Here is a 139220-nt window from a genome sequence, read left to right as displayed (position 1 = left end):
TAAAAGTTCTCACAAGAAAAAAAAAGTGTGTCACTGTATGGTGATGGATGTTAAGTAGATTTGTGGTGATCATTTCACAATATATGCAAATATCAAGTCATTATGCTGTGCACCTGAAACTAGTATCAGTTGTATGTCAATTACATCTCAATTAAAAGAAAGAGGGGATTGACTATGGGGATTAGGTTGGCTTCAGACTCGTTTAAAGGACTGAGACACAGACTCTATTTCAGGAATAACCCCCCGAATCTCACTGCAGAACTAGCCTGGCAGGGGGGCTCCTGCCACCGCTGTTGATTTAAGGACTTCGTGGCTGGTTAGTCAGGAAAACCGCCATGCAGGAAGCGGCCGGCCCGCCGGCTCTGCGCCAAGAAGGCAAGGACCGTCCTGGCATAAGGCTTCCACCACAGCTGCCGCAAAGGAACGGAAACACCTCCAACAGTGCATCCAGAAAAGCCACATGGCCACCTCCTCCCAGGGCTCTACCTTCCATTTCTGGCTGGTTGGCATCTCCCTGGCAGAAGTCAAGCGATCTTTGGAAATCCTAGCTGCAAGAGAGTCTGGAAATGTCCTCTCTAGCATTCCAGCCTCCATAGCAGAAGCTGTGATTGAAGGAGCTTTGGAGGGATGCTGAGCAGGGTCGGTCTTCAGTATTGGCCACAGTCCACTCCTTAGTTCCTCAACATCCACATCCACCCTACTTTCCATTTTTAATCTTCTACAAAACAGCCACAACATGTTGCCACCCAACCTAATGCGAATGTGTCTCAGTCAAATGAGAACATCTTTATCCTTTCCTCAGAAAAACAAATCCTAAGGCTGTCAGTAACCACATCCAGCTCCCACCCCAGGGAGCCTGGGTCATGTTCTCCTTTTCTCTAGCCACAATCCCATCTTGATATCCTATAATCCATGCGCTTAGTGGTAAAGTTTGCCACCAACAAACCACACTATCCAAAACGGCAGAGGAAGGAGGGACAATTGGCACCATCAATAAATGTATATGTGACTCAGTAAGGAAAGAACACATAAATAAGTGCCATAATTCTCATCTCTGTCACAGGTCATGAGGCATTTACAACATCCTTCCTCTGCTGTCTATTCCATGTTCCCTTTGCCTTCAGCAAGCACCTCATGTGGTCAGAGATTTTGACCTAGTGGGATGATCCGAGCTTCATTCAGAGGGAAACTGAGCTCACAGTTGTCCTGCTCATTCTGGGTCACTGTCCTCTTCCATTAACTTTTACCACCAACCATGGAATTAGAAAGCACCCCAGAGGATTTCGTGGGATCCAGAGACACACATCTCCCTACTCCCACTGTGCAGCAGCAACTATATTTCCCCCTTAAAAACCAGAATCAATTACTCCAGCCAACACAGAACCATTCCCCACCCCAAACCTGTTCATCCAGGGCATGTGGACTCTGAAATGGTCAGCTGTTGGTCTCAGTTTCCAAATAAGTGGGACCTCTGTGGTTTGCCCTGGTGGAAACATTCTTCCTAGAATACTAAGACCTCTAAACTAGCAGAGTGCAAAGTCTTGGGGAGCAAAAATTTTAGAAGTTATCCAGCCCAAGATTCCCCAATCCATGAATTCTGGAAGAGGGAGAAACATCATTTTGCACTGGTTGCCCATTCAGAACAAATGCCAACAATAGGCGAGCACTTCAGAGTCATACAAGGTTGTCTTGTTGGCTGATACTAATCAAGTCACCAACCCATAAAGCAAAGTGATTCTGGTGATAAGAGCATGTGGCAGGACTGGTGAATCTCATACTCACCTATAAGTTCTTTACTGCTTTTGCTGAAAAATGAGGCCTCTGGTCAGAAGCAATGCTGTTTGGACTACCATGATTGTGAATAAAGACATTCAATTCAGTAAATCCACTAATGATGTTGCAGGCAGAAGGATGGCAGGCAGAGCATGCAAACCCATAGCCAGAATAAATGCCTGTTCCAGGGAGGGCTGATCAATCCAGCCTCCACAATGAAAGGAATCCAATGTAACCAACATGCCACCAGATGGCAGGCTGGTCCTCTCCAGATCAGGTACCATAGAGAAGGCTCAAAGGCACTGCTGGCGGTTGGCCCTCAGCTGTGATGAAGAGACTTAAGCAGAGACCGCTAACAGTCACCCAAGATCCACTGTCCTCTTCTTCCTTAGTAAAATAACCCTGATTTTGTTCAGGCCATCACGTACCCATTCCAAAAGAAAGCATTTCCCAGCTTCCCTTGCTACTAGGTGAGACTATATAACTAAGCTCTGGCTAATGAATTGTAAGTAGAGGTGCGCCCTTATTACTCTTCTACCATTCTTCCTGCTGCTTGGCGTGAGTATGTGAAGGCTAAAGCTCCAGTAGCCATCTTGGGCCATAAGAGGAACTTGAAGATGGAAACTACAAGCTAAGCTGGGTCCCTGATGGCTATGGGATCCTAGACTAAGAGAGATAAAATTGTATGTTATTGAAACCACTATCATATGGTGTTTTCTCTAATATAAGTCAAACCTAATTTTAACTGATATATGAATAAGATGTCAGAGGAAAATCTAAAACATAGCAATAATTACAGTAAGTGTAAATGGACTGAAGTATCTGATCAAAAGACAGAGACTTTCAGAAGAGTTTTTTAAATCACCAGTTATATGTCATTTATAACTGAATCATTTACAATGAAGAACCAAAAGATTAAGAATAAGGCAGGGGATGGAGCACCTGGGTGGCTCAGTTGGTTGGGCATCTGACCCGATTTCCGCTCAAGTCACTGTGAGGGTTGTGATATCAAGCCTGGCTTTGGGCTCTGCACTGAGCATGGAGCCTGCTTAAGATTCTCTCTCTCTCTCCCTCTCCCTCTGTCCCTCCCTGCACTCTAGAAAGAAAGGATGAAAGAAGGAAAGAAAAAGAAAGAAAGAAAGAAAGAAAGAAAGAAAGAAAGAAAGAAAGAAAGAAAGAAAGAAAGAAAGAAAGAAGGAAGGAAGGAAGGAAGGAAGGAAGGAAGGAAGGAAGGAAGGAAGGGAAAGAAAGAAAGAGAAAGAAAAGAAAGAAAGAAAGAAAGAAAGAAAGAAAGAAAGAAAGAAAGAAAGAAAGAAAGAAAGAAAGAAGAAAGAAGGAAGGAAGGAAGGAAGAAAAAGAAAGAAAGAAAGAAAGAAAAAGAAAGAAGAAAAAGAAAGAAAGAAAAAAGAAAAGAAAAGAAAGAAAGAAAGAGAGAGAGAGAAAGGAAGGGCAGGGGTTCTTGTCTTAGGGCCCACGGACTCCCAGTGAGTCAGTGGATAAAATTCAAGGAGTCTGTGAACTTGGAAGGAAAAAATAGGCCTTTATTTTCACTAAACTCTAACTAAAACTTGGCATCCCTGTTATTTACAAATATAGACAACAAATCACAGAAATATTAGCACATCTGTGACTTTGTCACCAATGTAAATCATAAATATTTTCATATCACTTTATTATAGTATACTAAAAATCTTTTACTCCTATCACTACTTCAAAATCACAGTAGTTGTTAGGCCTACTGTTCGATCTTGTTTTTCACTACATCAATAAAAAGCTACATATAATATGACAAATATTTTAACTATTCTGATAACTGTTTCAATATAATTGGTTTGCTTTCTAATTCTATGCATTTATTTTTTTAAGATTTATTTATTTTTTTATTTAAGAGAGAGAGGGCAAACAAGGGGAAGGGCAGAGGGAGAGGGAGACAAGCAGACTTCCTGTTGAGCAGGGATCCCCAAGAGGGGCTCAATCCCTGGACCCTGAGATCATGACCTGAGCCGAAATCAAGAGTCAGATGCTTAACTGACTGAGCCACCCAGATACCCCAATTCCATGCATTTAAAAACATTATCTGTGGGGGGCCTGGGTGGCTCAGTTGGCTAAGCATCCAACTCTTGTTCTCAGCTCAGGCCTTGATCTCAGGGTGGTGAGTTCAAGCCCCACATTAAAAAAATAATAATAATAATAAATAAAAACATTATTTTGAAAGGGGTTCCATAGGTCTCACTAGGCTGCCAAAGGGATCTATGGCACAACAAAAGTTAAGAACTCCTAAAATAAAGGGACTCCCAGGTTATTGACATTAATTTCAGGAAAAAGATATATTTTTTAATTGTGAGAAACAAAAAGAGACATTCTATATAAAAAATAATTGATAAATCAAAATGATATCATGATCACAAACATACATGCACCTAACAATATAGCTTCAAAAAATATAAAACAACTAGTTTCTTCAGCAAATGGTGTTGGGCAAACTGAACAGCTACATGCAAAAGCCATACACAAAATTTCTTTCACCATACACAAAAATAAACTCAAAATGTGATAAAGAGGGGCCACCTGGCTGGCTCAGTCAGTGGAGTGTACAACTCTCAGTCTCAAGGTTGTGAGTTTGAGCCTCACGTTGGGTGTAGAGAGTACTTAAAAAAATAAAATCTTTAAAATAAAAGTGCATCAAAGACCTAAATGTGAGACCTGAAAACATAAAAATCCTAGAAGAGAGCACAGGCAGTAATTTCTTTGACATCAGCCATAGTAACATTTTTCCAGATACGTCTCCTGAGGCAAGGGAAATAAGACCAAAAACAAACTATGGGGACTATACCAAAATAAAAAGCTTCTGCACAGCAAAAGAAACAATCAACAAAACTAAAAGGCAACCTACTGAATGGGAGAAGATATTTGCAAATAACATATCTGATAAAGGTTTAGTATCCAAAATATATAACAAACTGATACAACTCAACACCAAAAGCACAAGTAACCCAATTAAAAAATGGGCAGAAGACGCAAACAGTTTTTCCAAAAGAGACATACAAATGGCCAACAAACACATAAAAAGATGCTCAACATCACTCATCATCAGGGAAATGCAAATCAAAACTACAATGAGATATCACCTGCCACCTATCAGAATGGTTAAAGCAAAAACACAAGAAACAATGAGTGTTGGTGAGAATGTGGAGAAAAAGGAACTCTTGTGTACTGTTGCTGGGAATGCAAACTGGTGCAGCCATTGTGGATGACAGTATTCAGGTTCCTCAGAAAGTTAAAAATATAACTACCTGGGTCACCTGGGTGGCTCAGCTGGTTAAACATCTGCCTTCAGGTCAGGTCATGATCTCAGAGTCCTGGGATTGAGCCCCTCATCAGGATCCCTGCTCAGCAGGGAGTCTGCTTCTCTTCTCCCTCTCCCTCTGCCCCTCTCTCCACTCATGCTCGATTGCTCTCTCTCTCTCTCTCTCTCTCTTGTCTCTCTCAAATAAATAATTTTTAAAAATCCTTTTATGGATCCATATGAGAGTATCTCTGTCTACCTAGAGCTGGAAGCACTGCATCTCAAGGTAAACACACATCTGATTTCACTAAGTCCTGCTACGTCACACTCCGGAAGGCTGTTCCAATTTGCAACCCCAGCAGCCGCACATGAGGGTTCCAGTCTCCCCTCATCTTTACTAATGCTTATCACCATCCTGCTTTTTTTTCTTTCTGCCATTTTAATGGGTGTAAAGTGACATCTCCTTGTCTTAATTTCTTTTCTCTGACGGTAAAGAGGTTGAGCAAACACTTCCTTGACCATTTGCACATCCCCTTCTGCAAATTGCCTATTCAATATCCTTTGTCCATCTCTCTAGAGAAGTCTCCAGTCTTTTTCTTGTTGATTTGCCATGAGCTCCTTACATAGTCGCTATACTATTTGTTTGCTATTGTTCTAGCCTTTGAAGACGTTTTCCCCCCAAGTTTTCAACCTTCTGCCAGCTTTGTCTATCAAGTCTTTAACTGAACAAAACTCTTTAATTTGCATGTGGCTAACTTTGAAGATTGAATAGTTGTACAGAAGTTCTTTCCATCCCCATTTCTTCTGTAAAATACCTGTTCACGTCTTTTGCCTACTATCCTATGGGCATACATATGGGTGTGTGCACCCAACTCCGACATTGGGGATGGGGTGTTCCCCGTACATCCAACAAGCAATTCCCAAACTCCAGTTGGAGTTGGAACTCCTACAATTCAACTCAATTCTGGCACTATCCACCTGGAAATAGCATCAGATTCCACAGGTTAAGGGTTCAGTCCTACAAGAGGGCACCCCCCACCACTTCAGCTGCCAGTCGCGAGCCCAGATTGTCACCTGGGCTTCTGACCAACCAACTACAGAAGGTTTCCAACGATCTTTCCTTAGGTTCGATTAATTTGCTAGGGCGGCTCACAGGACTCAGAGAAACAGTTGACTCACTAGATCACCGGTTTATTATGAAAGGCTATAACTCAGGAACAGCCAGATGGAAGAGACACACAGGGCAAGTTGTGAGGAAAGAGATGTGGAGCTTCCATGCCCCCTCCAGGGGAGTCACTCTCCCTGCACCTCCATGTGTCCACCACCGCAGAAGCTCTCCAAACTCCTTCCTTTTGGGTGTTTATGGACACTTCATTATAGAGATGGATTAAATAATTGGTCATTAGTGACTGATTCAGCCTCTAGCCCTTCCCTACCTCCATGGAAGTCAGGGGGTAGGATTGAAAGTTCCAACCCTCTAATCACGAGATTAGTTCCCCGGCAAGCAGCCCTCATCCTTAGGTAGGGTCCACAGGTCACCTCATTAACATAACCAAAGACACCTCTTATCACTTAGGAAATTCCAAGAGTTTTTGGAGCTCTGTGCAAAGAACAGAGTGGAAGACCAACTACATATTTCCTTTTTTTTTTAAAGATTTTATTTGTTTATTTGAGATAGAGCGAGAGTGAGAGAGAGAGAGAGCACAAGCAGAGGCAGCAGCAGGCTTCCCGCCGAGCAAGGAGCCCCCCGTGGGGCTTGATCCCAGGACCCTGGGATCATGACCTGAGCCGAAGGCAGACGCTTAACCCACTGAGCCACCCAGGTGCCCTGATTTTAGGAATTCTTGATGTATTCTGGATCCTAATCCCTCTAGGAGGTGTTAGCTCCCCAATATTTCTGGCCTGCCCGAAGCACTCCATGCCCAGGGTATGCTTAGGTAGGGAGCCAGAAGTACGTCCCAGAACTGCCCACCAAAGCCGGAGGAGACACCTGAGACACCTGAGGGGGTGAAGGGGGTGGGGGGGCATAGGTGAGGCACTGACAATACTCGCTCTGCTCACTGGAGTAGTTCCCTAGGGCCGCCATAACGAAGTACCACAAACTGGGCTGCTAAACAACAGAAATGTATTCTTTCACAGTTCTAAAGGCTAAGACTACCAAATCAAGGGGTCAGTAGGTTGGGTTCCTTTGCAGGGCTGCGAGGGAGAGTCTGTGCCATGACCCTCCCCTGCCTTCTGGTGACGTGACAGCCAGCCGTCTTCGGCTGTCCTTGGCTGGTCAATGCACCATCCAACTCCACCTCCATCTATACAGGGTATTCTCTCCTGTGTCTCTGTGTCTTCACTCGACTGTCTTCTTAGAAGGAAGCTGGACCTATCAGTTTAGGGGCCGACCCTACTCCACTCTGACCTTATCTCAACTAACTGCATCTCCAGTGACTCCATTTCCAAGCACAGTCACATTCTGAGGTACTGGAGCTTAGGACTTCTACGAATCCACGGGGGGCGGGTGAGGGGGAATCAATTCAACCCATCACATCTGCTTTGTCCACTGTGGACACCCATCATTTAATACTCTTGTCATTTGGGAAGCTTTCTCCAACCCACCTGCTCACCACTCCCTCCAGACAATTAGTATTGTCATGGGCCCCAGGAGCTACTATTGGATTAGGGTGTTTTGCACCCATCCACTGACGTGTCTGTCTCCTTCACTAGAGCGGGAGGTCCTTCAGGACTGTGTCCAGGTCTCAGTCACCTCTGATTCCCTGGCGCCACGCACTGGTCACACAGTACTCCTCATAATAGGAATGAACACTTGCTGAGCACTTACCCTGTGCCACGAAGAGCTTTACATATATTACCTTGCTTGATTTTTTACAATCCCAGGAAGTAGTACGTTAGTCTAGATGCCACGAGGTTGCCAGAAACAAGACTCAAACAAGTTTAAGCAAGAAGTGAGAGCGCCTGGGTGGCTCAGTCAGTTAAGCGTCAGCCTTCGGCTCAGGTCATGATCCCAGGGATCTGGGATCGAGTCCTGCATCGGGCTCCTTGCTCGGTGGGGAGCCTGCTTCTCCCTCACCCTCTGCTGCTTCCCCTGCTTGTGCTCTCTCTCTGACAAATAAAATCTTTTTTTTTTTTAAGGTGAATTTTTGTTGGTTCAATTAAAAGAAAGTGTAGAAGTGTGTCTTCATGGCCGACTTCAGATGCTCAGAAAAAAATCATCGCCCCCCACCCCCCATCTCTCAGCTCTGCTTTTTCCACCTGGCTTCACTTTACAAGTAGGCTTTCTCTACCCAGAGGGCAAGCTAGCTGTCAGCAATAATCAGATCCTCCGAGCTTAGCAACCACGATGGGAGAAATCAACGCTCCCACTGACTCAGCTGGTAAGCAAGGTCTCTGGCTGGCCATCCTGTGTCAACTGCCTCTACCTACCAGGGAGTGGAAGCACCGTGAGTGGGAACCCACCAGGAGGTCTCCCCTAAAGGAACCACAATGAAAGAAATGGGAAACCTTCCTGTGCAGAATATGACTCCGGTCACCATGACCCACCACGGTGGATACTAGGGCTGCCCTTGAATAAATGAGGAAAGAGGGACACCGAGTGATGAGCTAACCCCCCTAGGTGCCCAGCTAGTAATAAGAGGCAGAAGGAGGCTTCAAACTGACTGGTCTGATGCCAAGGCCTGAGCTCCTAGTTGGTCCATTATGCCAGTTCTCTGCGAGTTTTGGGACAGATGATAGCCCGTGATTCATTCAAATGGAGGCAAACAGACTTGGGTTTGAGGTCCCCTTCTTACCTCCGTGAGCTCAAGTGTCCTTGAAGCAGGAGAGCGAGGTTCTTGTCTCATGGGGTCGAAGAATGAATCTCACAGACAAAGGAGAGTGAGCAGAACCATAGAATTTTATTTCATTATTTTTTTTAATTTTATTTATTTATTTGACAGAGAGAGAGAGAGAGAGCAAGAGAGCACAATAGGGGGAATGGCAGAGGGAGAGGGAACTGGGAACCCAACGCGGCACTTGATCCCAGGACCCTGGGATCATGACCTGAGCTGAAGGCAGATGCTGAACCAACTGAGCCACCCAGGTGCTCCGCCATAGCATTTTCTGAAGCAAGGGTACAGAAAAAGTTCTCAGGAGAGGGGTCCTGACCCTGTTGCCAACCTGGGCCTCCACCAACGGTCTTTTCTTTAGAACTGACCGGGGAGCTTGTGGTCTTAACAGTCCTGTGATCTCTTGGTTCCCATCAGGACTGGTGATAACATCTTTAATGGCTCACTTCTTCTTTGGGGTCTGGTCATTCTTTGTGGTCAATGTGACTGCCAGAAAAAGCCCCCACCTCTGATGCATGCCTAGGGCAGGTGGTCTGGTTTGTTCCCCTCATCTCTGGTTTCTTTGGCCTCAGCACTTCTGGGATTTTTGGTGAGCCCGATCATTTAGCCCCCTTACCCATCCCTCCCTACCTAACCCCGCCTGTCCCTTACGCATTCCTCCCCCTGGAATAGTAACACTAACTGCCGTCAGGGAATGGGACAATGACCACTCTGGCTGCTTCCTGCTGAAACAGGCTGGCAGGCTATGCAGCAGTTAGAGTCTATCCAAGGGTCAGTCCAGGGGCCCACAATATGGCTCCAGGGAGGTCATGATGAACAGCAAATGGTACATGCATCATGCAAAAGGAGAAGCATAATATAAGTATTAGGTCCAAAATTATGATCACATCCCTTAGGTAAGATCCCCAATTACCAATTCCATCAAATAGACCAATGGATATCTTGATCTTATTTAATTGATCATGAATGTCCCCTATCAATCGGGACACCGTGTGGGAGTTATCGGTAATGTTAAAATAACACATGCGAAGAAACTTCTCACTTCCCCAAATGGTGTAGCAATAGCAGATAGTCAAGAGTGGCCCAGTTTTCGACTCTCTGACTTCACTTAATTCTTGGTTGAGAACATCTAATGCTTGTGCGGTGCCATTTAGAGTCCAGCTGAGCAAGCATACCATTTTGCCTATTTCATGTTGCAGTCCTAATGTAAGTCCTGAGAGTCCCATAGGGAGCTTTGAGGCTCCCTTTACCAGGAAGGCTGTTGTATGTTTGGTTAGAGCCTTTGTTTACAATTGTACATCAATGGAGGTGACTTCTAGGTTATTGATGACTGTGAGGGATGAAACCATCAAGAAGCCCTTTTTGTTTGAGGTCCAGCCTTAACAATATCCTAATTACAAGGAATCATTGGCAAGTGGGAGGAGACTTGTCTCAAGAGATAAGGGCATCCCCAAGTGCATCATCCAATCCAATCATAAAGAAAGTGGGGTTGTCCATGATCTCTATAAGTTCATAGTTAACCCTATGTAGTGGGGTGTGCTCTTGCTTTTAAGGAGCCATTTTGTCATCCCAGCCACACAGAATTGGTCAAGGTGCTAGTTGAGTTATACAATTGTTGGGGAATCAACCCCATTTTTCAGCTGTTCAAATGGTTATATGCCCATGGGGTCCTGTTATTATCCCCACAGAATAACAAGCAAGAAGATTGTCTATACATGAGCTATTGTGGAAAATTCTCTGAAGTTTACCTAAAGTTGTCTAGATTAGGCAAAAAACAAACATGTAAAGACGATCAGAACTAGAATTTAACATCCGTGAAAGTGTGTTATTGAAACATAATTTTTCTCTCTAAAATCACCCTTATTTCCAGAGATAGCCAAATCAAGACTAATTTGTTTGCAGAACAAGTCCAATTTTTACAAACTTGGCCTGATTATTTACATAAATTCAGTGAGAATAGCAATTGGCCATTTGGATCTTTTAAAATCTGCTTTGCTGGAACTTTTGTAAGGAATCTGGATTGAACCTTTAGTAGCCTCTCCAGGCCAGAAGCCAAGCCAAGTACCTGCCATCAGACACGCCCACAAACCTGTAGATTTCGGCAGATTCCTCTTCACGAGGTCCCCAATATATCCTGAGGTTCCTGCACCTGCCAGGAAGTGACATTCTTTACTCACCTGGTAAAGCCGCTGGGAACTCTGTAAGCAAGGTATCAGGCCAACAGTTCCAAGGGGTTTTATTGTCTCCATGTTTCATAAAGTCAACCTCACTTCCTGAAAGCTGTTTGGTCATATCTGAGACTATGCATGTCTCTCTCAAATATGATATTCCAGTCAAGGCCTTCGTAAAATAACCAAAGTTTCCAATGGTTTCCTGTTACGAGAACAGATTCTTATTGAACTTATGCAAATGACTATGACTGCCATGGGAGAAAGAAGACTTACTGAGACCTTTGGAATTTCAGAGGGTTCAGGTAGAGAGAAAAGTTAAATGTTACAATTTGTTTACAAATGAATACTTTATCATGTTTCTATAAGTCATAGATTTTATTTATTTGAGAGAGAGAGAATGAGAGAGAGAGAAAGCACATGGCGGGGGAGGGTCAGAGGGAGAAGCAGACTCCCTGCCGAGCAGGGAGCCCGATGCAGGACTCGATCCAGGGACTCCAGGATTAAAATCCATTTACTTCAATCTTAGTCCATCCTGACACCTAAAATTCCCTTCCAAAGATTTCCCTTCACAAACTGTCTACAACTTAAACAAACAAACAAACAAACAAACAAACTTTCTACAACTTTCCTTTGCATTCGGATTTTGTCCCAAGCCACTTCTTTCCAAGCAACCAGTCTTGGGGTTCCTGGGGGGCTCAGATGGTTAAGCGTCTGCCTTCGGCTCAGGTCATTGTCCCAGGGTCCTGGGGTCGAGTCCCCCATCAGGCTCCCTCCTAGGCAGGGAGCCTGATTCTCCTTCTGCCTCTGCCTCTCTCTCTCTCTCTCTCTCTCTCTCTCTCTCTCTCTGACTCTCATGAATAAATAAATAAAACATTTAAAAATAAACAAACAACCAGTCTTATTTAGGACCAAATTACCTTCATTGGGCGCCTGGGAAGCTCAGATGGTTAAGCATCTGCCTTCGGCTCAGGTCATGACCCCAGGGTCCTGGGATCGAGTCCTGCATCGGGCTCCCTGCTCCTTGGGAGCCTGCTTCTCCCTCTGCTTCTCTCTCTCTCTCTCCCTCTCTCTCTCCCTCTGCCTCTCATGAATAAATAAATAAAATCTTTAAAAAAAATTACCTTCATTTACCTTCAACAAAAATGCCTTTCCATTCCTTGTATCTTTTCTTATGCATACAGAGTTGCTTCCTTTATTTCCATCAACCTTAATTCCATTTAGCAGAATTTTAACTCTTAGAAACCTTAGTCGAACTACTTAGTGAAGATGAAGTAGTTACCAATTGCAAACTGTCACACCAGAATTCTTTGGATGGCTAACTGACGAATCTATTAAGCACAGAGCATGGCTTTTTCCAACAGACTTAAATATCCTTAGTTTCTTTGCAATAAGAAGTCAAAAGTGCAAACCTGTATTCAGCAATCAATGCTTTAGCACTCCATTCTCTTTGGAAAAGACCTAGCTGTCCAATGAATTCGGTCCCACTTATCATCTAAGCAAAACTTTAAAGTTTCAGCTTACCAAAGACTTTGAAGGCTATAATAATTACCTGTGAAAACTTTGAGACAGACAAGATTAACCATCATTTTAAGTCATCACATCGCAACAGAGATAACATGAGCTTATTTGACCTTCAGTAGATCTTACTAGAATAAAAGTTTCAATTAGTTTAAATGCCGAATTATGTTCCACCTGGGTCCACTTAAAAGTCAATCAATTTGTTCCCCATTGTTAATTTTTACCTGGGGCACTGGTGGGGAAAATCTGAAGTGGGCAGTGTATGAGGCCGCACCCAAGGTGGTGCAGGAACAGGTCGGGGGTGGGGGAGGGGGAGACAGAAGAGACCAAGTGCAGCCAGAAGGCAGAGAAAAAAGGTTCCTGATTCTAAAGCTCATCCACTTGGACAGATGAGCAAATGCCGTTTTTTCCACCAACAAGTGGAATTAGGCAGTCTATGTCGGGCTGGAGAAGACAGGGAATTTCCCCGAAACAAAGGGAGTTTCAGCAGCTGCTTGGGAATATTCCTTAAAGTCCTCGTCCCAAGGGAGACCAACCACAGTTGGCTCCAAGTATAGCCATTAACCAGAGCATGAATGAGGGAGAAGCTCCCCATCTATTAGGAGGATCAGAGAGAGAGAGAATCAGCATCCCCTTCGTCTGGGATGGCCTGTTTCTTCCAGCAACCCGGGTTCTATTAGGAGGAGGCCTATTTAGATAATTATCACCCAATAGATCAGGAGGGATCCTTTAAGCAATGACAACAGGGGAGGTGGTCTTAGCATGCCCTATTTTCCTTCAGAGGCCTATACCTCTCTTAGAGGTTCAACATCATCCTCTGTAAGAGGGAGCCTTAAAGGCTGTACAGGGACCAACGATACAGTGGTCATCATCTGAGCCAAAATCTCTCTTCCCAGTGAGGGTGTCAGACTTTTGGGCATGATTAGAAATGAAAGAGTGAATATTATCTCTTCTCTTCCCAGACACAGCAGAGGGCTTCCGAAAAGTATTTAGTCGGGGCTTCTCCCAAGACACCCCTTACTGTAACCTCATGAGTGGTGAGGCCACCGGGATTGGAGAGGAGGGCAGAGTAGTGGCCCCTGTATCTCCTTCAATCTCCAATGTGACCCGAGGCTCTTGCGTGGTGATGATCTTCTGTGTGACAGGGGCAGAGAGTTGGAGCCCCGGGCCCCCATCTATCTTGTTGGATCCCTTGAGAAAAGGACGGGACCCCAGACCTTCGTCCATGAGGGCAATCACTCTTCTAGTGGTCTCCTTTGCATATAGGACAGGGCTGTGGCAGCTTTGGGGGGCATTCTCGTTTTGAAGTGCCCGATTTGCCTGCATTTATAACAGGCGCCCGGAGTTCCTCGAGTTGACTAGAGGTCTTGTCCTGTAGGGCCACCACTAGAAAAATCGCTTTCTTTGGGTCTCTCCTTTCCTTCACCCAGGCCCCTGTGGATCTCTATTGAAGAAGATGGAATTAGTCATCTTCAGGAGCGTATCTAGGGAGTTGTCTGGACCTGTGGCCATCTTTGGCAATTTTCTCTGAATATCAGGAGCCGACTGAGTTACAAACTTATCTTTTAATATTATTTCTCCCTCTGGAGTATCCGGGACTAAAGAGGTATGTCGTATTAAAGCCTCTGTCAGTCTCTCAAAGAAGGTAGAAGGGGGCTTGAAGGGCCCCTGAACTACATGGGCCAGCTTGGAATAGTTTAAAGACTTAGCCCTAGTTCTTAATCCTTCCGAAACACATGCCTGAGAGTTTTTTGTCTCCAGATTCCCCAGGAACTATCATAGTCCCATCTGGGGTCTTCTAGAGGAACCTCCTGTTTACCAGTTGGGCAAGTCTCTTCACCTACTTGTGTTACAGGATTTTTTTCTCCGCCAGTGCTCACCAGTGCTCCGGGGTTCTTGGTCACGTCGCTTTGAAGAACGAAGAAGTAGACCAGACAGAATGGTGGGCAGCAAAGTAAGATTTATTGAGCGATAGCAAAGTGGTTAAGTGATCACTCAAAGCTCCCGAAGAGGGAGGAGAACCGAGAAGGTTGCCACCAGAATTTCTAAGTCTGGGGGTTTTTATGGCCTTGTTGGCGGGCTGTTTTAATCTGATCAACCCTCCCTGCGCCTGTCATCCAATCAGGTTTTTGTCACATGGGAAAGGGTGGAGGGCTCCTTCCAGGGTGGAGTAAAATCCTTTTAAGGGGGGGGGTGCCTGGGTGGCTCAGTTGGTTGGGCGACTGCCTTCGGCTCAGGCCATGATCCTGGAGTCCTGGGATCGAGCCCCACATCGGGCTCCCTGCTAGGCGGGGAGTCTGCCTCTCCCTCTGACCCTCTTCCTTCTCATGCTCTCTATCTCTCATTCTCTCTCTCTCTCTCTCTCTCTCAAATAAATAAATAAATAAAATCTTTAAAAAAAAATCCTTTTAAGGGTGGTTTCCTCCTAGGGGCGGGGCCCTTGTCCTTGCCTGCCTGCCTGCCTGTCTTCCAACTGTCCTTCACTCTATTCCCTCCCCATAGGCCATCCTGTGTTCATCCCCAAAGGTTCCAGCAGCCTATAGGGCACCTGCTTTTCTGTAAGAATCAACATTACGGCTTCCCAGTCTAATTCAAACATCTGAGTTAAATTTTGAAAGACTTAAATGTATTGGTCAGGGTTATCAGTGAATTTGCCCAAATCCCTCTTAATCTGTTTAAAATCTTAGAGAGCGAAAGGTCCATGTACCTTAAATGGGCTGCGTTCACTAGGCATCTCAGTTCGTGGACATAACGAGCGCACCTTTTTGTCATCGGGAAGACTTGGTCTAGTGCCCCCAGATAAGAAGGGCAAGAAGGCCAGAGGGCAGTACCACCACCGGGGAAGGAACCTCAGGGAGTGAGTTATGAGGTATTTGCTTTTCTTAATAATTTACGGAGGCCAGGAGAGTGGGGCCCTGACCCCCCTGGTTTCCTCCGGATTTCTCAGAAAGTCTGGCCTAATCATGAGGGGCTTAGCGAGGTCAACAGCTTAAACTTTGATATTCTTTTAGAAGGCTAAGAACACAAGCAAAACAGCTTGGGTCTCTCCAGTGGGAGGTGTGCGTTGCTTAAGGATGAGGCCTCCCCGGGGCGTGACCCCAGGGCCATTTCCATCCTTTTACGTGCCTCAGAGACCCCAGGGTCACCAGTGGTGACCAAAGGGCAGGTTCAGAGTGCTGGATTGCCAATCCTTATGTGTGCTCCCCGTATGAACCTTGGACAGAGTAGGGGAAATCCTTTTCAACGACCTCATTCTTCGGAGCTCTCTTGATTGAACCCTCATTGTTTGGTCATATAAATTCGCTTGTAACCCTAGCCCCATGTGCCTCGTCAGTTAGGCTAACTATAAGCCAAATTAAATTATGTTTCCTTGCCTTACCCCTTGGGCGCTTTTTCCATTCATATACCTGATGTCCCATTTGCAAGTATGGCCCTGTTGAGGGGTGCAGGCCCTGAGATTTAACATCATTATAATTCCATCTTCTTTGCTGTTGGAGCAAGAAAGCCTCAACTATATGACCCCTTAAAGCCCCAGCCACTAATGCAACCAATCGAGGAGTTGGCTGGGGGTCTGCAATTCCCTCCTTAATGCCCAAAGGATTCCAAGGGGAGGAAAGGCCCAGGAAACATGGGACTGCCTCCAACTTGTCATATAAGGAGATAGCTCTAATCCTGCTTGCCGATAATTTGGGTTTTAATTCCTGACTGTGATTAAACCTAAATATACCTAATAGAAAAACCTATGTCTTACCAGGCAGCAAAAGATGAGGAAAAGCTGGTTCCTCCTAAACTAAATTCTCATGAAAGACACTTTTAAAAGAAGTCTTATATCTACATAGGCAACACCCTTCCCCCAGATAACAAAGTCGGTGGGACTACTTTCGGAACTGCTGAACCCATAACATTCCCAGTTGCTTAGAGAAGAAACTGCGGAGGATAAAAAGCGATTGAAATCCTGAAATGAATCCCTGATGAGAAGGGGGTACTGATCATCGGGGGTCAGAAAGGTCCTACTATGGGCAAAGTGGAAGGTGGAAGAAAGCCATTTAAGAAAAGTGGGTGGCAGAAGTGGGTAGGGTTAGGCCAACATTCCCTTCTTTTAAGGACTTTGTCCAGAAGCCTGTCACCTGAGACTTAAGACCGATGGCGACACTATTCACTTTTAACTGGCCGACAGGTGCCTGGTTTTGTTGTTTATTAAAAGAAGAGGTTATCCAAAGGAAAGACACCTCCCAGGAAAGAAAAGAGTCTGCTTTTACTCACCCTTTGGTGGGAGTGTTCCCGGGTTTCAGCACCAAAACGAAGCAAGAAAGCGAGGTTTTTGTCTCATGGAGTCGAAGAATGAATCTTGCGGACGAAGGGGAGTGAGAAGAACCATAGAATTTTATGAAGCAAGGGTACAGAAAAAGTTCTCAGGAGGGAGAGGGGTCCTGACCCCATCGCCAGCCTGGGCCTCCACCAACGGTCTTTTCTTTAGAACTGACCAGGGAGGGAGCTTGTGGTCTTAACTGTCCTGTGATCTCTTGGTGCCCGTCAGGACTGGTGATAACATCTTTAATGGCTCACTTCTTCTTTGGGGTCTGGTCATTCTTTGTGGTCACAATGTGACTGCCAGAAAAAGCCCCCACCTCTGATGCACGCCCAGGGCAGGGTGGTCTGGTTTGTTCCCCTCATCTCTGGTTTCTTTGGCCTCAGCATTTCTGGGATTTTTGGTGAGCCCGATCATTTAGCCCCCTTACCCATCCCTCCCTACCTAACCTCCCCGTCCCTTACTCATCCTCATCAGTAAAACATGGGCAGTAATCTTGCCTGCATCTACCTCGTGGTGAGGATAACATGAAATAATTCAAATCATGTGTTTAGCACGGGGCTCGGCGCATGGGAAGAGCTTAATAAGAGTTAGGTGTGATTATGAGTAAACTACTCATTGAATGAGGAAGTGAGACAATGATACCTGAGCTTTAACACGGGGGACTCTGGGTGGTCCTCCTTCACAGAGGAAAGGCCTGGGGGTGGGGGGAAGGGCTTTGGGCCCTGACAACCTCCACCACCACTCAAAACACCTTTCTTAGATATTCCTATTCTTTGAGCTGGGCGATTAACCTTTCTTAATTTTATGTAGAGTGGAGATTAAAGCATGTTTAGGTAATGTTGTTAATATTATTGCTCTAAACTTAGCTCTGTACATGTTTCCACGCCCACTCCAAGCCCCTTCCGTCAGAAATTCTAGAACTACAGCATTCAGCTGGCTGTGCAAGGGGCACTGTCCCCACTTGTGGCCAAGCTCAGGTAAAGAGGTTTGAAGGGGCCAAGGTCATCCAAGTTCTCCTGATGCTATGGAGCCAAGGAGTCCAGCCCCAGTCCCAGGTAGGGCTGGGCTTAGCTGATGTGAGTCGACAGGGCAGAGGACAGAAACAGCACTGCCGTCTCCGACGGGCCTGCTAGGCCAGCCCCACCGATATCCCTTTTCCCTTTGCAATTATACTTGGCTCCCAAAAGCTTTGGAATTATTTCCATGTGGAATGGCTGCACGTGGTCCCCAGACATCCTCTGTTTTCTTTCCTGGAACCTCAGGAGAGGGGTCTTCGGAGTCGTTGGGTAGTGCAGGGATAGAGAAGCCAAGGGAATATTAGGGCTGGTTCTCTCTGCCAATCCTGCTTCAGATCCAGGAAACTGCTTTCGATGCCAAGTGTGTAGAACCAGAAGACAATTGCACCAGCAGGCAGGAAGGAACCAGCTGCTTCTCTGAGGGCTGGATGTGTAGAAAGGGGGTGGGGAGAATCTGAAGGGAAGAAGGCAGAGGAGGGGAGAGGTAAATGAGGCAGACTTTGCCCAGCTGGGTGTTTGCCTGTATCTCTACGTGGTGAGAGCTCCAGGCTACAGGACACAAAGATGCTGGGCTGCATGGGTTTTGCCCGAGATGTCAGCATGGAGGATACGGATTTGCTGCCTCATTGTCTCCCCCTCCTCCACCTTCCCCACTTCCCTGTCCCACCCTCCATCTAAGCCCTCGGAGAAGCTGCTGATTCATCCTGCTTGCTGGGGGTCTGCGGACATTTGGACACCTCTGGACACTCTATCTGGTGTTCTGCCTTTCTTATGCGATCTCGGCCAAGTCGCTTTATGACAATAACCCAGTCTGCATGAAGTCACAAGGAGTGCTCCAGTCGTGATGTCACCGGACCCTCTAACCATGCTCACTGTACACACATTATCTCATTCGATCCTCATGTCAACTCTGCAAGATACTCTTAGTGCACCCACCTTACAGATGAGGAACCTGAGGCTGCAGAGACAGGGGGTTATTAATTTCCTAAGGTCACATGGCTAATAAATGGAAGAACTGGAATTCCAACTAGGGTCTACTAAACTTCAAAGTTCAAGCTCTTCTATAATCCAAAGAAGTAGAACAGAGATGGTCACTATCGTCACTGTGGCGATGAGGAAACTAGCTCACAAAGGTCAAAGAACTGGCCAGTGGTTGTACATGTGGAAAGTGGTGCTGCCAATATGCAAACCCATTTCTTTGGCCACCAGACCAATGTTTATTTTGCCAACAAAAAAAATGAGGAAGACTGAGTAGACCACCTCAGAGTTTCCCTCCAACTGAGATACATTTAAATTCTGGGCTAAGGTGCGCCTGGGTGGCTCAGTCGTTAAGTGTCTGCCTTCAGCTCAGGTCATGATCCCAGGGTCCTGGGATCGAGCCCCGCATTGGGCTCCCTGCTCAGCGGGAAGCCTGTTTCTCCCTCACCCACTCCCCCTGCTTGTGTTCCCTCTCTCACTGTGTCTCTCTCTGTCAAATAAATAAATAAAATCTTAAATTAATTAATTAATTAATTATGGGTTAAGACAGGAGTCAGAAGGAGAATGGGTGAAAATAAAGAAGCAACTTGGTCTTACCGCTTTGTCTCACACTCTCTGCCTGAGGAAGCCAGAGTGGCTGCCCCAGCTCTGCCCTTTCAGCCTCATCACAACCCCCAGTGAAGGAGAGAGACATTCAACAAACTGGGGGGCATTTCAACCCTTGGAGCTTGGACTCCCCAGACCTCACCCTGACCCCCGCCCCCAGCAGCCTCTTCCCTGAGGAGCGTGTGTCCACAGTCGCCCCTTACACAGGCGCATCCATGCCCTGACCACTCAGCCCTCAGTGTGTCAGCAGCGAGAGTGGTCCCCGGGGGAGAGGGTGAGCACACGTGGGCACATTGGCATCCTTCCACACTGGGCCCCACACCACCCTCTAATCGCAGCCTGCGGGGCGGGGCGGGGGATGGGGGGCGGGAGACGCATCTCCCGGTCCCGCCCAGCGCCCCGCAGGGACACACCCCGGAGGAGACGCTACGGGGTCGGGCTGGGCTGGGCTGGGGCCGGCAGGGAGCTGGATTCTGCGCGTCCGCAGCCCCGGGGAACCGACATGGCCCACGAGCGTCCCGCCAGCGCCCTGGAGCCCGAGCTCGTCCAGCGGTTGTTGCTCTCCTGCCGGGAGGCCAAGAAGTCCGCCTACTGCCCCTACAGTCACTTCCCCGTGGGGGCCGCGATCCTCACTCGGGACGGGAGGATCTTCTCCGGTAAGGGCCCCCCCCCCCCCGTCCCCCTCGATCGCAGCCCCCCGGCGGGGGGTCGCAGGAGGACGGGCGGGAGGCGGCAGAGCAGAGGGCAGCTCTGGCCGCTCGTGGCTGGGCCACCCCGGTAACGCTGGCACACACACCCCGCCCCCGCCCTGCCTGCTGTCCCGGACCGTGGGGATGCAGGTGCTGCTCAGGTGCGGCGACTTTTTAATTCTTAGAGGACTGGGAAGCCAGAGGTGGGTAGGCCATAACTCAAAGCTGGGAGGGACACGGCTGATACTTTGTGAGCCCCCCTCCGCGTGGCCCCCTGCGAAGGCTTCCACAGGTTTCATTAGCAAGTCCTTACCTCTCACTCACTCACCTCCGTGTTAGGCCCATTTTTCAATAAAGAAACTGAGGCCCAGAGAGGTGACACGGGTTGCTCAAGGTCACACGGGGCGCTGGTGGTGGAACCCAGGGCTGGGGTCCCCCAAACCCTGCATTCTTCCGATCACCTACCGGGGCGAGGAAAGAAATTGAGGAACCCACGGCCATCGGCCGGTGACTTGTCCGCGGATTCCGACCTTGCAGAGGATCCTGGAGGAGAGAAGCTGAGAGAAGTTTGGGTGATCAGCAGTGAGTGCTGGCATGGGGAGGGTGGGAACGGGCCGGTGGGAACTGGAGTCAGCACTAATCTGTTCCTAAGCTCCTTTTCTTTGGCTTGTTGGTTTTCTAGAAAAGCTCACTTGAACAAAAGTTCAGACTTGTTTTTGCTAAGCTAAGAAGCATTCTCATTCAAAACAGTGGGGAACTTGGTGAGGAAGTGGCAGGGAAGCCACTTGCCCCCTCCCACCACTGGGAGGGCAGATGAGAATTGGCACAGGGGGACAGATGGGGACACCCAGCCCTGCCGCCCAGAATCCGCCTCTACTTGGCAGTGGCAGCTATTTAAAGAGACAGAGGTTCGCACTGGACATCTAATCGGTGACCTCCAGTAGCCTGAGGCCAGTTGTGAGCCACTCGCCCCCACCTCTGCTCCTCCGTGAGTCCGGCTGGGGATCCTCCCCTTGTATGGTGCCCCTGGGCTGTCCTTGCTGATCATGTTACCTCTTGTCTTGGAGGTTCAGTCCCGTTTCACGAGTCCCCTGGGTCTTAAACCCCTTTCAGCAGGAGAAGGAACCTTGAGTGAGTGCTAGTATGTGGAAGGATAGTGAAGGATGTTATCCATTAACCCTTATAACCCCTCAAGGCAGTTTGATATCACAGGGAAGAAAACTGAGGCTCACAGAAGCTAAGTGCCCAAGATCACAGAGCTGAGATGCGGACCCAGAGTTCCCCTGACTCCAGGTCAGCTACTCCGTAGCTAATCCAAGACTGTGTGTCTTGTGGGAATTCAGGCCTGGCCTGGTGGCTCAGATGACCCTTAAACATTAACCACCCCCACAAACAACATTGCAGCCCACACTCTTCTGGGGTTCCAGGGGCTTGAGTGTTGAATCAGCCGTTGGCTCTTTCCAATTCCTCCTTGCATGGATTCATTCATTCAACAAATATTTGCTGAGCACCATGACGTCCTAGGTAACGTGCCAAGTACCAGGGATATCACAGTGAGAGCATGAATGACGCAGTCTCTGCCCCCAGCAGAGGTCCCTCCTCTTACACAGGTCATGGTTTGAAAGGGAAGCCTCAACCGATGACTGTAGATGTGAATGAATGAGGTGAGCAGGAGTGTGGCCTATTTAAATTGCAAGGAAGAATCTGGTTGTGCAGTGGGGATTTAGGGAGGCCCTCTGGGATGGGGTGAAGGCTCTGGACTTAAGAGTCTCCTGGGTTTGAATCCTGGTGCTGCTGTTTTATCAGCTGTGTGACCCTGGCCATGACCCTTCATCCTAATGTGTCTTACACATCTGTAAACTGAGGATCATGCACCCACCTTTCTGAATGGCTGTGAATAGAATCGGTTTGCCTAAGCCCGACATGGCACCAGGGTCCTTCCTGATGGTTGTTGCCTGTGCTGATCGGCAGTGGAATGTGAGCTCATGCCTATAAAATGAGTAGCACAGTTTCTGCCCACAGGAAGGATGCCATAAATGGTGGGAGCTTCTCTTTCTACTATTAATGGTTTTATTATATTATTACTATGTGGAGGCAGATTGTGGAGGACTTGTGAAGGCCAAGCATTGACATTGAGATTTGATGAGGTAGAAAGGCAGGGAACCAGGAACGTTATTAAAAAGAAGAGTAACATGAAAATCGAATTCAAGGGCAATTGGTCTGACAGGTACTCAGGGAGTTCCAAGACAGAGGAAAGAGTCTCGGGGGGAGGATGTCTGTCTTGTTTGCCGACCCATCCGCAGGGCCGGCACGTTGCCCAGCCTGTAATACGTCCTCAATTAGAGTTTGTTGAACACATGAACGAGTGACTTGGACTAGAACAGTGGCAGGTGGAACAGTGAGGAAAGAAAGACCTGAGAGAAACCGTATGGGACAGGTGGACTGGGCTTGGGGTGAGCAGTACTGGAATGAAGGAAAGGAATGTGGTTCTAGATCTTCAGCCAGGGGAATGAGGAGGCACTCGTCAAGGTGGGGAGCTGAAGGCAGAGCTGGATGGTGCTGAGGACATCGTGGTCAGGGACCAATAGCCACAGTGGATTGATCATCCACTTAGTGATTGATCATTCGCTAAGCACTTGGTATGGAAGATCTCTTGTAATCTCACAGCCCCCACATGAAGGGAGACAATGAGTGTCCCCTGCATTGGTCAGAGCACTTTCAGTTGTAAATGACAGAAACCAATCAGAACCGTAATGGGCAAGGGTAGATCTTAACTCAGGGACAGCGGGATCCAGGAACTCAGATGTCACCATGCCCTTCTTTATCCTTCTGGGTGTGTGTTTCTTTCTCTCATCCTACAGATGGGCTTTCTCCGGGTATCAGGGAACATGAGTGCAGGCAGCCTCTGGTTCACATTCTTACAGCCTCAAAAGCAGAGAGACAAGAACTCCTCTACTAGCTAAAGATGGAAAAATTCTGGAGAAGGACCCTGATTGGTCCATCTCCAATCACATGCACATCCCTGAGCCAATCACTGTTGTCACGATAGAGTAGTATGATTGGTCCAGCTGAGTCACACACACATTGTTCCCAGGGTGGGGTGGGGAGGGGTCTGTTACCCCAGGAAGGAGTATGGGCAAAAGCCAAACACACACTCTACAAATGAGTTAACTGAGGCCATGCTTTTTCTACTGCCCCTTGCCACAGGGTGCACGTGCAGAGGGGGGCAGGGAGAGTGTGCTGGGAGAGGGGGACGAATGGAAGGCATCTACCAGAATCCCTGCATCTCCTGTAGATGGGAAGGGAGGACAGAGGGTAGTAAGGCAGGGCTGGGGGAGGAGGGGACCTAGAACAGTCAGAGGAAAGCTGACAGGGCATCATGGGGTGAATTAGAGACGATAAGGAGGCAGAGAGGGCGCAGCTGAATTCAGACACTGTGAGTTTGTAGTTTGGTGCGAGACAGGTCTGCCCAGTTCTGTGACTTTCTCCAGCTGCACCAAAGACCAGCCTCTGTGGAGTTTCCCTCCTCGGGGGCAGCTGGTGCCCCATTCAGTTCAAAAGCAAGTCTGACAGCCTCGCTGTCACGGTCTTGTAATAATGATCATATCCCCTTGACCCTGGCCAGGGTCTTGCGTCCCTCGAGGATGGGCCACCAGATGGTGATTCATCCCGACCGTTACCTTCTGTGATTGCTGCTGGAGAGCTGTCGGGGAGAGGAGGAGTCCACCGGGGAAGAAAGAGCTGCAGAGGGAGAGGGAGGTGGGGACACAGAAAAGATAGGGCAGCGGGGGGGTTGGCAGGGGAAGTGGGGTAGCCCAGGGCAGCCAGGGTTTGTGCAATGCCAGATGGGAGGTGGTGGAGGAGAGTCATGGAGACCACTCTTTGCTGGCACCACCTGGATGGTCAAATTTGTCCTTGGGTCGGTGGTCTATCTGCCTCACCCCCTCTCCGTAGAGGGACTTCAGCGTTCTGTATGCTCCCTCACCATTTAGGGGAAAAGCCACTTTACTGGATCAGCTGTAATGAATTCTGGGAGGAACAAACCGCATTTCTAAAAAGACACTTAAAGATGTCCTGGTTAATTGCTGAATCCAGCTTGTCTTGCTTTGACCTTTAAATCTGATCCTTCATTGTCTTCCCCCAGACCAGCCCCTGGCCTCGCGATTCCCTCCCTGGGCTCCCCTTCTCCTCCAGGACCACTCTTCAAGCCACCAACCCCCCTCCCCAAAGCACCTGCAGGTGAGTCCAAGCAGGCAGCTCTAACTGGCTTCCTGTCCTTACAGCCTTCCTTACACCCACCACACCCTGTCCTCCCACCCCCAGGCTCATCCACCAGTCCCCTCCACTGTCACTCAAAAGCAGCTCCTTATAAAGATGAGCTTCACTAAAACCCCTGGACGCTGTAGTTGAGTTCAAATATGATTCATATGTGTCACAGTGTGTTGCGTGTGCAGTGGGTAGGGAGGTAGGAACGCGGAAAGAGTGTAGTTATTTCTTCAAGCACATGACCATGACATTTCTTTGGTTCAGGGATTCTCTTTTTTTTTTTTTTTTTTTAAGATTTTATTTATTTATTTGACAGAGAGAGACACAGCGAGAGAGGGAACACAGGCAGGGGGAGTGGGAGAGGGAGAAGCAGGCTTCCCGCGGAGCAGGGAGCCCGATGCGGGGCTCGATCCCAGGACCCTGGGATCATGACCTGAGCCAAAGGCAGATGCTTAACCATCTGAGCCACCCAGGCGCCCCCAGGTTCAGGGATTCTCAAATATGGTCCCAGACCTGTGGCCTCGGCACCTCCTGAGAACTTGCAAGAAATGCGAATTCGTGGGGTCTGACCCAGGCCTACTGAAGTAGAAATTCCAGGGGTAGGGCTCAGAAATCCCTTTAAAGAAGCCGTCCAGAAGATGTTGACGCCCACAGGGTGCGTGAGAAGGACCGCTCTAACTGTACTACGATCCCCCAGGACAGAGTAGGCCCGGTGCTTTCGAGCATCGCTCTTTTCTCTGGGCGGTCAGGCCCCCATCACCTCCTTGTGAACTTCCTTCCTTGCTGACAGCTTGATAACCTCTGACCCTCGCCGTGCCGTAAGCACCAAACCACCTCTAAAACATGTCCTCACTGAAATGCCATAGAGAAAAAGGACAATCCTTTGCACGTGACAGGTCAGGATGTGAGTCCAGGCTCCCTGCCAGCAGCCTCAGCTTTTATGGTCTCTAAAATGGGGTCATAGTAGTCTCTGCCCTACAGAGTTGTTAAAGGGGTCAACGACACAATACAGATGGAGTGGCAGGCAGGTAAAAGAAAAACAATGAAAGAAAAGGATAAAAGAAAGCCGTTAGTAATACCTTACGGTTCTGGATCCCTAACTTGATACCATGCCAGCCCGTGCATGTGTGGGGGGGGCGGGGGGCGGGGGGCGGTTTCAGAGCAAGCGAAGGCAACATGGGGAATGGCGTTGGTTTGCCTGGATGGATGACGGCCTGTTTTCTGAGCTGAAGGAAGCAAAACAAAATTTTCTGGACTTTGAGGATCACAGTACATGGCTAAGGGCTTTCTTCCTCTTTTTTTCTCTTTTTTAATAAGACTAGGAAATTCCACTTGAACTTGCTAGAGACCTCCAGTGAAGTTATTCCTTTGTATCTCAGAAATCTAGCACCGAAATGGGAAATTCCACTCATTGGATAAAAAGTAACTGAGAGCCTGGCTGGCCTCATTGTTCCAGGCCCCAGGGCGTCCTGCAGCAGAGTCCCTGCCCTCAGGAAGTTACCCTGTGATGGGGGAATGAGACAATAAAGACATTTCTTCAGGAAAGTGTTAAGCGTGGTGATGAAAATTAAAGCAGGATAAATGGGGAGGCAAAAGTTGAGCTAGGGTGACCACGGCAGGCTTCTCTGAGGAGGGAGCATCTGAGCAGAGACAGGAGTAGGGTGAACCATATGCACACAGGGGAAAAGAGTTGCAGGTGGTGGGAACAGCCAGTGCAAAGGCCATATAGCAGGAGCGTGCTTGGCGTCCTGGGAGAACAGCTAGAAAGCCAGTGGGCCTGGAGAGCCAAAGGAGATGAAGTCCAAGAGGTAGGCAGGTTGGGACCACTTCAAAGTGTCTGAAGGACAAAATCGGGGCCACTGTCACACCTTGTCTAGAAGGAGTAGGTGCTCAGTCACACAGGCCTACCACCACCAAAACCTTGTTTTCCTTATTTTTTAAAAATTTTATTTAAACTTAATTAACATACAGTGTATTTTTAGTTTCAGCGGTAGAGTTCAGTGATTCATCGGTTGCATAGAACACCCAGAGCTCATTGCATCACGTGCCCTCCTTCATGCCCATCCCCCAGTTACACCATCCCCCACCCGGCACCCCTCCAGCCACCTTCCGTGTGTGCCCTAGATTTAAGAGTCTCTTACGGTTTGTCTCTCTCGGATTTCATCTTATTTTATTCCCACCACCCAAACCTTGACTTTTGTGCACTTGATAACAGCGGCTGGCCACTGCTGAGCACTGGCTCCGTGCAGGGCTGTGTGCTAATCACTCCACGTGCGTGATCTCCACTCACCCTCACCAGAGTCCTCTGAGGGACGTGCTACGGCTTTCACTTTATAAAGGATGAGACTGAGCCTCGAGGAGGTTCTAGTCTCTTTCCCAAATTCTTAGAGCCAGTAGGGCAAAGGGTCCCAGGGCAGAACAGAAACTTGGGGCTCTTTCTGCAAAGCCCCATTTGAGCAGTGGGCTCTGAGAGTGGGCTCTCTTCTAAAACAATCTCTCTTCCTTAACTGGCCCTTTGAAATTTTTAGACACGGTTAAGGAAGATTTCTCTATATGAGGCCATTCTGAACTTGAAATGCAGACACAGGCAGTTGTCCTGAGGGGGGAGCCTTCTGCAAAACCCAAGATTTATGTGAATCACCTTTAACAGGGAGAGTGCCCCTGAGTCAGGGACGAGGCAGGGCTGGGATGGTTGCCAGACAGGGAACGAAGTGGGGGGAATAAGGCAAGCAAGGATCTTACTCTGGGAGAGGCAGAAGTCAAATGAAGCCAGGCCAGAGTCAGCAAAGGTGGGCAGGGCAGGCAAGGACATGTTTAGAAGAAGTCATTTCAGGCGGGCACCAGGAACTTGGCTGGGGAGACTGGTGGAGAGCAAGAGAGCCGGATTCATTTATTTAACTTTCACTGACCCCGAGAGAGGCCCAGTTACCTGGTTCTAGTGACTCACATGTGAATGCAAACAAATGCTTGGCCAAAGTCAAAAACACTTGGTGTTCAATAAATGTCAACCATTACTTTCAGGGCTGCAACTCCCTGGTCGCTCCTTGTCCCATATCCCAACTGTACTGACTTCTGTGTGGTTGTAAATGATAGGTAGGCATGCAAACTATTTTAGACAAAGGGAGGGCGTATTGGCTCTTAAAATTGTGGGAAGAGATGGTGTGTACCTGGGCCTCAGGGGCAGTGCATGAGGCCAGACTCTTTTTTTTTCTGGCCATCTCTCACCTCATCTCCCATCCATTCTTCTGAGCGTCCATTTCCCCTAATGGTCTCCTCTATAACGAATGGAAACCAGGCCAGCAGCCAGGCCCAGCCCCACACTCTCAGTCTCCTAGAGGAACTGAAGTTCCTGCATAGAGAACTCTGACTGGCTCAGTGTAGGTAAGGTGCCTGGCTCTGATTGGCCCAGTGAGTTAGGTGCTCAACTCTGATCAGCCCAGTGTGGGTCAGGCACTTATCCTTAGACCAATAAAAAGGTCATGTGAGACAAAATGGCAGCTCCCATTTGAACTGCGTGGGGGGGGGGGGCTGCGGGTGTTGCCGGCCGTCTGTGACATCCATTTCTCTCCATCTGTTGGACATGAATGCCTATGATCTTGAGAACCATGATGATAATTAACGGATCAAATGATTAACTGAAGCCCTCCTAATGTGTCCATGTAAATAATGCACTGACAGAAAATTCTGTGGGGAAAATACATGAGGAAATAATGACCAAACAATTTCCAAATTTGACTACAGTAGGAACCAAATCCTGCATAATTACATTAAAAAAAAAAAAGCAGTGCCATAGATAAGGAACAGTCTCAGGTGATGAGACAAATAGAAACACAGTGACCCGAACAAGATGGCTGCTTGCTTCTCTCCTCTAACAGACCAGGGATGGGCTGGAGTCCTGGGCGTATGGACTGTCCTGCTCTGCTGTGTTCTACAAGGCTGTTCAGGAGATCAGATTCCTTCTGTCTTGATGTCCTGCCATCTCTAGAGTGGTGTACACATCCACGTGTTCAAAACCAGCACACGTCGGGGGTATAGCTCAGGGGTAGAGCATTTGACTGCAAAACCAGCACGCGTCATCACATCCATGTTCCAGCCCCTGGGAAAGGGAAAGATGAAGTGGGGAGCAAGCAATGGCCCCATAAAAATGTCATCTGGAACTTGCACCCATCACTTCCACTTGTATCTTATTGGTTAAAACTACAAGACTACAGGAAGCTTCCAGGGAGGCTGGGAAATGTCTCTTGCTTGGGTAGTCACATGCCCCACTCAATTCCAGTGGCTTCTGTTCGGACAGTGAACCCTGGGAGCAGTTGGTCTTTGCCACAGGACCGCCTGTGGCCTGTAAGTATCTGTGTACATCCTTCTTTCCACACACAGGACCCACTTTCCACCTTCTTAAGAGAGGCAACCCAAAGTCCCACCCAATCACTGCATCCCGCTCTGAGAGTGGGATATCGGGGCTGTTCAGTCTCCTTCCTGAGGTGCAGATGTGGTCCTGCTGGACTGGTGGGCCGGAGTCTAAAAAGTAATCACCCATTCCCCAGTTCCCACTCACTCCCACAATATTCAGTGTGGAATAGGAGCAGGAAAGAGTAGGAAAGAATAACCATCATCAAATCTCCTGGTAGGAAAAGGGAAGAACAGGGAACACACAGCGGCTGCCAGTCCGTGCAGTTATCCATCCTGCCGGGCAAGAACTGTGAGGACTCCCTGGTACACACTCTGTCTTCCCTTTCTGCTCTGCGGGTAACCCCCTGTCCACTCTCTACAGGCGCCCCAGGCTTTGCCCTCTGGGAGCTTCTTCCTTGACTATCCTAACCTCGGCCACACATCTGAAGTGGCTTTTGGGGAGAATGCCCCTCCTTGGGGGCACATAGCTCTCTCAGCTCATTTCTGACGGTGGGGTTTTGGGGACCCAGGAGTTTCTTTCGGGATTAAACAATCACAGGATTTTACAGACCAGACTTTTGGCTTCTCTGGCTAGCCAATTCTGTGAAAAACTTAGAAACCTTCTGGTTTATTTGCTTTATGTGCTTTGTCATAGTTCTTAAGCCTGACAACTCCCCTCCTTTAGCAACCAGGCTTCCCTGCCTGGCCCATCCCTGCTGCATCATTTCAGTGGTGGCCACCTTGAGGCCCCAGAACAGTAGCCTGAGTGAGAAGGTAATCACCCTTCATCAGATCTTCCCCTGGGGGCTGATTCCCATTGCCAGTTCGAAAATCCTAATGGTAGGTAGCGCAATCTGCTTCCCAGGTTGTTTTGTTTTTGTTTTTGTTTTTTTAAGATTTTATTTATTTATTTGACACACAGAGAGAGAAGGAGAGAGCAAGCCCAAGCAGGGGGAGTGGCAGGCAGGGGAGAAGCAGGCTCCCTGCTGAGCAAGGAGCCCCATGTGGGGCTTGATCCCAGGACCTTGGGATCGTGACCTGAGCTGAAAGCAGACGCTTAACCGACTGAGCCACCCAGGGGCCCCTCTGCTTCCCAGGTTATTGCAGGATGGAGCTTTACCAAATAATCTGCCACAGAGTAACAAGGGCCATCAGCTTTCCACAGGGCCATGTCTGTGTTTTCCCACTGACGTTGCCCAACTGCTAAGCCAAGGCCATGTATTTTATTTTATTACTATTTTTTAAGATTTTATTTATTTATTTGTCAGATAGCAAGAGAGAGAAAGCACAAGCAGGGGGAGCGGCAGGTAAAGGGAGAAGTAGGCAGAGGGAGAAGCAGGCTCCTGCTGAGCAAGGAGCCCGACGCGGGACTCGATCCCATGATCCCAGGACCCTGGGATCATGACCTGAGCTGAAGGCAGACACTTAACTGACTGAGCCACCCAGGCGTCCCAAGGCCATGTATTTTCGATGTTTTTTTGTCAAAGCTGCATTTCACTCTCGGTACCAGTTTCTCTATTAGTTAGGTCTAGGTTAAGCTGCTGTAACAAAAATCCCAAAATACAATGACTCCAACATGACAGAATTCTCTTTTATTCTCACATAACAACTCAGAGTAGGCAGTTGTGCCAGGGCGAATAGGCCACTCGACTCTGCTGCATGAGTTCGACCAGGGTCCCAGGTGCTTTCTATCTTGTTGCTTCTCCATCCCCATGACCATAAACTACGCAGCCAGAGCTGCCCCACCTCATCCCAGCCTGCAGAGTGTAAAAGAAAAGGAGCAAAGGGCAATCCATCTCTTTACCAAAAATGTGATCCAGAAGTTTCTCACCTCACTTTGGGCCACATCCCGCTGACCAAAACTTCTGTGCTACAGGGGAATCTAGGAAATAGGGTCTCTAGCTGAGCAGCCATGTAAGCAGTCATATTGGAATAGGGGTCACTTGTATTAAAGGAAGAAGGAGGGTGCCTGGGTGGCTCAGTCGTTAAGCGTCTGCCTTCGGCTCAGGTCATGATCCCAGGGTCCTGGGATCGAGTCCCACATCGGGCTGCCCACTCGGCGGGAAGCCTGCTTCTCCCTCTCCCACTCCTCCTGCTTGTGTTCCTGCTCTCGCTCTCGCTCTCTCTCTCTCTGTCAAATAAATAAATAAAATCTTTAAAAAAAATAAAAAAATAAAGGAAGAAGGAGAGGGGCACCTGGGTGGCTCAGTCGGTTAAGGGTCTGCCTTCAGGTCATGATCTCCAGGTCCTGAGATTGAGCCCCACGTCGGGCCCCCTGCTCAGCGGGGAGTCTGCTTCTCTTTCGCCCTCTGCCCCTCCCCCCCAATTGCGTGCGCTCTCTCTAACAAAAAAAATTTTTTTTAAGGAAGCTCTCTCTAATAAATAAATAAAATCTTTAAAAAGAGAGAGAGAGAGAGAGAGAGAAAATAAATCCTGGAGAACAATTGATATCTCTGCCTCAAGGAGAAAGGCAAGCTATGAAGAGTGACGCAGACCATATCCCAACAGGAAGGGGGAATCGCACCTTCTGTGGCGATTACCCCCCTGAAGATGGAGTTGCTTAGCCAATCTGGCTATGCCAGTGTTTTGTGTCCTGGGCACAGACTTTGCCCATTGTCCCCCAGGGACGTTCCTGGGAGGGACACTGAGGAGGACTCCCTGACTGTGGGCTATGCCACCATAGCAGCCCACCTCCCATTGGAGGGCTGGGATTGCCTGAAGGCTTGCACAATCACAGACACCTTTTGCAAAGCTTGGGAGTTCTTGTTTGTTAGTTTGTTGGTTTTGACAGTTGTTTTGCAACACGACTCAGATAGAATTCAGTTGAACTCTGATAGCTGGTAAACACCACCGAAAATTTTGCCCAGGCCCAGTTGTTGAACCTTCTGTCTCTTAGATCCAGGCTGGGGGGCTCTGCCCATCCTCTTAAGCCTCGGCATCTCCCTTGGCCCTTGGCCTTTGCTGGGGAGAGGGGGCTGAGTTCATCTGGTCTGCTCTGCTGCCCCTGCTCCCAGGCTGTGCTTCAAGACAGAGGCATTGGGTGAGTGACAACGGTGGGAGTTTTGGGAAGGGCCACAGCAGCAGTGGGTCATGGAGTCTCCCAGTGCTTCCTGGCAAATTGCCCTCTCTGAGTGACAGGGTCCTCCCTGTGCTGGAATGGGGCAAGCCTCTTCCTCAACACCTGCCACGGGATGTGATTGTGCTGGAAATACCACTGGATTCTCCTCTCTTCTCAGGGTGCAACGTAGAGAACATCTGCTACCCTCTGGGCGTCTGTGCGGAGCGGACCGCGATCCAGAAGGCCATCTCAGAAGGACACAGAGAGTTCAGGGCAATTGCTATCTCCAGGTAAGGGGTGGGGAAGGCAGCTTGCAGCTGTATTCAGCCATCTGTTCAGCCAACACTCACCACATGTGTTATTCATCTGTTCATTCACCTAACACATTTATTCTGTACTTCCTGTGTGCCAGGCACTGTCGGGCTTGGCTGAGTGCTGAGGAAAAGAGACAAATCAGAAATGGACTTGGCCCTCACTGAGCCCACAGAGCAGGTCAACAACCAAGGCACCTCTAACTCAAGGGCAGGTGTGATTTTGGTTCTAACAACAGCACAAACTATGACAGGATGCCCATAAGATACAACGGAAAGGCAGCATAGGCACCTAAAGCTGGGGGCACCTAAAAATCACCTGGCATAGACTCCCTGGGCACTACCCCATTTTACAGATGAAGAAACTGAGGCCCAGGAAGGTTGAACAACTTCCCTGGGAATTCATGGCAAAGCTTACCAACCTAGATCTCTGGAGTCTCACTCTGGGCTCATTCTACGACACCATGCTGTGCCAGGAAATCAAACACCCTTCCCCACTCTCATTGAGCTGCCTCGGGATTCCTCACTGTGAGAGGTGACTACTACACTTGGCATCGCCCACCTCTTAAGTGCCAAGAAGCCGGCTATAAAGACAAGCTGGTGGGGTGACAACCAGGTAAACCTGGGTTACGGTTCACACTAATCAGATTCCAGGCTGGGTCCTGGCTGAACAAAAGCATCAACTCTCTCTGCCTGCCCCAACATAAATATCCAAGTTCCCACATGTGGAACCTCACAGGACGCTCACTGAGTTCCTGTTGGCCCTGGACCCAGGCTCAGTGGCGTCGGGATTTGAGCATGTGAACGGGCTCTTTTACTAATTTGGACCCTGTTACGCGTCCGATTTAATGGTGAATTGCTCTTGTGTGTACCTTTGCATTGTCTGAGAGAGAGTTCTCTTTTATTATTTTTAAAGATTTTATTATTTATTTATTTATTTATTTGAGAGATAGAGAGAGTGTGAGTTGGGGGAGGGACAGAGGAAGAGGGAGAGAGAATCTCAAGCAGACTTCCTGCTGAGCATGAAGCCCCATGCAGGGCTCGATCTCACGACCCTGAGATCATGACCTGAGCCGAAATCAAGTTTCCAGGATGCTTAACCCACGAAGACCCTCAGGCACCCCTGAGAGAGAGTTTTCTTAGCAGATTAATGGTGCAGGGAGAATGCCACGGGAAATGTTTTCATCTACCCAGCGAGCCACTGCATGGCTGACAAAGCATTGCTCTTTCAGGACCTCCAGGTGCCTGGGTTACGGATGGGGAGCGCACTGCCTCTCCCTCGTGGTGGTGCTGCAGGGCCTTGCGGGCAGAAATACAGGTAGCAGTAATTCAGGGACCTGACCTAGCACAACGCCCTGCGGGGGCTGGGTGATAGAAGCATTTCTTTAAAGATCCTAAACTTTGCCTCAGTCTGGTCCCGAAGTGGACCAGGTTATTGAGGGCTATTTTCCTGAGCGACTGGAGCCAAGGGGCGCTGACGGAGAAGGGCCCAGCTTCCCAGAGCCCTCCCTTGTCACCAGGGTCTGTCCTGGCTCCCCTTCGGCTTCGGGAGGAATAAATGAGGCCATGCTGAGAACATTTTGTGCAGATGAGCAGAGCCCAGGATGTGGATTACACTTAATTTAAAAGTGGGGCAGGGGGAAATAATTCAAATACAAAGCTGATCCAAGAAAATAATATTCTGGGTGAAAAAGAGGCCAAAGTCAACAAAAAGATAATGGCATGGTAGCTTTGCTCTGTTTAGAATGTTCTAAATGAAAGGCTTTTTCTCCTGGTCATTATCTGCTTTTAAGAAGAACTGGGTATTGCTAGCGATGATTAGCAAATGTCCTTATTTACATAAAACCTGCATTTTTCTAGCAGCCGACTGCTCTGCTCCAGGGGTCCAGCCTGCACCAGAGTCCCTGGCTAGCAAGACAGCCATTACTGCACTAATGACTTGTTAAATTAGGAGGTGGGTTTACAGGAGGAGTGAAAAGTGCCAGCTCCCTTGTTAACACTGATGGGTGGGAACAGTTTCAGAGAGCCCCTTCGAGATCTCCAGGATGCAGAGTGTGGAGCCCAGGATGGGGTTTTGCTAATGGGGAGCTAAGCTTGTCCTGGGTGGCGGGGGCAGTGTAGGCATCAAAGGCGATCGGTTTCCAGCCCATTGTTCCGATGAGGATGGTCCCAGCATGTGAGCAGAATCAGCACAGAGCACAGAGCACAGAAACTATCGGTCCCAGCACAAGGCAGGAGAGGTAGATGTCCTGCTGCACCCAGCGTGTTCTGGGATGCGTCTTCTCCGAAGCTTTTGATTCTTACTCTCGGTGGGAAGGTTGAGTAATGGTTAAAAACCCTGGCTCCAGGGTTAGTGAGGCCTGGTTTCAAATCCTGCGCCGCCATTGCCCGAGGATCTGAGCTCGGATTTTCGTCCATAGCTCGGAGGAGAGTAACACCTACCCTCTGGGCTGTTGTGAGGATGCAGGAAGTGATTTCTATACAGGTCATGGCTCAGAGTATGTGACAAATTAAAACTATTGTTTTCACCTTATCCCTATTACTTTTGCAAATTGCAAAACTACCAAAGGCAGAGTCCACAGATCCTGGGTTCAGATCCTGGTCCTGTCACTTAGTAGCTCTGTGACCTTGGGCAGGTCATGTCATCTTTCACAACCTATGACATGAGGATGATAAGAGCCCCTACCTTATGGGGTTGTTAGGGGATTAAATGAGTTCATGCCCCTAAGGTCCTTAGCGCGGTGCCTGGCACAGAGAAGTGCAATGTACGGGTAAACCAGCACTGTCATCAGGCTATGCGGCCTGGAAGGGATTTCTTGTGACTTTTGAAGCCTGAGCCAAATCCAGCTTCCCGGTGGAATGCATGTTCACCCCACCCCCTTGAAGACCCTAATGCAGGTCACCTTGTCCAGGGAACTGTCCTTTGGACAGTTGGCCATGCATATCACAAGATTGAGAAAGGAAGTGGCGAGCTTGGCAGGGGCCAGATATACAGGGCCTTATAGGTCATGGAAGGGAGGTTGAATTTCACTCAGAGCACCTCTACCATGGTCTTTTTTTTTTTTTTTTGTAAAGATTGATTTATTTATTTGGGGGGGGTGAGGCGGAGGGAGAGGGAGAAGGAGAGGGGGAGAATCTGAAGCAGACTACCCAGTGAGTGTGGAATCCGACATGGGGCTCGATCCCTGAGCCCAAATCAGGAGTCAGACACTTAACCGACTGAACCACTTAGGTGCCCCCAACCCTCTCCCATGGTCTTAACCACAGCCTGCCTGTATTGGAGCGTTAACATGCAGACTTCATCTCCCCTTCCAGACAGTAGATCCCTGAAGGCAGAGATTCTCTGATTGGTCTTTGTTGCTCCTTTCCCATGCCTGCCTGGCATGGGTCAACATGTGTAGAAAAAGGTAAAAAATAACACAGAATCCAGCCTCCAAAGAGCTTATGGAAGGCTCTGGCTACAACACCTGTCACCTGGTAATCATACGGGTTAATTTGGCTCAGTGTGCATCCTAGGGCACAGGTCCCCACCCTCTCACGTCCCTGTGGGCTTTTGTTCTGAAGCTGGGAGCATGCTCAGAAAGGACCCACCTTTCCATGGAGCAGAACCTTTCTTTGGAACCCCACATATAAAAGGGAGTTATGAGGATTCAATAAAATAACACACCATCACTGTCTCTCCCCTCAGCAGCTTTATGCAATTCATACCATCTGAGTCTATCTCCACTTGATGCATCGTTGGTTGGTTGGTTGGTCGGTTGGTTGGTTGGTTGGTTGGTTGATTATCTGGCTCCTCTCACTAGTCAAAAACTCCTGAGTGCAATGAGTTTTGTCTGTTTTGCTCATTGCTGTATCCCCAGCACCAACAGTGCCTGGCATAATGCACCAATAAATATTTGTCAATTAAAATGAGATAATTCATTTAAGTGCTTTGCAGGATGCCTGGAACCTTCCAGGCACATATTGAATAATATGATAATCATTGCCAACATATATATGATAAGTTAATTTTAAATTATTATGTATAAGTTATATGCAATAAATCTATATATGATGAGGTATTAAAATCAAGACCGGGCTGGTTTGTGTGAAGGAACAAGTGCCCAGTAGTATACAGGCGGTAGTGATATGTGTCTAACACTCTAAAGTTTACAAAGCCCTTTGCACACTTTACCTCATTTTATCGTCTAACATTCCTGCAAAGTCGGTGACATGATTCCCTACATTTTACAGGCAAAGAAGTACGCATTGGATGGGTTAAAGTGACTTGGTTAAAGTCACACATGCTTAGCAAAACGAGGAGCTGACCAAAAACCAGAGTTGAAGTCCTGTGTTCTTGCAGAGATCTCCCAGAGCTGTGGGTCTAGAAGAGCAAGGACGACGGTGGCAGTGGGCATAACTGCTGGTGCTCCAGCAGGCTTGGTGGTTCCTACTGTTGGTTTTTTTTAAAGATTTTATTTATTTATTTGACAGAGAGAGACACAGCGAGAGAGGGAACACAAGCAGGGGGAGCGGGAGAGGGAGAAGCAGGTTTCCCACGGAGCAGGGAGCTGGATGCGGGGCTCGATCCCAGGACCCTGGGATCATGACCTGAGCCGAAGGCAGACGCTTAATGACTGAGCCACCCAGGCGCCCCCTGGTGGTTCCTACTGTTAAATTCACCTTCTTTGAGCACCATCCCCTCATCCTGCTCAAAGCTGGAGGACTGCCTGTGGGTGCCTCCATTCTGAGAGGCAAACCCTTGGCTGTAAGCATCTCTTCTCTAGACTTCTCAGATGCAAGGAGCCCGTTTTTCTCTTTGACTCACAGGTCTTATTTTTTCATGCCACAGGGCCTTTGCACATACTATTTCCCTTGCCTGCAGCACAGAAAAAACATGGGGCTTCAGTCTGGCACCTCTGTTAGTGACTTCATTTCACTGAAGCTGTTTTCTTGCAGATAAAATGGTCATTCTGACACTCAGGTTGCACCGAGAATTCAAAGAAATAATGGATATCGTGTGCCTGGTACAGATCTTGGCACACAGTAGCTGCTCACTAATGGTGACTTAGGAACTCTACGCGTCCTCCAAGGACAGGACCAAATGCCATCTCCTCCACAAAATACTCTCTTTTGTTCCTCAGTCAGGGATTGTCTCCTCATACTGTACTTTCTAATCGCATTTTGTTTAAAATGATAACTCATCTAGTTGTCTACTTGTCCACTGGGCTGAGCAAACTCCTGAAGACCAGAGACATATTGCTCTTAACGTATGTATCCCCGGAATGTGGGTGACAGTAAGTGCTCCCTAAGCATTTCCCGAACACACTGATGAAAACGACACGCCTCCCCGTGGCCTTGCCCCTTGGAAGTGTGGAGAGCCACCTTGGGTTTCTTCTGAGCCTCTGTGACACCATGTGTCTGTGAATCGGAAACTGCCTGGTGGGGTTTGACTTCATTTGGAACTGGGCAGGGACTCAGGGCCTGAATCTCAGCAACTGTCCTCATGCCCCAGGAGAGACTGATCATGTCCGATGTTCTGTCTCCACAGTGACCTGCAAGATGACTTTATCTCACCCTGCGGAGCCTGCAGGCAAGTCATGAGAGAGGTAAGTACCTTGCCTTTCTGGAAAAGGTAAACCAGGTGCCTCCCTGCCATCCCAGGCCGTGGGAGCAAACCCAGGCTGCCAGCCAGGACACATAGCTACTGTCCTGCATGCCCCATTGGCTGACATCTAAGCCTGCCCAAGCTTGCATGAATCACTAGAAATTATTCTTTCATACGACAGCTACTGGAGTGAGTGTCTACTGTGTGCTGAGCACTGAGCTAGCTCTGGGGAGACAGCAGTGAACAGACAAGCCAGGCCTTGTTCTCATAGTTCACAGTCTAGTACAAGAGACAGACAACAAACAAGGAGCAAAATAGAGTTTTGGGGAGTGCTGAGGGCTATGGAGAAAAGAGTGCAGAAAAAGGAGTCAGAGGTCAGCAAACTTTGGTCTAGGGCAAATCCAGCTGCACCCCCTTACTTTTGTAAATAAAGCTTTATTGGCACACAGCCATGCCCATTCTTTCACATTTTGTCTATAGCCGCTTTGGCCCTAGGACAGCAGCACTGAACAGTTATAACGAAGCCCTGTGGCCTGAAGAGCCGAAAATAGTTCCTACCTGGCCCTTTACAGAAAAACAGTTTACCAACCACTGCTTTAGGTGGTCAGGAAGGGCCTGGCTTTGAGGATGACATTGGAGCAGAGATATAAATAATAAAAAATGAGGCAGACAAAGGTCTAGAGGAGATTTCCAGGCAAAGGGACCGGCATGTTTAATGCCCATACCCTTGGTGAGTTTGATTAAGTCGTAAGAGGGCCAAAGAGGCTAGAACACAGTGACTAAGGGGGAGAAATGACAGGACAGGGCCTTATAGGCCGTGGGACAGAGGGTACATTGTGTTCCAAGAACAAAGCGAGCTGAATTGTACCCTTAAAAATGGTGAAAAGCGGCTTCAATGAGTTCTTAATCTGGACTCGGTGGTAAGTGTTTTGTGCATGTATGTACATTTTGGGGAGGGGAGTGTCAGCTTTCACAGACTAAGAGGTCTGTGTCCTCCAGAGTCCCCAAAAGGTTAAAGCCACCAGCCTGGAGAGTCCCACAGGCCCTTGAGCTTCAATATGACATCATCAGCTCTTCTAAATACGGTATCTCATTTCATCTCCACCCCAGCCTACCAGGGAAGTGGGGGGTCGTTACCCCCACTTCCCAGAGAAGTAAAATGAACTGCCGAAGGACAAGCAGCCAGATAGTGGCGAGCTGGGGTTCATGGTCAGTTCAGGCTGACTGCTCCTCATGGCCGCTTCCCTGCCTTTATGGGTCTAGAAATGAGACCGAGTCTCTTCAGCCCTAGAGGAGATATAATGGTGCTTTGCAGAATAGGAGCGGCTGGTTTCCTGGAGGCTTCTGCTTTTGGCATTGTTTACATCCGGGGGAGCGGGGGAGTCCTTTCCTTTGCTTTTGTGCCCTGGGGTTTCAAAGCATCTGCGGAACATGCAGACAGCTCCATTGTTTTTCTGCTTCTTGCCAGGCCTGCAAACGAGACACAGTTATAGCAGAACGCGGTTCCCCAGTTAGATGCACATGCCACCATAAAGGCACTGAATTCACAGTATGGGCTCATCTCGAGTTAGAGGGGCAGAAATGGCTGCCCAGCACCTTGTCATGTCCAAGGCCAAGTGAGGAAACCACATCAGGGTGCCAACTCCCTGGCTCCGGAGGCCTCAGCTTGGGCCAATTGCTCATTGCTGTTTTCCCCAAAGAGATCAGATATTGGCAAACGAGAGAAGGTGAATGAAAAAGCTGAAGGAGGGAGAGGCAAAACTGGAACCAAAAGGCAAATAACGAGACATGAAGCTTGGGGGCTGGGGACGTGGCACTCAGACTCACCACCACTCAGATTTCATCCATATCCTCAGGCAGAGTCTGCCAAGCAGAAAAATCTCCTTCCTTAAAGCATTAATTTAAAAAAAACAAAAAACAAAAAAAAATCCAGAGACTGATCGTGCCCGGTAATAATGTGGTGATTCAGACAGAAGCGTGGAAGGCCAGCAGCTGCAAACCTGAGCGGTCAGCACCAGTCAGTCAGAACGGCTTCCATTAACTGAGCACCTGCTATGTGCCAGGCACTGCGTATAGGTGCCTTCTGTCCATCACAACACATGGCGGGGCAGAACCCGGGTTTGCTGACTCCAGCTCTGGGGCTCTGCATCACGCACAGCTGTCTTGCTGCCTGGTACACTCTTCTAAAGTCATTTCACACTTCAAGACACTGAGCCCCAGAGAGTCGAATCATTTGCCCAAGATCAAACACCAAGCAAGTTTTAGCTCCTGAGAGTGGAAGAGAAAAACAGGGAGACAGATTTGGGCTAAAATTTCTTTTTTGCTGGCTTTGCCCTCTTAAGCCTAAAATGGGGGTAATGATAGCATGTATCTCAAAGGGCAGGGAATAAAATCATGCATGGGCAATACGTGGTGTGTAGTGAGGCGGGCGTGCACTTGCTCGTGCTTGGGAAGAGTGGAGGAGGTACTGGAAGGAAGCAGCGTTTTAGTTGTTTTTGTCACAGTAGGAGGAGGTCTGGCCCTGGGGGTTAGACACTGTTCCTATAAAGCCCCGGGTGAGTCTCATCACAGAAGAGAGCGCTTACTGCCCTTTCACAAAGTGCTGAGCACTGTGCTAATTGCTCGACGGGCGTTCTTGTATTGGCTCTGTCCTCAAGCTCGCTGGGCCAGGTATGGTTATTGCCATCCCCACTTCACAGATGAGCAAACTGAGGCACGGAGAGGACCATTAGACAGAGCCAGACTCAAATCCAGGTCATTCCTAACTCCTCTGTCACACTGCCTCCCTCACACTGGCTTTGCTTCTCTTCTAGTTTGGCACCAACTGGTCTGTCTACATGACCAAGCCGGATGGCACGTATGTTGTCAGGACAGTCCTGGAGCTGCTTCCTGCCCCCTTCGGATCCTTAGGCTGGCATAAGATCCAGTGAAGGTCGGAAAAGGCCCACTGCATGGAAGAGCCTGAGTTTCCACGTGTGCTTAAGGGGACAGCTGCCCGGAGAACTTCACGAAGATGTTCTCACAGACCTGGGGACATCTGCCAAACGGGCAGGGCTGGCAGAGATGGCTTTTCCAAATTACACTCGAGCACGGCGATCTTCACTGAAGTGATAAAGGGTTTCATTCCGTCCTGGGCCATCATCCCTCCTGGCAGCCCACCTTGTCCTTCCCGGGACAGGAGCACCCATCCCTTCCTTTCCTTCCTGCAGGCCCTCCATAAAATTCCAGCCAAGTCTGGACCGCTTCCCCATCAGCCTTCCCAAGGTTCTATCCTGTTCTGAGCAACTTTTCTAATTATAGACATCACAGAACACCCGGATTTGGGAGTGTTCATTTTGCTCTGTCTCTATTATTGTTCACAACTCTAAGAATGACAGGGTGATTTGTCTTTATAGAAAGACCTGGACACTTTCTGCTAGGAGAAAGTGGAACTGCGTACCCTTTGGTATGGAGAACTGAGTTTTTAGGTGTCTTGCTCCTGCGGATGGGAGGCCCCTCTGGGTGGGGCCAAACTGCCAATGGCCATTTCTGGAGTTTGTTTTGGGCTCAGGGTAGACCTGAGCACCGGATGCTGTCCACCTCTCCACAGTTGTATCTGAGAGATTCCCAAGTATAAAGAAAGGGGAAAGGCAGGAGTTTGTCTAGACAGGGTAAAAATGTATCTCTGAAGACCGACCGTGTGCTGAGTACTTTCGCGTGGATTCTTTTTATTTAAAGTGCCCAGCAGCTCAGTGAAGTGGGTATCTCCCCCTTCTTACAGATGAGGGCACTGGACTTCAGAGAGGTTGAGTGACTTGCTCTAGGACTGTGGCAAAGCTCAGACCCGAACCCAGGTCTCAGAACTCCCACTGTGGTCTAGAAACTGCATGATTTTTGCCATGAGCTGTGCTAAGGTGTGTAACACATATGAAGCCTTACATGAATCCTCACTCATCAAGCTCGAAGTACATTGTCCTCATTTTACCAATGAGCAAATCGAAGCTCAGAGAGGTAAAGTCACTTGCCCAAGGTCACACAGCTAAGATGCAGCAGAGCTGGAATTGGAATCAGGTCTGCTTGATTCCAAATGGTTTTTTGTTTTTGTTTTTTTTTTCCCATTCTCCTGTAGCTGATGTTTGGCTGCCTTTATATCTTTTACATGGCAAATACTGCAAAGTGAAAGATGTATAAGAAATAGTCTCTGCCCTTGAGGAACTAACTCACAGTCTGACAAGAAGAGAGGTGTAAACAAGTCAAGTGCACAGAAATACACACTGTGATCCAGGCAAGTACGAAGTGCAAGGTGGGCACAGTGGAGGTGCCATGCTGCCTTCTAGGGTGTGAGGAGAGTCAGGAAGGGGACTGTCTCATTGATGCATTGGTTATCAAACATGGTCCATCTGTCTGTCTGTCTTTCTGCCTCTCTCTCTCTCACACACACACACACACACACACACAATTAGGAAGGTGAGGACTGAATAAGGGAAGGAGCCAGGCTGGCCCTCTAAAAGGAGCCGATGGCTTTGGGTGTCCTCCTTGGAAGTTGGCCTTGGGACCAGCCTCACTGGTTGGGGTAAAAAGAGAGCATAGATTTCCTCTTTCCTAGGCAAGCAAGTTGCTGGGGACACAGGAAGTGGACAGGTAAGTCACCCCTTCCCTGTGAGTCCTTTCTACTCAGATCCAGAGCACACGTAGGTGTTGCTGTCTGGCTTTTCCACAATACACCCAGACCTCCCTGCCGCCATCTTGGGAGGCAGGAAGGAAGGTGGTCCCAAGCATTGCTGCACAGCACAAAAGTCGACTCTGCCTTTCTTTAGAAATGGTCAATGGGGTTCTCAATGAAGTGGGATGGGGAAAGAAAAAGCTTGAAAGAAAATGCACCAAGATGTTAATTAACATCACTTAAAATTCTGGTCGATGGGAATCTCAATTCGTATTTGTTTTCTTTGTACGTATCTGAATTTTCTAAATTTCCAAAACGTTTTTAAAAACTTAACAAGAAAAAAAATGAGAGAGCACAATGGGTTTCAACTTTCAGACAGCCTCCTAACTGTGTGGCTTTGGGCAAGTTGTTTGATTACTCTGAGACTCAATTTCCTCATCTACAAGACAAGGAGATGATAGTGTCCACCCCATAGAATTGTTGTGCAGATTGAATGAAATCATGAGCCCAGTGGTGGACCCTCAGTAAGCTCTTTTGATAAAATCAGTCATTACTTTTATTAAAGGTGACAAATGTTGGGCCTTGGAGGATGTGATTTGATTTTTACCAACAAGCCCATCTATCCATTCCTTTAACAGTTATTGATCTGATGCCTACTGTGTTCTAGGCTGGGGCCAGACCCTGAGAACACAGCGGTGAATAAGACAGGTAAAATTCCTGCCCACACAGAGCCCTCAGTCTACCTGTGGGAAAATGAGATCTGAAGATTATAGTACTTCATGACAAGTGTCACCGAGGGGAAGACAGCGCTCTGGGAGGAAAGTGGCAGGAGTGGAGCTTGCCTGAATGGGAAGGCTACGCTGAGGAGGGGTGTTGCAGCTAGACCCCGAGAAGGGTCATCGCACTAGGGAACAGAGCTCGGGGAGGGGCAAAGAATGAGGACTACCTGAGGCACCAAGCCCAGTGTCCTTATGCTTTGTGGAAACAGACTGGGGAAGGCAATCCTCAAAGATCCCAGAATTATTTGAACAATGTCCGCTTGCAAGAACAGTACTCATTTGGCTAGAGAGAGGAAGGCATGTTTGTTTAAAATAAAACAAAAAATGTTTTAATTCTGTGTCCCCTGTTCTGAGGGCCTATAATTTCAGAGTAGCACGTGCTGTGTTGTTCAGAGCTGTCTGTTTTTTAGGGCTCTAAAGCAGAGTCCCAGATTCCCAAGGAAAAAAATAGAAGCATGTATGTTTCTGCTGCTCTTGCCAGCCACTGCTAATTTCTTAGGTAAAATAGAAGATTTCAGGATTTCCTTTTAGCAGGGAGGAAAGCACAACTATAATTGGCAGGCACTAGGGGTACTTTGGGTGCCTATGTTAGAAATGAGGCTAGAAAGTGCTGTTGAAGAATAAATAATGGAATGGCCCAGTCTCTTGAACATGCTTAATATTTTGTCTATGATCACGGGCACAGAAACAAGCATGGAAGGAACATCCAATCTGCTAACATTGTTTTTGAGGGGTAGGGCAAGGGAAAATTAAGGGGAGGGGGGATTAAAACCTCGATGACTGAGCAGGAAAAAATAGGGCATAATAATTGCATTACCTACCTATCGCCATGTAACAAATTATGCCAAAATTTAGCAGCTTAGGACAACCAAAATTTATTATGTCACAGTTTCTGTAGGTCAGGACTCTGGGCAGAGCGGGGTCACCTGGCTCAAGGTCTCGTACAAGGCTGTAGTTAAGATGTCAGCTGGGGCTGTGGTCCCACTTGAAGGCTTGACTGGGGAATGGTCCACTTCAAAGCACACTCATGCCGTGTGGCAGGACCCAGTTCCTATGGACAGCTGCTGTTACTACTCGTTGCTACATGGGCCTCTCTGCAGGGCAGCTTACAACACAGCAGCTGCCTTCCCACAGAAAAAGTGGGCAAGACAGCAGGAGAGAGGGAACAAGACTCTTTGTAACCCAACCACAAAGGTGACATCCCATCACTTTGGCCGAATTCTATTCCTCAAGGGCAAGCCACTAAGGTCTAGCCCACAGTCAAGGGGAGGGGACCACACAAAGGCACGTCACTCTAAAGTTGTAAAAATAGAAGTGGCTTGAGGAGAAGGAAAAGAAAAAAAAAAACATAGGCAAGAATGGCGGGAGGGTCAGGAAGCAGGCCTGGCCCTGGTGAGGGGTTGACCTTATTGTGAAGGGCAGCCACCCGTTTCAGGCACGGGGTGTGACATGGTCATCTTTGCGCTTTAAATAGCTCACCCTTCCAAATCAGGAGATACTAGAGAGCTGAAGGAAACTATAGGAGAAATACTAAAATAGTGAAGTATCATTGACTCTGGGCTTCCAGGGAGTTGGAACAGAAGATTGCTGTTTTTCATGATGAGCCTATCCATATATACCATTAGTGTTTTCTAAACTAGATACTCATATTACTTTTATTTAAAATAATTTTTAACTAAAAAAAGAATGGAAAGGGTATATAAACAAAGAAGCCATAGAAAAGAAATTCAGTTAGCCATCCTGTAATGCAAATGCTATAGAGCAAATGCAGTAGTTTGTCCTGCTGGGGGAGGTGGGGGCGGGGGTGGAGGTGGGCAGTGAGCTATTTGACATTCTTTTTTTTTTTTTTAAGATTTTATTTATTTATTTGACAGAGATAGCGAGAGCAGGAGCACAAGCAGCGGGAGTGGGAGAGGGAGAACAGGCTTCCCGCTGAGCAGGTAGCCTGATGTGGGACTCGATCCCAGGACCCTGGGATCATGACCTGAGCTGAAGGCAGACACTTAACAACTGAGCCACTCAGGCGCCCCTCAGGATTCTTTTTTTTTTCCTTAAGATTTTATTTATTTGACAGAGAGAGCACAAGCAGAGGGAGAGGGAGAAGCAGGCTCCCCACTGAGCAGGGAGATGCGGAACTCAATCCCAGGACCCTGAGATCATGACCTGAGCCGAAGGCAGCCGCTTAACCGACTGAGCCACCCAGGCGTCCCGCTATTTGACATTCTGAACTGCTTCCTTCTGGCTCCTCTCCACCCCTTCCCTCCTTCTCAGGAAGAGTGAGTCCTGTGATTGGAAATTTAAAAGGATAGCTCAGCCCCTTCCCCTCTCAACCCCCTTGGGAGCAAGGCAGCCCACAGAGGGCTTGCTTTCCCAGATGGCTGTCTGGCAAAGGGCTAGAGATCCAGCAGGCCCCATGCTGGGTGCTGAGGACCTAAGGTTTCAAAAATCACAATCCCTGTCCTAACAGAACTAACAGTTTAGAGGAAGAGACAGAAAGGAAGCATCCAACCCAGTCCAGGAAAGGTCAAGGAAGTCTTCCTGGACTAGGTGATCTTACCTATGAATGGGGATTCTTTCAAAGAGGTAAATCAAGACAGAGGCACCAGCATGATGCTTGGGACGTCTGCAAGTAACTCAGTATTGCTGGACCATAAAGGGCAAGGAAGGGGGACAGCAAGAAAGATGCCAGGGACAAATAGGGACTTGCTGTGCCAGGCTAAGGAGGTTGGGCAAAGAGCAAGGACAAAGAGCCTGCAAAGGACTGTACCAGCAGGCGACATGGCCATGCTTCTACTTTGAGTTATCACTGCAGGGCAGTGAATTTATGAGATGGCTTGAGCCACAGATTGTCTGAATTTCTCAGCAACACACCATCTCCCTAATCCACCACCACATTTTCCTCCATCGTGGCCAGGAGAAACAGGTACCCTTCCTCCCAATGAAATCTCTCTCTCTCTGCCCACCACTGTCTGCCTCTAACCTCCAAAAACTGCAGCCCAGGAATTCCGAGTAGCCAGACTTTGATCTCGTAGCCGCTTTGCTCTGTCAACAGTTTTAGCAAAAACTCCTCCACCTCTGCTGGCAATTTAGAGATAACATTTCTGAAATGGTCTGTGGATAAAGGATGTTGCTGCTCTGGGAAAATTTGTGTCCTGCCAGGAGGAGACAAAGAGCATGAAAGCCTGCCAAAGGACGTTGTCCACAAGGGAAGGTCAAACATCCCTCAACACTTCTTTTTTTTTTTTTTTTTAAGTCCTGTCTTTTTCCATTTTTACACCAGCATCAGCTTTTCTCCCCTGTGTCCTTTGGGGGAAGGTTAAATGATGCTTCTTAGGGATATTACCAAAACTACACAGTCTTGTCGCCTGGAAGGAACAGGGTACAATGAAGAAGAGGGATGCCCACAGAGCAGTGTGTGCCAGAGAAGAGTCCTGGGGCCTAAGGACTCCCTCTGCTCTCGAATTTCCATGGCTGAGCATAGTAAAACCTGCCTGGTACATAGTTGGTATGTAATAAATGTTCTAGGGATGAATGAAATTCTTGTGTAGAACGTTGTCTGCAGTATACACAGACATTCTCGGCAGAAAACCACATACCACACCCCCAACTTCACCTTCCTAGGATAGCACTAAAGAGACAGAAGATGTTTCAGGAGGATGCCCTGAGACCTGAGACTTGGTGCCACTATAGGAAGCCTTTTCCTTCTCAGGAGGACCGACGGGACGAGTGGAATCAGGGCCGTGATCGCTAAGAAAGGCAGCGGCTGTGCCCCACCACGTGAGGCTTTATCTCTGCCCTGAGAACGGAGAACATGGAACCCCTACGATTTCTTCTAGAAGCCTCTCGTTTAGAAATCCACTTGCTTGCCCTTTCCATACAGAGGTCTGCTGAAGAATTGAGCTTTGTGCTGTGCTTGATTCAGACCTGTCAGAAGAAACATCGATTTTTTATTTTTTATTTTTTTGCAGGAGAGCTCTCTGTTAAAGAAGAAACCGCCACAGCCTCAATGGAGGGCTAATTAACATCACTCTGGAGAGTTCCGTTCTGCAGGTGGGTGGGTTAAGCATCAAGGGTTGGCGAGGTTATTTGCAGCTTAGGGGAACAAAACCAAAGGCCAATAACAAATGCCCTCTTTATTCAAAAACACCAATACAATGCCCCTTTAGTGAATACCTCTTACAAGCTGTGTAAATCATCACAAGCCTTATGGTAAAATGTTCCATTTCTAGGAGAGTAAAGAAAACCCTTGTAGTTAAAACATTAAATCTCTCAGAGAACCTCCTGTTCCTTCTCAGTAAACATTAAAGAGAAGGGCTGTAATGACAATAACACACAGCAGATGAATAGATGTAAACTTTAAATGAGACCTTTGCCCCGACTAGGTTTCCATGGATGAGCCTGAGATTACAGGAGTGTGAGCTTTCTCCCGCCTTCTCTTCCTTAGCTTTCTCCAAAGGACAGTTTCAATGGAGCATTTAAAATTGTAATTTAAAATTCTCTGAGATCCATCAAAAAGAAAATGACAATATCTGATTTCTACGTGCCCCTAGAAATAGGAAAGAAACTCATTTATTTATCTATGTATATCTCTCCTAAATTAATATGATGGGATATCACCAGGGCCCTGCAATTTCTCCTGATAAAAGAGATCAGAACACACACACACACACACACACACACACACACGCACACGCACACGCACACGCACACGCACACACACACACACACACACACACACACTGCTGAAACAGTTGACTACCTGTGTCTAGCCAGGGGCCCACCCCACGGCCAAGCAAGCCTGCGGGCCAGAACTCTTTAGATGACTAAAGACTCCCTCCAGCATTTACACGTCCCTTGACTTCATATTTAAGGTGGAAGAAAGGGATTGAAACCTTTTGCTCTCTCTTGGTGTCCTGCCTCTCCTGCCACACCATCATCAGGAGAATTGAAGTGAAGATGCTCCCGAATGTTGGCTGGCCCTAAACAATGGTAAGTCCCATCCTCTGCTTCAGAAATAGACTGACTCGGATGTGTGCTACTGCAGAGAGAGGTTCAACTCCAGGTTTATGATACAGCAAAGCTCATTATTAACATGTATTTGTTGGAAACCACTAAGTTCAAAGACAGTTGAGTAAACTTTGTGAACTTTAACACACTATTCAAAATAAAAGTTCAGGGGCGCCTGGGTGGCTCAGTCATTGGGCGTCTGCCTTCGGCTCAGGTCAGGATCCCAGGGCCCTGGGATCGAGCCCCGCATCGGGCTCCCTGCTCCGCGGGAAGCCTGCTTCTCCCTCTCCCACTCCCCCTGCTTGTGTTCCCTCTCTCGCTGTGTCTCTCTCTGTCAAATAAATAAATACAATCTTAAAAAAAAAAAAAAGAATAACTCACTGACCCAAATAAATTATGTAGACCTTGTTTGGATCCCAATCTGAATAACTGTAAAACAAAATAAAACAATGGGGAAATCTGAATATCATCTGGAGAGTAAATGATATTATTGAGTTCATGTTAATCTTTTTAGAGATGATAATAGTATGGTTAATGGGTTGGGGTTTTTTTTTTTAAGAATTGTTATCTCTTAGAGATAGATACTAAAGTATTTATAAATGAAATGCAATGCCTGGGATTTGCTTTAAAGTAATGGGAGGGAGGGTTAGTAGGAAGGTATAAATAAATAAAATAACGGCTGTCAGTAGTTGTTGAAGCCGGATAACAGGTACATAGGGTTCACTAAATTCTATTTTTTGTGTATGTTTGAAATTTCCCATTAAAAACAAAGTCAAGAAAAGGAAAGAAAAAAGAAATCACTCAGTACAAATCCCTTATCAGCCATTCCTAGCAGCGGCTTTGGGTAACACGGCTCTCTCACTAACAGGCAGTGTGACTTTGGACAGATTGCTCCTTGTCTTGGGACCTTAGCTTACTCATCAGAAAAACATGGACTTCGGGTGAGATTTCTCTTGGGGGTTCCTAAGAAGGGAAGAGGACTGTGGGCTTGTAGAGAGGAGCCTAAGGGCATGAGGAGTGCGGTGGGTGTTTTGAAAAAGGAATTCACGAGGGGCCCTGGGTGGCTCAGTCATTAAGCGTCTGCCTTCGGCTCAGGTCATGATCTCAGGGTCCTGGGATCGAGCCCCACATCGGGCTCCCTGCTCCTTGGGAGGCCTGCTTCTCCCTCTCCCACTCCCCCTGCTTGTATTCCCTCTCTAGCTGTGTCTCTGTCAAATAAATAAAATCTTTAAAAAGAAAGAAAAAGGAATTCACGATAGCTGTACTTGCAGTTTTGAGAAAGGAAAACTTTATTGCTATTATAAAAACTGAATAGAAACAAGTGGAAAGGGAAAAACAAAGGAATCTACACATCAACAAGGGTACTAGTAAGCAGTAAAGGAGAATAAGGCAAAGTTACATCAGATCGGGTACTTAAAACAGCCAACCTCATCAGCTGGGGAAGCCCCGTGGAGACAGCCAGGCTGGAGTCCCCATTGAAAGGCCTGGGTGGAGCATCCTCCCCTCAAGTGAGACTTTCAACTGACCATCCTCATAAAGGCCAGATTTATATGGCAAAATAATGGAGTGTGAAGTTAAACATTTGTTTGCCTACATGCACTTTGGAGCAAGATGCATTCCTCTCTTATCATGTCTTTACATCTTCAAGGAGCCTGGGCTAGATGTGTTTGCCTCCCCGCCCAGATTCCATTCTGGGGGGGGCCAGTCCAGCCTAGACCCAAAGCGGATATAAGGCAAGATTTATAGCTCTTTGATGTCTGGACCAGAAAGCTAGGTTTGTTTTTTTTTTTTTTTTTTTTTTATTTGAGAGAGAGAAAGCACAAGCCGGAGCGTGGTGGGAGGGAACAAAGGGCAGAGGGAGAGGAAGAAGCAGACTCTCCGCTGAGCAGGGAGACCAAGTTGGGACTCGATCCCAGGACCCTGAGCTCATGACCTGAGCCGAAGGCAGAGACGCTCAACCGACTGAGCCACCCAGTCACCCCCACAAGGGCCAGTTCTGACCTGGAGGCGAGCTAATGTCAACTAACCAGGCTCCCAAGGTCACTCATGCAGGACAAGTCTCACAAACTACATTCTTTAGCCTGCCTGTGTGGGTGTGGGTCTGGGTGGTCGGTTATGCAAGAGAACTCACAGAAACCTCCATCCATGTAGTACAGTGGGCAAGGATTCAACAATCAGGGCAACGTGAACTTTAATCTCAGCTCTGACACCGCATGTGACCACAGATTGTCACCACTCTTTCCATACCTCAGTTTCCTTATCTATAAAAATGACATTCCTGGGCGAAAATGAAATGAATTAGCAGATGTAAAGAGTCTGGCGCGGCGGGTGATGGTCAATAAATATTAGTTTCCTTTCTCAGTTTCTCGATTTTGCCCAGGACCAGCGATGTTCACACTCAGAACTCTTAACCCCTCCACGCTGGATTCAAAGTGCACATGGGCGAGAAGCTACCCGCCGCGCAGGTGCGCGCACGGCGCCCCCTCGCGCCCAGCCGGGGAACCGCCGGAGCGTTGGTCCCGCCCCCTCCCCCCCCCCGCCACCAGCGCCCGCGCCTGCGCAGAGGCACCGCCCCGAAGTTTGTTGTGGTGCCGAGCGTCCCGGACGCTTGGGGCACCGGGTCGCGGTGCCACCATGGCGGTACGACAGGCGCTGGGCCGCGGCCTGCAGCTGGGTCGGGCCCTGCTGCTGCGCTTCACCGCCAAGCCTGGCTCGGCCTACGTCTGGGGGCGGCCCGAGCGGCCGGGCCCCGCGGCGGGCTGGGGCCGCGGAGAACGCCCCGGCCAGGCCGCGGGACCCGGGGCGCAGCGTCGCCGGCTCGGGCTCGGGCTCCCCGACCGCTACCGCTTCTTCCGCCAGTCGGTGGCCGGGCTGGCGGCGCGACTCCAGCGGCAGTTCGCGGTGCGGGCCCGGGGCGGCGCGGGCCCTTGCGGCCGGGCCGTCTTTCTGGCCTTCGGACTGGGCCTGGGCGTCATCGAGGAGAAGCAAGCGGAGGGTCGGCGGGCGGCGTCGGCCTGTCAGGAGATCCAGGTGAGCGCAGGCCCGGGGGCGGGGCTGGGAGTCACCTGCTGCCTGGGGCCATGCGGTCAAGCTCTACCTCTGTCCCAGCTGGAAATGCGTTGGACATCACCAGTTGAGGTTCATTTGCAGTGATACTGCACTCCTGATTTGGGGCCAGCACCTCACATGTTCCCTGCCTCAAATGGCATGTTCTGGAAGACATGCTGCTAGTTTTAGTGCCGGCTGCCCCATGGCTGATGGCTTTGTCTAAGTTTTCTAAAATGTACTGACAATTAAATCATGACACTTCTTTTCCTGAGATAGTTGTCATCCCCAGTTTATGGATGAGGAAAAGTACTCAGGTGAAGTAATTTGCTCGAAGTCACACAGCTATTAGCAGACAGTGCCCAAAGACTGACGCTCCAAAGCCTGTGCTTTTAACCTAAGCCTCCACAGTTTAGCCAGTCAGTGACATAGCTGAAGCCAAAGTAAAAACAATGAACAGCAGTAGAAAAAAGACCTAACAGTTTTCAGTTAACCTGTGTAAAGTTATCAGGAGTCACTGGATATGGGGGAGGGGAGGCTTTGTAAATGCTTAAAATAGCACAGAGACCTCTGTTTCTACTCAACCAAAATCTGTATTAGGCATTTCCAGACAAACAGAACCAATAGCATATGTTTATTAAAAAAAAAAAGCGAGAGAGAGATTTATTTTAAGGAATTGGCTCTATAGTTGTGGAGGCTGGCAAATCCAAAATCTGCAGAGTAGTCAGGCAGGCAGGAGACCCAGGAAGAGCCACTATTGTGGCTCAGGTCTGAAGGCCATCTGCTGGCCCAATTCCCATTTCTTCCAGGTCGGTCAGTCTTCTGGGGTCTGAAACCACTCACGGAGTTAGCACAGTGCCCGTGTGGTACAGCGTAAGGCTGAGGTCGGGGAAGATGGAGTGACTTGCCCAAGGACACAGCTGTTTAAGGACTGGGCAGTGTCTCCCATGTTTCCTGGTTTCCAGCCCTTGTTCTAGTTCTTCTTACTCATCACCAGAGTGTCTCATGTTTGAGCTCTGGCCAATTTGGGTGACAGGTGACACGTGGTCCAGTCCCCAGCTGCTGTCCTTGTCAGCAGTAGATGTGGAAAACAGTATGGCAGTTCCCCCAAAATTAAAAATAGAATTATCATTTGACCCAGGAGTTCCACTTCTGGGGATATGCCCCAAAGAACTGAAAGCAGGGACTTGAGCAGATGTTTGTACACCCATGTACATAGTGGCATTATTCACAATAGTCAGAAGCAACCCAGATGTCCATGGATGGATGAATGGGTAAACAGAGTATGGTATCTACATACAATGGAGTATTATTCAGCCTTGAAAAGAAGTTCTGACACATCCTACAACATGGATGAAATTTGAGGACATTATGCTAAGTGAAATAAGCCAGTCACGAGCAGAGATACTGTATGATTCCATTTACATGAGGTCCTTAGAGTAGTCAGATTCACAGAACAGAAAGTGGAATGCTACCAGGCACTGGAGGGAGGAGGGAGTGGGCAGTTAGTGTTTAATGTGTTTGGAGTTTCAGTTTTGCCGGACGAAGAGAGTTCTGGAGGTAGATGGTGGTGATGGTTGCACAACCGTGTGAATGTGCTTAGTGCCATTGACTATACATTTAAAAATGATTTAAGTAGTCCATTTTATGTTACATATATTTTAACATAATTTGTAAAAATAATTTTAAACCCCTGTACGTGAATGTTCATAGCAGTGTTATTCATAATAGCAAAATATTAAAACAACCCAAACATCCTTCAGCAGATGAACTGTTTAACTCTGGTACATCTGTACATAAATATTAAGTAATAACTAGGAATCAACTACTGATACAGTTAACAACCTAAATAAACCTCAAGGATATTATGCCTAGTGAAAAAAGTCAGTCCTCAAAGGGTACATGCTGTGTGATTTCATTTCTGTAATGTTCTGAAAATGATAAAACTATAGAGATGGGGAACAGATCAGTGGTTGCGAGAAGACAGGGGCGGGGTGGGGGCAGTGCAGATACAGAGGTGGCACGAAGGAGTTCTTCTGCAGTGATAGCACAGTTCTGAATCTTGATTGTGGTGGTGATTACACAAATCTGTACATGGGATCAGTTTGCATGGAGTTGGCAGTCTAGCAAGATGGCGGCGCCCAGGGCAGGGTTGGAGCCGGCTAAGAGAAGACTGGAAGGAGGTTGAAGGAAGAGTTTGGGGGCTTTAAGAGTCCCTGCACCTGGTGGCCCTGGTCTGGAACGGGGGGTACCGGTGGTATCCATGGCCCGGGCAAGGCGGTGGCCCCAGAAGGCAGTCAGAGGAAGGGGAGGTCGCTGCTCCAGTTCCTGGCTGACCACTCCTATGACGTGGAGGCCCTGAGAGAGTACCTGCTCCAAAAGCAGGTGTCAAAGGTGCACCAGAAAAATCGACCTTTCACCTACATCACGGGGCGATATGGCCCATACTTCGGGGGTGCCTATTACATCCTGAAGCAGGGAGGCACAGTCAAGTTTCAGGGCAAGGAGTGGATATGGTCAAATGAACATGGCCACTTCTCTCTTGAGTTCTTGAAGTTCCAGGCAGTGCCTCTGGAGGCTGCCGATGTCAGCGGCTGGGCTGCCAGCTACCACGGCCCGGACAGCCTCTGAACCTCCGCAGGCTGGACGTCTCGGACCTCCCTGCCGTGTCCAACCTGGCCCTCAGTCGGATCTTGTTGGAGGAGATGCTGTCCAACTGCGAGATTCTGGGGGCTGACTGGGCTCAGGGCCTCAAGTTAGGGCCAGAGGAGCAGTCTCCAGACACAGCCAGCCTCATCCCTGCCTAGCCCTCGGCCCCCTCCCCATCAAGCTGGATCTCAGTGGACTCTGGGGAGTGTCTGACAGTTCTCCATACTTCTGTCTTCCATCTGGGTTCACTCAGCGTGGGGGTCGGGGTGGGATGAGGGATGTGGCATGGCAGATCTGCAGGTCGGAGGGGAGAGCATGAGGTTGGGGTATTTATTCCCCACCTCAGGGGCTGTGGCTGGCTGCACCCCATGCTGAAAGGTCACTGCTCCTATCATCCAGTGGGGCAGCTCTTCCCACACGCTTCTCTCCTGGGTTCCACCAGCCACCTCCTGCTGCTTCAGGCCGGGGGAGGTAAGCAGCCCCAGGGAGCTGCACCCCCCTGTGGTTTCCCAGCCCTGCCCACTACCATGTCCAAAGATTCTTCTCAAAGTATCCTTATTTGAGTATGCTGCCGTTTCCTGCCAGGACCCTGACTGATACGGAGGTGCTCCCGGCATACTTCAGGCCTGCTGCTTCCCCGTGTGAGCCAGCTCAGCCCACCACTCGCCGCAGCACCCCAGGCCTACGCTCACTAAATGCTGGCAGTGCCCTAAGTCCCACAGTGTTCCCGCTCACCAGTGTATTGACTCAGCTCCAAATTCAGCTTTCTTGTTGGCTCTGTGAAAATTGACCTGGGCCTTTGAAATAGTTTTCCTTTGCTAAGTGACAGGATAAGGTTTGTCAGTAGAGGGTCCAGGAGAGATTACAGGAGGAAAGGCTTTTGCTTCCCGGTTCCCCGCCCATGTGCTTGCTCTGCAGGCTCCTGGGCACCTGCATTGCATGCAGCCTCCCCAGCATGTGGCTCCTGAAGGGCCAGGTGGTCAGCAGCTTCCCCTGGAAACCGACCCCGTGGTTCCAAAGAGCAGTGCCTCCCTGCAAATGACTCTCCACCGGGATTTCCAGTACATGCCAAGGCACTTTACCAGTGAATCTCTTGTTATTTCAGTTTGCTGTTAAAATCAATTAATTCTTTATTTTTAAAAAATATTTTATTTATTTGCGGGGGAGGGGAGGGGAGGGCGTGCACAAGCCCGGGGAGCAGACTCCCTGCTGAGCAAGGAGCCTGATACGGGACTTGATCCCAGCACCCTGGGATCATAATCATGACCTGAGCCAAAGGCAGACCCTTAACCAGCTGAGCCGCCCAGGCGTCCCTCAGTTAATTCTTTATATTAAACTTCACCTATTAAAAAAAAGTTGCATAAAGCTGCACACACACACACACGAATGAATGCAGGTTTAAAAAGATGGTGAAAACTGAGTAAGGTCTGTAGTTGACAGCAGTGTACCAGTTCACTGTCCTGGTTTTGATACTGAATTGCTGCTTTATAAAATGTCACCACGGGAGGAAACGGAAGGGACACAGGACGCTTTGTGCTATTTTTTTTTTTGCAACTTCTTGTGAGTCTAAATTATTTCAAAATTAAATCTTAAAAAAATATGTTTCATTCTCAAAGCCACGGTTGATAAAGAATTACTCTACAGAACATTGCTTCTGCTCCGTGGAGTTTAGAAACTAGTTGGCAAGGCAAGATAGACTTCTTTCTTTTTTTTTTTATTTAAGTTAAAAGTTCTCACCCAAGGTGTATTAGCTTATAGATGCCAGTGCTGTAGGAATCCTCCAGGACAGGTTGCTGTGGGCTGGATTGTGCAGGCTGGTTCTAGAGGAGGGAGGAGCTTCAGTTGGGACTTGAGGGATGAGTAGGGATGAGCCAGGCAGAGCAACTCCACAGAAACAGGTTCGGGGAGAGGGTTAGGGTTAGAGAGTTGTATGAAAGATAAGTATGGGTACTGCACAGTAGAGCCTGGTGAAAGCTTTCATAAATAGGAAGCGCCAGGCCAAGTTGCTGAATAAAAGTTAGGTGTTTGAGCAGAAGAGTGACATGTGAACGTGAAACCGGTAACCAAGGGGTTAATAGGACTACTAAGCACACCTGCAACTTTTTACCCAGACTTTCTCCACTTGGCTTTGAAATATCCCTGCCTCTCCTCCGCCAGGGAGGCAGATTTGAGGCTTCTTCCCCCATCTCCTGATTTGGTGGCCTCTCAAAAAAACCCCAAAAAACAAAAACCCTACCTTGCTGCACTGGCTGTCTCAGTGATTTTGCTGCAGGTCAGAGGGAGCGCTTAGCCTGTGGCTAGTCAGACCCCAGCCAGTACGGGGAATGCAGTGACCAGTCCGAGAGACTGCCTGGGCTCTTTCTCCTAGGGACCGTCCCAAGTCCCACCCCCCACTGGGCACTGCCAACCTTGGGCACCTAATTTAACTCTTGCAGCAAGGAAGCAGTTTTTGGCTTTGGTTTGGACATGGGTCTCTGGATGAGTCTTTCATGTGCAAGGCCACATGAGCTTATTTCCTCTTCCTGGTGGGTTGCCTCCAAATAGGGGGATTGGTGTGGATCTCTGAGCCTTGGCCTCCTCATCTGAGAGTTGACTAGGGAGCTGTTCCGTTCAGTAGGTGAAGCCCTGGCTTTGGGGGAGGAACCCGTGCTCAGAGGTACTCAGGGCTCCATTTGGTTTGTCTGTTGCTTCAGCTTTTGGTATTTTTGGACAAAACCAGCCATGTTCTAATTGGAAAATGGAAAGTGAATTTGATTCCCCAGTGCAGCCCAAACTTGGGCAGTCTTTGTTTTGTAACACTGCTTAATCATAATATTCATTAGACTGGAGAAAAATGCCCAATTAATGGAGCCATAAATTATGATATATTTGGAAATTGGGCCTTTAAGATTTTGTTTGCATCTTGTTTGTGTATTTGTGTGTCCATGTATGTATGTTGTAAATGTGAGATTTTTTTCCCTCTACCTCTGGATGGTGTTGCTAAAATTAATTTGTAGAAGAGCTCAGTTTAGTTGGTGTAAAGGCAAGTAGTTGTAAGAATTGGGCATTCCAGGGGCGCCTAGAATAAAAGTTAGGTGTTTGAGCAGAAGAGTTAAGCCTCTGCCTTTGGCTCAGGTTGTGATCTTGGGGTCCTGGGATCGAGCCCCGCAGGGAGTCTGCTTCTCCCTCTGTGCTCTCTCCTCTCTCTCTCTCTCTCTCTCTAATAAATAAAATCTTAAAAAAAAAAAAAGAATTGGGCATTCCAATACCAAGAAAAATACTTTCAAGTTCATATGATCTGGGAAACCATTCAATATTAAAGCTAATTTAAGGTTGTTGGTTTAATTACAATGGACATGTTTTTAAAGTTGCCAGTAGTAGAGGTAGAACTTTTGTTCTGCCTGTATTTACTGAAAGTCAGGTTCATGTTATAAAGTGTTAATGGATAATCTAAACATAATTGTTGAGAACAAACAGGTTTGTTTTTGGCTTCTATTAAGGGAAACAACTCTATGTAAGGAAAGTGTGACTGATTATTTAAAGAAGGAAAACTTAGGATAAAACCTGAATATAAGAAGAAAAGTTGTAGAAGATCTATGAGAAGGGAGTCTTTGGGAAGGAATTTTGTGGATGGTCAGGACCAAGATTATGGAGATTAGTCAAGCAGTTTATTAGGGAGTGATCCACAGCAGAGGAAGAGACCGATGGTTAAGAGAACAGGATCAGGCAGGGGTCAGGCAGTGATACAACATCAACAGAAGCCTCAGCCCATTCTCTGAGGAGTTCCAAAGACCGGATTACCCTTCAGAACCATCCGAAATTGGGGCAAACGGCTCAATTTTATATACTCCTATGAACAGTCATTGGATGGGACCACCTAGGAAGAGCATGACCTCAGCAAGGCAGCTGTCTTCAGTCAGGGCCCTCCCTGATGACCACCGAGAGCTGAGGACTGTTGGCAATTCCCACAGCTGAAGGTCCTTCATTCCTGATGGAGATTCTGGCCAGCACATCCCAGCACCCACCACAAAGGCTCAGATCCATGCAGCGCCCTGGTTGGCCCTGTCTCAATGAGTATACGTCAACATGGGCCGTGACAGGGAGGGACAACATACTTTTTTTTAAAATTTCTTCTTGTTGGAATGAATGAGTTTTTACTCTCAGAAGTACATCAATGTGGGACGCCTGGGTGGCTCAGTCGGTTGAGCATCTGCCTTCGGCTGGGGTCATGGTCCCAGGGTCCTGGGATCAAGTCCTGCATCAGGCTCATTGCTTAGCGGGGAGCCTGCTTTTCCCTTTACCTGCTGCTCCCCCTGCTTGCGCTCTCTCCCTCTCTAACAAATAAATAAATAAAATCTTAAAAAATGGGGAAAAAAGTACATCAATACAAGATTGGAATTTGGTTTTCCTATTAAAATGACCATTTTCTTAGTTACTGGTCTATTTTTTTTTTTAAGATTTTATTTATTTGTTGGAGAGAGGGGGAGCACAACAAGCAGGGGGAGTGGCAGGCAGAGGGAGAAGCAGGCTCCCCACTGAGCAAGGAGCCCGGTGCGGGACTCGACCCCAGGACCCTGGGATCATGACCTGAGCCAAAGGCAGATGCCCACTGTCTGAGCCACCCAGGCGTCCCATATTGGTCTACTCTTAATAAGAAATTACAAACAAAGCCTTTTTCTCTTTATCTTTAATCTTCCTAGAGGAAGTTTCCATGTTTTGTCTTTATTAGGTCTTTGATTACTTCAGACAGTTGAATCTTAATATTGAAAGAGCTAAGTTTTGCTCTTCAGAGAGCTCTTTTTGCCTTTGGACTCTTAATGCCACCTTGGTTAAATAGATAATTATTAAGTTTTGTAATGATCTGTCATCCTCTTTAGGCATGTGTTTTAAAACCTTATGATATTTTTGGGGCGCCTGGGTGGTTCAGTTGGTTGGGCAACTGCCTTCGGCTCAGGTCATGATCCCAGGGTCCTGGGATCGAGCCCCGCATCGGGCTCCCTGCTCGGCGGGAAGCCTGCTTCTCCCTCTCCCACTCCCCCTGCTTGTGTTCCCTCTCTCTCTGTCTCTCTCTCTCTGTCTCTCTCTCTCTCTCTCTCTCTCTGTCAATTAAATAAATAAAATCTTTAAAAAAAAAAAAACCTTATGATATTTTTGACCAAATTCCCAAGATTCAACTTCTAAATGAAATCTTTTTATTAACGAGACTAGTTCATTTGGTATGTCATATTACATGGGAAACATCGTCAAATGAGTGGTGATAAACCTTAGATTATGTTATATAGGTGAATGCGATAGCCGTGATATGTCCTGGTATAATGTCGTCACTTATTCTAGTTATTGAAGCATTGTGTGTCACAGAAAAACCAGGGCCATTTTTGTGTCTTTTGTCATTTACAGTCATTGTTTTACTCTGATGCTGTTACAGATATGTTTCAGCTTCAAGGAGATTCGTGGAAAGGACTTTTGACAAGTACAGGTCTCTGATACCTTTAAAATTGTAAAACCAAATTGAGTTAAGAATTTCTGGAACTAACAGGAAAATTGCATTCAAGCAGAACAAGAATTAGTAACATGGGACTGAATGAATTGAGGAAAATGATTACTCTTGTTTGAAATGTTCCTGGTTCTTTAATGTTTGCTTTTCCAGATTTAAGGAAACTTTTTTTCTCTTAAGCTGTTATGACTTGCAGAAATTTGGTAAAATATTCCTTTGTAAACAGATATGAAACATTCATCTTTTTCTTCCCACCTGATCCCTCCAGATTGATTCAGAAACTCTCAGTATTATATATTCATGGCAATGTATATATTTGCATAAGTTCAGTAAGAATCTGCTTTTATGATAGGACACAGTTGGAAACACTGGTTATATTATCAAGGCTTTGGCTGGAATATCCTCTTTGAGGGTGACGTGCATAGACTCAGATATGACCAGTTTTAAGGAACTAAGGTTGACTTTATGGAGTTAGTGAAGCCCCTTGGAAAAATTAGCCTCGTACCTTGCTTATAGGGTTCCCAGCACCCTTACCAGGTGAATAAAGAAGGTCACTTCCTGGCAGGTGCAGGAACCTCTGGTTATTTTGGGAACCTCAAGAAGAGAGGAATTTACCCAAATCTATAGGTATTGCAGGCAAAGTCTGATGACAAGTATTACATGGCTTGGCTTCTTAGCCTTGAGAGACTATTAAAAGTTCGGTCTGAACTTCCTTATGAAAAGTTCCAGCAAAGCAGATTTTCTGTTTAAAAATAAAGCAAACCATATATGGCCAATCACTTTATTCTTGCAGCACTTATGTAAATAAATGGGCCAAGATTGTTAAAACTGGAGTCTTAATTTGGCTATCTTGGGTGGAAATGAGGGTGATTTTAGAAAGAGAAATCACACATTCGTGGAAGTTAGAGTAACTGTCTTTGGCTGTTTGTTGTTTGCCTCTAAAACTGGGCTGGATCCTGAATTCTGGTTTCCTCCAGTATCTGGTTATGATTTTCCAAACTAAAGTTTCCAATTTTCTCCCATTCCCTAAAGCTGCCCTTTCTCCTGAAGCCCTGCAAACTGAAGCTAGACAACTTGAAGTAGACTTCAGATATTTTAGAATTATTAGAGCTGTTTGGAACCCAAGAAGGCAGCTATTGTCTGCTGCCAAGGACACCAAAAATGGGACTGCTTGATTGCCCAAGGGAACAATCGGGCAGATCAAGGTGCCAGGCTGGCGGCCCACACACAGACTCCAAAACCCTTACTAGTGGCTCTAGTAGCAAAGACTTAACCAAACATCAACCCTAGTATTCCTCTGAAGGTCTAAGGAGAGCTGCCCCTCCGTAGCTCCTGAGAACCATCCAGAAGCTACCTGCCAAGCCCTTGCACAGAGAGCTCTCTCTGTAATCAAGCCTCCAACACTGTGCAGGGAGCTTGACAGGCAAGGTGGGCCAGCTGCAGAGGTGAGAAGTTTTGCAGTGTTCTCTGACTGCAGTGAAGGTACAGAGTTTGAGAAAAAATTATTCTGAATAATGGGAGAGAGAGGTAGCTTGGCCTAAGCCCAGGATGAGCAGTAAAACCCAATTTGGTTGTTTTTACTAGCTCTTGATCTTGTCAGTGAAGACCTTGCCTGGCTCTACCTCTCTCCTCCCCCACTGCCGTTGAGCCTTACTAGGCATCCTAGCTCATTGTGCGTGTTTTGTTCCTCACAGGCAATTTTTGCCCAGAAAAACAAGCTGCTGCCTGACCCTTTGGACACCAGACGCCAGCAGGGCTTCCAGCTGGAGGAGTATCTGATAGGGCAGTTCATTGGCAAGGGCTGCAGTGCTGCTGTGTATGAAGCCACCATGCCTGTGTTGCCCCAGAGCCTGGATGTGGTGAAGAGCATCAGGCCTCTTCCAGGCAGAGGCCCGGGTGTCGTTCCACAAGAAGAGGAGCCAGCTTCCCAGGCCCCTGCCTTTCCCTTAGCCATCAAAATGATGTGGAATATCTCGGTGAGGAGGGGGCCTTTCATCTTTGAATTGGACATTTCTCAAAACACCAGGGGCGCCTGGGTGGCTCAGATGGCTAAGCGTCTGCTTTTGGCTCAGGTCGTGATCCCAGGTTCTGGGGTCCCGTGGGCTCCCTGCTTGGCGGGGTAATCTGCCTCTCCCTCTGCTCCTCCCCCTGCTTGTGATCTCTCTCTCTCTCTCTCTCTCTCAAATAAATAAATAAAATCTTAAAAAAAAAAAAAAGGCAAGCCCCGGTCTTGGTGGACCTGCTAGTGCTTTTTCCCAGGAGGTAGACAGGCGGGCTCTCCATACCATGGGCGCCTGTGTAGTTAGGCTTCCTTGCCCTCTCATGCAAGAGTCCGAAGCAGTTTCAGACTGTAATGTCTGCCAATCACCTGAGGATCCGGTTAAAAGGCAGATTCTGGTCAGCTGGCCTGGGATGGGGGCTGGGATTCTGCCTTTCTAACCAGCTCCCAGGTGATGCCCATGCTTCTGGTGTGGTCCGCACACAGCAGCAGGTGCCTGAGCCCCTGGTTCCTTATGATCCAGTTAGCTGATCCAGTTAGCTCAGTTCGGGTCTGCGGTTCCCACCATCCTCCCTCATTCGTTCCCCTGACCTGCCTCCCTGGAGAGGAGAGGCCACACACCTGTCCTTCAGACTCCCCTTTCAGCCTCCCCTCTAGATCAAAGGGTTGTTTGTCACCTCCCTGCTCTCAACTCTGGGAGGACTCAGGCTTAGGGAAATTGAGTGTTCATGGCAGCTCATGCTGGACACTGAAGAATGCAGTTTCTGGTTTTGACCTGGGGGATGAAGGCTATTAGACTCTTGCCCTTCCGAGCTAGGTGCTTAGCTAACAAGTAGCCAAGGCCTTTGCCTGTGAAACAGCCAGGGTTGGCATCAAAACTTCCAGACGGGCATGCTGACTATCGCACATGCAAAAGCTAAATGACTCCTAGAGGGTTCCTAATGGATTCCACAGGATTGAAGAGACCTTTGTAATGAAATAAGGAAAATGGGTGCTTTTGCTCATCTTTGGTTCTTTGCTGTTGTTCCTTTTTACCGAGGGGCTGGGGAGGGTTGTCCTGTGATTCAGCACAACCTTATCCAGCGCAGATTTGTCCGGCTCTGCCTGTCCGCTGAAGGCAGCCTGCAAGGGGGAGTCTTAGTGACCCAGTGGCCAGTTTGAGCCTGATGGTGACCAGAGGCATTGATGGTAGGAAGAAAGGTCCCTCACCCTATCTTGCCATCTCTTCCTGCCCTGGGCACCCGAGCTGCCAATGAGATGTGATGTTGAAGCCCCCTGGGAGTTGGCCCAGATGGCATCTCTGCCTTCTCTCTCCCAGGAGAGAGTAGCTTGGCTTGCTATTTCAGAGAGTTTATCTTTTTTTTTTTTAAGATTTTATTTATTTGAGAGAACGTGAGCAGGGGCAGGAGCAGAGAGGGACAAGCAGACTCAGCACTGAGCAGGGATCCCAACGTGGGGCTCGATCCCAGGACCCTAAGATCATGACCTGAGCCACCCAAGCACCCCCAGAGAGTTTATCTTATTTCGAATTTCAAAACCAATTCTAGGAGTACCTGGCTGGTTCAGTCGGTGGAGCATGCAACTCTTGATTTTGGGGTGTGAGTTCAAGCCCCACCATTGCGTGTAGAGATTACTTAAAAATAAAATCTTCAGACAAACAGTTCTAGGCAGTAGCTGTCTGGTCCAGATTACAAGGACTTGGACCTGCTCTGGTCTATATAGCCCTGAATTCATGATTGTATTCCAGGCAGGCTCCTCCAGTGAAGCCATCTGTAGGACGATGAGCCAGGAGCTAGTCCCAGCTAGTCGAGTGGCCTTGGGCGGGGAGTACGGAGCAGTCACTTACAGGTAAGCACTCATCTGCCCACCAGACTGGCTGTGAGTTCTCTGAGAGCAAAATCCTCACCTGTGTCCTCAGAGCGGTGTCTGACAGACATGTAATAGATAGTAAGTACTCACTGAGTGATGTAGTTAACGGTGGCTTTGTTGTTGTTGGATAATTCAGCTTGGGGAAGATTGCAGATCATCTGAAGATGCAGGTGGCCGATTCACACTTGGAGCAGAGAGAGGCTGTCCCAAAATGCCCAATTCAGAATGTTGGAAAATTGATCTGACTTCTGGTTGTTAAGTAATGCCCAGGGGGAACGCCACCCATCCATACCAGCTGAACTCCATCCCCGGCACAGGCAACACTCATTCCAGTCTTGGCAGTGCCAAGAGCTTTAAAAAAAATGTGGCCCATTCTCAAGAGTTCTGTGTGCGGCAGAGGAACGAGACAGGTTGGGAGCAGAGGACAGGGTGGGAAGTGCTTAGAATCCTGGATGCTCGGTGCTGAGGGGAGCCCATTTGGAAAGGCCTCTCGAAGGGACCATCAGGGCTGCCTTTTGAAGATGAATAGGCACCACCTGGGCAGAGAGGTGGGCAGAGAGGCCACTCCACAGAGGGAAGAGGGGGCGGATGGCAGCCTGCGCTCCTAGCTCTTTGTAGGCACCGTGTCAGGCGGCGAAGATGAATGCCGCGCACGTGACACCGTGCGGTGCCGTGCATGCGACAGTGTGCTCCCTCTCGTATTTGCAGACCACCGGGAAGAGCTGCGTCTTGGCAGCTTACTAGTGGGTGGTTTCTAGACCTAGTGCTGTCAGAAGGGGGAGGGCAGACACAGGGACTCGAGAAAGCACATGGAAAGCCGCTTCCGTGGTTTGGAAGGCTCTCGTGTGCCTGAGGGGCCGTGCAGGCGGACAGAGGCAGCTGCTCGGTGGGCTTGGTGTCCTCCTCTGCTCCTCAGCCCTTGGTAGGGAATGGCTGTTGCTCCGGGGGGGCTGTTTCCCTCCGGCGGCTCCGTGTGGGGCCTGCTGATGCCTCTGCTGCAGAGGTTGTACAGACCTCCCATCTGGAGTGCTCCCTGCCGGCCTCCAGCCCCTTCCCCTGCTTGCAGTTTTTTCATAGCGTTTATCACCATCTGACCTTAAATCATAGATGGCTTTGTCTATCCTGCCTCTCCCGTTGTACTGTGAGCACTCTGAGGGCAGGGCTCTCCTGTTTTGTTTGCTGTGTACCCCTACAGCTCAGTAAATGCCCGTCGAATGATCCCATGAATTTGACAGAAGGTCTGTTACCTAAAGTACGGATGCCATCAGTGACTCAGTCCCTGAGAGCACTCTGGGCATGTTTCCATCTAGTCTCTGCTCATCTGGGGCCTCAGGCTCGGCCCTTGTGATCTGCTCCTCCTACCTCTCCCACCCCATCTCTGACCTTGTCCCATTTACCCCCTTGTGCTCTACCGTGCTGAATTCATGCCGCCCTCCCCCAAATGCACCACGCTCCGCCATGCCTGTCTTCTGTACACGCAGTTAGCTCTCCTTGGGCTGCCCTCCCCACAGCCTCCTGCCCTGCTCGTCTCCGTTCAAACACACCCCCCCACACACATGCCTCGCACGGCCATACTCCCCCCGTGGGCTCCCACGACAAGCGGGCAGAGCTTTCCCCACCGTGACATGGACAGCCTCGAGCTATGATCCTGATTCTCCCACTGGCCCCACGGCCCAAGGCCAGGAACAACGCTTCAACTCCCTTGATTGCTTACAGGGGTGCACTCAGATGGACTCAAGAGAAAGAGCAGTAGGCCACACATGGACTGACTCCACAGAGCTCGGGAACTGAGGCCCATCTTAAGATGGGGGCGGGCATCTTGCTCCCTCGGTGTTGTCTTCATGTCTCTGGGCTTCTGCTCCATTCTCTGCTCTCTGCCACCCCAGTGTCCTTATTTCTTACCCCATAGCTCTTCCATGTCTGTGTGCCTTTGGTTTCTACATCTCTGGCTTCCCATGGCCCCAGTCAAGTCTCATGGCATCCTGCACCTTCAGCTGCATTGCTGACTGCTAAGTTACTACCATGTTTTTTTCACTGGTGCTCCTCAAAAAGAGAATTGAACTGACCCCCATCCCTTTTCCCACCAACCATTTGTATCTCAGATGTGACTGCAGGCTCCTTGCCCTGAGGCCAGGTGCCCGCCCAGTGAGAGTAGGGGCTGAGGGGTGGGGCTGAGACATAGGCTGACTCACACCATCCAGAACACAGCCACTGTGCCTCACCCAGGCTGTGGGTGTGGGGCTCCCCAAGGAGGAGGGATGGACAGGCAGGTGACTAATGTACTACAGACTGCATCTGTGTCCGTTGTTCATTCATTCAGCAAAGGTTTTGTGGGGTTTTTTTTTTTTTAAGATCTTATTTATTTGAGAGAGCGTGAGAGAGAGAGCACAAGAGCAGGGGGAGGGGCAGAGGGAGAGGGAGAAGCAGACACCCTTCTGAGCAGGGAGCCAGATGCAGGGCTCCATCCCAGGATCTGGGGATCATGACCTGAGCCGAAGGCAGATGCTTAACCGACTGAGCCACCCAGGTGCCCCTCAATAAAGGTTTGAGCTCATACTACACTTTAAGGATTATGCTAGAACTTGCCATCAGAGATTCTAGGTCCTTTATGTAAGTATTAACCTTAAAACTTAATGTTACTACCTTATTCCCTTTGGCAATTGAGACTGAACCCAGAGAAGTAACCTGGCCTGGGGCTTACAGTAGCAGACCTGGAATTCAAACCATATAGTCTGATTCCAGTCTCTTAACCCCTGTGTTCTGCTGCATGGGATTGATGGATGGACAGATGGACGGACCAGCAGAGTCATCAAATGTGACACGTCATTTTTATGGGTTTGTTTTTTCACTCTAACACCAGGTTCTGCACCTGACACATAGCAGATCTACAGTACATATTTGATAAATTTAAAAAAATGGGTGAATGTCAGTATTTATCATGGCATAATTATCTTTCCAACTGTTGTATCTGATACTGGACTCTCCCATTTGGCTGAAATAGAAGATCCAAGGGAGGTCCCAAGCAACTGGCCCCTCACCCCAACATCATCCGGGTCTTTCGTGCCTTCACCTCTCCTGTACCACTGCTGCCAGGGGCCCTGGTCAACTACCCTGATGTGCTGCCCCCACATCTTCACCCCGAAGGCCTGGGCCATGGGCGGACGCTCTTCCTCGTTATGAAGAAGTAAGTAGGAGCTGGTGGTGCCTCCGTGCACCTGGGGGCACGGGGTGGCAGGGAGAAGGACCCTCACCCATGCCGAGGGCATACTGTCCCAGAAAGTGGGGTCCCTTTGGAGTGACTTTTCATGAAACCAGAATCTCCTCTTCATTCAGAACCTGGTCCTCACTGGTGTTTTTAGTCCATTTGACTCTTGCCCCCTCTCTATGGCTTGCCTTACCAGTTGTGTAAAACCAGTTCTCCTCCCTAACCCTCTACACCTCCTGGCATTGCTGTCACTGGCATGAGGAAGGAGTATCTGTACCATTACTTCCATCATGTGGGGCCCCAGCTCTCCTTTCCTAACTTCAGGATGGTGGGTGGTAACAGAAAGAATCCTTGGGGAAAAAGATCAAAAAACTTCAGGAAGAGGAAGGGCCATCATCCTAATAGTAAATAAGATGCTGGGGGACCACTGATGTGCGACAGCCAGAGGCCCTGTCACCCTCTCCACCAGCTACCCCTGTACACTGCGCCAGTACCTTCGTGAGAACACCCCAAGCCCCCGCCTCGCCACCGTGATGATCTTGCAGCTGCTGGAGGCAGTGGATCATCTGGTTCAACAGGGCGTCGCGCACAGAGACTTAAAATCTGACAACATTCTCGTGGAGTTGGATGCAGGTGGGTCCTGGCTGCACCTTCCCAGCCCCTCCAGGGGCACCAGACTTCGGGTCTGCAGACACTTAGGACCCTTCCGGTCCTTTTGGGTTTTATGTCCTATTAGAAGTTGTATCTTAATTTAGCTCTGTACCCAAGAGATGAGCAATCTCTCCTTCAAAATGGAGGCTTTCGTTCTCTTTGTGGGGCTTGTGGAATGATGGTTAATGGTCCCTGAGTTACTTTCTGTTGCTCACTTACAGAAAAAAAACCTCGGTGGTGGGAGTTTTCTCAAAGAAAAGAGAGGTAGACTTAGCTCAGTAGAAAAAAGAATTTTCAAACAGAGCTGTCCAAATGTAAGCCCAGCTGCCCCTGGAAATAATGAGTTCCCCAGTTCCCCACACAGGAAACACTGAAGTAGAGGCTGGATGGCCACTTAACCTGCGATATTGTAAAGGAGAGTCATAGATTGGGTAAATTTTGAGCTATAAGATTTAAAGTAATGTGCCATTAAATTGCTAGAGGAACTAGCTCTTTAAAGGAAGTCTGTGTGAATCCTTTTACAAATAACTAAATCCTAACGTACCTGTTTCTTAGGTTCGGACTTGGGGTTTCAAGTTCAGATCAAAGATCTTTGGGGCATAAGAGCTCTTAGAGCTAAGCGCCATCTACTGAGTAAACCAGGAGCAGCTCCTTCAGTCTTGGGATAGCTCCGATTACTGATCAGTTACATTGAGCCAAAATTCTATCCAGTTCTTTGCTTGAGGGCTGTGGTTTCCCCGGAAGCATCTTTGTGCTCCTCTAGCTGGCCTCCCATTGAGCGCTCTGGTGAGTGGCCAGCCACTGCGTTCCTGGGCTGATACTGCGTCCCTGTTAGCCCCTCAGCCACACCTGTAGGGCTCCTGCGAAGGCCTCTCAGAGGAGAGAATCATCACTTACCTCTGCCCGTTCCTTCCCCAGATGGCTGCCCCTGGCTGGTGATCACAGACTTCGGTTGCTGCCTGGCTGACGAGCGCACCGGCCTGCAGCTGCCTTTCACCAGCTGGTACGTGGATCGGGGCGGAAACGGCTGCCTGATGGCTCCAGAGGTGAGTCCCGCCGGGCATGGCCTGTGCCGTCAGCACACTTCTCCATCTGGTTCCCGCTGACTGAGAGGATGAGACTCGCTACCTCATTACCTACTCAACACCTCTGTCTTTTCTGACCCTTAATTTGGCACAAGTCCCTTGCCCTGTCAATCTGGCCCTCCCTAATGTTTACAGGAGATGTGCGTTTTGTCAGCACAGAGTAGGCAGCCTAAGCAGATTCTTCTGGGTCTGAGCCACAGCTCACTCAAATCCTGGGTTCCTTGGGACGGGGTTCAGATTAGCCTGTGAGTCAGGTGCTGTGTAGGTACATGAATACGTTAGGAATGCCAGCAGCTTGAAGCTCACCTGTTGCTTTCCCAAGCAGGTGTCCACCGCCTGCCCTGGCCCCAAGGTGGTGATCGACTACAGCAAGGCGGATGCCTGGGCCGTCGGTGCGCTCGCCTACGAAATCTTCGGGCTCCCCAATCCCTTCTATGGCCAGGGCGGGGCCCACCTCGAAAGCCGCAGTTACCAGGAGGCTCAGCTGCCTGCACTGCCTGAGTCAGTGCCTCTAGATGCAAGACAGCTGGTGAGGTCACTGCTCCAGCGAGAGGCCAGCAAGGTAAGGCTGTCCCCAGGTTTGCAGGGATCGTGGAAGTTTATGTTCCATTGTAAAGATCAGGTTTGGGCAAGACTAGAGTGACAGATGGCTCCTCTTACAAAGATAAAGGCCAAGTACAGGAGAACAAACTCCAGTATAAACAGGAGTAGGGGAGCTGGCCAGCAAATTAGAATTCCAGCAGTGCAACTCTTCTTGGCTTTAGTGGCTTAAGTTACTTAGAAGAAGATGTTTTTTTTTTTTTTTAAGATTTTATTTATTCATTTGAGATACAGAGATACTGAGAGAGAGAAAGCATGAGCAGGGAGAGAGGCAGAGGGAGAGGGAGAAGCAGCCTCCTCGCTGAGCCAGGAGCCCGACGTGGGGCTCAATCCCAGACCCTGGGATCATGACCTGAGCCGAAGGCAGACGCTTAACCGTCTAAGCCACCCAGGCGCCCCGAAGAAGATCTATTTTTAAGAAATGTTTAATGGAGTTGTAGTTTATAGGAACAGTTGACACCTAATGAGACGGATGTGAAGACCTCTCCCAAGAGCAGATCTGAGCATTTCGAAATTAAAAAGGGAAAATAAAGGCTAGCCAGTTTGAAGCCGTGATTGGGCATGGCCGGTCCACAAAGGCAGACGGGGTTCAAGCTACTGTTCTACCGCTTCCTCCCACTGGGTGGCATGCTGGCAGGAGCCACAGCCCGTGCTCACTGCTACCAGTTTACGAAGTGATGAGAGGACCCCGCACTCCAGAGAGTGCCAGGACCCAGGCAGTTTGTGGGCCTTCCTTGATGGGGAGGCGATTTCAACAATGCAGGCTGCCCGGGGCACATGTGTACACCTGGAAAAGCCTGGAACGGGGTAGAGAGCATCCAGCAGATGTCAGGTGAGTGAATGGTATTATAGGAAGGAGAGACAAAGGGATGGACAAGAATTTGGTTGGGGCCAGAGAAGGGGAGACCCTAAAATAAGAATTCATTAACAAATCAGGTTTTGGGTTGAATGCTTCGCCAAGGATGTTCTAAGCTCCTGCTTCCCTGCCTGTTGCAGAGACCATCTGCCCGGGTAGCTGCTAACGTACTTCATTTAAGCCTCTGGGGTGAACATACTCTAGCCCTGAAGAATCTAAAACTAGACAAGATGATTGGCTGGCTCCTTCAGCAGTCAGCGGCCACTCTGCTGGCTGATAGGCTTACAGAGAAGAGCTGTGTGGAAACCAAGATGAAGATGTTATTTCTGGCCAACCTGGAGTACGAAGTGCTGTGCGAGGCAGCCCTGCTCCTCTTCTCCTGGAGAGCAGCCCCGTGAGGGCTCTGCTGTCGCTGGCATATCACTAAAAGAACTTCACAACGTGTGTGGTGCTGGTCTGCGAGGGCTGCGGGCAGGCTCCCAGGCCGAGGGCAGGCGGCGCTAGAAAAGGCCTCAGGCTTGGCAGCTAGAAGGAACAGCTGGTGGCAAAGGTCATGGTCTGTAGCTACTAACTCACGCGAGCTGTGCGATTCTTAGGTGCGTCGTGTAACCTGCGTGAGGCTCTCACCTGTGCTGTGAGAACTGGACCAGAGCCGAGCCAGAGGGGCTGGCAGACTCTCTGCACAGGGCTTGTGGTCAGTAGTCCAGCTGTCACGGCTACTCCACTGTTGTTAGAGCACAAAAGCAGTCCGAAATGCGTAAATATACTGAAATTTGAATTTCATGTGTCACTAAATATTTGTCTAAATTTTTTTTCAACTATTTAAAACCTGAAAACCACTTTTGGCCTGCAGGCCAGACTGACCAGGCCATGGTTTGCCAACCCCTGGTCTAGATGAATCCAAAGGGCCTAACTCTAAAAAGAAATGATAATTAATCACTAGGCCCCCTGTGTGTAAGTGCTAACAATGTGTAAGATCGGAGTACAAATCAAGAGTGAGTTCAGCAGGTGAAAAGAGGGTCTGGAACTGGTTAACTGTGGGCCAAAAAGCCCTACCCGCCTCCCAGACCTCTGCAAAAAGTCCATGGCTGAGCAGATCTGTTAGAGGAGGGTCCAGGCAGCACAGGACTCCAGGAATGAACTCTGGCTTGTTTGAAAGTGGCAGCCAGGACCTCGGTCTGCATGTTTTCGGAACTGGATGCTGTATTTGATCAGTATATTCAGGTATCAGAATGAAGACACAGCCAGCAAGGCCTGGAAAGCTCGGGGGTGTCTCTAAGGAAGCACTTCTGCACAGCTTCCTCCAGCTACTGAATCAAGTCTAACAGCTAGAAGCAATGATGAAATGGAAATTAACAGTCTGTTGTTTTACTTGCTGATTGGCCTTTTGACTAGCATTTCTTACGGGAATTGTGAAGAATTAAATGCACATTTACAACTGAAGAACACATATTTGCTTTGAATTGAGTATGTGGCTTTAAGAGTGATTCTTACACCCTAATAAAGACAAGAAAATTCTGTGAGTAGAGATCAACAGTGGGGAAGGGATTTCACATTAATTTTACACATGCTTTTTAGAAATCAACTACTGCTTAAAGCAAGGTGAACATACATGTCAACTCTATAATCCTATTGGAAAGTCAAACACCTTGGTGTATTACTAACCATGTCCTCTCCCTCAAAGTTCTAGGATTTCGTGTTTAAGGGAAATGCAGTCCAGGGTCAGCAACACTGTTTTGTGTCTCACCATTACTGCACAGCATCCCCACCACAGCAAAGCACACAGGGGCCAGACAAAATTGGAGGGCAATGTTTATTTTAGAAATGAGTGTGACCACATATGAAAAATACCACTTAGCGTTAGGTGGAAAAACACACATAAAAATCAGTCCCCAACCCCCAACCCTTGGTACTCAATGCTGCATCTCCCCCTGAGGTAAGGCTGTGTCACGGTCACACAGCTTTATAGAAAAAGAAAAAACACCATAAAGGAAGACCCACTCCTACATAACCCCCATCTGCGTGTCTTAAGGAGGCCCAGGGCCCTGCGCCCTCAGTCTGACTTCTCCTTCTCCTTCATGTGTAAGAAGACCGTGCTGAAGACGAAGAGCCCCAGCATCATGGAGAAGGCACTGGCGTAGTAGGGATAGGCCGAGGGGATGAAGCGCTCGTACTGCGTGTGCTGGAGCGGCCTCACGGACACCTACGACAGGACGGAGGTGACAGGTCCGGGCCACCCAGCAGCCCAGGCGGGGCCGCTGTGGCCAAAAAGGGGACTGTGACTTACGCTCACCTGAGTGGAAGAATGTAAGTGCGTGTAGCCTAGCCGGTTGTAATCCACTTTAAACTGGAACACTCCATACACATCAGGCAACTTGAACTGGACACTGTATTTGCCACCTGGGGAAGAACCGAGACAATCACCAGGAGGGGTTTCTTGCCTCACAAGAACAGGCCACGGTGGGCCTGTCGTCCTGCAGCTTTCCCGTGCACCACCGCTACTTGCCTTTCTTCTTCAAGAACGTCCTCACAAAAGGATCGATGCGGACAAATTCCAGCTGAATGTCGTCACCATCAAAGGGGACCCACCTGCCATTTGAGAGCTGCTCGATCACAATGCTGTACTCCTGAGACAACAGGCTGGTTAGCCGGGGGGCGGGGACAAGGAACCACCCTCAGAGCTGCCCGGAACCACTCGTGAGCCTGGCAGGAACTGGAGGGCGAGCCCCCACCACCCACCCCGGGCCAGGGACTCCCAGCCACAGCTCGGCACAGGACCATCCACGTCTGCACCCAGACCACTCCGCTCGCAAGTGGGCCGGGTACTCCTCGGGCCTCCCTGCTGCCGCCTTCCCTACCCACTTTTCATCCTCCAGACCCGACTCCAGTGTTTCGCTAGTGACCCCAGCTCCCAGCAGCGTGCGCTGGCGAAGCCCTCCCGCTCCTGCACTTCCACAGCAAAGCCACAGCCCTTCAAAAGAAGGTCTCCTTAGATGTTAGCTTATGTGCCAGGTGCTCTGCACCTACACTGATGTTCTTAGGCATAGAGATGCATTTCTTCTTCCTTATTTAGGCCACTAAGCCCATCAGAGAAATGTTCAAAAACGGCTTTCAAGCTGAAGCAACTTGGCCAAAACCCCAAGTGCCGTCCTGCTCTAAGATGCTCTTACCACGAGGTCAGTGACGGTGTAGGCGTTGGGTGGGGCTGTCTCACCCACCCGATGGTGGGACACGGGCCCCACACGGAGGACCCCTTCCTCCTTGAACACCCAGCGGGAGAGGGCCAGAGCTAGCTCGTAGTTGCCTGTCTGGGAATACCTGCACAAGGGGAAAACGAGAGGCTAGAGCACCAGAACCAGCTTCTTTCCAGCGGTGCCTGATAGGCAAAACAAGTCCCTATTCATCGAGAGAAACTGCACAGAACCAGTTTCTGCCTGGGGGCCGTACGATATCGAGGTATCCTGCTTAACGGGAACACGGAAAAGCTGTCAGGTGGTGCTGCTTTGGGGGTCGCCTGTACAATAAATACACGTCGAAACGTCTCTAGATGAGCCATTACTACCCTGAAAAGTCTGCAGTGCCAACACCAGTAACAGAGCAACAAAGTCAAGTCTTCAAATAAAGTATCTGAGGATAGCTAGCCTCTGGCACCCTTCCAGCTAAAAGGCTCCTTCTTCCCCAGCGCCCCAGACCACACGCCCTGGAGCCCCCCAGCACCGACCTCTGGGAGCCGGGCGCAGCCTTCTGCACTGCCGAGTTGAAGAAGGCATCGCTGAAGAAGTCCAGGGAGCCACTGAAGATGACCCGGGCGTTGTTCCTGGCCTGGAGCCCAGCAATGAGCAGGGTGTTCTTCCCCACTGCATGGGGGTACTGGCAACAACAGGGGGCTGTCATCCAGGAGAGCCCGGGCAAAGGACAAGCAGCTGGACCACAACCACCTAGGTCCTACCTGATGGCAGCACCTGAGGCCCCGCGGCCTCTGCCCCTTCCCCCTTCCACCAACCTCTCATTCCCCAGCCCCCCGCCAAGTGAGCTCTCCTGCTCGCTGCCTTTTTTCTTTTTGAGAGAGAGAGAGAGAGAGAGAGAGAAGGGGGCACAGGGAGAGAGAATCTCAAGCAGGCTCCACGTGTAGCATGGAGCCCAACAAAGGGCTCAATCTCACAACCTGAGCTGAAATCAAGAGTCGGACACTTAACCGACTGAGCCACCCAGGCGCCCCACTTCTCATTTTCAAATAAAGTGCTCTACCACCAGGTCCAAGACCTAGAGGACTCAAGGCTGCCAAGGCCCCTCACCTGGGTGATGGGTTTATCCGGGAAGAAGGAGTAAGAGGTGGAAGAGCCCGTCAGGATGTCCAATACCAAAGGATTGTCAGGATCTGCTACCATCCTGTGGAAGGAGAGGAGAACACCCGACAGGGACTCTGAAGACTGGGCCCGAGGACCTGGGGACCCTACGGGCCACTTCCTCACACGGAGGAGGCCTGCCTTCTCAACAGCTGAAGCCCTGGCGGCAACAGCGGCCCTCCTCCCACTGCAACAATGAAGTCTGAGTTTCCTCAATCAATTTCACCCACATACTCCAGGGAAAGGAATGCCCCGAATCATCAAGTGTGGGTTACTTTCCCAACAAAAGAAAGCGATCCTATCCTTCCCAGGTTCCTAGCACCCTGTGCCTGCTCACTCACCCAACACCTCGAAAGAGGATGGGGTTCAGAGATGATCTCCCGACAATGGTTGGGGCCTTCAACAGGTTCTCGGGGTCAGCCACAATGAGTGTATGCTGTGGCAGCAGAAGGAAAGACGGGGGTCAGGAAAAGGTGCCCCCAAGTCAAGGACTCCCTCCGGACCTCCTCTCGGTTTCCAGGCTGACCTCTTGCTGTAAGGGCTTGATTACCTGGCCAAGGTCTGAGATGTCATAGTTGTGATGGTCAATGACAGCTGTCTTCTCCTCATCAAATTCAATCCCACACTCACTGCCCAGCTCTCGAAGAGGGTCACCTGCACAGACCCAAGAAATGCCTGGCTCAGCCCCTTCCAGGTGCGCCCTGGGCCAAGCAGTGTCACTTGCCCTGGCATCCTGGTGACTTGCTCTCTCCCCCAGAGCCCTGCAGCTTCACCTGGCTGAGGTGAGGCCCCACTGGACCACAGGACCACAGCATGGTATTCTGACTGCAGGGGTCAGAATCTGAATGGGTAACACCGACACCTGGCCACCTCCACCCACAATACACAAAAACCCCTGTTGGGGCAAAGCAATTACCTCAGACAGCCTTGACCTGGATGAGCCTGGCCTCACAGGACTTCTCTCCTCCTCGTCACCCCCAACAAGAAGCCCACCCAGTATGGTTTTAAACATCTGGCAATGCTGGGGCGCCTGGGTGGCTCAGTCAGTTAAGCATCTGCCTTTGGCTCAGGTCATGGTCTCAAGCCCTAAGTCAGGCTCCCTGCTCAGTGGGGAGTCTGCTTCTCCCTCTCCCGCCCCCCCACTCTCCTGCTCACTCAAATAAAATCTTTAAAAAAAATAAACATCTGTCAATGCTGAGAAAAATGAAACAAGACTGGCCAGGTGCCGATGCCTGCTGAAGCTGGGGAAGCTGGGTGATAACGCGTGCAGGCTTCAGGATACTGCTCTCTCCCTACTTCGAGGCATCTTTGAAAATTTCCAAAATAGGAAACAAAAAAATAATCCATCAAAATGCTCTGGGGTCTGCCCAAGTAGCCCCTACTTGTCTTTTTGTAAGGGAAGCCCCACCAACCTGAACAAAAACAAAACAAAGGGAAAAAACAAAATCGGGAAAAAACAGGGTCCCCAGCCCTTAACAGGCCCCACATCTCCCTGGTTCTGGTCACAGGAAAACACAGGAGGGACTGAATGGCTCTGTAGTTCCCACACTCACTGCCCAGGCCCGCCCAGTGAGCGCCAATCTAGCACCTTCCATTTGTAAAACTCGCCAAGTTTCCCGGAGAAACGATGGAAAGCACTAAACCTTTCCAAGTCAGACTTACCAATGTCTGAGCTGGCAGCCACCAGGACACTGCCTCCCCCGTCGATAAAGGTACTGATGGTCTCCACGTTGATGTTGCCTCCGAAATCTGAAAGAAGCACCAGACTCAGCGAGCCCGACTGCTCCTCTGACATGTGGGCGGGGAGGGTGGACCACGGACCAACCACAATCCATCCCAGAAGCGCCCTCTGCGGCCCGAAACAAGACGGTCGTTTACCATATATGCCCGTTTCCCCAAACTGAAGATCCTAAAGTAATGACCTGAATTCATAAACTTTTAACTCTCAGAAGTATAAATGACATAGTCAAACACCTACCAATTATAGTTGTCATGTTAGTTTTACACATTTCAAGTCACATATATATGTTCAGAAATGCTGCATTTCCCCACTCACACTTCATGATACACCACCTGCACCTTTCACATCAGCATCTCTGCAGCACCGGAAGCACTTTGGGCTGACGGTTTTCCAGAGCCCATCAATTTCACTTCCATCTAAACTGTCTGCGAATGAACAGTTCTGAATCTGAGGATGATGCGGTCACTTGACACTGGTACTCATTTGCCCACACGCGTAACTTTTTCCCCTATTAATCCTATGATTTAGATCCACGAGAGCCGTAACAGAACCACTTTGTAGACTGCTTTTATCCCCAAAAAGGCTCATTAACTTCCACCCTGTGTACTTATGAGACCGTATCTTTCTTTGGTCAGTCAGTCCGGTCAGGGGACTGCCATGAGCATCCAGAACCAGATCAAGAGTCTTCCCCAAAGTGCACCCCGATGTTCAACATAAAAGTAATGGAGGGAGTGCTCAGGAATTCACTTAAGTCATTACATGAACATTACTTTTTGTGTGCAGAAAAAAAAAGGACAGCGGGAGGGAGGGGAGCTACATATAAAGCCTGGTCAGGGAAGACCTGAGGCACGTAGCATCTGAGGTGTGAGCGTGACCCAGGTAGCACAGGGGGGCATCAAGAACGACAGGTGCAAGGTCCCCAAGGCAGGTGAGCCCGTCCCAGCAAGGAGCCCAGTGTGGCTCAGCTGGAGTATGAAGGGGCGAGCAAAAGCAAATGAGGCCGTGCTGAAGCGAGGAGAGCAGCTCACGAGGCTTTACAGGCCCCTGTGAGCTTGGCCATAAGGAGGAGCCACTGGAGGCTTTTGAACAGGACACCGACATGACCTGCTTTATATTTTTAAAGGACAATTCTGGCAGCTAGGTGGAGAATCGGGTAGGGGACTAGAATGGAAGCAGAGCAGTGGGTTAGGAGGCCACTGTGATAATCCAGGCAGTGAAGAGTGGAGGGAAGAGAGGAGGAAGACAGGAGGTGGGCCTGCACTCCTATTCTGAAGGTAAAGTCAGCAGGGCCTGTGACAGACCGGATACGGGGGGGGGGGGGGGCCGCTAAGGACAACCCCAAGATTTCCAGCTCAAGCAACGGGAAGGGTGGAAGTGCCATGTACTGAGACTAGATAGAGAAGTCTGTCCATTACACATCCATTATGAGTCCATAATATGACTGTATAAAGATACGACTATGAGATTGGCCCTCTTTTCTTAGGGATAATTTTCAGGAAAAAACAAAAAAGCAGCTTACCTTACCTTTAAGCACAGACAGAACATCTTGTACCTGGGGACTTTACCTCTTCTACTACATTCAGAAAGCCATCTATCCACCCTCCTACATACAGACAGGCCAGGCAGAGTCAGACAATTCAAAAGCAGCTCCTGGTACTACACTACAGGGGACAGTGTGGTTCCCAGCCAGGGGCAATTTTGCCTTAAGAGCAATGTCTGGACGTGGCTACTGCCATCTAGTGTGTACAGGCTCAGAATGCTAAACATCTTACAGTGCACCAGACCGCCCCCTTCGACAAAGAATTATCCAGTCCCAGGTGTCCAGAAGTGCCACTGTTGTGAAATCCTTGTACAGTGGCAAGAACCCAGGCTGTGAGACAGAGCTACCTGGGCTTGAATCTAGGAAACCCCTCCACCCTTCTGAGCCCATGCGCCCATCTATAAAACAGGACCTAGTTTTTTCCGGGTACAAAGGATGTGCTAAGGATCCTTCTTCTATGGCCATCATTGCATGTGACTTGCGAGCTTCCTAATCCCAGAGTCAGCGAGGAACCCACTGATGCATGGGGAAGGAAGCCAGGCCGGGTTCTCATACCTGAGAGGGCTCACGGTAAGTCAGAGTAGCACGGAAGGGCCCTCAGAGCCAGGGCCAAACTCTTACCATGAACCCCCCCAGCACAGACAAGCCTTCTCCCCAGGAGCACCCGTGAAGCTTTCCTGCAGCATGTGGGACTTATGTGCTAGGCGCAGAAAAGGTGCAACAGTGATGTGGGGCAGAGCTTTAAACAATACTGAATCTCAGAGAGACTTCTTCCCTTTCCAATTATTTTTGAAGCCTGCTCCATCAAAGAGAATGTCTTAAAAAAAAATGATCTTTTTTTTTTTAAGATTTTATTTATTTATTTGATAGAGGCAGATAGTGACAGAGAAAGAGCACAAGCAGGGGGAGAGCCAAAGGGAGAGGGAGAAGCAGGCTCCCCGTGGAGCAGGGAACTGGACATGGGGCTCGATCCCAGGACCCCGAGATCATGACCTGAGCCGAAGGCAGACGCTTAACGACTGAGCCACCCAGGTGCCCCAGTTTGATACTGATCTTAACACTTCTCTAATGTTTGCTAGTCTCCTTTAAGTGGAAGCCCTGGACTCAGCCTTTAGCAACAGAAGCTGGCTAGAACTTACAGCGTTTACTCTATTTATAGTTACCTTCTACTGAAAAGAAGTGATGATACTGGCTTTCTATTTTTAGTGGTGATACTGGGTTCATTACTGGTTTCCTTTTAAAATATTGTTACGGTTTTTTTTTAAGGGATCAATTTAAAGAAAACATTAATTATTAATGGATGATATGGAATACAGTAAAAATCAGGAAGGAGGTATGGAAATTACTAAGATTTGAGAAACTGTTCAGGTTCTCTGACATTCCCAAAGAGCCTAGCTCAGACTTCCCCCAACCCATCTCACCCACAGCTCGCTTCCTTCTCAGGAAGCTCCCATCCACCTGAGCACAACTTGTAAGCTCTCTGTCACAGGAATACTTAAGTATCAATTGGATAAGCCAGTGAAGACATTCATTCTGTTCCACAACCAGCTCTCTACTAGGCCCTGGACATACCTGTCCAATCTCCAATACGGGGCTGGGCTAGATTATGACTGACGTTTTAGCCATGAGAAACTGTGAATCCATCTCAATTCTTACCATCAACTATCACAATGCCTCTGTAGGCAAACTATTTAATAGCATGCCATTTTCTCTACCCACACAGGCTAACCCAAGCAGGGCCGTTCTCCATCTTTCCCATCAGGCCCTTTATAAGAGAAAAGCGCCTTCTCCGGGTAGCAGGGCCTGCGCTTCCATGGTCTGTGCAACACTTGACCCCACAACCCTCAGCTGTGTCTTTTAGAAAGGAGACATTCCTTCCTGGGCCCAGGTCAGAATTGAACACTTTCCTCTTCCTTGGCAGCAGTGCCCAGGGCTGGTGACCCATGCCATGACCCAGAAAATGCACAAGATCCAGAAGAAAGCAATCAATTGTGGGCCTTGAATTCCAGTTCTGGGAGCGACCTGTAGCCCTTACCTTCTACCGAGGGGGAGAAGATGATGAGGTTGTCGTAGAGGAACTCTCCGTACTTAATGAGGGACAGGCTGGGGTCATCTGCGGTCTTGAATGTGAGTTCAAAGGCCCTGTCTGGACGAGAAAGAAAGAGGGAGCTGAGGCAGACGGGACGCCAAGGGACAGCACCGCTGCAGAGACCACGACCGCCCCCCCTCGCCCCGAGCGAGAGGCGAGAGCGGGCAGCCCCTTCGTGGAAAATCAGTGGGAGGGAGGAAGGGTGGGTGGTCGCTGCCCTGGATTCGGGGGGCTTTCCAACCCGACTCTCCCCCCGCCGCCCCCTCGGGCCCCGGTCTCACCCTTCAGGCTTCGGAAAAAAAGCGAGTGCGTCTCCCGCAGGTTGAGGTTGTCCAGCAGCACTAAGGTACGAGGACCGCTAGCGCAGGCCGGGCCAAGCAAGAGCAGCAGCAGCCATAGGAAAGACCAAGCGCGGACCGCGGCGCCGGGATCCATCTTCCTTCTCCTGCCAAGAACCCAAGCACCTGGGCACCGGAAGTGCCCCGTCTAGGCCGCCCAATCGCCGCTCGTGGTCTTGGAGTCACACCCGGAAGCGATCTTGATACGCCGCGGCCAGGCGGCCGGAGCCGCAGCCGGGACGAAGAGCGGGGAGCACCACCGGAAGTGCCCCGGTTGGGGGCGGAGTCTCTGAACCCTTTTGGCGGAAGGGGAAAGAGGTTCCGCTTCCTCAAAGGAAAAGGCTCAATCCTAGAAAGACAGCTCCGCAGCCGCAGCCAATCAACAAGGCCGAGCTCCCGTAAGCTCCGCCCAGGCCGGACTCCCGCCCCGATCTGGATCCCGCCTCTTTATCAGTCCGGCAAGGCCCTCACGGGAGTTGCTCCCGTGGTGGCCTCCACGGACTGCCTCCTCGGTGCTGCCTGGCGGGGTCCTCCCAGGCCCAGGATAGACTCGGGACTAGGAACCAGGCCCCACCTCCACCATCTCCAGGGCGGAAAGGTTGGAAAACTAAGATGAGGGACACTTTGAATCTCCTGCCGCCCAGGGGCCTTGGGACGGGCCTGTCCTGCCCGGCCTGGTGGCGCACGTGGGAGCCAGCGTGGATGGGCGGCGAACCGGCCTACCGACTGAAACTCTCACGCCGGGTTCATTTCTCAGCCCCCTCCCTCGCACTAACCTTGCTGCTGGGGCATTTCACGTCTCTCCGGGCCCACTCCTAGGCTGGAAATAGAAACGATAGCGAGGCCCAGCTCTCCCACTTACCTGCGTGCCTTTGGGAAAGCCTGGGCGCGTGGGAGCTCTAGGGCAGGTTCTGAAGCAGTTGGTGCAGAGTGAGGCTGAGCATCCCCTCAGTAATCCTGGCTCCCACCCCTTCTAAATTGACGGGGCTCATCTCAGCTCCACCGTGGGTCTGAGTAAAAGCTACCACAAGCAGCATCAAGATTTTGGTTACTCCCTGGGTCCCAATCACAATCTTGGGGCAAATGGTGAAGGTAATTGTGGGGAGAGTAGGTAGCCGTTCTTTCTGACCTTTCACGCTTGTCCACGAAGCCAGGAATGTGGGGGCAAAAGTCAAAATCTCCCCCCGTCCATCTCCTTAACTGATTCTACCTCCTCTCCACCTCCACTGGCTCCACGGCGAGTTCAGCCTCACCCCTACCTTGTTCCCCAGTCCAGGGCTCCTGCCCTTCTGCATATGATTCCCCCACCAGTACACCTGGAACTCAGACCCAATGGTGCCATTTGGTGGCTTAGGAGTCTGCCACAGCTCAGGGACACCCAGGACTCCTCACTCAGGTTTCCACTGAAACTGATCTCGGCAGCCACATCCTCCTCTCAGCCCTGCTCAGGGCTTCCCTGTGGCAAGTTTCCAAACTTTTAACACACTCCCCACCTCCTGCCTTTGCTCACGCCCCCCGCCATTCCCATCTTAAGCCCCCCAGGATCTTCTCCATCCTTTATGATAGCCCTACCCTTCACAAGGGCACTCTGTTCCCCATAAAGACCTGCTCTTCCTCTCAACATGGGTACTGCAGCCTGCCTGCAGTTACCTTGATCTCTAGGACGTGAGCTTGGTCCAGGCATGTGGCCTATGGGATCCACCACAGTAAATTAATGCAAAATACAGAGGAGAAGGAACAAGGGGGACTAACGCAAGGCACCTGCTATGTACCGGGAGCATCACTTACTCTCATAGAAGCTTCACAATAGCTCTAGGGAACAGCTGTTCCCCTTTCACAGATGGGGCCCAGAGTGAAATGAGTCTCCTCTTCAACCAAAGGCTGAAACTCTTCCCTCAGATGGTGGGGCCCTCCCGCAGGGCAGGCGTGGGATAACGAAGGGCACGGGGAGGGGTATATCCTCAGTAGCCCGGACAGCCTTCGTTCATTTCTGGCCACGTCAGGGCATCCAGTTCCAGCACAGCCCCTGAGGACTGTCCAAACCTGGCCTTTTTCTGGGTCTCAGCAAGACACAATCTCTATTTTCCAAAACAAGGGCTCTGCTTTTCTGACTCACAGATCTTTTGAGAAGCTAATGAGATGTTCCCGGTACATGCATTTTCTGGCTCCCCAGAAAAATGCACTTGTACTCACGAGTGTGGGGAGTTGGAGAAACCCTGCAGCCTGTTTTCAAGGCATCGGGTAGTTAAGAAACGCTGTTCCAAAAGCGCTTCCCTGTGAAGGCCAGGCAGCAGGGGCAGGAGGGGCCCCAGTGACACGGTCAGAGGACTGGGGAAGGGAGCTCATCGGTAAAAGGCAGTTTATTGGGTGGGGCAGCTTCATGTGGGGCAGCCTCCTCGAGGCTACAGACCACCTGGGAGTGGGCAGCGTGGAACAGTTGCCCCAGGACTCCCGCGCCTACACCGTCCAGCTTCCCCCAGGAAGGGGGGCCTGGTGGACAGAGACATGATTGTCCATCACCAAGATGCTGTCCTTGATCCACATGGAAGTTGCCGCCCACTCTGTTGGGGCTGCTGGTGAATGCCTTGAGGTTTCTGGGCCCATCGAGGCACAGAATAACCCGGGTGGGCACGGCGGGCTGTGGCAGGGGAGCAGACGTAATACTGGTGTGGCGTGGCGTGGAGAGCAGGAGCGCACCTCTGCAAGGTTGGGTAACAGGGAAGGGAAAGGCTCTTTCCAGGGCAAGGACCCCCTCGGGCATCCGGACACCATGGGGACAGGGGTGAGGAGGACTGGCTGGGGCTGCCCTGGGGGGCGGGGGGACTGGCAGTCTCACGGAAGCCCCGGGGCAGGACAGCCGCAGGAGGCTGCGTTCACAGAGGCTCACTGCCAAAGCTGCTTTTGCTTTTCTTTCGCTTGGCCTTGGTGAAGGGGATGTCAAGGGACTCGAGGCGGAAGGGCCGGGGCTGGGGCATTTCGGGGGCCTGGGTAGGCGAGATGGCAGAGGTGTTGCTGAGTGGGGAGCTGAGGCCGGGGGGTGAGCTGTGATGCGCTGTGAAGAAGGGGGCAGAGGAGCCCGTGAGCCAGGGGGGTGCAGGGATGGGGAGCCCGCCCCACCCCACCCAGCTGGAGGGCTGGTCCCACGGCTGGGCCCCCAGAGGGTCTGGGCCAGGAGCTTGGAGTTCTAGAGGCTCTAGTAGGGTCCACAGAGTGGGCCGGGAGGCTCAGGGCGGCCCCACCCCACCAGGCTTGCAGAGGTGAGAGTTGTACAAGCAAGGAGTCTTGACCCACGAGTGAGCCAGACAGGCCTGCACTCAGGGCCCAGCTTCGTGCAAGTGTGACCTTAGCGGGGGGGGGGCAGGGGCTCAGTTTCCTCATCTGCAGCGTGGGCACAGTGCCAGGTCCTCAGCTGATGTTCATTTGTTTCCTGTGCTCTTTTCCCCTGCTGATCCTCAACTCTACTGAACTCTGTCTCCTCAACAGTCTTAATGTAGAACTGAGATTTGCTTTTCGTGGATATTTTATTAGAAGCTCTGTGGCCTTTGGTTTTGCTTTTAGAAATGGAAGAATGAGGGGCGCCTGGGTGGCTCAGTCAGTTAAGCGTCCGACACTTAACTTGGTTTTGGCTCAGGTCATGATCTCAGGGTTGTGAGATCGAGCCCCGGGTCAGGCTCCACACTCAATGGGGAGTCTGCCTAAGACTCTCCCTCTCCCTCTGCCCCTCCCCCGTGCTCTCATGCTCTCTCTCTCTCAAATAAATAAATAAAATCTTAAAAAGTAAAAAAAGAAATGGAAGAACAAAGTGATTTTCAATTCTTGCTTTTAAAAGTGTCCCACTTTGGGGCGCCTGGGTGGCTCAGTCGTTAAGTGTCGGCCTTCGGCTCAGGTCATGATCCCAGGGTCCTGGGATTGAGCCCCGCATCGGGCTCCCTGCTCAGCGGAGAGCCTGCTTCTCCCTCTCCCTCTGTCTTCCTCTCTGCCTACCTGTGCTCTCTATCTCTCTGTCAAATAAATAAATAAAATCTTAAAAAAAAAAAAAAAAGTGTCCCGCTTCTACGGCCCTGTCTGCCCCCTTTGGCTCCGTGGAAGAAAGCCACCCCACTGGCATCTGCGGAAGCTGGGGAGCAACTGAGCCGGACCCGGGCAGCACATGGCAGGACACCCAGCTGTGTGGCGCAGGCCTACTGTGTGTCGGGGGAGGCAGAGGAACCAAACACTGCAGCTCTGTGCCAGAGGAGGAAGGGGGACAGGAAGAGGGAGTCTGGGCACGGAGCGTGTACCATGTGCCCGGCGCTGGGCTGGGCTGCTCCCCCACCTCACCTCACCTAATCCTGGAGGTAGGCATGTGTACAGCAGAGGGAACAGAGGCTCAGGGATGGGCAGGGGTTTCTAACCCGGGCCTGACTCCAATCCACCCCTCACGCCTCTCCCACGGTTGGCCAAGGGCGGGGGAGGGCTCTCCCGGCGAGGGGCTGGAGGACAGGAGGTGGGCAGGGCACTCACTGAGGCTCTTCATGGGATCCGTGCTGAGGATCTGGCTGGCTCGCTTGGACCGGAAGTAGTTACTGGCAATGTTTTCACTGTCGCTCCGACTGAGCATCAGCTTGTAGCGGTCTTCTTCCTGCTGAGATTCAGATCCCCGTGGGTCAAGACGCCTTGTTTGTACAAGACCCCTCTGCAAGCCTGGTGGGGTGGGGGCCACCCTGAGCCTCCTAGCCCACCCTGTGGACCCTACTAGAGACCCCAGACTCCTGGGGTGGGATCCAGGCAACTCAGGGCAGGAGAGTCCCCGCTCCGGCCAAGGCTACGCCACCTGCCGTCCCTGTCGTGGGAAGTGCCTTGTCGTCCAGTACCACATAGCCCAAATCCATCACGACGTATTCATAGAATAGATAATACAGGACTCAGCCCATGGGCACAATCAGTCATTAGAACTGGAGCCCCCATCTCTTATCACCAAAGACTGTGATTTTTTCACCACTCTAATGGACTTGTTTGCCTAAGCCTGAATCTCCCTTCAGGGACCACCCTTCTCCCCCTTGACGAGGTCCTGGTGAGGCGATCATTCAGTGCCCTACCACCACCACTCCCTCTCGCCCACCCCCTGGCTGCACAACTGGGCATGTGACCCAGCCCGAACCAGCCACAGAAATACATCTTCCGGACATAGTCACTGGTCCAAGAGCGGGCCCCTGGCCCAGGCAGAGCTGATAGGAATCTTTCCACAAGTGTTGGTTTAAGATGTGCTAAGAGAACTGGTCTCTTCCTCTTGGATCACCAGCTGCCGGCGGCATCTTTCCTGCTGCGCCAAGAAAGCCTGCCTGAGCCTGAAGCTAGCATTGCAAGGGAAGCAGAACTGAGAGGTGAAGAAGACACGGAAAGGTGTGGTGTTTTACAGGAAGGTTTCCAGACCTCCGCTTGGAGGAGGTCTGTTTCTATTGTAATACAAAACATGGGAGATAGGAGAACAAAGTGACTTCAGAAGCCCAATTACTATTTTGTGGATCCTTGCGGGCAACTTTGGTCCGAGGATACCAGCAACGGCCCAGGGAACCAGAACATACGGCCTGCCTCTGAGATTGAAGACAAAGCTCTTGTCCTTCACCAGCAGGACGGGCTACCCTGTACCACCTACTTTCCCTCTGGTCTCTAGGACCGTAAGTGCCTTTGAATGAAGGTCAGAGCAGGGCGAGGGTCCAACAGAGTGACGCAGAAAAGATCCAGGCTCAGCCTCCTGCTTTGACCCTCAGGTGGGATGAAAGTAGAAGCCCAGTGCCCTATAGTGAGGCTGACCCGCAAGCCACCCCCCCACCCCGCCAGCTCCCCGTGCCTCACCCCCTCTCCCCCAGGCCTTACCGTGCCTGGTTCACCGTTGTCTGCTGCAGAGGTTTTGCGGACTACTTTGTTCTGTGGCCCTGTTGGAACTGCTATGAGAAACACAAGCTGGAGTCACTGCTGCCTGGTCCCTAGTCCGCGGGCCAGAGGGTCAGGGTGGGCGGCAGCACTCCCCCGAGCTCACAGACCTGGAGCCAGGGAGCACACTGCCCAGCCCAGGCCACGGATGACTTTGGGAAACAGAGACCAGGAGGGCTCAGATGCCAAAGCAGCCATTCCCCTGCTTCCTCAACAGAGCAGGTCAGTGGGGGCAGGAGAAACTGATGGATGCCTGCATCTGGGAAATGGAGCTGGCTGGCCTCCCCGCAGGGGGGTGTCAATGGCCATCTGTAAACTCAGAGATGCAGGACCTGCACGAACATTCTCTGACGGGGGGCGCTCCCAGCTGTGAGGCCAGAGACAGACCTTACTGAGACCAGTGGAGGTGGAGGGGCCTTCAAGGCCACCTTCCCTAACCCCTTCTTTGTGAAGATCCCAGACCAAGGCCCAGAGAGGAACAGTGACCTTCATAGGGTCACACAGAAATCAGCGGCAAAAGCAGAAGGTGACCCAGTTTCTATCCCTGGTCCTAGGACTCACTGCTCCGACTGGGACTCTGGTTCAGTCACTTCTCTCTCTGAGGTTCCATCTCCTCAGATGTAAAATGGGTGTAATCATCTTTGCCCTACCCAGGCTTGTTGGGGGAGGTAATGAGTGGCGGTCATGACAGTGATCAAACGTAGCACTCACTTGCCATGTGCCAGGCAGGGTGCTAAGGGTTTCACATGCATGAACACAGGCTAAGCCACCCAGCGATCTTTACGGAAGGTGCGGTTACTAATCCCCATTTCACAGATGAGGACACTGAGTCCCAAAAGAGGCCACACACGGAGCAGTGGAGCCAGAATTCCAACCCACATCTGTGTGACTCCAGAACACACCACTTCTCTCTCAGCTCCCCACCATCTCGGAGCCCCCAGGCCCCCTGACTCCTGCACCCACAGCCAGCAAGGCCGGGGCCCCGGCTCCGGGTCAGCCCACAGGAGGGCAAGTGGCGTGGATGAGGGCTGAGGGGACAGCCAAGCGCCTGACCTACTGGGAGGCTGGTTTTTATGACGATGGGCTCGGGGATCTTCCAGAAGCCATTGTCCTCGTCCCAGCAGGCCTCGCGCCTTATCTTCTCCAGGTTGCTGTAGTTACAGTCCCGGCGGATGAGGGGCTGCACCTGCTCCAGGAGCTGCTGGAAGAGCATGGAGTCCCGCTCCTGCCGGCGGATGGTGGCCAAGTAATCGATCTTCTCCAGCTGGAACTCCGACTGCAGGTCTTTGATCTCCACCTCTGCTGCCCGCAGCTGAAAGCAAGGGGTCAGGGGGCGACGAGCAGTGAGCAGGGAAGACACCGAGCCATGTGGCCATCCGTCCGCCCTCCGCACCCACTGTCTGCACCTCCAGCCGCCCACTCGCCATCTGGGTGCTGACCCACCCATCCACCCACACCGGCCTCCCGTCTGTCCGCCGGCACTAAATGAGCACCTATTGTGTCCACAGCCCTGCAGAAAACAGGGAAAGGCTCCACACATAACACTGGGGTCACCACGTCCTAAAAGATGTCAGGAAATTGTATAAATCCTATTCCTGAGGGGAGCAGAGGCATAAACTCTCAGCCTCAGCAGCCCTTGCTCTCCCATAGCCACGGTCAAGTCACAATGTGACAGACACCGGACTTAAGAGGCAGACCTACCCTGATTTGACCTTGGATTCCACACTTTTGTGATCTCCTGCCCGGGTCTGCCTGAATGGAGATTCCCCACAAGCACAGGTGACTCCCAGCTGCAACCGTAACCATGCCCTCCCTGAGCCCCAAGACTCCTGGGTGCGTAGTCTGTTTTCTCAAAGAGCAGGTACAGTTTGATTAGTAAAGAAGGACGTTTTAAGTTCATGGGAATGGTCATCACCTATAACCAGGTGAGAACAGACGCTACCTGGTAGGACACAGGTGGGCAATTAATGATGCTCCATTCCTTAAGCTGGATGGTAGATACATGGCGTTAATGGTAAAAAGCTTTATATGTTTTTGTACATCTGGAAGGATCTGGAATCTTTCACAGTGACTTTTGTAACAAATTTATTGAGATATAATTCCCATGTCATACAGTTCACCCATTTAACATGTACAATTCAATGGTTTTTAGTATATTCCGAGTAGTGCAGTTATCAGCACAGTTTTAGAACATCTCACGATCCAGAAATAAACCCCACCCCCACAAGTACTCATCCTCCGCTTCCCCCCAACCCCCAGCCCCAGGCAACCGCCATTCTACTTTCTGTCTCTCTAGATTTGCTTATTCCAGAGATTTCGTATCAATGTAATCATATGATATATGATCTTTTGTGTGTGGCTTCTTGCGCTTAACACAGTGTTTTCAAGATTCATCCATGTCGGAGCATGTATCAGGACTTCTTTTTTTTTTTTTAAGATTATTTATTTGAAAGAGACAGAATGGGAGGGGCAGAGGGAGAGGGAGAGAATCTCAAGCAGACTCCGCACTGAGCATGGAGCCCAACACAGGGCTCGATCTCATGACCCTGAGATCACGACCTGAGCCGAAGCCAAGAGTTGGATGCTTAAATGATGGAGCCACCCAGGAGCCCCAGGATTCCATTCCTTTTTATTGCCAAATAATATTCCACCATGTGGATATACTACATTTTATTTTCCATTCATGATTGTTTCCACTTTGGGGCTATAATGAATGCTGCTGCTATGAACATTAGTGTACAAGTTTTTATGTGGCCCTATTTTCATTTCTCTTGCTTGTAACTTCTGGTCATGGGGTAACACTACGTTTAACCAACTAAGGAACTGCCAGATTATTTTCCAAAGCAGCTGCACCATTTTACATTCCCACCAGCAATGTATGAGGGCACTCATTTCTCCACATCCTCGCCAACATTTGTTATTATCTGTTTTATTACAGCCACCCCCGTGGGTGTGAGATGGTATCTCTATACCATAGATGGTAATTTTGCATTGTAGATTTGCATTTCCCTGGTGGCTGATGATGTTCAGCACCGTTTCTTGTGCTTATTGGCCATCTGTTTATCTTCTTTGGAGAAATGTCTGTTCAGATCCTTTGCCCATTTTTAAATTGGATTATTTGTCTTTTTATTCTTGAGTTGTAAGTGTTCTTTATATATTCTGGATATAAGCACCTCATTGTGATATATGATTTGCAAACATTTTCTCTCAATCTATGGGCTGTATTTTCTCTTTCCTGATAGCATCCTTTGAAGCACAAAAGTTTTAATTTTGATTAAGTCCAATGTATCTATTTTTTTCCTTTGTGCTTTTGCTAAGAAAGCAATGTCTAATTTTTTTTAAGATTTTATTTATTTACTTGAGAGAGAGGGAGAGAGAGCGAGAGCGAGAGCACAGAGGGAGAGGGAAAAGCAGACTCCCCACTGAGCAGGGAGTCTGACTTCGGGCTTGATCCCAGGACCCTGGGATCATGACCTGAGCCAAAGGCAGCTGCTTCACTGACTGAGCTACCCAGGTGCCCCGGCAGTGTCTAATTTAAGGTAACAAAGATTTACACCTTTGAGTTTTATAGTTTTAGCTCTTACATTTAGTTTTTTGATCCATTTTGAATTAATTTGTGTATATGGTGTGAGGTTGGGGTTCAACATTGTTCTTTGCCATGTGGGCATCTAGTTGTCCCAACACCATTTGTTGAAAAGACTGTCCTTTCTCCACTGAATAATCCTGGCACCCTTGTTGAAAATCAACTGACCATAAACACGAAGGTTTATTTATGGGACTCTCAATCCCATTCCACTGATCTATATGCCTGTCTTTATACCAGTACCACACAGTCTAGATTACTGTAATTTTGTAGTAAGTTCTGAAATCAGGAAGCGTGAGTCCTCCAACTTTGTCCTTTTCAAGATTGTTTTGGCCACTCTGTCCCTTGAATTTCCATATGAACTTTAGGGTCAATTGCTGCAAAGAAGTCAGCTGAGACTTTGATAGTGATTGCCTTGAATCTATAGATCAGTTTGAAGAGTATCATCTTATCAATATTAAGTCTTCCAATCCATGACCATGGGGTGTCTTTCCATTTATTTAGGTATTTTTAATTTCTTTCAACAATGTTTTATAGTTTTGGGGATATAAGCTTTACACTTCTTTTGTTAAATTTATTCCTAAGTATTTTATTCTTTTTTGATGGAATGCAAATGGAACTGTTTTCTTTTTTTTTAATGTTTATGGATATTATACATTTTTATTTAAGGAGCCTCCGTGCCTAATGTGGAGCTTGAACTCTGAGATCAAGAGTCACACGCTCTACAGATTAAGCCAGCCAGGTGCCCCATGGAATTGTTTTCTTAATTTTATTTGTGGATTGTTCATTGTAAGTATGTAGAAATACAATTGCTTTTTGCTTATTGATCTTGTATCCTGCAACCTTGCTGAAGTTGTTAATTGATTCTAGTAGTTAGGGGGTTTTTTAGTGGGTTCCTTAGGACTTTCTACATAAAAGATCATGTCATCTGTAAACAGAAATAGTTTTATCTATTCCTTTCCAATCTCAGTGCCTTTTGTTTCACTTTCCGGCCTAACTGCCCTGGCTAGAACCTCCAGCCCAGTGTTGAATAGAAGTGGTGAGAGCAGACATCCTTGTCTTGTTCCTAATCTTAGGGGGAAAGCATTCACTTTTTCACCATTAAGTATGATGTTACCTGTGGACATTTCATAGATGCCTTTTATCAGAACGAAGAAGTTCCCTTCTATTCCTAGTTTCCTGAGTGCTTTTATGATAATAGGTGTTAAATGTTTTTCAAATACCTTTTCTGCATCATTAAGATGATCATGTGGGGTTTGTCCTTTATTCTATTGATATGGTATATTGCATTAATTGATTTGGGGATACTAAACCAACCTTGCATTCCTAGGATAAATCCCACTTTGGCATGATGTATAATTTGGTTTTCTAGTGTCTTGTGGAGCATTTTGTGTCTGTATTCATAAGAAATAGTAGTCTATAGTTTTCTTCTTATGTCTTTCTATGGTTTTGCTATCAGGTGACATTGGCCCCATACAATAAATTAATAAGTGTTCCCTTCTATTTCACAATTATTTTTAAAAAATATTTCTTAAAGCCAGTAGTCCTCATTTTACAAATAAAATCCAGGGCGCCTGGGTGGCTCAGTTGGTTGAGCAACTGCCTTCGGCTCAGGTCATGATCCTGGAGTCCCGGGATCGAGTCCCGCATCGGGCTCCCTGCTCAGCGGGGAGTCTGCTTCTCCCTCTGACCCTCTTCCCTCTCGTGCTCTCTATCTCTCATTCTCTCTCTCTCAAATAAATAAATAAAATCTTTAAAGAAAAAACAAATAAAATCCAGTGAGAAGACATAATGGAACAGGATATCCCACAGAGGAAAGCAAATAAAATGAAATACCTAGGTGTGAAATTAACAAGATATGTTCAAAACCTATGTGAGGAAATTTATAAAATACTCTTGAGTGACACAAAAATTGATCTGAACTAACAGAAGATATACCATGTTCCTGGACAGAGAAATACAACCTCATGAGGGTATCAATACCCTCAAGCTAATGTATAGATATAACATGATTCCCCCAAAAATTCCACCAATTTTTTCTTTACTTCTCTCCCCTTTTTTACTTTTGCACTAGCCCAGTTGTTTATATAGCTCATTTTGGAAGAAAAAAAAAAAAAAACAAGAAGGAATATCCAGGAAAAACCTGGAATAGAAAACCATTGACACAGGATTAACCCTATGAAATTATAAAACATATTATAAAGTCCCTGGATTTCAAATAAAGTGGGTGGCACTGGTATATGAATAGATACAGCAAGAGAGATGAATAGAAAAATCAGAAATACATCTAAGTGTTTATAGGGCTTTAGCAAACCATAAAGGCAGCAGCTGAAGTTAGTGGAGAATAAGTGGACTTTTCGAAAACCGGTGCTAGGAAACACGGAGAGCCATGTGGAACGAATAAAATGGAATCAGCTCTTCACACAGGCACCAGGATAAATTCCAAGTGGATCTGATTTAAATATAAAAAAGAAAGAAAGATGGGTCGCCTGGGTGGCTCAACTCTTGATTTCAGTTCAGGGCGTGATCTCACGGTCATGAGATTGAGTTCTGCATCGGGCTCCTCGCTCAGCAGGGCGTCTGCTCGAGATTCTCTCTCTCTCCCTCTACCCCTCCCCCTGCTCACTTGCTGTCTAAAAAAAAATACTAATAAAAAATAATAAAAATATAAAGAAAGAAAGAGAGAAAGAAACTATACAAGTTCTAGAAGGAAACATAAATGAACTTTGCCAACTGTGACTCAGAATCTACACGCAATAATAGAAAGTTGATAATTTGACAAAATAAAACTTTAAAAAAATTCTTTTGTATGGCAAAAATACAGAGACTGGGTCTCTGCAAGTCTCTGGAGAGACTGAGGGGTTAGTCTCTGCAAGGCATCGCTTCTGGAGGGTGTTTAGAAGTGGGAGACTCCTTGAGGTGCAAAATGAAAGTCCTGCAGAAACAAAAGAAAATCACAAAAGGCACATTGACCCCTCCTACCGAGAGAGAGAGAGAGAGAGAGATTGGGGGGGGACCCAAAAGTGAGAGCAAAATTTGGAAGGCAACCCCTATGATCAATCCCTATGATTGCCACCCCTTGGTACGTGCCAGTGACTATGTTTCTCTTACACAGCAAAAAAGACTTTGCAAATGGAATTAAAGTTATTAATCTGTTGAAAGGGAGATTATCCCGATCATCCGGTGAGCCCAGTGTAACCAGGCAGGCCTTATGGAAGGGGCGCAGAGAGCCAGGCAGTGGACAGGCGTTAAAAGAGATGCTTCAGATGAAGGAGACAGGAGTAGAGTCAGAGAGCTGAAGCCTAGGAGGAGCTGGCCCCGGTGGTCTCTGAGGGGGGGCCAGGAGGCAGGAAAGGCAGGCTGCCTCTAGAAACAGAATGACTCCCAGCAGACAGCCAGCAAGGACATGAGCACCTCAGGCCTATAACCACATAGGACTGAATCCTGTCAACAACCTGAGAAATGGATTCTTCCCTAGAACCTCTGAAGGAAACGCAACCCTGCCAACACCTTGGTTTCAGCCTTATAGAATTCTAAGCAGAGGAACCAGTCATGCTGGAGCTGGACCCTGCCCCACAGAACTGTGAGATGATAAATTTGTGTTATTTTAGCCAACTCTATTTGCGGCGAGAGGCTAACTACCACAGCAATAGGGAACCGTCTAACATTGCACTTCACTATAGGAACAGAAGAGCATGCTGTCGACTGAGCAAACCCAGCCAGCCGCCCAAAACCTCACCTCTGCTTTCAGCTGGTCTTGAAAGTGCAGAAAAACAAGACACTGCAAAATACACAGAAAAGAGCAGAAGTAGCTAATCAAAGCTGCTCTAAGAAACAGAAAATGAAAATCAAAGCATTTCAGCAGAAGAAAATTCCCCCACAAAGCACGAGCACACAGAACCAAAATGTAACCCAACATCCTGATGTGAATAAAATTTCCTGCAATTCACATATATGAACATTTCAAACCAGTAATCCAAAATCTTAAAGTGGAAATGGACAGAAACGAAGAAGGTGTAAAATGGGACATTAAGCTGAACTCCAGAAAGAATTTTTCAAAACTTAGGTGCGTAGACCAAATTATGAGATATCCCCGGAAGAACAAATTTGGCCGAAAACATAAAAAAGCTATTAAGAAAAAGCATGAAAATAGCCAAGAAAATGTGAACACCACAGAGGTTCAAAGAGGGAAAAGCATCAGCTTCTGCTTTGGCGAGATCCTTGGGTTGGTGGTGCTGGATGGGGATGAGGGGTGCCCTGCGGTCGGCTGATGGGGACGTGTCAGGGCCCAGAGCCCCCGAGGGTGCACGGAGGGAAGCAGACAGCAGCTCCTCCTGCCTTGTCGTCACTCCCTGCATTCAGTCACATCCGCCTCCCTTCTGCTCCTAGAGCCACTAACCTCATACTCAGCACTGGCCCCTCCCTCAGCCTGGAAGGCTCTTCCTTTGGTCACGACCAGGCCCCACCTCTCCTAAGGTTCAGGCCCCACCTCGGAAGTCACCACCTCCAGGAGAACTTCCCTGCCCCCCCCACCCAAGGTGGCCCCGAGAACTCCTAGGGTTCCGCTGATGCTCAGTTCCCCAGTGTGGGTGCTGGTTTCATGGGTGCGTTCACTTTGTGGAAAAGAGTTAAGTTGTGCACTTGTCATTTGCACGTGTGTACTGCAATCCAAATGAAAAAATAAAACTAAAGCCACCTGATGTGGGAAACAAAGGCAGGAGGAAAAATTCTTAAATTTCCTTACTGCCTACAGCCCATTGACAAGTCCTTGAAACAGGCAGAGTGACACTCCTCTAGGGACTCGACTGCCTTGATGTTGACACTTTGCTAAGTAAGGGCAAAAGGCAATCCTAGCCCGACCCCCCACCCTCACCCCATCCTGTAAGTCTACTTTAACATATACAACTTCCTTTGGAAACTTCCTTTTTCTCTACCCCCCAAGATACGTGTTGGCAATCACCCCCTAAGCATATGGCCCACCGATATACACCTGAAGGGTCTCATGACTCAGGTTTTATTAGTCGGTAATAAATGACCTTTCCCCAACAACAGCTAGCCCCTTCAAGGTCCTGGAAACCTTGCTTCCAGAATTCCTTAGAGACTTAAACTATCCCTGACCCCCTCCCAACTTGAAAGTACATAACGGACCACTCCTCGTGACCCTGGTGCAGCTCCTTCTGCCCACAGGTCCTGTCTCCATGCTTTAATAAAACCACTTTTTGCACCAAAGACGTCTCAAGACTTCTTTCTTGGCCGTGGGCTTTGAACTCTAACGTCTTTCCTACATCACCACCCTCCCCTAGAATCCCCTTCACAGCACTGTCACTGTCCGGCGCTGTCCCGCTTGGTCCTCTGTTGTCCCATCTGTCACACACCCTCCCCCAGCCCAGCAGCCATGTGTCACTGGGACTGCCTCCAGGGCGGGCGAGGCACACAGCAGGCACCGAATAAATGCGGACTTACGAAAACGCGGAGGGCCACCCGGGCGTGGGGGGCCTCACCTTCCTCTGCATCTTCTCCAGCAGCTTGCTCTTGGCCCGCACCTCCTCCTGGATGGAGTCGTAGACGGTGAGCAGCACCCGGTCGCCGCCGTCCTCGTCGGAGTTCTGCAGGGCTGCCACCAGCTGCTTCTTGCGCTCGTCCGCGTACCGCTTCCGCCGCTTGTGCTTCTCCTTCAGGTCCTTGTTCTTGGCCTGCTCCCCCCCCACCACCTGCTGCTCCAACAGCTGCAAACTGCCGGCAGGGAGAGGAAGGTGCGCGTGATGGTGCGGGGCCATCACCGCGAGCTTGCTGTCCAGCAGGACGTCGTGGAGGCCTCACAACCACCCCTCCCAGACACGGCACGGGCTCAGAGAGGCGAGGCCTCTGGCCGGGGTCAGAGCAGATCCACCCAGGCCTGTGCACACAGCCGCACGACAGGATGGGCAAGCATCTCCCCACGGACCAGAGCTGACCCACCCGCCACCCGCCCCGGGCCTCCGGGAGCCCACGGTCCCCACAGCGCAGCAGGCTGGCGGCCGTGCTCCCCGGCACCCCGCATGAGCAGAGCATCCTGGGCTGTGAGCAATATTCGGTGCACTGGGGCCTGGTGCTTCATCATCTCCCTCTGCAGCCCCCACCGAGCTCGCTCCAGCTCTCCTAGCTGCGTGCTCTCCAAACAGCCAGGCTGTTCCCCTGCACTGCACTTCTGTGCCACCCTGTATCTGGATGCCACCCTGAGGCATCTGGCCTGCAAACCTCATGCAGGTGGAGCTAAGCAAAGCTACTCTCAGAAACGGAAAATGAAGGCTTCTGTGAAGCCTTCCCTGACCATACTCCGGACCACACCCTGAACACGGCCACGTGCGCAGAGTTCTCTCGGGGCCTGATGCTCGGCAGGTGTGGTCTCATTTGACCCTCACAATGAGCTTCTCAAACTGGAGCTCTTATTATCACCCATTTTGTAGATGAGAAGCTGAGGCGCAGGGAGGTTTAAAAGTTGGCCCAGGTCATAGAGGTAGGTAGTGGTGGAGGCGAATGGGAGCCCAGACAGTCGACTGCACAACCGACTGGCTTCTCACACTGCAGAAGCAGGCCCTCTGTGGGCCTGGCTAGCTGCCTCCCCCTGGACCATGGGCCCCCTGAAGGCCAAGGTGGCAGCTCATTCACCCTTGCTTCCTGGTTCCCAGCACGCAGCCCCTGCTCAGTTCACGTTTGCACCGTGGACGGTGGGACTGAGTTTGCCACCGCTAGGAGGAAGCTGACCCACTGGCCGTGGGGCTGATTGTCACGGGGGTGAGCCTGACGTTATTCTCATTTCCAGAAGTGAGAACCAACACTCAGAAATGTTAAGTGGCTGGCACAGAGTGCCCCGGGCGGGCAGCCTCTGAGGCTGATCAGGGTGGCTTGCCCCTAGGGTGAGCAGGTCTCACAACAGGAGGGCACCGGAGGCTCGCTGGGAGCCGAGGAAAACCTGCATCATGCCACCGTGGGATTCCTGCAAATGCCAGGCAGGCAACAGTCCCTCCCCTTTCTCCTGGAGCAGCTGCTCCCCAGCAGGTGCCTGAGGGAGTCTGGTGGCCCCTGTACAGTTCCCCAAGCAGAGCACTGCCTGCCCGGCTGATAGCACCATCCCCGCCCCTTGCTCCTAGAGAGAGGATCAGGCCTTCTCAGCCTCATCAGGTGAGGGGGCAGGGGGCAGAATGGAGGCTCAGTGACTCTCATCCCCATGCCTGGGGCATAGCCCCTTCCTGCCCTGCCACGGGGTCCCACCAGCCCCACACCCCAGCACTTACCGGGCAAGCACCTGCTGCTGGTCCACGACAGGCAGCAGGTCGTCAGTCAGCACCACCAGCTCCACGCCCACACTGTCTCTTCTCACGCTGGTCGTGGCCAGCAAGGGCTGAGGCTGAGCCTCCAAGGACACCTGGGCCTCAGCCTTGGCCCCTATGCCAGGTTCTGCTGCCAACACCGCCTCCTCGGCCACTTCTAGGTCCTGGTCAACCTCCTGAGCACAAATAGAAACCAAGGTGGAGGCAGAGAGGCCGGCCCCTGGACACAAGCTGCCGGCGGCCTCAATCCCAGATGGTGGAGGCTGGGTCCCTCGTGGCCAGGGACGGATCACTTCTGGCTTGGAGGCACCCAGTTATACAAACATGTATCTGACCCGGTTCCTACTTCCACCATTTCCTCCAACACCCCGAAACAGTTTCCATCCTGCTCTCCTGCCCCTCGGGGCCCAGGCTCCCCATGGCAGCTAGGGCAGTTTTCTCCAAATACAAATCCATCACAGCCCTTTCCAAATGAGAACCCTGCACAGATTCCCAGTGCATTTGCAGGAAAATCCAGCTGCTTCCATGGTCTTCGGGCCCTCCGTGCCTCTCCCTGCCTCCCCCCTCCCCCCACCCCATCCACCCTGCTGCTTCTCTGGCCTCGTTTTTCCACTGCTGAGAAAGTCAAGACCTTTGCAGCCACAGGACTTTGGCACATGCCATCCCCCAGCCTGATGCTCTGCCTAGGCCCCTTCTTCCCGCTTGGGTCCTCTCTCAATGTCACCTTACAGCCAGGTTGCCCCTGGCCACCCCATCTCCCATCTACTGAGAACCTCGAGTGTGTCAGCTCCTACCCAGGGATCCCGTCCAGAGGCTGGGAGGCAGTTTTCTCTCTCCGCACATGTGGGTAGATTTAAAGCCTTCCTCTCATTCCCCGTGGCCTCTTGCACTTTCTTAAGCAGAAGGGAGAAGGGGGAGCTCTGAGAGGAGTATTCAACATGAGGCCCAGGAGCTTCCCTGCCAGCGCCTCGGGGACCCCCACCCCTGCCCTGCAGCCCTCGCCCTCAGCACATGCCAGGCCTCCTTGCTTTAGACCGGCTACGAAGGCCAAGCAAAATGTGAAAATTGCTGAGCAGTGGCCTCTTAATCACATCAATAATAAGAGGTAGGACTCCTCTGTGACAGGCCAGCTCTGATAAGCTGGGGGTGGGCTGGGGTCATAGTCCCTGTCTCGGGGGTGAGGACGCTGAGGCCCAGAGTGTCACAGGAAGACCCAGGCTCCTGGGAATCCTCTCCCAACCTGAGGGTCTGGCGAGGGGGGCAGGGGGAGACTCACAGCCCTGGGCAGGAGGCAGTCAGCTGTCTCAGCTTCAGCCCTAACGACACCAGGTCCCAGCAGATCCGTCAGGGAGGGGCGCTTGCAGGAGGACGGGGGGAGGGGGGAGGGAGGGGGGAGAGGGACAGCGGGCCAGAATCATCCTCTGCTCCCTGACCTCCCCTTCGGCGCCCATGCCCCTGCCCGGTGCCTCACCAAGCCACCACCTCCTCCTGCCTGTCACCGCTGAGGGGACCGGTGGGGAGCAGGGGCGAGGAGAGAAGAGAACAGGGAAGAGAGAACCAGGGAGGGAGCGTGCTCCAGGAGCATCGCATTACCTCAGGTGAAGCACGCAGTGTCGGCACCCCCATTTTAGAGAAGAGGAGACCGAGGCCCAGAAAGGTGACTGCCCAAGGTCCCACAACTATGTGAGTGGTAGAGCTGGGATTTAACCCAGGTGTGTCCGGCTCAAAGGCTCTTCACACACAAGGAAAGGAAAGGAAAAGGAAGGAAACAAGCGGAAGAGAGGGGGAAGAGAATTTAAACCACACAAGAGAGTGGAAAGGAGAGAAGGCATCCAGGAAAGCGGCAGGATCCCGGGGTCGGGGCCGGGGGGGGGGAGCCCCTGAAAGGGAGCAGCCTTCCCGCAGCCCCCAGCCTCCTCCGGCTCCTTCTTTCGGGCCTGGAAGCTTGGTGTAACCATGGCAACTCAGCCAACCCCCCAAATGGGTGTCCCTCCATTAGCAGAACAGGTGCCCACCTGGCAAAGCCTCCTATCTCCATCCCCCCTTCCCTCCCGACCTACGGAGCACGAGACAGGGCTTCTCCGGCTACCAAGCCGGAGCCCCCCGCACAGACGGTGAGAACTGGGTGCGCGCCCAGTGGCCTGAGTGCCCCCAGCCGAGTTCTGCCTGCTGACTCTTGGCATGGCACCGGCTACCTGTGTGCAGAGCCTGGGTGCGCCAGCCTGGAGGGCCTCGGCCCCGGCCACTGTGGAGGAGAGCCTGGCCAGCTTGGCTTCCACCTCGGCAAACGGGTCATGCAGGCTGGGCAACAGACCCAGGGCTGCCAGCTCGACGGGTCCAGCCTGCGGCAGGGCTTCCGTGGCCTCCGGGCTGAGGTGCGGCTCTGGGAGGTAGCTGCTCTGGGCCTCCGCCTCGGGCACGGAGAACTCCACGTCGGAAGGCTCCTGGGGCCCTGGGCAGGCCTCGGACATGGAGGTTTCCTCGAGCGTGGAAGACTCATCAGACCCCAGAGACACCTCAGACTTGGAAGTCTCCGCCACAGGCAGCATCTCGAATCCAGGAGAAAGCTCGGTCTTGGAGACATCCCCGCCGGGCAGGGTGTGCAGCATGGAGTGGATCCCGGGTGTCACGGCCATCTCGGAGTGGAACGTGGGGGAGCACTCAGACCTGTTGGCAAACTCGGGCCTGGATGTGCCCTGCGCCTTGAGGACCTCTGCCTTGAGGACAGCCTCTGCAAATGGAGACTCCCTTTAGCTCCTAACAGTGGAGGACGAGTGAGCCCCTGGGGGTCAGCCCCAAACACACCATCTCTAAGGGACGGGCTTAAGAGCCAGAGCCTCCCAGGCCCCCAAATACTGGCCTCCCACCTCTGCCCTCTCCTCTATCAGAACTCAGACCCCGTCTCCTTCCTCCTCTTCCAGGAAGTCTTCCCTGACCAGCACCAGGAGCTCTCCATCCTCCGACCTCTCCAGCCATTAGTTGCCTTGGGGCTGCTCTCCGCACAGAAGGTGACTGCCCTGTGAGTCTCATGGCCTTCAAGGCCGAGAGCTCCCGATGAGCAAGCAAACTTCACACCCGAGACCCCGAGGGGCCCCCACAGGGTGTCCTGCTCAGGGCTCTCACCCACAAAAAATGCTAGATCCATGGGAGTTAAATGAACACTGCGGATGATTGTTAGATCAAATAAAACCACTTGGAGGCCTAATATTCAAACTGGACTGGGGGAACACTCTGAAGGACAGAACATGCTAGAACCTGCCCTTCCCTCTCCTCTGGGTCTGCCAGTGTGGACGAGACCGCAATCCCACAGGCCTCCTTAGGGCTCCCAGCTCATGGGCTTTACCTCCACCCACTTCTTTGTCACTGTGTCCTGGGCTCCCCTGAGAGAGTCCTGACGTTCCCTTTGCTAGGGACATCCACTCCCCAGCTCAGCGGCCGGAAGCTCTCCAAGCCTCAGTTGGCATGCTGGCAATGTGAGGATTCAGTACGTCCTCACTCACTGACGGAGTACCTAGCACCTAGCACCTGCCACACAGCAATGCCCAATAAATGGCACCCACGATGTGACCAATATCGTCCTCATTACAAGGTGGATTTCATAGTATTTTGGTGAGCGCTAGGAAGTCTGAGCTGCCTGGCAGCACAGGTGTTTGGATGATAGTGGTAGGGTGGAACGTTCTAGAATGTCAAAAAGACAACAAAAATCTTTAGCAAGGTGAAAGTCCTTGCTAATAATTGAATCCTTATTTTGGGATGTGGTTGCTTTGGTAACAGAGGGGCTCAAAAATGGGAGGAGACTAGAAAATGCAGAAACGGGGGGAAGGAACTTACCCATGACATATGGGTGATACGTTGTAATGCTAAGTCCGCCTTGGATTAGGGCCCAGCCGGGGCCACCGGCTTCACAGATACAATGCTGGGTGGGTGAGAACACTGCCTGGGTTCCAATCCTGACTCACTTCACCAGCTGTATGACCACGGACAAATTACTCACCCTCTCTGTGCCTCAGTTTCCTTACCTATAAAATGAGGCTCATGGTGGTACCTACCTTGCTGGGCTGTACTGAGGAGTACCTAGAACTGAGCCTGGTGCACAGGAAGATGCTCTATAAATGTCAGTTAGTAAAATGGGGAGGGGAGCCAGCTGGCCACCCTCCCGACAGCCCGGGCCAGGCGCCCACCTGTCTCCTTTCGCAGGTTCTCCTCCAGCGTGGACAGCTTCACGTCGTAGGAGTTGCGCATGGCAGTGATGTCCTCCTCCAGCCGGGCCCTGGACTCCTGCTCCGCCTCATAGTCGGCCCTCAGCCGGGCCAGGCGCTCCTCGTACTCCTGGGAGTGGGGGGGACACGGGATGGGGGGGCAGCGTCAGACCACCACTCCCCAAGGCGGCTTTCAGTTCGCCTTCTCTGTCATTCAAACAACGTGGGGAATACCAATAAGCCAAAAGAACAAAGTTAAAATTACCTACACAACACGGGGACAAAATTGGCTGGTGAAGGCCCTTCTGAATTTTATCTACATTTTTTAAAAGATTTTATTTATTCATCTGAGAGAGAGAGAGAGAGAGAGAGAGGAGGAAGAGGAGAGGGGGCAGGGAGAGGGAGATAATCTCCTTGCAGGCTCCCCACTGAGTACAGAGCCTAGATGTGAGGCTCGATCCCAGGACCCTGAGAGCATGACCTGAGCCGAAATCAAGAGTCGGACGTCCAACCGACTGAGCCACCCAGGTGCCCCTAGACCATGTTTCAATGGCTTCCTATGTTTCAGGACAAAATCTACGCCTCTTGACTTGACTGAGTCTCCAGAAATCTGGACGGCCCACCCTGTGGATATACCTCATTTTTGCCACATTGGACACACAGGCTACTTTCCACTCCTTGACAGCCTATGTCCCCCTGCCTCAGGGGCTTTACCCTCGCCCCCCATCAAGCTCTTCCTTCAGGCCTCAGCTCAGTAACACCCCCTCCGAGCGGCCCTCCCTGACCACCCTCTCAGATAGCACCGTCCCCTCCTGCAGCTCGGCGCCCAGCACAGAGGAGGGAGGGGCTCAGGGGAAACTCCTGAGTCCACAAGTGCCTGGAGCTGACCACTGGCCGAAAGGACAACCGGACCACTCAGGCTTCTGACGCACGGCTCCCACAGGCGGGGCCAGGGCTACGTGCTAAGGACAGTACAAGACCTTCTGTGTCGTGGAGCCGCCCTGAGAGAGCCAGCCAGACCGGACAGGGGGAGGGGAGGGAGAGCCCCTGTGCACACGCCCACCTCATTAGGACCCTTCCAGAAGCACAGAACAAGCCCAGAGTTCTACAACGGCACAGACACTATGACCTGGGCTCTCGGGGAGGGACAGAAGGGGATAGAGAATCATTAATATGTGACTGTACATTCTGTGACACATTTGAGACGCATTTGAGCCTCAGGGCAATACGTAGGGTTACTGGGGCCCAGGGAGGTGACTTGCCCAGAACCATGCAGCTCTCCAGTGGACACAGGAGACCTCCTACACCCCATCTGCTTTCTCACTGTCCCCCACCCCCCTGCCCTGGCTTCCTCTCCTCCCCAGTGGGGACTCGGGCCCTACCCTATACTCAGCAAGCACCCCTGACTCCCACCCTGCCCCCTCCACAATTCCCTGCCAGCGCTGCCCTGGCCCCAGTGGCACCCAGGCCTCAGTCTCGTCACACCTGCACACCAGCGAGACCTGGCTGGAGACACATGCATACGTGCACACACACGCATACGTGCACACACATGCGTACAAGCACACGCGCACGCACACACGCATACATGCACACGCGTGCGCACACACGCATACGAGCGCACGTGCATACGAGCACACGCGTGCACGCGTGCATACGAGCACACACGTGTGCGCACGTGTGCACACACATGCACACATACAGCAGTACCAACTTCCAGACCCAGTTGTACATGTGTGACCCTGAACCACAGAGGACCTCTTAAGCTGCCCAGCGCCCCTCCTGGGTCCTTCTGCTCTACCTCCCTCTGCAACCCTCCACCTCTCCCATTTCCCATCTCCTGCTTCCCAGAGAACACTGAAGTATGCCCTCACCATCCCAGCCCACACCTTCCCGTCCACCTGCAGGTCTGCCCGAAAGCTCTTCATCCTCCTGTGACAGGGGACAGACCCTGTGAAGCCAAGCCACCCGCTCCATGACTTTGCTCTTTCCATCCCCATCTCCCTCCTGTAGCATGGGCTTCTCTCCGTGCTAGATCATCCCCAGCAGTTACAAAATGTGCCCAATACTCGAAACAGAACAACTCTCCCATGGCCCCCTGTGCACCCCCAGCTACAGGGCCCGGAGCCAGCAGAGGCTCAGGAAATGCTTGCAAACCCAGCCCCCCGAGTCCTGCTTGAGGCCAGTTCCACAGCCCAATGGTGAGAAGGCACCCCTCAGCTCCCCTTCCCACGGTCAAGGGAAAGCTTCCTGGAGATGAGAAAACAGGCTCCACGAGCTTAAACAGCCCATCCCAGGGCACAGAGCCCACCAAGAACTGGACTTGCAGAATGGAAAAGCTGGATGGACCCTAGGAATCTTCTGGTCCAAATCCCCCCCTTCCCTGGTGCAGCCAGGAGACTGAAGCCCACAGAGTCACATCTCCCACTCGTGGCGGAGCCCATCCCTGGCCCAGTGCCCTCGCCGCCCCACACAGGGACCACCCCCTCATCCTGAGTGTCCTGACTGGTTCTGGATGGGAAAGGAAAGCACGGTTCGAGGCACATAGTAGGTGCTCAATAAATATGAGTGGGTCATAAGTGAAATGGGAAAGAAGGCGAGAGGGAAGACAGACACCTTCGACTCTTCTTCCAAGTGTGGCTCACAGAAGCAGCACCAGGGCCTGAGCGGACACTCGGTGGTGGACAGGTGGTAGTGCTCGGAGGCAGTGGCCACAGGGCCTATCTCGTGACGACAAGGCCAGCAACCACCATCCCCGGGGCAGAAGGACCTGCCAATCACTGGCTCCTTGGGGCAGCCACCCCGGAGCAGAGTCTCCTCTCTGGTGACCCAGAGGGGATGGCGGCATCCTGCCCCTGGGCGAGGGTGCCTGCCCCACCCCACCAGGCTCCCTTGGGGGGAAGCTTCCATCCCAGCCCCCCGCCAACCCTCCCAGCCCTACTGTTTTGTGACTGATGTCACTTGTTGCTACATGATTCCAAAACCCACTCTGAACCCATGTGATTCCTCTCATTCTGTGGCTCAGCCATCCCCAATAGGCCCCCACCCCATGCCTCCCCAGGAGCCGGGTCCAGGGCTCCAGAGATGGACCTGACGTCAGCCCCGCCCCAGGAGCCTCCAAGGCGGCAAGGAGCAGAGCCCCTTGACAAAGTCCATCTGGGGGCCACAGCTGAGCCTCCCCCCAAACAGTAAAAGCCTCTGCCTGTCATGGGCAGCCCTTGGGGACTCTGGCTGATTTCTCCCAGCCCTCCAGCCCACATGACTCAGACTCCCAGGCCTTACCCAGTCTGTCCCCCGCAGAGGCTGGGCCCCAAACCCCCACAACCTCACCAGGGCTCCCAAGGGCCCCAGGGCTTATAGCTGAGTTTATAGTTGAGGGGTAGAGGCCCAGCTGCGGACACATCCAGGGACCCAGTCCCTGCAGAGCTGTCTCAGCCTGGCGTTCCTTCTCCACCAGGAAAAAGCCAGTGTCCCACCCCATGCTCAGGTATCTGAATGGGGCCCTCAAATGGCAGGAATCTCCAGAAACAGTAGGGCCTGGAGTCGGGATGGAGCCTAAGCTGGGAGTTAGGGGCTCTGCCGAGTCTGGCTGTGTAAGCCCCCCTCTAGGGATCAGCTCCGTATCTGTAAGTCAGGGTATTATTACCTGCCCTGCTGGTTCCCAGAGATGCTGGAAGGCACACATGGGGGAGGAGGAGGGGTCCCCAGGTGACAGCTTTCTCTGGGAGGCCAACACCCACTTATCCACTGGTCAAATGGATGCCTGGGGGCTCCCCACTGCCCACCAGGCCGCCTGGCTCTCAGTCTCTGGCTTGTTGGCACCTGCACTGGGGACCAACTCCTTCCACTCTCCCCACACCCCCACCCCAGCCCAGCACAGGCCGTTCCCACCACCAGGAAGGCCTCCATTTCCATCAACCCACAGTCATCCCGTCCTACAGTACAGAAGAGAGACAGCACCCCTGCAGACGTCCCACACCCCTCCTTGTGCTCCCCATGCAGGCCCTGACGGGGGATGGGCCGCATCCTGGAGTCAGGACCTGAGTTCAAACCCCAGCTCAGACTCTCCTTAGCCATGTGACCTTGGGCGAGTCATGGCCCCTCCCCGAGCCTCAGCTTTCTGAGCTCCAAAAAGGAGACTGTTGTACCAACCCCACGATGCTGGTGGGAGTAAAATGATATCGTTCAGCAGATGCTCTCCTCCTGGGCACCCCCTGCTTGCCTTTCTCCCACCTCCCCCGGTCTCACCTCCCGGATCAGCTGCTTCTCCACCTCTGTGTCAGACTGGATCACAGGTGGGGGCACCAGCTTCTCCTCAATCTGGACAGGGTTTAGGGGGGCCTGACTGGACAGCAGGGCTGGGAGAAAGACAGAAAGGAGGGCTGTGACCAAGGTGCACAGAATTTGCAGGAACTAAGCAGAAATCCGTAAAGAGACAACCACACACTCAGGCAAAACACACTTCACAGTATTGGATTTATTTCAAGCACATCTCTATGTACAATACTAATTTACTCAGTCATTCAACAAATATTTCTTGAGCACCTGCATGTTCTAGGCACTGGAGACCCAGCACAGAACAAAACAGACAAAATACACCCACATTGAGTTTTCAATCAGAGGAAGAAGGCACACACAATAAATAAGCAAAATGCTAACATGTTACAAGTGGACATGCTCTAGCAAGAGAAAGAAAGCAGGGAGGATGCTCAGGAACAATAACCAAGGGGAGGGGGTGCAATTTAAACAGTGTGTTCACGGAGGACCTCTTAGATGGGGTAAGGCAAAGGCAGTGACCTGAAGGAAGTGGGAAATTGAAGCAGGCAGAGATCTTGGGGAAGAGCTTTCCAGACAGAAAAGAGCAGTGAGTGCAAAGGTCCTGTGGCAGGAGTGGGCCTGGACTATTCCAGGAACAGCCAGGAAGCCAGTGCGGCTGGAGTGGAGCAAGGAAGGAGAGAATGGGTGCAGAGGAGCTCAGAGGGAGTGAGGGGCGGGGGATCCCAGGGACCCTGAAAGCTATGCTGACAACTTTAGCTTTGACTCGGTTAAATAGGCTTGGGGGGTTTGTGCAGGGCAGGAAAAGGACTTGTACTTGAACACGACCTTCCTGGCTGCTGTGTGGGCAGTGTACTGAGGGGGATAAGGGCAGACACCCAGATACCTGTTGGAGGGTGGGGGTGCTCCGCAGTAATTCAGGTAGGAGACGCTAGTGACTCAGGGGACAGTGGTGGACAGATTCTGGACATGTCTTAAAGGTAGAGACAAGATCTACTGCTGGAGTGGATACAGGTTTGAGCGAAAACGAGAAACCAAGGGCCACCCCAGGGTTTCAGGCTTGAACACTCAGGAGGAAAGGGTTGCCATCACCTGCGTGGGGACCAGCAGGCTCGGGGAGATCAAGAGCTCAGTGGCAGACATGCTAAGTTCGAAAGGATCGCTAAACAGCTGGATATTCAAGTCTGGAATTCAGAGGATACTGTGTAGCAATTGTTTTTAAAATTGTCTATATTTTGTGATGCTTGATATCACGGGGGACTTGCCGGCCAGGGAGAGACGGCCCCTCGCAGGGCCAGCTAAGTCCTAGAGAAAGCAAACAAGCTATCGGCCCACCTTTCACCTGCCAACCAAGCAATGCCGAGTCCATACCCTTCCCACCCTCTGTCTAACTCACGTTCTCAGCCAGGATCTCCCCTGCCCTAAGTCCCCGGGGGCCAGGGCCGGACAAGCAGGGACTGCCCCTGTGCCCCCACTCAGGAATCCTTCACGCCAGCCAGTCCTAGGCTGTTGCTCCTGCCTCAGCTTTCCCACAGAACCCCCAGTAATAGTTCCAAATCCAGCTCTGGCTCCAGATCCGCCTTGCTCCTCCCTGCCTCCCGACCAACACTGGTGCTTTCCCTCGTGGCCCCGTGTGGGGTTCCAGCCTCTTGTTTCTAGTGTAACGCTGACTCTCCGAGGGCCCACTCAGTCCCCTTTATGAACTAAGACCCGGACACAAATCACACGGCCAGGCTGGGGGGCCACACGGGAGCCAGGAGCACAGAGACGGTGTTTCAAGCCACAAGGTGAAGCCACCTCCGGAGTGGGTGCGGACAGAGGAGAGGCCCTGGTGGTGAGGAGGGGCAGAGGCTGGGAAGCGGGGAAGGAGGAGGAAGGCAGATGTGAAATCCCTCATCGTGGCGCCAAAGGCCCACTCCAACCCAGCACATCCAGGCCTTCCCTGGCCATCTCCCACCGCCCTGCTCGGCAGCCAACCAGCACAACTTGTGGTCCCCAAATGCCCCTTACAGTTTTGTGCATCTTTGCACACACTGGCCACTCTCATCCTGGCTGACAGGGAGACCTCTCAGCCCCCAACACTCTGCTCAATCTCCCCTTCCTCTGTGAAGCCTTCCCTGACTGACCACACCTTACCCCCAGACAGACTTGGTCACGTATCCCCTATCTGCCCTGCAGTGGCCAGTTCAGCTCTGACCTACATGTACTTGATGGTCTGCTAGAGTGTCCTCCCGCAGGAGACTAGATGCCCATGGGGCAGAGCCTGGAGCAGATTCATCTCTGTGTTACCAGTGCCCGGAGCAGGTCCACACACAGGGGGCTGCTTGGTAAGCTTTGGATGGATGGATGGGTGGATGAGTGGAAGCACACATAAAAGGATGGATGACAACGTGCAGTGGATGGATGGATGGATGGATGGATGGTAGGATGAATGGGACGGGTAGAGAGAATGCATGAATGGCTGGGTGGATTAAATGGATGGGTGGTGAGTATATGGGTAAGTTGGTAGATGGATAAATAATAGAGTGGGTGGGAGGGTGGGTAGGTAGATGGAAGGGTAGGTAGATGAATGGGTAAATGGGTAGGTGGGTAGATGGATGGATGAATGAGTGGATGGGAGCATGGGCGGGTAGATGGATGGATGGGTAGGTGGATGGGTAAGTGGATGGGTGGATGGATGGGTGGGTGGGTAGGTGGGTGAGTGGCTGGGTGGCTGGGTGGGTAGATGGGTGAAGGGGTGAGTGGATGGATGAATGGGTGGATGAATGGATGGGTGGATGGGCAGGCAGGTGAGTGGATGGGTGGGTGGATGGGTGGGAGGGTAGGTGGCTGAGTGGATGGATGGATGGATGGATGGATGGATGGATGGATGAGTGGATGGATGGGTGAGTGGGTGGGTGGATGGATGAGTGGGTGGGTGGATGGATGGATGGATGGATGGATGGATGGATGGATGGGCAGGCAGGTGAGTGGATGGGTGGGTGGATGGATGGGTCGGTAGATAGGTGGGTGGGTGGGTGGGAATGTGGATGGCTGGGTAGGTGGGTAAGTGGATGGGTGGGTAAGTAGATGGGTGGGTGTGTGGATGGGTGTGTGGATGGGTGCGTGGGTGGGTGGGTGGGTGGGTAGATGGATGGATGGATGGGTAGATGGATGAGTGGATGGGTGAGTAAATGAATGAGTATGTAGAATGGATGGACAGAGACGAAGGTGGGTAGGGAGGTGGATGAGTGAATAGACTCAGGCTCTTTTGTGCTCCCTTCCCCAAAGGATTCTCAGGTAAAGAAAACCTTGGTGTTTGCAAGGATCCCGCAAAGCCTGTGCTGCACATATAGATTTCTACTTGCCAGATGACAGCCAGACACCTGGGTGTGAAAGCTGCGATCACAAGGTGCCTGAGTGGGAGAGGGGGCGGGACGTGGGGGGGGGGGGTGAGTCACCCCCCGCTCAGCAGCACAGCATCACGATGCTGCCATAGAGACAGCAGGCAGACAGACAGGTGGGATGGCGGATGCGCAGCCTGGAGGCGGGGCGCAGGCAACGGAGCCCGCAGCTGATGAAGCAGACCAAACAGACCTCTTCCTGGGTCTCTCAGGGAGCAGATACCAGCCGGCCACCACCAAGCAGGCTCTCTCTGACTGTTCAAAAGCCATGCTCATAGGAAGCGGAGAGGAGATGGGGCTTTGCTTCTGTGTCTCTCGGATGGGCAGCCGGAGGCAGAAAACTAAGGGGGAGAGCCTTTGTCCCCAGCCCTGGGCCCCTCCTGCCACCTCCTTCCCCAGCTACCCACCTGACAGGTTGCTGGGGCTCATCTGCTGGGCCAGGATCGCCTTCAGCTTCTTGATTTCCTCCTGGTACTCACGCAGGAGGGCATCCTTGGGGTCCTCATTGATGCGTGGCTTGTTCTTGATGTTCTTGGCCCGGTTGGCATAGCGCAGTGTGCTGAGCGTCTCGTCATAGTTGTTGTCTGCGGGTGACAGGCAGGCCACCATCAGTGTCTTCGTGTTGCCACCTAGCGAGTCCTGCAGCAGCCGCGTCAGCTTCGAGTCCCGGTAGGGGATGTGTTTACAGCGCCCGTCCACCAGGGCCGAGATGACGTTGCCCAGGGCCGACAGCGACAGGTTGATCTTGGTGGCCTCCTTGAGCCGCTCCCCTGTGGCACCCGTCTTGGACTGCCGCTCGCTGCCCGCCAGGTCCACCAGGTTCAGCTTGCCAGCACGGAGATGGTCCCTGCCCCGCTCGTCTGTGGACAGACCAGGCAGAGGGTAAGGGGCTTTCGGTGAGCCCCACGTGGGGCACTTAGCCACCAGGCACCGAGCGCTCCCACTATCAGCCACATAGGAGCCCATGAGAGAGGCACTATCACCATCCCCGTCTTACAGAAGAGGAAACAGGCTCAGAAAGGCATCTAACCGGCCCAAAGTCACACTGTTGCTAAGTGGTGGACCCAAGGTCAGAACACAGGGCTGGGGTGCCTGGGTGGCTCAGATGGTTAAGCATCTGCCTTCAGCTCAGGTCATGATCCCAGGGTCCTGGGATCGAGCCCTGCATTGGGCTCCCTGCTCAGCGGGGAGTCTGCTTCTCTCCCTCCCTCTGCTTCTCCCCATGCTCATGCTCTCTATCTCTGTGTCTCGAATGAATAAATAAAAATATCTTAAAAAAAAAAAAAAGAACGCACGGCTACTTGACTCTGGGAGCAGAGGCTGGAAGGTCCAGACTATTCCCTGAGTGCAGTGGGATTTCTTACAGTGATCACAATCGCTCTCCCAGATGTCCTGTGAGGCCAAGAGTAGGGGGATGTGATTGGGTCACCCAGAGCCTTGTATCCTTCACTGCAAAAGACATTGGCTTTGGAGGCTCTTGGACCTGGTTCCCAACCCAGCCCTGCCTCCTCCTTGCTGTGTGACCTTAGCAGAGCCATGCACCTCCCTGGTCCTCAATTCTTACAGCCACAAAATGAGACTTACAGTAGCTCCCCACTCGGGCTGGTTGTTGGGAGGAGCAAAGTAAAAGGAGAGCACATTTTTACAGAGTTGACCCAGGTCCCAGCACACAGCAGGGGTTCATCCCCCCTGAGAACAAGCCCAATCCTGCGGTGACCAAGGCTGTGCAGACAAGGCCGACCCCTGTGTTGAGGGTGACAGGAGTCAGGCACTAGCTGGTAACAGGGGCTCAGAGCACAGGTTTTGAAGGCACAGATCTTGGGGGTCCAATCTTGATTCTATGTCTTAGTAGCTATGAAACTTGGGGAAAACCACTAGACTCGGTTCCCAATGAGATGGGAGGGAGGAGGCAGGCAGAGGGGCAGGGGGCTTCCTCCTCGGTCTCCTGCGGGTTGAAACCAGAACTGGCCTCATGTTGCCCATGCACACAGCAACCCGGAGTCTGGCTGGTACGCAGGAGAGGCTTGGACACATGAGGGGCTTGAGGTTGGGGGCTATTTTTTTTTTTTTTTTTAAGCAGCAGCAGGACGGAGGGACTGGGAACCGTGCTCTTGGCAGAATGTACCAGGAGCCTTAAACAGGTTTGTATCCTTCGCCCCAGGAGGTCCACTCCTGGAAATGTTATCCGAAGAAATGACTCTAAAAGCAGAAAAGGCTTGGTGCACCAAGATGTTCATCGTGGCATTATTTACAACACCCCAAGACAGGAAATAACCTTACCGCCCTCTAGGGATTGGTTAGAAAAGCGCACGAGAGATGCGCTGTCCTTTAGCCGGCACCGGCACCCATCGTCACAAAGACACGGCAGGAAAGATGCTCAGGGATGGTGCGGGGAATGGAACGCAGGGGAGAAACTAAATACAACAGAAGAGTTTGACTGTGTTTATAAATTTCATAGGATAAAAAGGACCAAAAAACCCCAATACGCTTAAATGCTAATAGTTGTGTTTATGAGTAATTTTACCTACCTTTCTCTAATTCCTAAATAGCTTTACTGAACTTATTTTATAATGAAAATGAAAAACATCTTTTTTTTTAAAGATTTTATTTATTTATTTGACAGAGAGAGACACAGCGAGAGAGGGAACACAAGCAGGGGGAGTGGGAGAGGGAGAAGCAGGCCTCCCGCAGAGCAGGGATCCAGCTTGATCCCAGGACCCTGGGATCATGACCTGAGCCGAAGGCAGATGCTTAACAACTGAGCCACCCAGGTGCCCCGAAAAACATCTTTTAAATTTGTTTGCAGGGCGCCTGGCTGGCTCCATTGGTTAAGTGTCTGACTCTTGATTTTGGCTCAGGTCATGAGATGGAGCCCTACAGCAGGTTCCATGCCTAGTGTGGAGCCTGCTTAAAATTCTCCCTCTCCCTCTGCCCCTCCCCCCACTCATGCACTCGCTAAAAAAAATAAAAAAATAAAAAAATAAATTTGTTTAAAAGCCTGTTTCCAGGCAGACTGCTGCATCCTTCAAACCCTTCTGCAAAGACCAAGAGGCACCCCCAAAGGCACTCTGTCCTCCCCCCTCCAGACCTGTCCTCACCTGCCCTAGACCCTGCCCCCCGCCCCCACAGCCTTACCGCATGACGTTGTGACCTCACTGACCCTGCCCAACCCAGATCAGCACCCTGGGGAGACTCAGACCCAGCAAGCACCAGGCGGTTGGCCTGGGGCCAGGTCACCACACATGCTGGGCGATGTCGTAGGAGGTACCCCGGCTTTGACCTTGGGTCAGGGATCTCTCCAGAATTATGTTTCTGGTTGGGCCAAGGCTGTTTCCTGCTGCAGTGCTCTTGAGAGTTCTATTCACGATGGACCCGGAGGCAGCTGTCGTGTTACTCGGAAAAACCCAGATATCAGAGACTGGGGTTCGAATCCCAGCTCCCCCGCTTATCGGTGGGACCCTGCACAAGCAAGCCTCGGCCCTCTCAGAGCCTCAGTTTTCCCATCTGTAAAATGGCCATTAGAATGCCTGCCTCTAGGACTTCCGTGGGCTGTAAACGGAAGGAAGCCTGTGAAGTGCTTAGCACAGCCGCTATCGGTGGCCAGAAATAAATATGAGGTTCTTCCCTTCCTCTTCCCTTCTCAGGGACTCTTTTAGAAAGGGGGATGGGGGAGATGACTGAAGGGTGGGGAGCACTGCAGAGAAAGAGGAGACTCCAAAAGGTCCAGGGATCGAGGGCCAGCTCTGACGCTTTCTAGTTGCGGGACCTGGGTTTCCTCATCTGTAACATGGGGGGTGATGCTAGTAGCCACCTCTTGGGCTTGTGGCAAGGAGTACACGAGCTAATACACAGAAACCGCGTGGCACGTAGTAGGTGCTCAATATGATCTGCCAGTGGTAGTATTATTGTTGATGATGCCGCTTATCCTGGAAACGTGGGCCCTCATACGGGAGGGTCCTCTTGGGTGGCCTCCAGGCAGTTCGAGCATCTTCTCCCAGTTTCAGATGGGTCCCCCGAGGCCCCAGGAGGTAAAGGGTCTTGGCACCCAGCTCTGGCTCCCCCGCCCCCACCAGCCCCACGTACCCACAGCGTAGATCTCGATGCTGATGGTGAAGATGGAGTGGGAGCGGGAGGAGTCCTTGTTCATCAGTGTGTAGCCTACTGAGCGGTTCTTCCAGCCCGTCTCCATGATGTGCTCACACTGGGTCACATTGTGCACCGTGTGCATGGAGAGCCCCTTCACATACACCCCCTTCTCCGGGTGCTCCTTCAGCTGTGGGCAGGAGGGATGGGTCAGAGCCGGGTGGGGGCAGGGATCCCCAAGGAACCCAGTGAAGGGCCCAGTTCAGGCCCCCTCTGCCCTCCTGCAGTGCAGGGTGGCACCTCAAGGTCCCTGCAACAGGCAGGGGCTTTGTTCCAGGTGGAACCGGCCTCAAACCCACCCCACCTCTTCCTTGTTGTGGGACCTTGAGCCAGTAACTTAACCTCTCTGGGCCTCAGTTTCCACATCTGTAAAATGGGTATGACATACGCATCTCTTAGGGATGTGGTGGGGATTCCGTCAAAGGCCCTGTGCCATCCAAGGCTTGGCACAGGGCCTGGCACCGGTAAGTGCTCCATAACGCCAGGCGCTGTCCGCACTGTTGGTGGTGGTGCGATTATTATGAAGGGCCTTTCTAGACTGGGAGCTTCAGCTTCCAGGGGCTGACCCTGTAGCCACCCGAGGGTTCTGAAAGCTGCTCTTTTGCCCGGTCGGCATGGCCCCTGATCGCCTCTCTGCTCTGGCTCCAGAGAGACAGGAACGTTCCCAGGCCCTTGGATCGTGGCCGGCAAAGGGCCATTTGCTGCCCAGAACTCCCACTGGCCCGCAGCTCAAACCGGCCTCCAGCCATCAGCGTGATGGCAGCGAGTAAATTAATTTATCTGACTGCTCCCTGCTTGTTCTCCAGGCAGCCAAGTTGTTTTGTTGCTGACACAGAGCTGTGAAATGCAATATTTTTCAAGTGTGAGAAAATAAAACCACTCTTGCGAGAGCAGAATGAATTGGGACAAGTCCCCTCCCTGCTGGTCCGAGCCACAGAAGGCTCTGGTGCTGCAGGCAGCTTCGGGGTCCCATGTGGGGCTGGGCCGCTGCTGCGTGGGGTGGGGGGTGGGCACACAGGCTCGCCCTATCTGCTCGAGTGCAGAGAAACCCCCAGGCCCAGACTGAAGGACTGGGCTTCCCAGAATGGAAAAGCAAATGAGGCACAGACTGGGAAGGCATTTGCTGAAGGTCACAGAGCTATTACTATCAGGGAAGCTGTGGGGTCCCAGGCGATGGAAGACTCCAGAAGCAGAGAATGGAGAGGCTGGAGCATCCCGCAGAAACTGAACTTTGAAATGACAAAGGGCTGACCTTGACCTAGGACGTGGGGGTGAGGATGGAGCACCAAGGCCAGAAGCAGGAGACCTTGTAAAGGGTGGTTGAAGCCAGCCTGAAATGCTCTGGTAGTGCCCTCTGGCTCCCATCGCACAGGTCCCAGGCCCCTGGGGCCTGGGCTGCCTCCTGCTGTGACCTCGGCCTGGGCCCTGGGGAGTGAGCGGTTGATCCGGCCTCTTGGGGAGCAGTAGGCTCCTAATCTCCTAGTCGGGCAGCCCCCCAAGGTTCGAGAACTGGCTCTGCCCCTTGCTGGTTGGAGAAGTCAATTTGCCTCTCTTCACCCCGGTTCCCTCTGTCAGACGACGATAAATTCTATTTCTGCAAAACCACTATGAGGGCTGAGAAGAGGGTGGAGCTAAAACCCAGTCCGGTGGGTACTCGGAGGGGTGCCACCAGCACAGGGGTGGGGTGTGAGCCCTCAAGTAGGGATGCCACTGCCCTATTTTTAGGCCCTGGAAGGCTTGCTCCCCAACCTCCTGATCCCCAAAATCTTGGCCCTCCTCGGCCTCAGCCCTGCTCTCCCAGGGAGGCTCTGAGTGCCCAAGTAACTATTCCTCCCTGGGACCCAGCCCAGAGCCTGGGCACCATGGCAACGGCTGGGGTGCTGGGATGCGGCCAGCGAGGGGCAGACGCCCCCAGGCAGGAGGGGCTCCTGACACTGCCCCCCAGTACACTGAGAGGTGCTGAGGGCCTCACCTCCACCACCCAGTGTGGGGTGCCTCCATGAGGGTGGTTGGTGGTGGTGGTTGAGGGAGGGAGTGAAACTCTGCCTCCCCAAATCCCTCGTCCGGGCTGATCTACTCACCACTAATCACCAAAACCTTCAGGCCCTGTGTTAAGCACGGGTTCAGAGCCCGTGTGGTGGGGCCTGGGCACCTGGATTCAAATCCAGCCTCACCCTTTCCTGACTGTGTGCCCCGCGGCTGGTCTTACCCAGGCGTATTGAGCCTCAGTTTTCCTCCTCTGTAATAAAGGATCAGAGCAGCACCTCCTCCTAAGGCTGTTCTGAGGTTCCCAGGAACAACCATCTGCACCTTCGCCAGGGGACAGCGGGTCACCCCCCCCCGCCCCACCCCACCCCCCGTGCACCTGTCACTGGCAGCCCCCGCCCCCGCCCCCAGGGCAGCCTGACTCACCAAGCCTGAGGCTTGGGGCCCACGGGGCACAGTTGCCAGCGCTCAGGGCCTGGGTAATGGAGGCCATTGTAGAGTCCTGGGTGTGGAAGGAGGGGAGGAGGGCCCCCTGCTGCCCCAGTGCAGGTTGGCGGGAGGGGGGCCCAGATCCCCCAGGCTGGCCCTTCGGGACTAACACGTGGGAGCAACGTCCTGTGCCTTCCTACCCACCCCCATTTCCCTGTCTGGGGGCTGAGCTATGACTCAGCTGCTCCAGCTCCAGGATAGAGAAGACAGTAGAAAGACTCCAGGTGGGCGGCTGGAGGTTCCTGCATAGAAAGAGCAAAGCGCTGCTGTGTTTGTCAGGAGCTGAGGAGGAGGTACCAGGCCGGGATGGGGCCTGGGAGGAAGGGAGGTCACACACCCATGGGGAACCGCTGTAGCACGTGGCCTGGTGCCTGGGACCCGCAGGTCATCCCAGTCTTTGCTGCATGAATGGGTCACCTGATGGATGCACCTCCCTTGGCCGGAACCCCACTACTGGCCTCTGAGTGCCCTAGGCAGTCTCTATATTGCTGACCCCAAAAAATTCTGGTAGGAAAGCACCTGACCACTCAGATCCCACAAGTTCTGGTACCAATACCGTTACCAGTAATTAGCTGTGTGGCCTTGGCCACCTCCCTTCCCTTCCTTGGGACTCAGTTTCCTCATCTGTACTAGGAAAGGGCCGACTAGAAGCTCTCAAGCATTTTTCCAGCTCAAATTCTTAGGGATTTTTCCACAGTATGGCCAGAACAAACACATTTTTAAAGACAGCTGCTCCCTGGGGTCTGATCTGCTCACTTGGATCAAAGAGTGGTCGCAGGTCAGAGAGGAACTCACAGACACCACAGGTGAACCCAGGGCCAGTGCGGGGGGGGGGGGGTGGTCAGGCGACAAGTGGAGGCTCAGGCTGAGTAGGGAAATAGCCCTGCCCCCTCCACATGGGCAGGGATTGGGGGGAACCAGGTGATTCCAACATCCTGTCCAATCTAGAGGTCACCAGGAGCCAGGAGGGCCGGGAAGCATTGGCAGCAGCCCCTTCACCTGGTTCTGCCCCCTTTCCCCTTGGCTGTCAAGGCACGTGCCCTGGGGAGACTCAAGCAGTTTGTCACAGAAAATGTCCAACCCTGGGGATGCCCGGGTGGCTCAGTTCATTGATGGTTGAGCGTCCAACTCTTGATTTTGGCTCAGGTCATGATCTCAGGATCTCAGGGTCATGAGATCGAGCCCCATGCTGGGCTCCGAGCTCAGCGCGGAGTCTGCTTGGGATTCTTTCCCTCTTCTTCCCCTCCGTCTCTGCCCCTCCCTGCACTAGCACACTCTCTATTTCATTCATTCATCCATTCGTTCATTTAAAAAAGCTTTTTTAAAAAAGAAAGAAAATGTCCAACGCTGTCTCTGTGGCTTCCTAGCCTCAGGCAAGTCACATTCTCTCAGACAATTTCACCCATAAAATGGGAATCTCCATGGCAACCTCCTGGGGGTGATGCTCCAACTCGGGCATTCTGACTCTGAAGGAGGTGGGCCTCTTGGTTGCTTGGTCAGATAAGAAGCATGGGAGTCAGGGGCAGCCACCCGCATTCTGGCCACAGGATTGCCTCAGCCTCCCCCCTCCCCTACCCTGTGCTGGCCCCTCCCCCTTGGCCCTGACCCGGCCCACCCAGCATTTAAAGAGTCCCAGAGAGGACACATAATCCAGGCCTCACACTCAGGCCTAGACTTGGGTCCAACCTTGCCACCAACTGGCTGTCTGGTCCTGGCAGGTCACTTGACCTCGCTGGGCTCCCCAAAGGGTCAGCCAAGTTCTGCCTGTCTTGTGTGACCCCCTCACAGCAGCACGCTGAATGCCTTCTGTGCGTCGGGCTCTGCAAGCAGCTCATTCTCACCGCCCTCTTCAGTCCTCACTTTATAAGGGTCAGGTCACCGGTCCTTGGGTGCCCCGCACCAGACCCCTTGCGGTCCTTGGGTGCCCCGCACCAGACCCCTTGCAAAGGGGAACAGAGTCCCAGAATCTGAGGCCACGAACAGCCATGAAATGGGATGGTTGAGATTCAGGACCTTGAAGTCAGACAGACCTGGGTTCAAGTCCAGTTTTGGCCACACACATAGGCAAGTGAATTAACCTAAGCGTCCCTTCCCACACTGGGAAACTGGGGACAGCGGCTACCCAACAGGATCACTGCGACTAGTAATAAGATCATGTGCCTAAAGCAGTCAGTAAATAGTGCTCAATAAATGATAATCATTATCACCGTCTTTCTAGCTTTTGGGGCCCTTAGGGGTTTTCAAAGTAATTTTTTTAGAAGTGAAACCCATTTTTCAAATGAAATCTATTACAAGACTCCATCTACTTCACCAGATATAGGTGGCATGACCCCAGGTAAGGTCCAGTCCCCCACTGTGTGGTCGGGGGTAGGCCGGTGAGCCCCTCCCCTGCAACAAGCACTCTGAGACGCCTCCAGAATTCAAGTTCAAAAGTCCCCACTCTAGTCTGAACCGGTGCACGTGCCCCCAGGATACCTTCCCCGTGCTTCTGAGAGAGCTCGGCCTGATGCCAACCTCCACCCTTCCTCTGCCCCTCCCTGCCCCGGCCACATCTGTACCCACCTCCAGCTTCTGCTTGGTGTCAGCCCCCAGAAGGTCACGGACATCTTCATTGTAGATCTCCAGGTAGGAGGCCCGGACCAGGAACTTGGTATTCTCTGCACACTGCAGGGTGTGGACAGGGACAGCAAAGAAGCCTGCCAACGCTGGCCCTGTCGCCTTCCGCCTCTGCAGCCAGGACATCACGGAAGGACATCGCGGCAGGAGAGGCGATGACATCAAGGGGAGGGGAGTCCCCAACCCTCCTGGCCCTGTCCACCTGCCTGGTCAGCCGCCCACCCCTCCTCTCCAGCTCGGTGGGCCCCCTGGGCTCCTCTGATTGCATAATTCTCATATTGCTACTGTCACATGCTCTCTCCACAGCCTCAGGGGAAACGAAATGGGAGAGGCCTCCCCATTACTCAGGTAGAGAAACTGAGGCCACAGGTAAGGACCAAGCACTGGCTATGGTCTGATCTCTCCTTGTTGCAAATGTTCCTGGTGGGGGGGCACCAACATGAGTCCTGGGAGCAGGTACAGTAGGCTCTGCGGCTGACCGAGGTCACAGTCCCCACCCTGCCATTTCCCCGATGCAGGAATCTCTGCTCATGGCCAAGAGTGACCACCGGAGCAATTCTCACCCGTAGTCTGGCACTGGGACAACCGGTCTTGCCCAGCACAGAAGGGCGATAAGTCTGGGCTTCCCTATCTCGAAAATGGGAACAATGGTGATCTCCTGGGGCCAGGGTGGGGGTTCCGTGAGATAATGATGCAAAGGGGTTTGCACTAGGCTTGGTCTGTAGCAACTGCTTAATAAAAAAGGGAGGCTCTGATTGTTACAACCCCTTCTCAGGCCGGTGCTCTGGATCATCGGGTCCACGTGGGACAGCAAGTGCAATGTTCAAGTCCAAAAATGGCAGGAGAAAAACATGGAACTGGGAGGCAGAATTTTTCTCAATGTGAAGTTCTCCCATCCCCTTTTGGAAACCAGAGCCTGCCTCTGCTCATCCGTGTCGGGTCACAGCAGGCTCCGACAGGCTCAGAGGCCTTGCCGTAAGGCACCGGTGCTCCGGGACCCAGCGCCCGACCGTCCAGGGGGGCCCCCAGGCCCTGAGCGCCGGCGCCGCCCCTTCCCACCGCGAGGCCCCTACCTGGACACTCTCGAAAACGTGCTCGAAGGCCCTGGGGATGATGCCTCTCTGGGAAGATGGGTCCGGCAAGCCCTGCATGGTGAAGGACTTCCCGCTGCCCGTCTGGCCGTAAGCGAAGATGGTGCCATTGTAGCCCTCAGTGACACCCTGCATGGGGGGACCACAACCCCGGTTCTCAGGCTGGCCAGCCCGGCGATACTCAGGGCCCCTCCCCAGCTCACCCACTGTGATGGCACCCGGCCGGCAGGCGGTGCAGAGATGAGTAAGTCCCAGCTCTGTCCCCAAGGAGCTCCCTCCTGGTGGGGAGACTGACACACAAGTGATCCTCATACGAGGCAAGTGCAGGTGTCCAGGGAGCGGGCAAGGAGAGGGGGTGCAAGGGGAGCATCACAGAGCCTCCTGGGTAGGGCGGGCAGAGTGGGGGCGCTAAAAGGTGGCTCAGGGTTCCGACAGGGGTCAAGAAGAGGACGGCCTCCCAGGCTGATGGGGCACAGAGGGGTCAGAGGCTGAGGGCAGGCAGGGCAGGGAGGAGGGGAGAGAAGAAAGGAAGGAAACCAGGGGCAGCCCTAAAGTCAGTCTTCATTCACGGACACATTGATTCTTTTTTTTTTTTTATTATTAAAGATTTTTGAGAGAGCGAGAATGAGAGAGAGAGAGAGCACATGAAAGGGGGGAGGGTCGGAGGGAGAAGCACACTCCCCGCCGAGCGGGGAGCCCGATGCGGGACTCGATCCCAGGACTCCAGGATCATGACCCGAACCGAAGGCAGTTGCTTAACCGACTGAGCCACCCAGGCGCCCCACACTGATTCTTTCCATAGGCGTGGGCACCACGCTCCAGGCGGGACACAGGGATGAACAAGGCGCGACCCCACTCCCTGCCCTTGCAGAGCTCATGAGCTCATTGATTCTAGAACTCAGCATGGGGGAGGGGGAAGCCTGTGTCAGCACAGGAGAGCTGCTCCCAGGCCCCGAGGGCCCACCTGGCATCTACGCCCAGCTACACTGCAAAGATCCATCCTGTGGACCACCGTGGGGCTCGGGATCCCCAGGGACCGCTGCTGAAGGAGGCTCGAAGTCACAATTCACAGCTTCTCTGAGGACTAGGCCTCATTTTTATGAGAACTGGACGAACACCTCTCCTTTGTCCAAGGAAGTCCTGACCACTGTGTGGGTTCCTGCACCTTATCAGAGGGTGGGGGGCTGCACACAGGGACAGCCCCCTGCGGGTGTTGTGGGGAGGCAAGGGCAGCCCGATCCCCTGCTGGGCTCCTCAGAGCCGGGGACACCTGCAGCCCTGGTGATCAACATGATGCAGGGCCCAGAGTATCAGTGTCACCCAAACCCGGAGAAGGTATTCTACACAAAACTAGAGACTGCTTCACTGTCGGGTAGGGTAACCACCAGCCATACTAGACATGGGCCCGGTGAGACTGAGAAACTGAATTTATTTGATCTGATTTTAGTGCATTTACACTTAAGTGAAGCAGTATAAAATGTTCTTTCATTAAACAACACTTTATTTTTTGTTTCATTTCATTTCAACTGTTGATACTTTAGCATCTGCATGGAGACATGCTACAATGTAAAACACATAGCTGATTTCAAAGACTTTGCATGAAGAATGGAAAATATCTCACTGTTACTATACAATGACATTTATTAGTATGTTTTCTTGAAATACTATTTTGGATATACTGGGTTAAATAGAATCTATTATTAAAGCTAATTTCCCTTTATTTCCTTTCCCTTTCTAAAATGCTCAGTAGGTTGAGCGTCTGACTCTTGGTTTAGGCTCAGGTCAGGATCTCAGGGTTGTGAGATCGAGCCCCGTGTGGGGGCTCCATGCTGGGCGTGGAGGCTGCTTAAGATTCTCTCTCTCCCTCTCCCACTGCCCTTCACCCCTGCTTACGCTCTCTCTAAAAAATAAAAAATTTTTTAAAATTAAGTTAAAAATTAAAGTCACACCTATCACAAATCATGTTATATAAGACAACAAATATCTTAATAAAATAAAATGTGGTTACTAGCACATTTAAATTAAGTATGTGGCTCACATTACATTTGTATTGGAAATCATTGCTCCAGAGCTGTGCTGTTCAGTGTGGCGGCCACTAGCCACATGTAGTTATTCAAATTTAACTTGATTTTATTTTATTTGTTTTTAAAGATTTATTTATTTGACAGAGACACAGTGAGAGAGGGAACACAAGCAGGGGGAGTGGGAGAGGGAGAAGGAGGCTTCCCGTGGAGCAGGGAGCCGGACGTGGGGCTCAATCCCAGGACCCCAGGATCATGACCTGAGCTGAAGGCAGACGCCCAACCAAGCCACCCAGGCGCCCCATTTTAACTTGATTTTAAACAAAATTAAAATTCAGTCCTTCAGTAGCACTAGCCTCAGTTCAAGTGCTCACCTGCCACCGATGGCCAGTGGCAGCCTAGATACAGAACATTTCCACCACTGCAGAAAGTTCTACAGAACAGCATTGTTCTGGAGTGAAGCAGAAAACAATTTTATGTGCATTTTTAAGGCAAAACATAAGATTTCAAAAAGGTCTCACCCATCAAGGGATGCCTCCAGATGTTCAAGGGACGAGCTTGCCCGTGGAATGGGTCCTAAATGTGGGCCACTCTGTACCTCCACCCCAGGTTCTGCACGTCTCCCTGCTCTAGTACTAACCAGCAGACTTTCAGGAAATGAACTGCTAACGGACTCTTTAACTTGCTGTCATCCTCAGCTGTAATTCCCATGAAACTGCATTACAGATTGGATGTGCTAAGTATTTCTCCTACTTTACATTAAACACATAACTACTGCAACTGAAATAAAAAGCATCTGTCCCGGGGTGTCTGGGTGGCTCCGTTGGTCAAGTGTCCAATTCCTGATTTCAGCTCAGGTCCTCATCTCTGGGTCTTAGGATTGAGCCCCACATCGGGTTCTGTGCTCAGTAGGGAGTCTGCTTCTCTCCCTCTGCCCCTCCCCCTGCTTGCGCTCTCTCTCTCTCTCTCTCTGAAATTAATAAACCTTAAAAAAATTTTTTTAAGAGCATCTGTCTTAAATTGCCTCATGTCCCCCTTCTGCCCCTTCCCAAGCAAACCGCTGAATGTCCCACCCAGGGACCGAAACCTATGGCTTCTACTGCATTGACGTCTGGGTATGGTAGAAGCCATGGTACCTGGCCCGTGCGTGGGCTGGGGGCGGCTCATCAGGGGCAAATCTAAGGCCATGGGTGTGAAGCCGGGAGAAGGGGCAGATGGCAAAGTTGCCGGCTGGGAAAGAGCCCGTGGACCAGGCGGCGGGCCAGGTGTGGAGGTGAGGAGCTCCTGTGAGAATGTGCTGAGTGGGCAGAAGGGTGGGTCTCGGGTGGGCAGCACTCAGGAAAGCCAGAGAGATCAGCCAGGGTCGGGGAAGATCAGGAATAGGGACTGGATTTAAGGGCTGGAGAAGCAGGAAAGAAAAGGGCAAGAAGGGGCGGTCAGAAGTGCTGCGGGCTTTGTGCAATAGGGACCCAAAGGCAAGGGCCTGGATGGGAGGCCCTGTGGAGGTGGCAGAAGCCCTGGGAGAGCCTGGAAGCGGGCTCAGAGCCCCGCAGGGCAGACACACGGCCCTCCGGCTCTAACGGTGCGGCTGCTCCTGGCTCAGAGCCACCCTGGCTGTGCTTTGCGTGCTACTCATTTAATGGGAGGCAGCAGGATGGAGCAGGGGAGCAGGCACTGTGCTGGGTATCAAAACCACCCCACCTCATTCTGTGATACTCGTGACCTCAGTTTCCCCACCAGGGGAAGGACTCCAGCTCTATACACGACCACAGAGTAAAATGCAGGCCTCCACCTGGAAGGCCCGTTCCTCCACCTTCTTACCTGGCCTACCCCTCTCATTCTTGAGGTCTCAACTTAAACCTCACCACTTTCAGGAAGCCCTCCCAGCCTTCCCCTCCCTTCCCATGCCCTCCAAGCCCAGGTTCTCTGGCTGCCAACGTGCCCCAGGCTTTTCCTCCTCTTCATCACCTTAGATTGTAGCTATTAGCTTAGCTGCTCCTCCCCCTGACCATGAGCTCCCGGAGGGCAGAGCCTATGATTCCTTCAGGGCTGTGGTCCCCAAGCCGAGGACGGGCTTGGTGTGGAGCTGCTACTTGCTAGCTGAATGGATGAATGGATGAAAATGAGCTGCTGTCATGTTGAGTGCGAGGCTCTGGGGGATGTCCAGAGGGAGGCAGGTGTCTGGCAGAGAATCCCAAGTAGTGGGGGACCTCAGGGCAGGAGGGAGAGCCAGAGGGGAGATGTGACAGAGCCTCTGTGTCCTTAATGTCTCCCACCCTGGGCTGGGGTTTCCTGAGGACCCTGATGAGGGAAACATGCTCAGGGGATTGCTTCCAGGATGAGGCAGGGACCCATGAGCAAGGCCAAGGAGGACTCAATCTTGGAATCTTTAAATCTCTAAGGGGCCAATCCTGGACAAAGGAGCAGAGGAGGTCTGTAGGGCCTCAGGGACAGAGCCAGGGCAGGTAGCTGAAAGCTTCAGGGACGCTGACTCTGGCTCACCATGCAGAACGGTCTTCTAGGAGCCAAGAAGCAAAGGGGAAAGGGGCTGCTTTGGGAAGAGTGAACTCCTGCCACTGGGTGGACATTCGAGGACCCAATGCGGCGGCGGCGGGGCGGGGGGGAACCAGACACAACCCTTCAGGTCCCTTCCAGCCTGGGAGTGCCGGACAGCAGAAGGACGGCCTGGCCATCCCCAGCGTCTGGGACCACAACCTGGGGGAGAGCTGTCCTCGTCTCCCGGGCATCACTTCCATCGGGCCCTGACCGCTGGGGAGTTCTGGGCTTCAGAACACTTCAACGCTCTCAAGGGCTTTGACTGAGCCTTGGTAGGAGAGATGGGGCAGCCACAGGAGGTGCTCTGAAGGGTGTTAATTGGCCTGCCAGCGAAAACAACAAAGGTTCTAAAGTGCATTTTCGAAACACTGGGTTCAGGAAGTCAAATCAGTTCCTTTGCTGCAGGACTCCCCAGAGCCTCAGGTATCTCAATGTGCCCTGTGAAGCTTCATGGGAGGGAGGGTGTATGCAGCATTTCCCAAACTTTTCCTTTTTTCCTGGGATAACCTGGGACATCTCACTTAACTAGTGACTCATTGAACAGCTGGGGAGATGCTGGTAGAAAGGAAGAGCCCTTGGCCAGAAGACAGGAGGTGTAGCTCCCCGCCACTCCTCTGCTAGAAACCTACCATGGGAGTTTGGGCAAGTTTCCCTCTTCTGGGCCTCAGTCTCCCCAACTGTGAAATGTACAAGTGACCTGGTGTGAGTGCTCCAGAAAGCAAAAGCCCTATAAAGGGTGACAAACTGGTGTTGCCTCTTTGTTCCCGAACCGCTGAGACGAAGATGATGATGTGCTAGACCAAAGCTAAACGGTTTCCGTTCCTCCCAGACAAAGGCAGAAGGAGGGAAGCAGAGATCTTTGTATGAGGAAGGAGGAGAGAGGATTCTGAACGCTGAGGGGAGAAAGCAGAGGCCACAGCCTGGGAAGAGGAGGCGGTGGCGGCTGGGGCAAGTGGCTAGAGCGTTTAGAGAAGTCCTCAAGTTCTCAGATGATGGTGGAGGGCAAGTAGTCTTGGAGGCTGGAGTCCTTGTGGGCAGGGGGCTGGAAGGGGTGGGGCGAGGGCCAGCTTTGGCCTTGCGGACAGTGCACACCGGAACGTGGACGTTGGAGGTGGGTTCCAGCTGTCTCCTGCCTAGACAAAAGACTTCAGCCCAACCTGTTGGTGTCCACCTACCACCTCCAGAAGGCCGTTCCCGCCCAGCTCGGGGACAATACTGTCCCTTCAGGCCCCCTAGGCGGCGGCCTCCCGGGCGCCCTCACCTCCACCAGCGGGTAGGCGATCTCGTTGTAGATCTGCTCGGTGAAGTGGTCCATGTAGTAGGCGCCGTCGAAGGTGAACTGCTTGGGCGGCTCGTCGGCGGCGCCCGGGTTCTGGATGAAGCACTGGCCGCGCGCGGAGTCCACCGTCACCACAGGCTGGCAGTTCAGCTCCCGCTCCCGCTGGTTCATGGGGCGGCAGCGCACCACCACCTTCACCGACTCCGAGGCCATGGCGCCGCGGCGGGGGTCCCCAGGGGGCGGCCCGACGTGGGCGGCGCGGCCGGGACACGGGACCTCCGGGGTTAGGGGGCGGCGCCAGCGCCGGGGCGGGGGGCGGGGCCTCGCGGCGGGGGCGGGGCCGGGGCCGCGGCAGGGGGCCGGGACTCCTCGGGGGGCGCCCAGAGAGGAGGGGCGCGGCGGGGTGGGGGGTCGCAGGACCGGAGCCGGGGCCGCCGCCTCCTCCCGCGCCCGGGCTCGCCCGTCCCTGAGGCCCGGCCCGGGGAGGAGGCAGTGGGGGGGATCCGCGCTGCAGGCGCCGCCGCAGGACCGGAGCCCCGGAGCCGCCCCAGCCGCCCGCGGGCACGCGCGCCGCCGCGGCGTTCGCGGTTGCCGGGCAACGCCCGTGGCGTCACAGCCGGCGGCTCCCGGCGTGGGCGGGGGGGGTAGGGGGTCCGCGCGTTCTCGGCACCCCGCCGCTGGGAGAGTCGCGCAGGAGCGTCCCCTAGCTGTTGGCTGGCCGGGGCGGCCTGCTTCGCGGGAGCGTCAGCTCTCTCCTCTAATCCCCACTGCCCAGTTCAGAGAGGTTAAGCAATTTGCCCGAGGTTGCCCAGCTAGGACGGGGAGAGATACAGGAGTCAGGGCCTCACCCGGTAGTTAGAGACCTACCGAGGCGACAGGGACCTTGCTGCCTTTTATCCACATCCCTCTACTGACTCAGGGGAGGGCTGCCTCCGACAGAGCAAAGCGTCCTTCTAATGCCGCCCTCATTTTCTCTAAGACGCAGGTTAAAAAACAAAACCAAACTATTTGTGAGAGCCAAAAAGTCTTTTGGCCGGAGAGGTTGCCAGGCCAATATCCACCGGCGCAGCCCAAATCCCTCCAGCCAGAATAGCGGCTGTCATTTTCCTGCAGGAAATACCCACTCAGGGTTTTACCAGAGAGAGATGATTTGAATAAATCTACCTACCCGGTTCCTTCAGGTCATCCTGAGCCCAAGGAGAGGATCCCTCTGGCTCACCATTCAGCACCAGCTGAAGGCATGGTTGGCAAACCAAGAGAGGCAAACTGGACAAAGACCTTGCCTTTCAAAGGAAAAGTCTGTACTAGACAATCCGAAGAAATGCATTTTATTTGTTTCAAGTCCCCACAGTAAGGAGAGCTGGTTACCCAGGTGGTGCCGGTTGGAACAAAGAGAAAACTGATCTATGATTAAGACATTGAAGCATCTGCACACATGGATCAAAAATCTTGCCCTATGCATACCACATGATGAATACTGTGTGATGGAATGTTAAAGTGCTTTGAGAACATTCCTGATACCTTGTCCACATGGAGGATGTGCTCAGCAAAACCCATCTCTCACAGAAGTAGGCTCTGGCCTCAGCCCGGGCCAATCACCAGGTCTTAAACACGCGTCTCGGGTGCTGTAATTCTGGACACAGGATTGGCAAACCCCTCTCCTGGCCAGGGAAATGCGAGACCAGGCCTCCCACGAGGGACCATGCGTCCTGGTGGAAATGGCTGTGAATCAAGTCCCAGTCCCCCCTCCCATTCAGTGTAAACTCAGCGCTGTGGTTCTGGTGAGAACCCCCAAAGGACAGCCGCCTCCCACCCCTGCTATCCCGTGATGAGAGTGACATGGTCCCCAGCCCAGACCACTTCCGGGGCAGGCAGTTGTAAGCTGGGAAGCCCAGGCCTGACCTCCTGAGGAGCCTCCCTTCTTTCTCTTCCATCAGGCCTGCCCTCTGCCTCCCAGGAGTCAGAAATCCGTCATGTTCAAGGCACAGAACAGTCACATCCCACTCCCAGATGCGGGAGAGTGCAGCCCCCGTATTCGTGACTCGCCCTCTGCCTCAGGAATAGAAGTTCCTCCAAAGTGAACTTGTGCCCTAAATAATTCGGGATTCATGTCAGTCTTTCGAGCTTAGTTATTATAAGGGGGTGGGGTACCTGGACCTGTCAGTCACTGCAGGGCGAGTGCCTTAGACCAGAGTCATTTCCCTGTACCCACCCTGCCTGCTGAGGCCAAGGCCCCTCTGGCAGGGCCCACATCAGATCCACCTTTGGATGGTTCTGCTCTGACCCCATCCCCAGTGGGGCAGGCCTGGTGAGGCAGCCCCTGACAACCATGGCCAGCACCACGTTATGGGAAGTGGACCAGAATCAGGTGGCTTTCCAGGTAGCCCCTAAACCCAGACTGGCCTGCAGGATGAGTTGAATAGGACCCTGGTCACCCCTGTATACCTGCGGCTCACTGCTGGCCCCTCCCAGTCAAATGGACAAAGGAAATGAACCCGTGTGTGTGTGTGTGTGTGTGTGTGTTTGTGCGCGCGCGCGCGCGCACACACACCTTGGTGGTCCTTGGGGGCGTGGGGGCAGGAATCACAACCCTGTGGATTTGACTGGAGACAAACCAGCCTTTCTAAGCGGCACAGATTCTTTGCCCTGTGGGATCACGTCCCTTCTATACACAGATGTCCACCTGGGTGCGGGCTTGGTGGGGGGCACGGCTCTTTGTCCATCCTGCCCTTCTGTGCCCTCCTAAGCCTCATTCCTATGAACAGAATTCATAGAATTCAATGGAAGACTCCCTTAACGTCAGATGCTTTGAGACACAGGCTGTGCTGTAAGCCTGGGTGCAGCTCAGCCCAGCCACTGTGCCCATCAGCTCCTCCAAGTTCTCTCTCTTTCTCTTCTGGACAGAGTGGCGCTCGCCCCCAGGTCCTTGCCCACGATGAGAACTCACTCCTGCCTTTCCAGACACCTCGCCCTCATGTGCCTGGCTACCTCTGGGTACTCTCGGGAGACTCCTGGTCAGGGCCCCAAGGCCTGGCCTCCTTAGGAGAGGGCCACATCCCTCATGAACAAACCTTCCTGCCCCCCCTTAGAAAGCTCCCCGCCTAGGAGTAAAGTGAAGCCCACAGACAAGCTTCCAAAGTCACCCAGCAAGTGAATGGAAGCCTGGAGCTCCGCCTGCCCCTCCTCCAATCTCGGCAGGCCCCATGTCTCATGAGAAGCCCCCAGCGGTCCCCAATGTCAGGGCTCCCCCCTACCACAGTCAGTGAAGTGATGGAAGACTGGTCCAAGGGGCAGAGTGACTGGATGGAACTGGTGACTAGCAGGGTGGCAGAAGGGCAGGGCAGCCTGTTGAGGCCCAGGACCCAGGGTGAGGTAGGTCCAGGGGGTTAGCCTCCTAGCCCAGGCCCTGCAGCTCTGCCTCTGACTTGGCATGGCCAAGGGGCCGCAGTGTCCGGGTGGGTCTGCCCTCGGACCCGCAGTCCTGATCTTCATAGCTGGGGTTCAGACGGCCCATGTCCAGGGAGCAGAAGAGGCTGCGCTCGGTCCCAGCGTGGTGCTCCACCAGGGCCTCCAGGCTGGCAAACTCAGCAGGCAGGTGCTAGGGCAGAAAGGGCTGAAGCTCCAGCTTCCCCTCCCCCATGGCTCCGCTCTGGGCATCCACCACCCCCTCACAAGGGATCTTGCCCCACTTCAGAAGGGAGAAAATTCGAGCTCAGAGAGGTCACTGTCCTGCTCACGGCAGAGCCAGACACTGTCTCCTCTCTTTCTCTCTTGCCAGCCTGGACGGGACTGAGCCATTCAGCCTGTAATAAGGGCGCACATCCAGTCCCTGGAAACCTGTGGTCAGGCCAAGACTCCAGACCTGGAAGCCCAGAGGCTGGGTGAGCTTAGGCCTGCGCCTGCCGTCTCTCAGTCAGTTTCCAGCTCTGCTAGAAGATGGGCTAGGGTGTGGGAATGCCACTTTTAAAAGCTAGGATTCCTATAGAAATGGAAGGCATGACCTGGGCCCAAGACTCTGGGGGCACCTGGGTGGCTCCCATGGCTAAGCGGCTGCCTTCGGCTCGGGTCATGATCTCAGGGTCCTGGGATCGAGTCCCCGCCGGCTCCCTGTTCAGTGGGGAGTCTGCTTCTCCCTCTCCCTCTGCTGCTCCTCCCACTTGTGCTCGCTCGCTATCAAATAATTAAATAAAATCTTAAAAAAAAAAAGCCCCCCCTGGAGGCCCGAGGGCAGGGCCAGCAGGTCCAGTGACAAACTAGATGGAGAGTTAGTTAAATAAGGGGTGTGGCCAGAGAGAGCCAGTGGGGTACCGTGATGAGGCGAGTGGGCTCCGGGCCGCCGGCCAGAAAGGGCGGGGCTTGCGGGCCAGGGGCGGGGCCGGGGCGGGGCCGGCTGCCCGCACGCTCACCTCCACGCAGTAGCGGCCCAGGTGGTTCCGGAAGACCTGGTGGGGCACCACACCGCACTGTGTCCGCACCGACAGGCACCACTGGCCACTGGCGCCGGGCTCGGGCCACAGCAGGAAGGCCCCAAGCACGTCTCTCCGCAGCAGGGCGAGGGCGCTGGGCCTGGGAGGGCAGCGGGGAGAGGCTGAGGAAGGTACCCCGGCCTCACGTCGCTCCCCTGGGCGATGGCATAACCAGAAACGGTGCCTGACCCAGAGTAGGCCCTCCGCCAAGGGAAGCTTTTAGACTTCCTTCCTAAGGGGCGTCTAAGGGGTCCTTGATGGCTGACTGCTTCAAGACCCAACCCGGAGAGTTTTGAAGAGCTGGCGGTTAGCAAGCGGCTGCCCTGTGACAGGCGAGGTGCTGAGAGCTTTGCCTGAATGACCCTATTTGATCCTCTCCACAGGCCTGTGATTATCCCCATTTCACATTTGAGAAAAGAGGCCCAGTGGGGGAAGCCCCTGGCCCGGCGCCACCAAGGTCAGGAAGGCTCTGCCCTTGCACAGGAAGGTGCACACGTCAGGACCCTGGGGGAGGCCAGAGTCCATTCCTCTGCCCCCCCCCCCCGAGGGGCTGCGCACCAGCCAGGCCAGGCCCCTCCTACCTGGAGATGCCAGCAAAGGCCCAGATGTTCTCTGTCAGGCTGCCCTCGCTCTCCACCAGGCACGAGGGGCCACTAGGCCCCCAGGGCCACGCCTCCCACGCGGCAGGAACTGCGGAGACCACCCAGGGGTCAGAGGGAGAGAGGCCAGGCTGCCCCACCGCTACAGACCCCATCCCGGCCATGCTTGTCACCTCACCAAGTCTCCCCCCATAGAGATACATCCGCGCACGGGCACAGCCCACTCACACCTGCTCACCAGCTGGAGCACATCCCATCCAATCTCCTAGGCAAGCCCCCGGGCGTGCAGACCTTGGATGCACACTCACGTGGACACGGGCATATCCACACACAGGTCCAGCCCTCTGACTCACAAGGGCCCACCCAGGCCTGCACCCCTGCAACCACGCGCAGGCGAGCCCCTGCAACTCACAGGCCTCCCGAGCGGACAGCTGCAGCTGGGTCTCGTAGGTGCAGCCTCGGTAAGCCCCAGAGCGGATCACCTTGCTGCGAATGGCCTTCTTGCGCACCAGCGTGGGGGAGCAGTAAGGATTCCCCAGGCGGGCATGGCGGGTGCCCCCTCGGCCTTCTGACTCTGGCAGCTCCTTCTAGGGCACCAAGAGGGGCCCACAGGGGCAGGCAGATTCAGGCCCATGTCAGGTCAGGCAAAGCCCCTTCCTGCTGATGTGCCACATTCCCCTCCCACGACCCCCAATCCCTCGCCCAGTTCCCTTGTCCACTGCCCACTCCCTGGCTGGGGTGCAGCGTACCCCACCGGCTGCAGGCCCCTCTGCTGGCAGCCGCCGGAAGGAGACCAGTGCGTGCACATTCTGTGAGAGCTGATCACGGCTGAAGGGTTCCCGTACTAGGCCAGGGGGGCCCCCAGGGCTGGACAGTGGCTTCACGGGCATGTCCCCTGCAGACCCCAGGCAGGGCTCAGGCTGTGCCCGCTGCTCAGGGTGCTGCAAGAGGTAAGCGAGCTGGAAGGATCGGCAGAGCAGCAGGTGCAGGGTCTGGACCTAGGGAGGAGGAAGGGGCTGGCTCATGTGGGACAGGTTTCCTGGGGGACTCCTTAGACACCCACCCACTCACCATTAGGGCATGCCCCCCTTGGCTTGGGATCCTCTTCCCCATTCTTCCTGGAAAAACTCCCTCTCACCCCTCAGAACACCATCACGCAGTCCCCCCTACCAGCTTCCTTTGTTCATTTGACAAATCCAGAGCATCTGCTTTGTTCCAGACAGCATGCTTGGGGTTGGGAATACATAGACTAAATGCACTCCTGCCCCTGGGTTGACTACCCCACCCTATGTCTGTGCCCTTTTAGAGCAGTGGCTATGAGTCCAGACCCTCCAGTCCTGCAACCTGGGATCCAGTTCCAGCTCTGTCACTTAGGGGCTGCTGTGTGACTCTGGGCAGATCATGGCACCTCCGGGCCTCAGTTTCCCCATCCCCACTTCCCTGTGCTCTTTAGTGAAGTGGAGCACAGAGAGCCCCCAGCAAAAGCCGACTGCTCCGGGGCCAGTATGTTCTACCCCAAACACACACTATCCAGCCCCAACATGTTGGAACCGTGAGCTTTGGAAGATCAAGGGCAATGTCTCAGCCACCTGTCCTTCCAGGAGCCTGCACAGAGCTTGAGATACAGGGTAATGGCAAATGTTGCTAGATGGCACCGAGCCCAGCCTCTGCCGGCCACACAGTTGGCTGCCAAGGCTCTGCTGTTCATGGTGGTCGTACTGGCTTTGACTTCGGGGATCTACCCACTCACCCGCTAGCCCCACGGGGCCACGCACTAGAGCAGTTCAAGACCTGGCCCCAGTTTCTGCTCTTAAAGAATTCCATTGTCTGTGATTAGGGACAGACTGATGATAGAGTGTGGTTCATGTCCCGGGACCTCAGAAGGAAGAGTGGTCCAGAGGACTCCAGGTAGGCTTTCATAGACACATGGGCTGGCCTTGAAGGGCAAACTGGAACTTGCCAGAAGGGGAAGGGAATTCCAGGCCAAGAGACAGCATGAGCAAAGGCCTGGCAGTGTGACCACCCAATTTCTAAGCACATGGCCTGATCCCCACTTCCAGGCCCCGGAGAATGCTGAGGCCACTAACCTGCTTTTGTGGAGTCCTCAGTGGGCAGAGCCACAGAAGGAGCCGGTGGGGCAAGGAGTGCCTGTCTGAAGGGGACTCCGGCCAGCTTAGCTGAGCCCTCCAAGGTCTTGGTCCCCAGAGCCCATGCTGACGCATGGCACCCCCCCAAGCCCGGCCCTGTGCCCCAGATACCTCTCCAGGCTGGCTACCCACAAAGAGGTGGCAGAAGAGCTTGCTGGCCGGGCTCTGGGGGTTTCGGGCCATGAAGGCAAACTGGCAGTCAGCTGGGCACCAGGTAGAGTAGAGGATGCGCCTCAGAGCATGAGCCATCAGGAGCACCTGGGTAGGAGTGGGCAGGACGGCCTCCATCAGACCTGCCGCGTGGCCTGCAGCTGCTGGCCCAGGGGGTGCAAGCCCTGTGGGCCCCACACACCTGCTGGCTGGTCTCTGGGGCCTGCCCTCCAGCCTGGGTGCCCAGCTTAGCCTCCCCCCGCCGCCCCATGGCTCCTGGGGGAAGGACTCTTCCCTCCTTCCATGCCTGCCTAAGCCCTCCTTCAAATGGGAACCCACATCCTTCACATGGCCTCCCAGCTCAGTCCCTTGCTCCCCGCTGCTAACCTGCTGGCTGGGATTGCCCCTCCCCCCCACCATGCTATGGAACTGAGCGGCAAAGTGCTCACGGCCTGCAGGGTCACAGGGAAAGGCAGTGGCAGCGGGCCCTGGGGTGCATGCCTGGTCTCTGGAGGCAGATGACCAGGGTTTGAATCTGGCTCTCTGGGTGACTTGGGCAGGTAAGCACAGTCCTCTGAGCCCTTGTGACACTTATTGAGTGGGGACAGTGACCCCTCTGATGAGGTTGTGGGTGGGGGTCAGTGAGACCTCGTGCAAGTGGCCCAGGACCTGACCCAGGGCCCCTGCAATGCACACCTCTGGGACACGATTCGCATCAGTCTTAGGAGACTGGCCCTGGGGTTGTGGGGTGCACAGTCTGGCACAAGGTTAGTGTTCAGCCCACAGCCCCCCAGCCAACCCTGGGCAGGCCTACCCAGAGGCCCGGGGCCTGCAGAAACCCAGGGCGGATGGTCCTGACACTCAGGCCAGGAGGTAGCGCCTGGAGATTTTGGAGGACCGGGGCTGGGGGTGAGAAACCGTTGCCAAGCTGAGGGTCGGGCCCTTGGAGAGAGGACGTCCAAAGGCCCAGAGCAGGCTGGAGAGGCAGGGATGCTCGAGGGGTGGTGCAGGGTCGGGTGCATTCTGAGGGAGGAGGACACCGGGCCTGTCCAGTCCTCACCTGCACCCACACAGGCTCCTACCTCGCCTTCCCCGCTGTAGATCTTGAGGCCCTGAAGGCTGAATTTCAGGATGACGGCCCGGCGTCGGGGACAATCCTATAGGTGGGAGAGAGTTGGTCGGGGGCAGGCATTACCTTCCAGGCCCGGCCCGGCCTTAGGACCGGTCACCACAGGCTGGGCAGCCAACTCCACCCTGGCTGCCAAGGGACTGGGCCCTGGAGAGTGGACTCCCCAGGAGCTGGGGAGGTGTGGATGGGGCCTGGCAGACCACCCCCCAGCCAGGGCCTTGGCTGGCCATGTTATGACCATCCCCTACATCTCCCATCTGTGGCTTCCACCCATGGGGCAGGTCATGACTGCCCAAGGGAAAGCAAGGGAAAGGGTCCCAGGGCATAAGGGACATGGCTTCAGGTGCCTGGGTGTGGCCCTCACTGGGCCCACTTCTCAGAATGGCTTTGGTTCCGCCCCTCCCTGGCCCTCACCCGCTCCATCTCTATGATGGCCGCAGGGGCCATTTCAGCCTGACCTTCCCAGGCTGTGATCCCTGCCGGGGACAGGCATGTGCCACCACCACCACCCCCTCCAGCTCCCTACCTTCAGTGCCCACAGCTGTTGTTGCACGAGCCACACGCTCTCCTGGGTGTCCAGGTCGTCCACCGGGAAGGAGCCCACATACTGCTTGGGGGTGTGGTGACGGCGGGAGGGAGGCAGGGCAGTCGGGACCATGGCTCCTGATCCAGTCCTCCAGATTGCCCCCCCTGCTCTCCCCCCCCACACACACACTCTGCTCTGTCGGGTAAGCTGTGGACAGTGACAGAGCACTGGACTCGGGGTCTAGCGGGCTCTGCTGCCTTCCCAGCAGGTGGCCTTGGTCAAGCCCCTTTGCCCCTCTGAGGCCCCATCTCCTCATCTGTGCACACACACACACATTCTCGAGTCTGGGGCGGGGAGGGAAGATGGGAATAGCTCCTCCCCACCCCCCAGGACCTGCACTCAGTCCCCGCCCACCAGAGCACACCCCATGGCGGTGGCCCCACCCACCTGGGCGAACTTGGTGATGCACCTGGGCCGGTGAGGGGCAGGGCCGCAGTCAGAGGCCCTCCGGCCCCCTGCCCCAGCCCTCTGCATGGCCCCCAGGGTGCCCAGTTTCGAGCTCCGCAGAAGAGGAGGCTGCAAAGGGGAGGGGAGAAAGGATGGCTCCCGGGTGCTCGAGCCGCACTGCTCCCCCTCAGAGGCCAGTGAGCTCCTTCATCCCATAAATCCTTCCTGAGGCCTTGCTGTGTGCCAGGCAATGTCCAGGGCACTGCGGACACAGAGAATACACAGCCCAGAGCAAAACGATAGACTCCCTCCTGCCCTCAGGGAGCCAACAGGCTTGTGTGGATGGACACTGAACAAATCAATCAGTAAGACAGGGAATACGCTAGACGGTGATAAAGGAGAGAGAAGGCGGGGAAATGCAGGCTGGGGGTTGCTGCAAGGAGGAGTGAGCTTTGGGGAAAGAGCTGAAGGGAGGGGTGTGGCAGGCTACCTCTGTGCTCTGGCCTGGGCCTGCCCCGGGGGTGGAAGTAGGGGTGAGAGCCATGTAACCAGCCTGCACAAAGTGCCAGGGGAAGGGGGGCAGCCTGGGAAGGTACCACCTGGGAGGAGGGGTATGACACTGCCAGAACAGTATGCAGAGGCACAGGGAGGAAAGCAGCAGAGCCCCTGGGTAGACCTTACCAGAAGAGCGGCCAGAGCCAGGTTGGGATCAGCCTTAAATGTCACCCCAAGGGAATTTAGGCTGTGTGCCGTGGGCAGTGGGGAGCCATAGCAGGTTCCAGGGCAGGAGCTCTGTGCTCTATGGGAGTGGCCCATGAGCTGGATGCTCTGAGCTGCTGAGGCTAGGGACATGCTTCACAGGCCCTGGCTCATTCGGCCAGCCTGACTGAAGCCCCCAGGTGGCTGGGGAGCCCTGCCCCCCCAACCCAGCCCAGGTTTTGGTATTTTGTGGGGCCCCTTTCCCAGATCCACTAGTAGAAGAGAGAAGGAAACCTCTCTTACTAGACTGTCCTCAAGGACAAGGATAGTGCTCACTCCCCATTAGAGCTCAGGACCACAGCTGGTGCACAGCGAATGCGGAAGTAAGGCATCTTGAGAAAGAATGGCTGATTACCTCTGCCTGGGTCCCCCATGACTCAGCTCCCTCAGTCCCTCCTGGGGCCAACTTAGACCCCACCTCCATCTGGCATCCTGCCTGGCTACTCACCAGACTACTAACAATCACTGCACTTTGGATCAGAGAGACCTGGGTCCAAATGCTGTGTGACTTTGGGCAAACGGCCCCACCTCTCTGAGCCTCCATGTCCTCATCCCCAAATGTGGGATCATGTGAGGGCTCCAAAACAGAATGGAGGAGCAGGAGGGACGCTTCACAGGCACACACAGAGGATGGGGGACCCCAAAAGCCTGCTGTTCAGGAGGGAGCTGGGGAGGACAGCGAGGTCAGACCACTTTCAGGGCCCTCCTTACACTGAAAGACAGGAAGACCTCCCAGTCAAGGAGAGCAAGGCAGAAGGAGAGCCTGCCTGGGAGCCAGGATTCCTCCAGGAGAAAGCAGATATCAGGGCGCTGGGCAGGAAATGGGTGTGTCCTGGGGGTGCTCAGGAACTGACACTCCCAGCCCCAAGAGCCCAGGAACGGCCCCTACCTCTGCCCGCCCAGACCTTCAGCCCCAGGTTCAGCCAGGGTGGGGCGGCAGCCACCCACTACATTCTGAGAGCAACCCCCTACGTTCAGTGAGTGGCCAGAGCCAGAAGAGCCAGAAATAGGGGCTGCATGGTCCCCTGGACGCCCACCTGCTTCCCCTCTCCTGTACCCTCTCCCCTCCTGCTTTTCTGGCCTCGCACCCTCCACTTTTTGATCGTGATCATTTTTCACATCATGTCCACTGCCTATTAAAAACCATGGTTTTTTGGGGTCCATTTTATGTTCAAATACAACAAAGTTAGATGTGTAACTGGCACAAAAGCTACGTGGCCGCTGTTCCAGGCATGGAAGCGGGGCTTCCAGGGAACTCACCTCTTGACTTCATTATCACATTATGGGCTGGGATGCCCTGGACGGCAGAGAAAAAAAGACCAAACCATAAATGGGGCAAAAGGGAGAGAGGGAAAGAGGAGAGGCTGAAAGGCAGCCAGCAGATGTGGGAACAGAGAAGTGAAGACAAAATAATAGATAAAGGAGGGGTGGGAGGAGGGGGAGATGAGGAGCACATTTCCCATCCTGCCTGTGCTGACACAGCCCCTCAGACCCTCCGGGTGTGACGGCAAAGAGCCGCGCGGGTCCTCAGGCACACTCACGCTCTCTCTCACACATGCCGAGACAGCTGTGTCTCGGGCTGCGAACCGCCTCCTCCCTCCAGATCCAGAGCGGCAGCTTTCTTGGGGACACTCCACTGTCCGGAGAGTGGGGGTGGGGAGCACCCCCCCCCATCACCTGATCCTTCCCCAATCCCCCAAGAAACTGGAAGTTTCTCTCTTCCTCTCCCTCCCTCCCAGGGCATGTCAGCCCCAGGCCGGGATCTGAGGGCTGCCCAAGGGATGAGTGAAGGTACCAGGCTCACCCTAACCCCAGAAACAGACCTGGGAACTCACTCTGGGCACAAACACCCATTTATCTCTTTGGAGCACACTTGTTTTTCCAAGGTTTTACACGGGAACCTGGCTGGGCCAGCACCTTTCTAGGGGGACACCTTTGGAATGAGGCTGGGGCTCTTCTTTTGCTCCTCTGAGAATTTCCAGGTGGTCCTGCTTAGAGACAGGGTACTGGATGGGTTGACTTGCCTTGAGAGTCAAGGGTAGAAGCCCTCTACTGCACTGCACCATAGCTGAATTGAGTCATGCGGGAGGGTGGGGGGGGCACCTTTATAGCATCCTGGGAGACCACTCAGCCTGGACTCTGGGCTTAGCAAAGTGTAGCTCAGAGGGGTGAAGCCACTTGCCCAAAGTCACACAGCATAAGGGAGAGTTGGGAAGCAAACCTGGGTCTCTGGGGGCTCTTCCCCTAGGCCATGGCAGTGTCCTCCTGCCCAGACTCCTTTCCCAAGTAAGCAGGGTGTCCACCATGGGAGCCTGGCGAGTGCCAGTCTATCCAGCTGCCGGGAACACCTCAGGTGCTGGGGGCTGATCTTACCAGTGAAACAGCTGCTTTCTCAGTCTGATGGCCTCCCTGCCCAGATGGTCTGGGGCTGCCAGAGCCACTCTGGTCACTTGCCCCACCTCCACTACTCCACTACCTTTGGCTCAGCCACACAGAAGAGCCTGCTTCCCTGTCGGGACACACTCCTTCTGCCCTAGGCCACCAGGTGGGAGGGCACTGGACCAAGCAGCCAGAGGTCAAGATCAACATCATGGATTGTGAGGCCCACAAGACCTCTCGGCCTCTACTTCCTCACCTGTAAAGCGGGGATAGTAATAGCAGCTGCCTCCTGGGGCTGCTCATTTATCCGCTCCTCTGACAATATTCCACGCGCCAACCATGTGCGCGGTGAACAAAACCAAGTCCCAGCCCTCGGGGAGCGCCCAAGCAGGGCTGGGGGGACGGTACAGGAAATCGACATTTCAGGGGAGCTTTAAGTGATTTGGAGAAAGATACAGTAGGGTGAGGAGGATCGTGATGTGTGTGTGTGTGTGGGGGGGTGCTATTTAATACAGGCTGGTCGAGGATGGCCTCTCCGAGCAGACGACAGGGAGCGGAAAGTGCTGTTTTCAGAAGGCACGGCCGGGGCCAGCGCCCGGGCGACACGGAGCGCTCCCCCGCGTGGGTCACTAGTCCTGCTATTATTGTCACTCCTGTGCAGCGCGGCCAGGGCTATGGGCTGGCGGTCCCCGGCTCGGCGCAGAGAAACTCCCCGGACCAACCGAGGGGCGAGCGAGGCAGGACGCTGGCGGAGGGGACGGTGGAGGTGACGGCGGAGGTGATGGACGGCCACGGTGGCGGTGATGGAGGGAAGCGGCCGAGATGCTCCTCCCCAAGCGAGACCTCCTCCCACCTCCGCGCCCGGGGACCGAGCCCCACTCCCGGCGATCCGCCAGCCCCGGCCCCTTTCCCGGCTCCCCCGCGCGCACTCACCGCGGCCGCAGCGTCTCGAGTCCCGTCGCCGCAGCTTCGCGTTGCACCCCCGGCGCGCCCTGCGCGTCTCCGCCGTTCGCCCCCCGCCCCCCGGCGCCCCCCACGTGGCCGCGGGAACCAGCACCCTGTATCACCTGGCGGCGGCGCCCGGCCCTTGCCAGCCAATCGTCGCCCGCGGAGCCGCTCCGATCGGGAGCGTCGCCCAATCAGCGGCCGCGAGAGGCCCTGGCACCGCCCCCGCCTGCTCAAGCCGCGGCGCTCCGCCTTAAAGGGCCTGAGTGGTCGTTCCTGTCCACCGCGGGCCTCTCTTCTCGGGCTCAGTGCCCAGGGCCTCGCTGACGGTTCCCTCTTTGAGGAGACCTTCCCCTCCTGCCCCCTAGCTAGCTCCTCCTCCTCCAAGCGGCGGCTCCAGCAGCTCCTCCTCCGGGAAGCCTTCCTAGACCACCAGTGACTCCACCCCCTGCAGAGCCCTCGCGACTCTCGCTGGTCACCCCACTCTTCTTACTAGAGTGCGAGCGGCACTGATCAGGAGGGGCCTCCAGCCCCAGTGCGCAGGACAGAGCCTAGTTCGTTCAGTCATTGTCGTCTCGACGAGAGAACGAATGCGCTCAGGGCAACCGGACCAGTCTCACCTTTCCTTCCCTCAGCCTCGGATGGTAGTGGGGGTCGCGCATCCTCTCCCTCATCCTCTTCCCGCCGGGCCGGTTTCCTAGGAGGATCCGAGTCTGCCCAGCTCGGCGTGAACGTTGGTCCCTGCACGGGGGCCGTGACCATATCCTTCGGGTTTGCAGGGAAATCCATTTAGATGGGGGAACACTGGTGTGCAGATCCAGCCTGAGTGTCAGCCACAGCTGTGTGGAAAGCATTTTTGTTCCCATCAGGCCAGGCACCTTGTAGGTGCCAAAAAATACATTGCAAATCCAATTCAGCTCAGCCTTTGGTATGTATGGGAAGCGTGAGTTGCGCAGAGAGGAAACACCAGAAACTGCACACGCGCCATTCCTCAGAGAAAAAGACATGGGGGCTCAGGTCCGGTGCGGGGGGTGGGGCACGCTGACAGAGGTGGGCAAGGCAGAGAAACAAGGTCTGGGGCTGAGGGCCTCAGGTGAGTTCCAGGAGGAGGCTGGTTTGAGC

General features: G+C 52.1%; 5 protein-coding genes and 1 pseudogene across 12 annotated transcripts; 3 read left to right on the top strand and 3 right to left on the bottom strand.

Annotated features, from left to right (window-relative positions):
* Positions 1–19995: 19995 nt before the first annotated feature.
* Positions 19996–40723, top strand: CDA (cytidine deaminase). Its single transcript, XM_028090762.2, has 4 exons — positions 19996–20149; positions 32074–32185; positions 37737–37794; positions 40607–40723. Exons 1-4 carry the CDS (start codon positions 19996–19998, stop codon positions 40721–40723), a joined length of 441 nt encoding a protein of 146 aa, XP_027946563.1.
* A 10070-nt stretch (positions 40724–50793) lies between these two features.
* Positions 50794–71103, top strand: PINK1 (PTEN induced kinase 1). Its single transcript, XM_028090775.2, has 8 exons — positions 50794–51251; positions 61083–61364; positions 63135–63235; positions 66258–66440; positions 66931–67094; positions 68031–68158; positions 68523–68759; positions 69794–71103. The coding sequence occupies exons 1-8, from the start codon at positions 50856–50858 to the stop codon at positions 70049–70051; spliced, it is 1749 nt and encodes a 582-aa protein (XP_027946576.1). The 5' UTR covers positions 50794–50855; the 3' UTR covers positions 70052–71103.
* LOC114199046 (distal membrane-arm assembly complex protein 2 pseudogene) lies at positions 52272–54111 on the top strand (annotated as a pseudogene).
* A 349-nt stretch (positions 71104–71452) lies between the features above and the next one.
* Positions 71453–79924, bottom strand: DDOST (dolichyl-diphosphooligosaccharide--protein glycosyltransferase non-catalytic subunit). Its single transcript, XM_028090776.2, has 11 exons — positions 79651–79924; positions 79316–79426; positions 75662–75748; positions 74550–74653; positions 74341–74435; positions 73949–74042; positions 73375–73523; positions 72824–72971; positions 72160–72280; positions 71947–72053; positions 71453–71856 (listed from the first exon to the last, which is right to left on the bottom strand). Exons 1-11 carry the CDS (start codon positions 79802–79804, stop codon positions 71707–71709), a joined length of 1320 nt encoding a protein of 439 aa, XP_027946577.1. The 5' UTR covers positions 79805–79924; the 3' UTR covers positions 71453–71706.
* Positions 79925–82495: 2571 nt separating this feature from the next.
* On the bottom strand, positions 82496–124764 carry KIF17 (kinesin family member 17). Of its 5 annotated transcripts, none has more exons than XM_088023037.1 (16): positions 124534–124764; positions 118678–118824; positions 117551–117652; positions 112454–112643; positions 108778–109230; positions 104961–105070; positions 100695–100842; positions 98709–99244; positions 97790–97870; positions 97308–97406; positions 96478–96689; positions 94705–94993; positions 86674–86932; positions 85564–85634; positions 84211–84328; positions 82496–82759 (listed from the first exon to the last, which is right to left on the bottom strand). In XM_088023037.1, exons 1-16 carry the CDS (start codon positions 124762–124764, stop codon positions 82581–82583), a joined length of 3225 nt encoding a protein of 1074 aa, XP_087879163.1. In that variant the 3' UTR covers positions 82496–82580. The 5 variants fall into 5 exon arrangements, with proteins under 5 accessions (XP_087879163.1, XP_087879164.1, XP_027946627.1 ...); XM_088023038.1 differs by having other exon boundaries at positions 84211–84331; positions 94705–94936; XM_028090826.2 differs by lacking the exon at positions 97308–97406 and having other exon boundaries at positions 94705–94936.
* Positions 124765–127945: 3181 nt separating this feature from the next.
* Positions 127946–134117, bottom strand: SH2D5 (SH2 domain containing 5). 4 transcript variants are annotated; one of them, XM_088023034.1, is made up of 10 exons: positions 134016–134102; positions 133569–133652; positions 132996–133070; positions 131875–132021; positions 130366–130614; positions 130029–130203; positions 129599–129707; positions 128958–129117; positions 128289–128413; positions 128053–128149 (listed from the first exon to the last, which is right to left on the bottom strand). In XM_088023034.1, exons 1-10 carry the CDS (start codon positions 134100–134102, stop codon positions 128053–128055), a joined length of 1308 nt encoding a protein of 435 aa, XP_087879160.1. The 4 variants fall into 4 exon arrangements, with proteins under 4 accessions (XP_087879162.1, XP_087879161.1, XP_027946570.1 ...); XM_088023036.1 differs by lacking the exon at positions 128289–128413 and having other exon boundaries at positions 127946–128149; positions 129599–129758; positions 134016–134117; XM_088023035.1 differs by lacking the exon at positions 128289–128413 and having other exon boundaries at positions 127946–128149.
* Between the last annotated feature and the right edge of the window lie 5103 nt (positions 134118–139220).

The sequence above is a fragment of the Eumetopias jubatus genome, unplaced genomic scaffold (assembly GCF_037043125.1).
Source record: "Eumetopias jubatus isolate StellerSeaLion01/CBP00866 unplaced genomic scaffold, mEumJub1_p1.0 scaffold_4, whole genome shotgun sequence".
In the NCBI taxonomy this organism is placed as follows: Eukaryota; Metazoa; Chordata; class Mammalia; order Carnivora; family Otariidae; genus Eumetopias; species Eumetopias jubatus.
This window is presented reverse-complemented; position numbering and strand designations above follow the sequence as displayed.

Bases quoted from the DNA above. Each gene is read 5' to 3' on its own strand.
- CDA (XM_028090762.2), top strand. From the start codon at position 19,996: ATGGCCCACGAGCGTCCCGCCAGCGCCCTGGAGCCCGAGCTCGTCCAG. The intron at 32,186-37,736 runs GTAAGGGGTGGG...CTGTCTCCACAG, and splicing joins AGGGCAATTGCTATCTCCAG to TGACCTGCAAGATGACTTTA. The intron at 37,795-40,606 runs GTAAGTACCTTG...CTTCTCTTCTAG, and splicing joins GCAGGCAAGTCATGAGAGAG to TTTGGCACCAACTGGTCTGT.
- PINK1 (XM_028090775.2), top strand. From the start codon at position 50,856: ATGGCGGTACGACAGGCGCTGGGCCGCGGCCTGCAGCTGGGTCGGGCC. The intron at 63,236-66,257 runs GTAAGCACTCAT...TGGCTGAAATAG, and splicing joins TACGGAGCAGTCACTTACAG to AAGATCCAAGGGAGGTCCCA. The intron at 66,441-66,930 runs GTAAGTAGGAGC...CCTCTCCACCAG, and splicing joins CTCTTCCTCGTTATGAAGAA to CTACCCCTGTACACTGCGCC.
- DDOST (XM_028090776.2), bottom strand. From the start codon at position 79,804: ATGGATCCCGGCGCCGCGGTCCGCGCTTGGTCTTTCCTATGGCTGCTG. The intron at 79,427-79,650 runs GTGAGACCGGGG...TTTCTCGTCCAG, and splicing joins TTTTTTCCGAAGCCTGAAGG to ACAGGGCCTTTGAACTCACA. The intron at 75,749-79,315 runs GTAAGGGCTACA...TGCTTCTTTCAG, and splicing joins CTTCTCCCCCTCGGTAGAAG to ATTTCGGAGGCAACATCAAC.
- KIF17 (XM_088023037.1), bottom strand. From the start codon at position 124,764: ATGGCCTCGGAGTCGGTGAAGGTGGTGGTGCGCTGCCGCCCCATGAAC. The intron at 118,825-124,533 runs GTGAGGGCGCCC...CCCCCCATGCAG, and splicing joins TCGCCTACCCGCTGGTGGAG to GGTGTCACTGAGGGCTACAA. The intron at 100,843-104,960 runs GTGAGACCGGGG...CCCCACTCCCAG, and splicing joins AGAAGCAGCTGATCCGGGAG to GAGTACGAGGAGCGCCTGGC.
- SH2D5 (XM_088023036.1), bottom strand. From the start codon at position 134,102: ATGCAGAGGGCTGGGGCAGGGGGCCGGAGGGCCTCTGACTGCGGCCCT. The intron at 133,071-133,568 runs GTAGGGAGCTGG...TCCCACCTATAG, and splicing joins AACAGCTGTGGGCACTGAAG to GATTGTCCCCGACGCCGGGC. The intron at 130,204-130,365 runs GTACGCTGCACC...TTGGTGCCCTAG, and splicing joins AGGGGCCTGCAGCCGGTGGG to AAGGAGCTGCCAGAGTCAGA.